The 131,208-nt window shown below is 34.0% G+C and overlaps 8 protein-coding genes and 1 non-coding gene across 11 annotated transcripts; 5 read left to right on the top strand and 4 right to left on the bottom strand.

Annotated features, from left to right (window-relative positions):
- Nucleotides 1-10,713: 10,713 nt before the first annotated feature.
- Nucleotides 10,714-12,847, top strand: LOC126696987 (uncharacterized). The gene is made up of 3 exons (XM_050393775.1): nt 10,714-11,032; nt 11,147-11,293; nt 12,332-12,847. The coding sequence occupies exons 1-3, from the start codon at nt 10,766-10,768 to the stop codon at nt 12,473-12,475; spliced, it is 558 nt and encodes a 185-aa protein (XP_050249732.1). The 5' UTR covers nt 10,714-10,765; the 3' UTR covers nt 12,476-12,847.
- A 2,218-nt stretch (nt 12,848-15,065) lies between these two features.
- LOC126696986 (uncharacterized) lies at nt 15,066-17,471 on the top strand. The gene is made up of 3 exons (XM_050393774.1): nt 15,066-15,374; nt 15,472-15,618; nt 16,983-17,471. The coding sequence occupies exons 1-3, from the start codon at nt 15,108-15,110 to the stop codon at nt 17,124-17,126; spliced, it is 558 nt and encodes a 185-aa protein (XP_050249731.1). The 5' UTR covers nt 15,066-15,107; the 3' UTR covers nt 17,127-17,471.
- A 2,571-nt stretch (nt 17,472-20,042) lies between these two features.
- Nucleotides 20,043-25,400, bottom strand: LOC126696988 (cell division protein FtsY homolog, chloroplastic). The gene is made up of 12 exons (XM_050393776.1): nt 25,016-25,400; nt 24,807-24,911; nt 24,495-24,568; nt 24,326-24,384; nt 23,823-23,860; nt 22,406-22,526; nt 22,209-22,277; nt 22,031-22,113; nt 21,361-21,429; nt 21,104-21,166; nt 20,825-20,966; nt 20,043-20,416 (listed from the first exon to the last, which is right to left on the bottom strand). Exons 1-11 carry the CDS (start codon nt 25,328-25,330, stop codon nt 20,853-20,855), a joined length of 1,110 nt encoding a protein of 369 aa, XP_050249733.1. The 5' UTR covers nt 25,331-25,400; the 3' UTR covers nt 20,043-20,416; nt 20,825-20,852.
- A 12,796-nt stretch (nt 25,401-38,196) lies between these two features.
- On the top strand, nt 38,197-38,991 carry LOC126696989 (BON1-associated protein 2). Its single transcript, XM_050393777.1, has one exon. It carries the CDS (start codon nt 38,353-38,355, stop codon nt 38,869-38,871), a length of 519 nt encoding a protein of 172 aa, XP_050249734.1. The 5' UTR covers nt 38,197-38,352; the 3' UTR covers nt 38,872-38,991.
- A 1,968-nt stretch (nt 38,992-40,959) lies between these two features.
- Nucleotides 40,960-41,030, top strand: TRNAG-GCC (transfer RNA glycine (anticodon GCC)). The gene has a single exon. It is a non-coding gene; the product is annotated as a tRNA-Gly (tRNA).
- Nucleotides 41,031-46,011: 4,981 nt separating this feature from the next.
- Nucleotides 46,012-49,872, bottom strand: LOC126696992 (E3 ubiquitin-protein ligase At1g63170). Its single transcript, XM_050393781.1, has 5 exons — nt 48,896-49,872; nt 47,960-48,079; nt 47,716-47,848; nt 46,780-46,944; nt 46,012-46,458 (listed from the first exon to the last, which is right to left on the bottom strand). Exons 1-5 carry the CDS (start codon nt 49,480-49,482, stop codon nt 46,282-46,284), a joined length of 1,182 nt encoding a protein of 393 aa, XP_050249738.1. The 5' UTR covers nt 49,483-49,872; the 3' UTR covers nt 46,012-46,281.
- A 12,054-nt stretch (nt 49,873-61,926) lies between these two features.
- LOC126696990 (pentatricopeptide repeat-containing protein At2g03880, mitochondrial) lies at nt 61,927-68,422 on the top strand. Of its 2 annotated transcripts, none has more exons than XM_050393779.1 (5): nt 61,927-64,894; nt 64,991-65,050; nt 65,644-65,770; nt 65,859-65,955; nt 66,989-68,422. In XM_050393779.1, the coding sequence occupies exon 1, from the start codon at nt 62,078-62,080 to the stop codon at nt 64,781-64,783; it is 2,706 nt and encodes a 901-aa protein (XP_050249736.1). In that variant the 5' UTR covers nt 61,927-62,077; the 3' UTR covers nt 64,784-64,894; nt 64,991-65,050; nt 65,644-65,770; nt 65,859-65,955; nt 66,989-68,422. The 2 variants fall into 2 exon arrangements, with proteins under 2 accessions (XP_050249736.1, XP_050249735.1); XM_050393778.1 differs by having other exon boundaries at nt 64,987-65,050; nt 66,989-68,421.
- A 1,372-nt stretch (nt 68,423-69,794) lies between these two features.
- On the bottom strand, nt 69,795-76,262 carry LOC126696991 (shaggy-related protein kinase theta). Its single transcript, XM_050393780.1, has 13 exons — nt 75,973-76,262; nt 74,386-74,640; nt 74,046-74,138; nt 73,472-73,531; nt 73,064-73,336; nt 72,873-72,947; nt 72,273-72,329; nt 72,036-72,176; nt 71,412-71,462; nt 71,214-71,309; nt 71,045-71,128; nt 70,518-70,620; nt 69,795-70,441 (listed from the first exon to the last, which is right to left on the bottom strand). Exons 1-13 carry the CDS (start codon nt 76,033-76,035, stop codon nt 70,380-70,382), a joined length of 1,413 nt encoding a protein of 470 aa, XP_050249737.1. The 5' UTR covers nt 76,036-76,262; the 3' UTR covers nt 69,795-70,379.
- A 22,676-nt stretch (nt 76,263-98,938) lies between these two features.
- On the bottom strand, nt 98,939-105,563 carry LOC126696993 (homeobox-leucine zipper protein ANTHOCYANINLESS 2-like). 2 transcript variants are annotated; one of them, XM_050393782.1, is made up of 9 exons: nt 104,709-105,563; nt 104,397-104,614; nt 104,179-104,296; nt 103,377-104,066; nt 103,059-103,160; nt 102,736-102,948; nt 101,077-101,251; nt 100,611-100,981; nt 98,939-99,916 (listed from the first exon to the last, which is right to left on the bottom strand). In XM_050393782.1, the coding sequence occupies exons 1-9, from the start codon at nt 104,901-104,903 to the stop codon at nt 99,509-99,511; spliced, it is 2,490 nt and encodes an 829-aa protein (XP_050249739.1). In that variant the 5' UTR covers nt 104,904-105,563; the 3' UTR covers nt 98,939-99,508. The 2 variants fall into 2 exon arrangements, with proteins under 2 accessions (XP_050249739.1, XP_050249740.1); XM_050393783.1 differs by having other exon boundaries at nt 100,611-100,978; nt 104,709-105,562.
- Between the last annotated feature and the right edge of the window lie 25,645 nt (nt 105,564-131,208).

Here is a 131,208-nt window from a genome sequence, read left to right on the forward strand (position 1 = left end):
GCCGTGAGAGATAATTCCTAATAACCTAGCAGCCATATAAGAAGAAAGAATAGTGTTTTCTTGTCTTGTGGGTGAGAGAGAAATATTATAGCCGCAAGTTGTACTCTGTATTTTTCCCTGATAATAGTGAAATCCCTGCAACTCCGTGGATGTAGGCAAATTGCTGAACCACATAAATATTGACTTGTGCGTGTGATTGTTTTCTTTGGTGTGTGTTTTCTCTATTTGTTTTATTTCTCACATGTTGAAATTTTGGTTAAATTCCCTACAACTAGTATCAGAGCCTAGGGTTAGGTTTGAGTGGGAGTAATGGCAGAGGAAGCGGGAAAGACGTCTAGAATAGAAAAGTTCGACGGCACAGACTTTGGATTTTGGAGGATGCAAATCGAGGATTACCTTTATGGGAGGAAGTTGCATCTGCCGCTTCTAGGGGAAAAACCTGAGGCTATGAAGGCTGAGGAATGGGCTCTTCTTGACAGACAGGTATTGGGAGTTATTAGGTTAACTCTGTCTAGGTCTGTTGCACACAATGTTGTAAAGGAGAAGACCACAGTAGATCTGATGAAGGCTTTGTCCAAAATGTATGAAAAGCCGTCTGCAAACAACAAGGTGCATCTGATGAAGAAATTGTTCAATTTGAAGATGGCAGAGAATGCATCAGTAACACAACATCTGAACGAATTTAACACTATCACAAATCAATTGTCATCTGTAAAAATTGATTTTGATGATGAGATTTGTGCTCTAATCGTTTTGGCTTCTTTGTCAAATAGTTGGGAGGCAATGAGGATGGTAGTAAGCAATTCTACAGGAAAGGAAAAGTTCAAGTACAATGATATACGAGATTTAATTCTGGATGAGTAGATTCGCAGAAGAGATGCAGGTGAAACCTCAAGATCTGGTTCTGCCCTAAACCTTGAGACAAGAGGCAGAGGTAATGATAGAAATTCAAACCAAGGCAGATAAAAATCCAGAAATTCTAATCGAAACAGAAGCAAATCTAGATTAGGCCGACAAGTACAATGCTGGAACTGTGGGAAAACAGGTCACTTTAGGAATCAATGCAAAAGTCCTAAGAAGAATAATGGAGATGATTCTGCTAATGTTGTAACAGAAGAGGTACAGGATGCATTACTTCTTGCAGTAGATAGTCCACTTGATGATTAGGTTTTGGATTCAGGAGCTTCTTTTCATACCACTCCACACCAAGAAATCATACAGAATTATGTTACAGGTGATTTTGATAAGGTGTATTTGACTGATGGTTCAGCCTTGGATGTTGTGGGTATGGGAGATGTTCGGATATTGTTGCCCAATGGGTCTGTTTGGTTACTGGAGAAGGCTCAACATATTCCTGACTTGAGGAGAAATCTGATTTCTGTTGGACAACTTAATGATGAAGAACATGCAATACTATTTGTTGGTGGTACTTGGAAGGTTACAAAGGGAGCTAGGGTGTTGGCTCGTGGAAAGAAGATCGGTACTCTGTATATGACCTCATGTCCAAGAGACACAATTGCAGTTGCTGATGCAAGTACTGATACAAGCTTATGGCACTGCAAACTTGGTCACATGAGTGAGAAAGGGATGAAGATGCTGCTGTCAAAAGGAAAACTACCAGAATTAAAGTCCATTGATTTTGACATGTGTGAAAGCTGCATTTTAGGAAAGCAGAAAAAGGTGAGCTTCTTGAAAACTAGCAGGATACCGAAGGCTAAAAAATTGGAGTTAGTACACACTGATTTGTGGGGGCCTTCTCCGATTGCCTCCCTTGGAGGTTCAAGGTACTACATTACTTTCATTGATGACTCAAGCAGAAAGGAATGAGTTTATTTTCTGAAAAATAAATCTGATATATTTGAAACTTTTAAGAAGTGGAAGGCCATGGTTGAGACAGAAACAGATTTGAAAATAAAATGTTTGAGGTCAGATAATGGACGAGAGTACATAGATGGAGGGTTCAGTGAGTATTGTGCTGCACAGGGAATTAGGATGGAGAAGACCATTCCTCGGACACCACAGCAGAATGGTGTGGCTGAGGGCATAAACAAAACTCTCAATGAGCGTGCTAGGAGTATGAGGTTGCATGCTGGACTACCAAAAACTTTTTGGACTGACGCTGTTAGCACTACAACTTACCTGATAAACCGAGGACCATCAGTTCCCATGGAGTTCAGACTTCCTGAGGAGATTTGGAGTGGTAAAGAGGTAAAGTTTTCACATTTAAAAGTTTTTGGTTGTGTTTCTTATTTTCATATTGATTATGATGCTCATAGTAAACTTGATGTAAAGTATAAAATATGTTTTTTCATTGGCTATGGTGATGAAAAATTTGGCTATAGGTTTTGGGATGAACAAAACAGGAAAATCATCAGAAGTAGAAATGTGATATTTAATGAACATGTTATGTACAAGGACAGGTCAACTGTAGTGTCAAATATTACAGAGATAGATTAAAAGAAATCTGAGTTTATCAACTTAGATAAATTGACTGAAGGTACTATCCAGAAAGGGGGTGAAGAAGATAAGGAGAATGTAAATTCACAGGTAGATCTGAGTACACCTATAACTGAAGTTCGCAGACCTTCCAGGAACATTAGACCTCCACAGCGTTATTCACCCACTTTAAATTATCTCCTGTTGATTGATGGTGGTGAGCCAGAGTGTTATGGTAAAGCCTTGCAAGATGAGAACTCAATCAAGTGGGAGTTAGCCATGAAGGATGAGATGGATTCCTTGTTGGGGAATTAGACATGGGAACTGACTGAATTGCCAGTAGGAAAGAAGGCTTTGCACAACAAGTGGGTATACAAAATAAAGAATAAGCATGATGGTAGCAAACGTTACAAGGCCAGATTAGTTGTTAAAGGGTTCTAGCAGAAGGAGGGCATTAACTACACATAGATATTTTCTCCAGTTGTGAAGATGTCAACAATTAGACTGGTACTGGGAATGGTGGCTATAGAAAACTTACATCTTAAGCAGTTAGATGTGAAGACAGCATTCCTTCATGGTGACTTGGAGGAAGACCTTTACATGATTCAACCAGAAGGATTCATTGTTCAGGGACAAGAGAATTTAGTCTGCAAACTGAGAAAGAGCTTGTATGGCCTAAAACAAGCTCCTAAACAGTGATACAAGAAATTTGACAGTTTTATGCATAAAATTGGGTTCAAGAGATGTGAAGCTGATCACTGTTGCTATGTTAAGTTTTCTGACAATTCTTACATCATATTATTGTTGTATGTGAATGATATACTTATTGCAGGGTTTAGCATTGAGAAGATTAATAATCTAAAGAAGCAATTGTTCAAACAGTTTGCAATAAAGGATTTGGGAGCTGCAAAGCAAATCCTTGGTATGAGAATCATTAGAGCCAAGGCTAATGGTATATTGAAGCTTTCACAGTCAGAGTATGTGAAGAAAGTTCTCAGCAGGTTCAACATGAATGAAACTAAACCAGTGAGCACACCCTTGGGTAGTCATTTCAAACTAAGCAAAGAACAGTCACCGAAGACAGAGGAAGAAAGGGACCATATGAGCAAGGTGCCCTATGCCTCAACTATTGGCAGCTTGATGTATGCTATGGTGTGTACAAGACCAGACATTGCACATGCAATGGGAGTTGTGAGCAGATTCATGAGTAGGCCTGGAAAGCAGCATCGGGAGGCAGTCAAGTGGATTCTAAGATATCTGAAGGGTTCATCAGATACATGTCTTTGCTTCACAGGTGCAAGTTTGAAACTGCAGGGTTATGTAGATGCTGATTTTGCTGGTGATATTGATAGTAGAAAGAGTACTACTGGGTTTGTTTTTACTCTGGGTGGTATAGCTATATTATGGGCTTCAAATCTGCAAAAAATTGTCACTTTGTCTACTACAGAAGCTAAGTATGTTGCAGCAACTGAAACTGGAAAGGAGATGATTTGGCTACATGGTTTCTTAGATGAATTAGGTAAGAAGCAGGAGATGGGCATTCTACACAGTGACAGTCAGAGTGCAATCTTTCTTGCCAAAAATTCGGCTTTTCATTCAAAGTCGAAGTACATACAGACAAAATACCACTTTATCCGTTATCTTGTTGAAGATAAGCTGATAATACTTGAGAAGATTTGTGGATCTAAGAACCTGACAAACATGTTGACTAAGGGTGTCACTATTGAGAAGTTGAAGTTGTGCGCAGCTTCAATTGGTCTTCTAACTTAAGGACAAGAGGATGAGTTGTAGGGACGAGGGATTGTGTTATGGAGGATTGTGGTTGATGTTTGCAGCTTGTGAGCCCTTAAGGGCTAAGGTAGAGGCGATGGAGGAGTTTGCTAGTGTAGCTTGATCAATTCAAGCCAAGGTGGAGATTTGTTGAAGTGGGCTCGTGTGGCTTGAATTGATACAAGCCCAAGTTGACCGAATTCAACTAGGAATATAATTCCTAGTACAGCCGACTTTGACATATATATATATATATATATGTGTGTATAAATATATATATTAGGTTTGAGATCAAGGGTAGCCGTGAGAGATAATTCCTAATAACCTAGCAGCCGCATAAGAAGAAAGAATAGTGTTTTCTTGTCTTGTGGGTGAGAGAGAAATATTATAGCCGCAAGTTGTACTCTGTATTTTTCCCTAATAATAGTGAAATCCCTACAACTCCGTGGACGTAGGCAAATTGCTGAACCACGTAAATATTGTCTTGTGTATGTGATTGTTTTCTTTGGCGTGTGTTTTCTCTATTTGTTTTGTTTCTCATAAGCTGGAATTTTGGTTAAATTCCCTACACTTCTATCTTCTTTTGCTGTCTTTTTGAGCCCACCGTCTGTGGTGGGTAGTATATTAGCCTATGATAAAGCGAATATGTTTTGTAACAGACTGGTTAATTCCAAAGTCTAATGCATTTTCTATGGTTTACCCAAAAAAAAAAACCTCTATCCAAGCCCAATATTTTGTTTGACTACCCAATAAAATTTTGAGAGCACAAGCCTGCAATATTGATATTGAATGATAAACAATTTCCCATGAAACAAGAGTGGCAGACAGTTATTGGAGTAATAATTGACTATTTGTACAATTTCTTATAGTTCCAAGAAAGCTTTTTAACCATTCACTTCAATTCAAAAAAAATTACCCATCACATGAGGGGTCAGTAGAATCAAACTCACGCTAGTCACACACTCACACGGCAAGCAACACATAAATTAAAACCCATTTAAAACAAAAATAAAGAAGAAAATAAACTAGAGGAGCAGACCAAATAAATAAGAAAAAGATAACGACGAAGAAGGGAGATAGATCAACAAGGTAAGGGTGACAAAGAAGCATGTTTACTACGTAGGTGACGTGCTTGACGCTAATCCAGTAAGTTATTGAGAGAAGGGAGAGCGACTTTAGATTTGATAGTTAACTCTTTTTTATTTTGGTCCGGTATGCATTTATCAGCCGGAATCCGATATTTGCTCCGGTATGACCGGATCAACCTGGTTAGACTGGTATTTAATCTGGCGAAAACACAGACATTTCTATATCGAAGTAGGTGCTGGTATGGAAATTACCAGTCATACCGTACGGTACGAGATTCACTACCTTGATTCTGTATGAGGAAAATAAAATTAAAAAATAAAAGCTGAAGGGAAAAATATCAAGAGAATATAATTTGACTGAAGAGTGAGAGAAGTGACTCGTACTAAATATTGATTATCAAACATCTCTTGTATGTAAATATCTTACATATTATAACAATGACAACAGTTTAAATCAACCACATATAAGTGGAAAGTCTTGTGCCACTAAATTTGAAGCTCATAAATATGAACAACCTCCATATCATCAGGTTTTATATGGATTGGGGCATTCAAGGCTTCGGCAATATCAATGCAACATTGTGAAGAACTCCCGACACTTGAATTGTGCTCCATATAAGCCTATAAAAAATTACCTCTCGACTCTATTGGTTGTATTGCAACAGTTTGGGGATTTCAAGTTTCAACCTTGAGCAAAATAAGAAAGAATAACATCTATCTGAATATAAAATTGAGTTAAACAAATATAAAATAAGCCATAAAGTCAGGAAAAATAAAATTTTAGAACAATTTTTTCAAGCTCAAAACTAAATGTGATTGTCCCTTTTGTCTAACTTAATTTTGTCATAAAATATCTCTCTTCAAGACAATATTTAATGTTGTCCATTATTCAAATTTGTGTAGTTTGACTAATTTAAATATCCTAGTACTATATCCAACCAAGAACCATAAAGAAACCAAGAACTATAAAGAAAGGTAGAGGGAGGAAGGCTGATTTAAACGAAGAAAAATGAAGGCTTTTAGAAGAATTCAAACTCGTATCAATAGCAAGCATCACCTTCAACTTAAACAGTAGAGCCCTTATGTTTGGAATTTGGGCAATTTATAGGATTGAAACAATCAAATATTAATAAGTGTCGTACTCTCAATTACAATGATTAAATTATCATGCATGAATGTGCTTATGGAATGGCCTCACACCCTTGGCCCAAATGATATGCATTTGGCTGTAGTTTTTATTGAGATCTTTGGGGTTTACTTTGAGTACACAGTCATGAGGCCTCTCCTAAATTTTCAATAAAACCCAAAAACCAATGCACTTTCGTGGGCTTTCAAGTGTGAAATCATAAATTCAACTATAATACTTAAGCTTGTAACTTATATATTCATGCAGAATCATTACTTTTTTTTTTTTTTTTTGGTAGTTGCAGAATCATTACTTATCTTTTGCATAATTGGGTGCCAAAATTCAAGCATCACAATTTGATTTGATTTGATTTAGGTCTTTTATTTATTATGTTTGATAAAACATGTATTTTAGTGCTCAATGTTTGTTTCATAATTAGAAACTTTTCTCAAAATAGTTTGTGAATTCAATTATATCTTATGTTTCCTAGAATGTAAATGGAACACATAAATAACATTAAATCTCATGCTCAAACATTATGTCCCTCTTAATCATAGTTACCTGCAAAAGTATTGAATCTTTGACTTGTATGATGGCCAATTTTGGGTATCACATCTTCTATCTAAAAAACAACAAACCCCAAATAAGAAATTTGGGCAATAGCAAACCAATGTCTCCAAGACATTTATTCAAGAAAAGATTGATGTAAACATTGTAATGGAAGGGGGAAATAGAATAATGTAAAATAAATAAAAAATAAAAAATAATTAACACACACACACACACACACACACACACACACACACATCTGAGCAACCCAGATTTAAGATTTTAGCATTTGGTTCATTTTCAAATATTCTAAAAAGATTAAACATACTAAAAAAAATACTGACCAAATAGGATCGTACTCTTAACTCTTTCAATTAGCAAGTAACAGTTTGTCAATACCACCCTCCTCTTGAAATCAACATAGGGAAATAAGCATATCCATAAATAGAAGAATTTGTGCAAAAAGTATGGAAGGCTAATATGAAAACAATTGTTACTAATCAAAGAATTCACCAAATTTAGACCCTAAGCCTCACATTTGGTAACATAAAAAATCATGAGAGCAATAAAATGTAGGTCCATAGCAGAATTTTGTGTTGTGTTGTGAAAGCTCACTTAGTGTGTAAAACACTAGTGAATGTTCAAACTCCCAATTATAAAATAACCAACACAAGCTTATACTCATACAATATATGTGTGGAATGATAAATATAAGCTATACCCAAACATGCAAACTACTCTAAGCCATAATTTAATCACAACACAGCAGTAGTTAAAAGCAAAGAGTAAGGGATAGAAAGAAGCAAACGCAAGATAACACTGGCACGTGTTATCGAGAGGAAACCAAAGAACTCAGCGAAAAACCTCTCCGTCGCCCTCCAAGTAGTAAAATGATCCACTAAAAAATTAGTTGGGATACATGAATAGCAATAAACCCTCCAAGCCTAATCTACCCGATGCACCTAAGCCCTCCAAACTTTTTGCTCCAATAGGGTTACACCTAATCTTGTCTTCTCTAACTTACTAGGTCTCGCAATTAGCCCATTGCATCAACCAAAATGAATTGGTTCTCTCTTGAACTGCTTCCCAAACACCAATAACCTTCTCACTGCTCTGAATATGGTGAGGTAAGGATTTGGCTTAAGATCCTCTCAAGGGTATGACAATGGAGAGGGTGAAAGTAAAAGAATTTGGAAATCAAATGTATAAGATTGTGAATGAATCAATCTTGTTATTCTTTAGGGTTTATCTTTCAAAATTCTCTCTGGAAGCTCTCTACATTTCATGGGTATAAGTATATGGTATGAGAAGGAATGTGAAAAGTCATTTTTCTGCAAAATAGGGTGCACTGGCGAGTCACTCGCGACTGGGACAAGTCGCGAGTTCTAGTCGCCAGTTAACAATATGGCCATATTGTACTTTTTGTCATGTAGTGATCTAGTTGTCCTAACCCTTCAACTTCCTACTGGCTTCACACATGTGTTGGATTCTAATGAGTCACCACTCGCGAGTTAGTCGCAAGAAGCCTTTTTGATGCACACACTTGATCCGTACTTCACACTCTCTCACACACAACTCTTACATTATTCCCACCTAAATACATGGTTTCTAAATGTTGAATTATAAGCAAATTTGGCACAGAATAAAGCCAACACATAGTTAAATAAATTCAACCTTACATACTGTCTTGAAACGGTTGTTTGTGGAATCTTTTGAAATTCATATAAAAGCTAATTTTAGTGTGTTATAGAGTTGATCATGTGTGGTTTCCTTGTTGCTATGTTGTTGCACTATTCATAGGTTGCTACTCTACACCTAGTCTAGTGGTAGTGTATTAGTGATTTGGCCATTTGGTCAACTACCTGGCTGATATACTTATTGTGGGTCCAAATGCTAACACCCAAAAAAAAAAAAAAAACACAAAAAACAAAAGCATCAAAAATACCAAATTGTAATCAGCCCATCAACATTTTTTTTCTTAACAAAGAATAGTAACCAAATAACACCACTCAAGCAAGCAACAGAAACCACACAACCTAGCAAAATAAAAATTGTATGAAACAATTCTGAAGTTTAAACACTATATTCTAATTTTGTATAGCTTATACACACCTTCAGGTGCTTTAATCAGTCCAAAATTCTTTCATAAAGCTCTTTGGTCCTTTCGAACTCATCTTCTAATATTTCAAAATCAACGTATACCTATTATTAAACAAATAAGGAAAAAAAAAATTAAGGGTAACATAATTCTTTTACAATTCAACAGAACCAAGGGCAAGCATATAAAACAATACTAAAGAGAATTGTTTTTTGAATTAATAGCTTTCTCTTTTTGTTTTCCTAAACTCTGTGTTTTTACAAATTGAATAAACTCAATTGCTTATATAAATAAATAAAAAAATAAAAAAACTTCACACATACCCTTATTTTGCACTATACGTATGGTACAAAAAGGGGAAAACAACATCAAACAAAAGGAAAACAAAAATGTGAATTGAACCATAAAAAAAAAAGGGGTAGTAACAAAATGTAAAAAGGGGAAAAAAAACATCAAACAAAAGAATAGAACACAAAATAAACTAGATTTAAAGATACCTGAATTGAATCATCAAGTTGCTGTCAATATTTATATACTGTGAGGTGAGGAAGTTAGGAAGGAAGGAAGACTGAGAGGCTGTAGTTAGAAGGGGTGAAACCGTAAAATAAAAAATGTGGGGAAGAGAAAGGAATCTGAAACCATGCAATAAAAGGAAAACGTAGAGTTTGAAACTGTGAACATTGGGGAAGGGGAAGGATGCTGAAACATGCAACAAAAGGAAAACTGAAATTTTGAGTAAACTGTGTTTCTCAAAAGGTCTAAGTTGAAAAGGCCTTGCACTTGGGCTTTATGGTGGAATTAAATTTATAAGAAGTGAGATTTATGTTGGAGATAGGATTAGGAAATATTTTATATATGTGAGTAATTTAAAATTGATAAAAACTATTTTCAAATTGTAAAAAAAAAAAAAAAAAAAATACAAAAAAGAAGATGAAAATGATATGACTGTTGATGTAGCTTAACGTGAGCATATCATTAAGGGCACGTTTGGTAGACTGTAATAGACACTGTAATGTAATAGATTTTCTTATGGCATAACTATTCGGTTTTTTGGTTATATTTTTATTATAATAAATAGTTATTCCTTATGAATAGTTATTTTTCAAAATGACAAATAATTATTCATTATCAAAAATACTGAATATTTATTCATTTACCTTATGTAATAATTTCCTAAAAAGTCGTTAGTTGCTACATGTTCAAAAGGAAAGAAAATAAATTTTCTTTATTGTTAATTATTAGCTCTATTTTGAACACCCTAAAATAAGTGTATTTTAAGAAATTTGACTTAAAAATGATTTAATTACACCTTTTTTTATACTCTATTAAATTGTGGATGCAAATTCAGAATTCTATTCCTAAATGGTCATCCAACTAATGAATAATAATATTTATTACATTCCAACTTAAAGTATTTTTTATAATACTTATTATTATTCTTATATAATAATAATTACAGTGTACCAAACGTACCCTAATTGTTAAGCTTAATACTGTATTGATTATAATTTTCACTAATTAAATTAGTTGAATATATCAATTATTTAAAAAGATTTTTTTTTTTTTTTTTTTTAAGGGGAAATTTAAAAAGAGGTTGTGTCATGATTCATGTCTCTATAGCTGATAGACCGACAAGGAAAAAGCAACTTTAGCAGAAAGAAGAAGGAAGAGAGAGAGAGAGAGAAGGAAGAAAAAAAAATGGAACAACCCACAGCGACTCCTCGGCCAAAGACAGAAGCAACGTCGTCGAATTCTTCAAAAACAATAGTCAACGACGTTTCTGCTGAATATGTTTCTGCCATCTCTGCTTTCTTTCAAAGAGTGGGAGTTTCACACTCCAATTCTATCCCAGATTTTTGCAATACCAAGTACTTCTACTCCCATCTCATTCGCGACGCAATCAAGCCCGACCAAGTCCTACGTGGCCGAATCACCTGTCACCTAACTGTCACACCCATTCTCGCTGTGACTAACTCTCTTCTGTTTTTCTCTAATTCTAGTTTTTTTTTTTCTTTTTTTTTTCTTTTTTCTTCCATTAAAAGTCGAATTTTTCTTTTTGTTTTTTCATGGGATTTGCAGAATTTCTATGCTTCGTTACATGGAGGGGCTCTTGCCGCAATTGCTGAGATGGTGTCAATCGCTTGTGCTAGAACCGTGGTGGCTGAGGATAAGGATATTTTTCTTGGAGATATGAGCATTTCATATCTCTCCGGTGCTCCAATTCATGTGAGTTTTTTGGGTTCACTTTTTGGTTACTCAGTTTGTGCTTCTTTCAATTCACTTCTCGTGTTATCTACTTCTACAAATTAAGTTTTTTTTTTTTTGGATTTTTTGTTTTTTTGGTGGGACTAAAATTGCATTTTACCTGGCATTTGAAGTCTCAAAAGGGTTTTTAGATATTTAAGAATTACAAATTTATATTGTGAATTGGGATGTGCCTGTCATTTGATTCTGGCTTCATACATCTGTGTGCCATAATTATTGAGTTAGAGAGGCACTGTGAGGATTTTTAGCTTTTCTTAGAATGCCGGAATGTTTCCTTGAGATGCCAAATTCAGGTTTCCTTGGAACAGAATGTGATGATCTTAATGGCAAATGTAGTATTATAGTGCAAAGCTAGGAGGTACAGACCAAAGGCTGGAGTTATTCGAAAGATATATGTGCAACCTCATTCTTCTTGGGTGAATCAGACTAATATATAATTGATACTCCAATCTCTTGTTTAATATATAATTTCTATCAATTAAATTTGCTTGAAGACATTGCCACCCAAACATGGGCCCAAAAGGATGATAACAGTGTACAAACTAAGTCATTAGTTGTGCCAATGAGCTCTAGCACATGTAGCACCTCCTCTCCTTATAAGTTGAGGGTGAGGTTGTGGGTTCAAGACCCACTGGGTGTGTGTCCAACTTACCAATAATAATAATAATAATAATAAACAAATAAGCCTTTGGTTTTACTTTTCATCAACTATTGGTTGGGCTTTTAACATGCATTTTCATGTTTCAAGTATATAATAATGTGATCTTATCTCACTGGCATTAAGCCATTGACTGGGCACAGTCTCCCAAATAAAGACAATTCTAAGCTGAACTCAAGTTATGCTAACTTGTTACCAATGATATCTTGCTTTTGAATGGCTTGTATTAGCATATGCATACACATGATTAGTGTGCTTTATTTTACTACTTTAACATTACTATGATTTATTTTTTTCCTTTAACAAATCTCCTGTGAGATGGAACTGTTTTTTACATACAGGCAGAGGTGATGGTTGACTGCTCTGTAGTGAGGAGTGGAAGAAATTTGACTGTAGTTGCAATGGAGTTCAAGGTCAAGAAAACTGGGCAGTTAGCCTACACTGCTCACGCTACATTCTATAACAAGCCCATTGCCAAGTTATGAAGTTATGGTTCAACAAATTTGAATTTGGGTATCTCAGTTTGAATCTCTACCATCTGATGAGTTTCTTAAAAAACCCAATAAAATTTTACATTGGTTCAGCATATTGAAAATTAGGTACTTATTCTATATCCTTAAATATGCTCATTGCTGAAATACAGTTGACAGATGCATGGGTGAAGTGTTACCGTTGGTTCCAATGCAAGTGGTGGCTAGTGAAACTCTTTGAAACCCAATTCTTGCAGGTTGAGCTTTGAGTTTCCCACACTCGTGGAGTTGGATTATTATTATTTAATAACTAATTTACTTTATGTACAGATTTTTAACTAAGCACCTCAACAATTTTATTTATTTATTTTAAAAATCTAACTATAATCTTGCCAACTTTTAGCAGAAAAGTTCATTTAAAGACAAATTAAGTTCATAGGTAATTTAACTTTATTTCATATTTTATATATAACATGTATGTATTTTATTTTCTTCTTTTGTGGAATGATTAAACTAATAGACTATTAGAATTAATTATAGGACAATAAACTTAAAGATTTATGTATTATTCAAATTTATCTTGAATTTTTTTTTTTTGTTCTTTTATTTGTATTGAAAGAAATTCAAAAATTAAGAGCCTTATAACTTAATTAGTATATTTTAGTGTTTTCTAATGAAAATGTCTAGAGTCGAAATCTCTCCTCATCCATTATAAGTATTGAATTTAAAAAAATGATAATAAATAAAGAAATATGAAGAAAGAAAAAAAAAAAAAAAAAAAAAAAGATGTTTGAAAGTATGATTTTTTTTTTTTTTTTGTGTGTGAACAAATAAAATACAGGTCATTATGACTTTTGTAATAAGTTTATATACAAAACAAATTTTACAATTTTATGAAATGTGTCCAATTATGATTGGTTTATAATAAAAGTGAAGTCAATGATAGTGCCATGTGAAAATAGTGTTGCATTAATCGTAAACTACCATTTTAGATATCGTGGGAAAAAAAAAAGAATAAATTTATTTTTTTAACAAAGGATAAAATTTGTCATCTATTCAAAGTTGTTTGAAAAGTATTGTGCACTTTATTTCAAAGAAAAGGAAATATTTTGTCCAAATTAGGGATTTTGTTGTCTCAAACTTAAGTAATTATTATCTTCTCTTATATGAATTATAGTTTTCAATAATTAAATTTACACTTGAATATATCATTTATTATATGAAAAGAAGCTTTTTTTTTTTTTTTTGTGAATATGAACTAAAATTTCATTTGGTTCATATTCATTTATAAATATGAACTAAATCAAAGTACAAATATTCCAAAGCTCGAGGAGGGAGTCCTCATTTAGTATAACATCATTTGAGAATTCAGAATAAAAAGAGGTTGTATCATGTCTATGTATTTTTTTTTTTTATATTATAATTATAATTATCTGGTAAGATCACGTTTCTGTGTTATTTTAAGGATTGTAGTAAGTATTTTAGGATTAAGATCCAGTGCAAGTGTTATGCAATTCACCCCAATCCTCTCACAACATTTTTTTACTTTTATTCATTTTTTATATTTAATGGTTGAGATTTAAAATTGCTTTTTGCAACTTTAAATCCCAACCATTCATACAAATTGCATAAGATGCAATACCTGTTACTTATCTGAGTATTTGACCAAGGTTTTGAAGTTTGGGCCGGACCATACGGTCCGACCGGAAAATTGCAAATCTCTCAGTTTTGCGGTTTTTTTAACTTCAAGAAACGCTCTATGTGAAAAAAGCAGAAATCTGTGCGAACTGTGATTGGACCGTACAGTTCTGAGAACCGTGGTCTGATCGATTTTTGAGGTTCGGATGATTTTTTTTTTTTCAGCTTTTCCGGTAAATTTGGGCCAACACAGTTACTGATGGAAGAGAGCTAGATAATACTGAGGGGAAGGGAGCTGAAATTTTAAAAAGTTTTGAAGTGAGAAGTTAACTCAGGTTACCGTGTGTAGTGCAAAAAAACCGACAAAAACGACTTGGAACATGTGAAAATTTTAGAAAGACAAACTACTATTTAATTTTGACCCCTTTGGTTTTATCAACAATTACTTTTTCAACTTTTTAAATATTTTTCTACCAAACACTGAACAGTAAACACATTTACTTTTTCAACTTTTTAAATATTTTTCTACCAAACACTGAACAGTAAACACATACCCCAATGTATTATCATTTAAGACTTCTATGTATTATATATATATATATATATTTTTTTTTTTTCCTCTGTAATTTATGAGCTTAACAATTAAATTAGTTTTAAGTTTTTTTACCAAATATAATTATTTATATTTTAAATAATTATTAAATTAATTATAATGTCATCGTGATTCAACTCTGATTCAATCTCAATTTAACCTTAAAAATCTTAAATCTTTCTTTTTTATGATTCGATGCACTGTCCGAATTTTAAAACCTTGTATTTGACCTCATACGTTTAGACGAAAATTGTGGGAATTAAATTAAAAAAAAAAAAAAAAAAAAAAAAAAAAAGCAAAAAAACAAAACAAAAACAAAAACAACAACAGAGGAAATATGGTCCTCTCGTACGTAGACGACAGACCACAAATTAAAAAAAAAATACGACCTTTTTTAGGAAAAGAAAGAGAGAAAAAATGGAAAAACCCACAGCGACTCCTCGGCCAAAGGCCGAAGCAACGTCGTCGGATTCGTCAAAAACAGTAGCCAACAACGTTTCTGCTGAAGATGTTTCTACGATCACTGGTTTCTTTCAAAACGTGGGAGTCTCAGACACCAATTCTCTCCCAGATTATTGCAATAACAAGTACTTCTATTCCAATATCATTCGCCACGCACTCAAGCCCGACCAAGTCTTACGTGGCCGACTCACCTGTATCCTAACCGTCACACCCGCTCTCGGTGTAACTAACTCTCCTCTCTTTTTCTCTAATTCTAGCTTCTTCTTTTTTTTTTTTTTTTAAGAAATGAATGGTAATTGTATTTTCATGGGGTTTGCAGAATTTCTATGGTTCGTTACATGGAGGGTCTCTTGCAGCTATTTGTGAGGTGGTGTCAATTGCTTGTGCTAGAACTGTGGTTGCTGAGGATAAGGATATTTTTCTTGGAGATATGAGCATTTCATATCTCTCTGCTGCTCCAATTAATGTGAGTTTTTTTTTTTTTTTTTTTTTGGGGGGGTTGACTCGTGGTTACTCACTTTGTTCTTCTTTCAATTCATTTCTTGTGTTATCTACTTCTTCAAATTAGAGATGTTTTTTCTTCTATTCTGAACCTAATTATATGTGGGAAATGTAGGATTTTTTTAGTTTTTAGCTTCTTCTTTTTGGTGGGACTCAAATTGCATTCTACCTAGTATTTGAAGTGTCAAAAGGGTTTTTTGGATTGGGATGTGCCTGTGATTTGATGTTGGCTTCATACTTCTGTGTGCCATAATTATTGACTTAGAGGGGCTCTGTGAGGATTTTTAGCTTTTCTCAGAATGCCTGAATGTTTCCTTCAGATGCCAAATTCAGGTTGCCTTGGAACAGAATGTGATAATCTTAATCTTAATGGCAAATGTAGTACTGTAGTGCAAAACTGGGAGGTACAGACCAGAGGCTGGAGTTATTCAAAAAGATACATCTACAACCTCATTCTTCTTGGGTGAATCAGACTAATATATGATTGATACTCAAATCTCTTGTTTAATATATAATTTCTATCAATTAAATTTTCCTGGAGACCTTGCCACCCAAACATGAGTCCAAAAGGATGATAATAGTGTACAAACTAAGTCATTAGTTGTGCCAAAGAGCTCTAGCACATCTAGCACCTCCTCCCCCTTTTAGGTTGAGGGTGAGGGTGAGGTTGGGATTCAAGACCCATTAGATTGTGCCTAACTTACCAATAATAGTAATAATGATAGTAAACAAATACTCCCTCCGTCCCACTTTGTTTGTCCTCTATTCCATTTTGGGATGTCCCAAAATATTGTCCTATTTCTAAAAATAAAAGTTATTAGTTTACTAATGTTCCTTTATACCCCTAAGCCTCATTAAGAATAACTCCTTTTAAAAAAAGCTAATAAATTTATTTAAGGGTAGTTTTGTAAACTTATACATTTTTATAAGGCAGACAAGACAATAAATGATGTTCCCTTAAAATGTTTGACTTTTCAAACAGGATAAACAAAGTGGGACGGAGGGAGTAAGTCTTTGCTTTTTACTTGTCATGAACTATTGGTTGGGCTTTTAACATGCCTTTTCATGTTTCAAGTATATAATAATGTGATCTTATCCCACTGGCATTAAGCCATTGACTGGGTCAGTCTCACAAAAAAAGACAATTCTAAGCTAAAACCAAGTTATGCTAACTTGTTACCAATGATATCTTGCTTTTGAATGGTTTGCATTAGCATATGCATACACATGCTTGATTAGTGTGGTTTATTTTACTGCTTTCACATTACTATGATTTTTTTTTTCTCTATAACAAATCTCATGTGCAATGGAACTGTTTTCTTCATGCAGGCAGATGTGATAATTGATTGCTCTGTAGTGAGGGGTGGAAGAAATTTGACTGTAGTTGCAACGGAGTTCAAGGTCAAGAAAACTGGGCAGTTAGCCTATACTGCTCGCGCTATATTCTACAACATGCCCATTGCCAAGATATGAAGTTGTGGTTCAACAAATTTGAATTTGGGTATCTCATTTTGAATCTCTACCTTCTGATGAGTTTCGTAAAAAACCCAATAAAATTTTACATTAGTTCAGAATATTGAAAATTTGGTACTTATGCAATGTGGTTAAATACGCTCATTGATGAAATAGCATTGACAGCTTCATAGGGGATATTGGTAGTTAACCAATCTGCTGAGATATGGAGGAAATGACTGTGTGGCTACTTTAATTCATATTTAAGGAGACTAAGAAATTGCTGTACTCTACCAAATCTTGGGGGGAATTTATGAGTTTTTATTAGAAGAGGAGGAATAAAGAGATTATGAAGTTATCTTGATACTTGATATTAGAGTTTGTATTTATATATTGTCTTTCTTTAAGGTGATGATACTGAATCAGTGATCACTCTCTGGATTCATATTCTTAATTAGTAAAGATTTTACATAGTCAATATAAAACCCACATCCCTCTTGTGAGAAACACAAAAAAACTAACTAAAGCATTTTGCACTCTTAAATGATCATGTTTAATTTTAAAAAACACACAGATGCATCATACTGAATCAGTGATCATGCTTAATTTCACACATTATAGGTTTGCTTGCCTCAAACCCAATGGATTTTTAAATGGTCAAATCTAACTATTGCACCATTAACACTTTTATTTATTTATTTTTGGGCTCAAATGCACCATAACACTAAGAACAGGAAATCATGGGTCGTTCAACACCACATTAAAAGCCACAATCTAATAAAGAGAATGCTGGATCCATCATTTATCTTAAGCTTCATTCCAAGATAATCAACTACAAGATCATTATGATAGATTTATCATTATTTTATTGAATAAATCCTAATTTCGTTATGAGAAGAAAAATTCACTAACAATTTATGGAAGATACAAAATTAGTAATAGAGGCATTCTCACAAAACCCAGACTCCAATACACCAAAGAGCTCTCTCTCACAAATAACAAAGAATACATAAATTCCTATTCTTTATTCAAGCTTGTGGCACCTTCTTAGAAAACAAATAACACATCAAATATATATAATTGAAAGTCGGTCAAGTGGTTTTCTACTACCACCTACATGGCAAATATAATTTCGCCATGCACAAAAAGAAATCAAGTCTTTAATAGGCATTCAAGCTACAGGCTAACAAGAAGCACTGTTAGGATTTTTAGCTTCTCTTAGAATGCTGGAATGTTTCCTTGAGAAGCCAAATTCAGGTTGCCTTGGAACAGTATTTGATAACCATAATAGCAAATGGAGTGCAAAGCTAAGCATATAGACCGAAGGTTGGAGTTATTGGAAAGATGTAACTGCAACCTCATTCTTCTTGGGTGAATAAGAGTAAGAGTGATGTTGATACTCAAATCTCTTGTTTAATATATAATTTATTCTAATTAGGTTTGCTTGAAGGCCCTGCATCTCAAACATGAGGCCAAGAGGATGATAATTACACATTGAGTCTTGAGTTGTACTTTTCATCAACTATTTGTTGGGCTTTCAACATACATTTTAATGTTTTAAATATATAACAATGTGATCTCATCTTACTGGCATTAAGCCATTAACCAGGTCACAGTTTCACAGAAGACAATTCTAGGCTAAAGTCAAGTTATGCTAACTTGTTACCAATGATATATATTGCTTTTGAATGGTTTGTAGCATATGCATACACATGCCTTATGATGGTGATCTATCTTTTTACTGCTTTCAAATTGCTACAATTTTTCTCTTTTTCCTTTTACTAATCTCCTGTGAGATGGAACTGTTTTCTACATGCAGACAGAGGTGATAGTTGATTGCTCTGTAGTGAGGACTGGAAGAAATTTGACTGTAGTAGCAATGGAGTTCAAGATCAAGAAAACTGGGAAGTTAGCCTATATTGCTCGCTCTACATTCTTTAACATGCCTGTTGCCAAGTTATGAAGTTGTGGTTCAACAAATTTGAATTTGGGTATCTCAGTTTGAATCTTTACCCTCTGATGAGTTTGTAAAAACCCAATAAAATTTTACATTGGTTCAACATATTGAAAAATAGATACTTTTACTATCTAATTAAATGTGCTCATTGCTGAAATAGCGTTGACAGATGCATAGGTGATATTGGAAGTTATGCAATGTGTGCTGAGTGAGACATGGTGGAAATAACTGTATAGCTGTATTAATTTCATATTTTAAGGAGACTAAGAAATCATTGTACTCTACCAAAGCTTAGGGTGAATTTATAAGGTTTGGTAAAAGAGGAGGAATAAAGTGATCATGATGTTATCTTGATATATACCGATTGTATTTACGTCTTGTTGGAACTTAGAATTAGAGAAGAAAAAAGAAAAAGAAAGCGGGAATGTGGGGTTTGTTAAGTATGTGGTCAAATGGGCAATACATTTACGAGTGTCATTCGTTGAATTGTATGTATGCTTTTTAAACACAGCTCTTATACACGTCTGTATTGCTTTTGTGGTTTGTTTTTTCTTTGGTCTTTGGGTTGTTTGTTGTGAAAACCTGCTATGAGTTCTTTCTCATTCATTGGCACTAGTTTTAACTTAAAAGCTTGGACACCTGTACAAGTTGTGTGTGAGGACTACCTAGGGGAAACATGATTTTCTTTGGGGTGGAGTAAAGGTAATGATACTTGGTGTCATAGCTCTAACTTTTTGTCTCGACTTTTACCAAATAAGCAACAAAAAATTAACCTTTTTGAAGATAAGCTTTCAGCTTTAGTAAAAAGCCATAACCCTTTTGTGAAAGGCCGAGTTCTATGGGCATGGTTTGCTTGCTTCAAACCTAATGGATTCCCAATTGGTCAAAGCTAACTAATAATGCACCAAAAAATACCTAAGAACATAAAAACATGGGTCGTTTAACACCATAATAATGCTGGATCCGTCATGGGCTAGAAATTGGAAACAATGATGCATGAATTTCACATTATCAGTAGTACTATTTTTACTCTTTTTTTTACATGGGAAAAAATAAGTTAAACTAGTGATCAACTAGAGATTCTCTGTTCTCTCACACAGACCAAATTGTCACCACTGTCAGCCACAAAAAGCAGAAAAGAATTGTGTGCAGAGTCTCAACAACAGCTATTTTACTCCGCAGCCCCAGGTCACTTCTTCACACTCTAGTATAATAATGCATCTTTAAAAGAGTGGCCTCAAGGTTAACCTCTTTACTTCGGGCTCTCTTTTATCTTTTATTGCTTTGCTTGCTTTCATTATAGTGTCTTTGCTATTATGCTGAGCGCTGCTGCTGAATTGTAAAGAGAAAAACCCTACAAAAGAGGAGGCAGACAACACAAAGACACCAATTTAGCGTGTCATGAAATAGATTTGTAATTGGTCTTAGGAGAGATTTGCAGTATACTATTTATTAGGTTTCACCATTTCTAAACCATTACACTGGCATCAGATAGGCACTAGTGATTCAAGATAAAATTCCAACGGGTGAATCATGACACCAGTCAGGGTGGCATCCTGTGTGTGGGATGGTGGTGGCGTCTAATTCAGAGCTGAGTTAGGTTCTACCATAACATATGATATGAAAAAGATATATATATATATATATATATTAAGTGGAAGCTAGTTCCATGGCCGCCTACTTTTCATCTCAACAAATACGAGTCAAACAAAAGAATTAAAGGATCTAAAATGTCACTATCATCTGAAATCAGAAAACTAACGGTTAATTTGCTGGCCACTTTTTACGCTTTATGAAAATATGGCATTAACAAAGGCCTCCGCATCAAAGGGTTGAAGGTCTTCAACACCTTCTCCAACACCCACAAACTTTACAGGGATGCCAAGCTCATCAACCACACTGACCTGCGAAAAGAGATTACAGTTACGTGACCACCTTGGATATTAATATATAAAAGAAATAGGGACAAAAATGGGGAAGCCAGAAAGTACAAGGTATGAGACCATACAAAATTATGGTTCAGATGAACATTAAAACATACCACACAGCCACCTCTGGCAGAACCATCAAGTTTTGTCAAAATCAATCCCGTAATTCCAACCACCTGTATCAAAAGTTCCAAGTCAAAAATTTCCAGGGAAACTTGAAGGGAGCCTTTTTTTTTTCTCAGCTTTAGTTGTATTGGATAATAAAAACCAGTCCAGCAACAATTATATCAAAATCTTTTTGTTTGATTGACAATAATAATAATTAGTACCCAAATATGTTTAATGCGGAAGGCAAAGAAGGAAATATTACTTCATTGAACTCCCTTGCTTGTGGTAGCATGTTCAAACCAGTTGTCCCATCCAAAACTAGCAGGATCTCCTGCACATATAATGGGATAATCTTAGACAAGTCTTAAAGACCAACAACTATTGTTTAATGAGTCTCCAGTCATATGATCCAGTATGAAGGCTAAAATTTATGTAAGCCATTCTCCATAACACCAAGAGCCATCAGAGAGACCAGGAGAGATGGCTATTGGAGATGGAATAACTGCAGTCATAATATTATTAGGCATCCACCTTACATGTTATATTTTTCACTTAAGAAATCTTTACATACATGACCACAAAAGCTGGATGGAACCAGCATACAGGAGCACATAAGAAATAACTTTTTCTTTCTTTTTTTGGATAAGTAACAAATTTGTTTTCAAAAAGAGGATACCAAAACGGTACACAACCGCAGCAAATAATATTAGCTTTCACAGAAAGAAAGGAAGGAAAATCATTTTTAATTTATGTTACCACTTGTTTATTAGCAACGAGGGACAAAGCAACAGACAGACATGAAGTCATACTTTAGCATCACATCATAGATCCCCACCCCCAATTTCTCAGGCATGCTACAAGGTTCTTACACAATTAAACATATAATGCTTCAATTGTAAAAATAAGGATAAGGTGCCGCACTTTCAGCTTACATTTGGTGCACCTGGAACAATTTTCCCCACAGCTTTTTTACAGGCAATCAACTCTTCCATCAGACTGAAATTAGTGTGGAGACCTGACAACATAAAATTACAATGTACGGAAATTTAATCCACAAAGAGGCACATTAAAGTATACTAAAAGCTAAGCATGAAAGTCCAGGGTACTCACGTCCAGATGTGTCACATAAAACTACATCAAAACCTTGTTCTTTCCCTTTTTTCACAGCTTGTGAAAGAACTATTAAGAAAGCACTTTAATATCATGAATTAGTAAATATAATATAACAAATAAAACTTTTACAAACAAAAACAATGGAAACAATATGCAAAATGAATTCATTGTACTATTATAATTTAGTTGTCTACCTGATGATGCTTTAGCCTTATCTTTTTCAGCCACAACAATCTCACACCCAGTCCTCTCAGCCCATATCTCCAGCTGATCACTAGCGGCTGCTCTAAAAGTATCACCTGCTGCCATCAGTATCTGAAATATTTTTAAAATGGAATGAAGACCAACTTGTGAATAAGGCATGCCCCACTCAGCAAAATATTAGAAATGCAAAGGAGAATAAGCAAAATAAGTAAAATTATTTAAATATTGAGAACATTAGCTTCATCTAGAATAAGATCAATAATATTGGCGTATAATTTTGTATTTGTACAGAAAATTGTCCGTCCCAAATGAGATTGCTCAAGTATCAGGCATTTATAGTATTTCTGAAAGATCCTGACCCCTACACGGGTGCAGCAGTTGTAAGTGGGTTTAGGTGTGGGTCTGGCCATTGCTGCTAGTTAGGTGATCGGAGAATCATCATGGTGTGTAATGGAGCTGGGTATTTTTGGGTTATAGGGATGGTTTGCCTTGATTGGGTATTTTGGGGATTTTTTGGTGAAGAAGCATAACAGTTGGTAGTGGAAGGTGTTGTGGCTTGAGGGTATATTGCTGCCGAAGCATGGTAGAGACAATTTTTTTTATTTTTTGGTTTGGGGGGAGTTCTAGCCTTCTAGGTGGTAATGGCAGTCATGGTGGGATTTTTAAAAAAATAAATTTTGATTAATTTAGAATTTTTATATTTATTTTACTTTTAACCTTTGCTTTTCTATTTATGTCAAAAACAAAATTGTTTGATACATTCAAGTTTAACGGCTCAAATTTAGTGATTCTTGACAGAAGGGTCACATCGGCATCAATGTAAATTGCAGGTTTTGAAAGTCGAGGGAGCAAAATGATAGCAACCTCAATACCTCATAGTAATGGAGGTAATTTGTATTTTTACCTATTTGTTAGAGAAACATAAATCACCTACCAATAAAAGGTTATTTAAACCAAGATTGAACTTGTGGACACCAGTGAAAGCAACCTGAGGAATGACACCCTTTATTTTGAACATACACCATATACTTTGTATTCAATTTTCAATATCTTAACATGAACAACTCTAGGTATTAAGTTGATTGACAAGAACCCAAACCCCAAAATAGCCTATGACCAGAAAACATTAAAATTAACAAACAACAATATTATTATGTGACGTAATATGCTCTAAAGGATTAACAACATAAAATTAAAACACAAAATGTTATTCATATTTTTTCCTTTTACAATCAACTACTTGTCTTCGTAATCATATCACATGCCAAAACAACTAAGGTATCTTACTAAGTCCAGTTCAGATTCTCAAATGAACACAGAAATCCAGGCGTCTCTTCTATTCTTTGTAATGCACTCAACTCATTATATTTCATTGCAGGAAAAGCATTGCTCAAGTAATAATCTTACCTTGGCCCCTTCGTTTTTCAGTCTATAGGCCAGTTTTCCTGCAAAAGCAGTTTATCAGAATATCATTTTATTGCTTGCTATACTCTGGAATTTCATTTAAAATTTGAAGAATTCCTTTTAATAATAAAATGATCTATATGTCAACTTTACTCTAGTCTATTAACTTGATGAAATTTTTCTGAGCTGTAATTGATAAAAGATCAATCAACTATAATAGACCCCCACAAACGTAGTTCAGCAGAAAAATAATTTGGAATCTTTTCAAGGAAACAAAAAACCTATTAAGTAGCATAGATTTTTACTAAATATATATTAGTGATGCCTCAGCCGAATTTATATAAACTACGAAAATAATATAAAAAATTATATAAACCGATTCTCTCTTCCACCTTCAATGAGCTGATCTATTTTATTAAAACCTTCTTGAGATTTCATCAAAACAAATCGGGTTTAATCTTGAAGCTCAGCAAAGAACTTGTAACCGCTATAATTTCATGTCTTACCAAGTGATGTTGTCTTGCCACCTCCATTGACACCAACAATTATAACCACGGCTGGTTTCCTGATGCCATTACAAAAGTTAAACCAACATAAAAACTCCAACTTGATGACAATACCAAATCCAGTAAAACATAACAATTGGCAAAAACCAATGCTTCAAAACACACAAACCTGAATCCGAGTTGAAGCTCGGTTTTACTACCCCTCGTAGTTATCAATTCCAACACACTCTTCTTCAATGCATCCTAGAAACATCACAATTTACATATCAATGATCCACAAAGTCCAAAGTACAGAAAAAATAAACTGAACCCAGCTCAATTTAATACTATAGTCTATAGCTAGTTAGCTTATTTATAAAATTAAGCTACAATTCAGCCCAAGTAAACAAAACCAAACCACCCAACATTAAAACATAAAAATCCAAACAGAGAACACTGAATGTCATACTAAATATACAAAACAAGACCTCAGTATCAACACCTTAATCTCACTCCCTGACTTAAGCTTTCCCGACAATATATCTTCCCGCAAGCTCTCCACAATCTTAATGGTGATCCTTGGCCCAAAATCAGACACTAGTAAAGCCTGAATTCAATGCATAGTTTAGTACCCAATTCATCAAATAAAGGAAAAATGACAAAATAAACTTAAAAGTATAAGGAGCATTCTACTACTAAACTAAACAAAACCTCTTCGAGTTCGTCGAGGACTTTGTCTGTATCAGCGAGGTTCCAGTAGAGTAGGAGCTCGTCGATGACGGCGAGATTCTCGCGGGTTTTTGAGAAGCCCGAGAATACCTTCTCCACGTCACTCTTGGCCTTCTCTTTAATCAAACGCCCCAGCCGGGTGAAGAACCCGGTCTGCCCGGCCGAGCATTTGAACCGGGAAGTTCCGGGTCGGGGATTGGCGGAGAGGGTCTTAGGGAGGTTAAAGAGAAGGTGTGGTGGTGACGAAGCTGTTGAAGGTTTGGAGAGGAGCGAGAGGTTAGCAGAGGAAGCTGCCATTTTTGCCTTCTCTCTCAAACCTGTGAGAGTGTGAGATAGCCTTTTTCATTGGGCACTGCCATTTCAGATAAAACTATCTAAGACGACGCCGTTTCGTACTTTTATATTCAATGGACCATCTCATTTAAATTAAATGTGACTATAGTAGCACCTACGAAGCATGGACATAGATATAGATGCGGGTGCAAACACTAGCATAACACAGCGACATAAGCAATTTTTAAAAAATTATAATAAAAAACGGTTAGTACGATATCGGTATGACGCAGATACGATATGGATGCAACATGGGTACAGCACCCTAAATGAAGTGTCTATGCTTCCTAGAGTAGCATTCTAATTGCTCTTAAACTAAAATCCCATATCATAGTCATTAATGAGCTAGGTGAACATCTTATAAGTATGGTATAAAGAGTCACACATACATTGATATGGATATAGATGTGAGTGCAAACACTAGCATAACACGGCGACACAAGTAATTTTTGAAAAATTATAATAAATAATGGCTAGTACGATATCGGTATGATGCAGAAACGATACTGATACAACACGGATACAACACCCTAAATGAAGTGTCTGTGCTTCCTAGAGTAGCACTCTAATTGCTCTTAAGCTAAAATCCCATATCACAGTCATTAATAAGCTAGGTGAACAGCTTATAAGGATAGTATAAAGAGCCACACGGCTATTGGGAGAACTCAAACCCATGTTTTGAGACATGTAGGCCCAAGCCATTACCACCAGGCCACCAACATGTTGGCTATTCTCGTTTTAAGCCTAGTTTTGAAGATTGTTTTATAAAGAAGTTGAGTTTAAGCAAATTATGTTATTTGTGAAGAAGTTCATAAGTAGAGTTAAAGTCTTACAGCCTTAGAGGATAAACAAGTCACACATTAACTTGACTTAACTTTGTTTTTTTTTTTTTTTGATACCGAAAAAGGGAGATTACAAAAGAGCTGGGTTCAACCAGCAGTGTTTAATAGGCACCTGTACTGCCTTTATAGCTACATTACATAAAGATTTAAGCAGCAAATGAGGAACTAGGATCATGTGGCAGAGGAGACCATTTTGTACAAGAAAATTTAAATCAGCAAGCCTATAGTGAGTTTGCCAATCAGAAGCCTTCCTGGTATTGAAGAGCTTGACCAAATCCTCTGCTATCACTTAGGAACAAAATACTATGAAACCCATGATATTTTGCTGTAAGGCAGGCATCCACCACAGCTTCAAGCAAAAAACCCTCTGCTGCTCCAACTAGGCTACTATTCACAGCAAGGAACACACTATCTCCCTGTATGTTGACAGCTTCAAAACCAAAAGCACTTCTATTCCTGTTCTTGTATCTGAACCCAGTGACTTTGATAATTAATTGCCAGGATCCAGCTGCGGATTGGACTGGAGTCGTTGATTTTCTTGGGGACAGGTTTGAGGTGAGCTGTTCTGAGAATGTGATATTATGAACTTAATATGGGCTCACAAGTAGAGTTATTATTTGTAAATTGTATGCTCTTTATATGCAAATTATTATGATTTTTTTTTTTTTTTACATGAACAAAGTTTGTTGCGGAACTGAGTGGTCTTGATTCGAGTTTTTGTTTAGCTTTGATACCTTAACTCATGAAGCAAGCCAAGTCAAATTGAGCTTAGACTACTTGAATTTTTAATAAGCTCAAGCTCCAACCTTACAATTAGTGTACTCAACATAAGCCCAAGCCGAATACAATCTAGATATTTTGTAAACATTCACCAATTTTTTTTTTTTTTTTTTTTTTTATAACTATACCAAGAACCTCGTTGAGCTCTAATTTGTTGTAACAATGGCACCTCCTATATCAACTTCTTGTAATTTGGGGGTTAGAAAAGGTATTAACTTAAATAAGAAACCAAAACATCCAAGCAAGATACAAAATTTAAATTATAGGCAATATATACTAACCAAAATCCATTGTTGTATACTAAAAAGCTCTCACAAAAATACTCTCAAACGTCATAAACACAACTAACTTTAATCTTACTACACACACAAAAAAATAATAATAATCTACAAACTCAAAATTTTGACGCTTTCACAATCTCAAAATCCCTATACACTACTCTCAAATTAACAGAGTACACAAACTCTCAACTTAGATATGTAGCAATTTTCCATTAATCTTTCAGCGCTAAAAGAACTATTACACTATCCTTTACAATAGGAGATTACCTTGGGTCAAGACTAACAAATTTTTAATAGTAATTTTCCATCTCCAACCCTTAAATCTTAATGGACGAATAATATAAAATTATTCTTAATAAAAAAATTTTCCAAACCCAAACCATGTAAATATTTTACATATCAAATCCTTACCAGAACATATTAAATTCTAGGAATTTCCAATTTTCCTTACCAAATTCATCTCATGAATATATTTTAAAAACTCAAAACACATATGTTCACCATGAGGATTGGATCAAGATTAGCCTAAAATTGAAAATCTAAAATACTATTTAATAATATTTAAAAATTACTAAACTCATTTGCACTAAATTAAATTGTATTTAAAATTTTTTTTTTTAAAGGAGAGACACAATTACTTTTATTATGGAAATTAAACCTAGTGTTTGCGTCAAGATAATTTTAGTAATTTAAATACACAATCGGGTAGGATCTAGGTAGGGGTGTCAATTCGGGTTAGCGTGTCGGGTTCGTGTCGTGTCGAGGTAGGGGTATTCGACTAAATGGCTCGACCCTAACCCGACCTATTTAATAATCGTGTCATGATCCTTCAACCTAACCCGACCTGTTAATAAGGCAGGTTGACCTGACCCAACCCATTTGACACGCTTAATAAACGAGTCGTGTTGGGTTAAACGAATGTAACACAACCTATTTCAACCTACATAATATTAAATATAACATCCATCTAAAAATAATTTTTTTTACATCCCAAAAAGCAGTGTATACACTTGAAGTTTTTCAACCCATATTCAAAATAATATAGTTCAACAAAAATATAACATTCATCTAGAATATAAGTTCTTTACACTCCAAAATAAGTGCATACACTTCAACCCAAATTCAAAATAACAAAGTTTAACAAAAAAAAAATAATATAGTTCAACAAAAATATAATATTCTTGAAACTCGTCAAATGCTAAGAATCAATATTGAAAGAATTTGAGCAAACAGTAGACTAATCCTGACTATGACCATGATTATCATCCATAGATTCCTTGTTGATGTCCAAATTCATAACATCTTCCACAAGCTCATCCATTTTCATTTGTGCAAGTTTTATGCCCAAAAAAAAAAAAAAAGTATTAGTAGCTCTAGGGTCTATAAAGTTTCAAATTCAAATTATATCCCTTGTAAATTTTTGTAATTACTCACTTTTCTTTTAAATTTAAAATATATGTTGGATATAAAAGGTACTTGACAAATCTAAAATAAAATAAATATTATTTGTTATACGAGTTAAACGGGTTGTGTTAAGTGGGTCATTTCGGGTTGACACAAATAAATTGACGAGTCAAACGTGTCTATTGTGGGTTATGTGGGTTGACCTGCTTATGGCACATTTCTTATCGTGTCGCTTTCGGGTCGACCTGTTTATGACCCAAACCCATTAAGGTCCAACCCTAACCCGAAAAAACCCGTGTCGGGTTCGTGTTGTGTTCGCGGGTTGGGTCGAACATTGACACCCCTAGATCTAGGTACTTAAGATATAAAAATCAAACACTAGTAAAATTTAAAATGTGAACTCAAACCCACTCCAAATCCATTTAAAAACTTACAAACCTTATGGTCGAGCTAAGCATGTGTCTCACCTCATATGAGAAGGAACTTACAAAATATCTAAGCATGTGTCTCACCTCATCTTATTTACAATCTTGTATTAATGTGGAAGCAATATTGCTTTTACATTTTACACTCTTTATATACAATTTGTTATAAAACTTGATTGCTTTTGCATGAGCAAAAAATTGTTTATATAATTGAATTCTCTTTATTTAAGCTTGTGTTGGCTTAATGGCTTAAATCATGAAACAAGTTAAGCTAAGCCAAGCTCAGGTCAATTAGTTTTTTTACAAACTTGATGTCTAATATTATAATTAGTGAGCTCGAGATAAAATTGAAATGTGGTATATATTTTTTTAATGTATTTGGGAGTTTATAAAACAAGAAAATGAAATTTTATATATATTATGTTACTAATATAACCTTCACATTAAAAAAAAAAAAACAGGGGTAAACGCAATATATCACCTACATTTTTTTTTTTTTTAATATAAAAAACATTAATGTTCAAGATTGATCATTCCATTTATTAAATTCCCAAATATGAAAATTAAAAATAAAAAAAAAGGACAAAATTTTGCTATAAAATTGGTTATAGCCTAAGGCTACAACCTTACTTAATATCTTTTAAATATTAATAACTATGTCATTAATAAATTGTTTAAATTGCAAGATTTTGTAGTTTTTTTTTTTTTTAGAAAATTTTTTTGTAATTTAAAATTATGCATAAAATATAAACTTATATATAGATCATATAGTAAATAATATCCAATTGACACAAAATTTAACATGTGTATTAATAGTATAAAAAACATACAATTTAACAATTAGATTTTTAAAATATGTAGTAATATTTATTTTATTGAGTAAGGTTATAACTTAAATTTACAGCCAATTTTATAACTAAATTTTGTCCCAAAAAAAAATTACACCTTTAAACATTATTTTTATTTCATTCCCTTCGCACTTTCCAAAATATTAATGTGGGGGTAAAATCTGTCAGCTGACGTTGGGCCATAGTATGTGTACCAAGCCCATCCACGACAAGAAGAAAGGGCATGGGCATAGGATATCCCATACCCACCATGTTGGGCCGGGCCTGCTTAGGGGCGTCCGAGGAGGAGTGCCTCCTCGGACTCGCCAAGTAGGTGTCCGATTTACGCTCCATACACGGCTAAAGGTTACCCAATACGAAGGAATAGTGCGTAACGTTCAGGAAGGGGGGCAACCACAACTGCCGCATTAAATGCCAAGGAACTACTTTTCCAGCCGCATTAATGTGGAAAGGACAGGAACGCAGAATTATCTTGGCCAGTGCAACTCACAGAACAGAGGGAAGGTGACCTATGGGACAGGCACTCAAGTAGAAGACCAGATGATTGACAAGTGTAGGGTCGTGATCTTAGGAAGGACGCTATATAAGAAAGGGAAATCCCCATGAAAAGGGGATCGGGAACGAAAGGAAGGAAGGGATAGAAAAAGAGAAAGGAGTTAGAGACAAAAAGCAGCAGATTCAGCCCTAGGGACTGTTATTCCAAAAGTTTGGAAGAATATCCTCACGTCCAACTGGATGCATGGCTTGTTCATAACTACGTTTCCTCTGTTAAAGACCTAGTTCTTTAACCTACTCTCTACAAATTCATTGTTGAGGGACTTTTGGGCCAGAACCACCCGCCTGTTGGGCCTGAGCCCCAAAACCGCCCCCTACAATTAACATTGCCAATTATTTGGCAGCTGACCCCGTTTCAATTTGATGGACAAATATTCATTTCTTGGAAAAGAAAAGATTACCACAGACAAAAATTCATGGAAAAATGTTTCACATGCAAGGAGCTAACGTAACTACGATGACGACAATAAGATGATGAAACCAACCAAAACCAATAAAATTTTCTTTTAAAGTCTGGCTGTCGTTGTTTTATTGTAAGTACATCGCTGCTGTCACTTGCCTTAGCTTTAACATTGCCAATTATTTGGCAGCTGACCCCGTTTCAATTTGATGGACAAATATTCATTTCTTGGAAAAGAAAAGATTACCACAGACAAAAATTCATGGAAAAATGTTTCACATGCAAGGAGCTAACGTAACTACGATGACGACCATAAGATGATGCAACCAACCAAAACCAATAAAATTTTCTTTTAAAGTCTGGCTGTCGTTGTTTTATTGTAAGTACATCGCTGCTGTCACTTGCCTTAGCTTTAAGGCCTAGTAAGTGGTTTTAGAAAGAGTCTCTAATCTTAGAGATCGACAGAAAATTTTAATTTATATATATATATAAAGAGAGAGATGTGGTTCGAATTACATACATGTAGTACCACACAAGAAGGGAGTTAGGACTTCGAGTTAAGGGAGGTGACTCTGACCTCTAGCTTGGCAGCTTCTTAGCCGCTGAATTTTTTTTATTTGAGTTTTTGATATGTGTATTTACTGGGTAGAGACAAAATTATTCTATTTAAAACTTTATAAAAGGCCTGTTGTTTGTTTTAGTAAAATCGGTTAATTGGACTTAATTTTTTTTAGCTTTACTATGTTGCATAAATGTTTTTGGGCTAGTATATGTTGTTTTAGAATTTAGATCTATAAATTTTTTAATGACCTTTAAAATGAGAAAAATGATATAGGTATGATATAGTGAGTGATTATTGGTAAGTAAAAAAGTGTTGTAAGTGATAAGCCCAAATGCGAACCAATAAAAATTTGAACCTCAACAATTTGTAAAAATGTTGTAGATAAATTTGTAACTATAACATTACTCTAAAAATAATCAATGATATTGTTAAATGGGGCAAAATGTAATTTTATAGAACAAAATTGCTAAAATTAATGCATATATATATATACTAATATATTTTTTTTTTTTTAAATTAGGGGGTACCCCTCCCCCCCCCCCCCCCCAATGGTCAATGCATGCCTCTGTCCTTGGTACCACAAATAATGCTATTACTACTATGCTATTATCACGTGAACATAGTCCTCTCTTTCATTAAATCACCTTAAAATGTTCTTTCTCTCACTATTATATTCATTACTTCTCTAAGGGTACGTTTGGTTGAAGGGGTAGAAAAGTGGGAGGATGAAAAAGTTAGAGGATAGAAAAAAATTTAATTTCTTTAATTTTTGTTTGGTTAGGAGTGGAAAAGTGGTAGGATGGAAAGAGTGAGTTCGTATAAATTTACTCATATACCATTATTAAAAAATAACGGCCAATTAAAACAAAAAAGTGACAAACAACCAAAAAAAAAAAAAAAGCAATCACCCAATTTATTAAAAAAAAAAAAATCATGTCCCAAAAAAAAATCATGTCTAGTTAAACAAAAAAAAAAAAAAAAAAACAACAACAACAACAACAACTATCACACCCCTAGCCCAGGAAATTAACAAAAATAAAAATAAAAGACAATGTCTAGGAAAAAAAAAAAAAAAAAAAAAGAGGCAACATGCATAGGAAAGCACCCAAAAAGAAAAGGGGAGGACGAATTGACCATATGCAAGTGCACATGGGCATTTTCATCTATTAAACAGATCATTTTATCCCTTTAGTTTTCCCCCAATTTTTAGGAGAAAACTTTTTTATGGACAGAAAATACCCAGGTCCTGCAATTTATTTTCCTTTCTCCCTACCCATCTAAACACATTCTAAAAAAGTTTTACTTCCCATTTTCTCTCCAAAATTTTCCACCCACCCTACTTCACCTCCAAACAAACATACCCTAACTTTCCTAACTTTCCCATTCTTGCATTAGGTTCAATGACAATCAAATGAATCGGAACTTATAGTTGAGAGCCAAGCGCATATATTTGAAAGATACTATCTCCATACTTAACTATCTTCGCTATACTCTCTCTCTCTCTCTTGCGGGTTATTATGTTTATGCGTTGAAAGTTGAAACTTTATAGTTTTTGTTGAAAAAATGGTTTTTACAAGTGTTTAAATAGCCAACATTAAAGTAGGATTCACATGTTATTTGAAGCAGGTCTATGTTGGTGTGCGTTCTCATCTGTGAGGTAATTAACGTCATGTGGTTATTTGTCAAAAATTATTAAACATGAATGAGAAATTGAATTCTAATGTGATATTCCAAATTATGCGTTTATTAAATAAATCTTGAGTATATAAATGGTAATTTAGTATAACGCTATGGCAAAGCCAAAGTATTCTAGATAACCAGAATTAGAAAGATTGACCGAGAGATAAGACTGGGATAACAAAAAACCTCTCCCGCTAAGAGATAAACCACACCACTCAAATATAGAGCATTTGAAGATGGAAGAATTTTTCTTGGTTTTACCTGGTATAGTATTCTTTTTTTCTTTTTTCTTTTTTTAAATTCCTCCTGTTGAAAGAGATATTTATTAACAGGAAAAAAAAGAGAGGATAGAGTAGAGCCTTATAATTAACATAACACGCTATGCTTATAGTTTTCTAATTAAGTAATCAGTCCATGCTCTTTCTCAAAAACAAAACCAAAAAAAAAGTAATAAGTCCATGCACGTAACTTATCAAATGGAAGAATTAAACTCTAAAGGGATTTTTTTTTTTTTTTGGTAAATAAATGATACTTTTTTTTTAATGGAAAACGATAACAATTAGCAAATAAATGTTACTGATATAGCGAATTATGTTATACCATTGCACTTGTTACAAAGATTAGTCAACCGAGAGTTTAAATCTCCGCGCGTCCAAATAGTATTATGTAATTTTTCTTCAAAGAAATAATATTTAAAAATATTATTTAATTTTTTTTTATATTATTTTTATTATTATTGTATTTGCACTAATAATATATGTTAGTATTTTTTCATAAATAAAAAAATTATACATTCTCAAAATATATATATGGACTTCATATTTAAAAAGGAGAGGAAGTTGCATAATTAGTGAGGCCGATGATAACTCGCAACTTCGCAAGCATGAGCAGGGAAATTGTCCAATTGGACCGCTGACCTTGTCAAATTTGTCCACCAACGAAACGTATACTCCACGTCGGCCGAGCTCACGTCACGTGAATTGTAATTCGTATCATTGTATCAATGTAATGGTCAGGGTCACTAATAAAAAGTAAAACTGTTGCGTGGATAAAGTCGACAAGATCGTGTCTCACATAAATTGCAACTTTCCAAGTGGAATGTGGAATTTTTTCCCCAATACATCATGCATATAATGTTTATTTTAAGTTTTGACTTGTATGAAAGAATTGGATCGTACCACATTTCTTTATATACACACCGATGGACATTCTTTGTTTTGTCAACATCACTATGCAAAACATGATAACATAGGTAAGATTCTCTCCTCTTATTTTTAGTCGGATGTGACACTTGAAATTTATTTGATTTTTAAATGTCAAATATCTTACATGTGAATAAAATTAAAGAAATTAGAGGATTTAAATAGAAGTGAATTTTAACCTTGAAGATAGAATATATGTACACGATTTTTTTAATAGATTTGATTAGGATTGTCCAACCCACACTTGGACTTAGACTCGACGAAATTGCCTAATCAAATGACACTCAAGCGGAAGGCAATCCAATTCGAGCAATGGGCTGGTCAACAATATGTTTTTGCCTTCGAAACTCAATATGGAACCAAGTGTCGGTTTCCCATTTAGAATATCAAGTTCAATCGACATGTTTGATAGCTTAAAGGGTCACTCCACCCCTTAGCTGCCCTTCACTATTCAAGCCTACAAGGTTTGTCAAATCACGCAAAGATCTCATTAGATTCATTGATTAACAACTGACCACTTCTCTAATATTTTTTTTATTAAAAAAAATCATGGATAAAGTTGTATACTAGACTTGTAATTTAGCTTCTTTATGTTAATAATGGATTAGTAGTTGATACTAAAAAAATCTAGTGACACACCCAAATTTATAATATTTGTGATTGGTGTACATAACTACCTAATCAAATGACACTCAAGCAGAAGGCAATCCAATCCGAGCAATGGATAGGTCAACAATGTGTTTCTGCCTTTGAAACTAAATATGGAACCAAGTGTCAGTTTCCCATTTAGAATATCAAGTTCAATCGACATGTTTGAAAGCTTAAAGGGTCACTCCACCCCTTAGCAACCCTTCACTATTCAAGCCTACAAGGTTTGTCAAATCACGCAAAGATCTCATTAGATTCATTGACTAACAACTCACTACTTCTCTAATTTTTTTTAATTAAAAAAAAAATCATGGATAAAGTTGTATACTAGACTCGTTATTTAGCTTATTTATGTTGATAATGGATTAATAGGTGATACTGAAAAAATCTAGAGACACACCCAAATTTATAATTGGTGTACATAAATTTATTTTTTCAACAAGTACTCTTGGTAATTCTATAAAATATTATTTTAAGGCGAAGAAAAGAGAGAGAAATAAAATAAAATATTTACCATCAATATTGCATGTTTTCTAGTATTTTAGGTGCTAAAATAGATTTAGCACCACCAATATAAATACTCTAATACACTCAAATTTGTTGTGAAATTGGATATATCCGTAGATTGACTAGTTGATACTTGGTGGTGATAGTCTATTAGAGGTGGGACTGTGGGAGACTTAAAATTTGCATGCGGGCCCTCTATTCCAAGAAGGGGCTAAAAGCCTAAAACCATTCGGACCAAATCAAGATACCCTCGTACCCCCACCAAGTGGCGCCGCCAAATAATGAAAAATAACAATACACTTTATACATTGAATATAAGAAGCGAGGGATGAATTCCCAATCTGCAAAAAGCCAAAAACTATAGACTAGTTACAGATGATATCCTGCTATTTTGTAAATTCTCACGTTTGCATTGACTAGCCGCATAGTTATTTTCATATAAGAAATGTCATAAATAATTAAATTGTTTAATTATATAAGACTATTTATAAATAAACTAATGAGATATTATCATAGTCCTTAAAATGGATTGTATGTGATTTATGTGATTTAGTCACAGAAAATATAAATCACAAATTCTTTGTAAACTCAAAACGTAGTTCATAATCGGTGATAAAATTAGGCATTTCATCTGCAAAGACTATAACACACCAACTAAGATGGTTTGTCTTGATCATAGAAGTGGAGACTTCTAGTTGATGTGTTGATGTGTTTTAAGTGTTAAGACATATTGAACTGGACCGCTGTGAGATTAATTATTTAATTAACAACTGTCACCTGAATAATTAATTTCACGACTTCTAATTTTATAGACTCTCAATCCTGAGAGGATAATGAACCCGATCATAAAATGTAGGTTACTTTGATATATCAGGAGTAGGATCTAATATTCACAGTCAAAACCTCAGTATGTTAGATAACTACAAGTAATGTTGAGGGAACACATATTCTCAAGATGGAATCCATAATCTCTTTTTATAGAGACACGAAATATCTCATTGAGATAAGTTTAACAGGATCTGGTTATTCAGGGCGCCCACTTTAGTAAGGAATTATTAAAGTTTATATTTATTAAAATCGGATTTCAATAAATATGAATAACTAAAAGATTAAATCGGGTACTCAAGAATAAAATAGTAGTTTACAAAGTCACAGTTCATTATGACTTTGTTCACTATGAATATTCCTTAAAGGGGTCAAATGATATCATTAGAGTTTTTGGAAATAATTTATTAATAAAATCTAGAGTGCAATTAAATTTATATAGTGGTATTAAATATAATTAATGGTAACTTTGGACTTGTCAAGAGTTGACAGATAAGCCCAAAACTCATTGGAACTAGAGTCTTATTTGTTCCCTTTGGTCTCATCTAAAGCCACAATATGTCTTCTATATTAATGTATGTTTATTTAGCAATTCTTCAAAAACATACAATTATATAATGATAGGATCATTTTATGGACAAGGATATCATTATTTCATTAAGGAATGTTGAAAACGTGACGAAGAGTGGATCAAATCCAAATTGAAATTTTCCTACATAATAATATAGATGTTAAGATATGTTTTACGACCAAGTTTAGTTTTCCTTCAAATTAAATTGGGGGAGGTCGGGAGCCTGTTATGCAAACGGTTTAAATGACTAGACTATTTGTTCAGATAACTCTTAAATTATTGTTGGTTATTAAATACATTGTTGGTCTTTAATATTTAGTTCATGAACAATTTTAGTCCCTAAAGTTTTAATGAAAGTGATCATTATAGTCACTAATTATACTAAAGAGTATAGACCTAATAAAATTTTGTAATAGTTTTCAAAAAAAAAATTTTGAGTAAAATTCATATATGAGAGTATCACTAACATTATTTTAGCATACACCAATCACAAACTACTCTCACCTTAGCAGTTTTGAAAAATATTGTAAAACTTCTTGTGTTTTTAGACTTACTATTAAGTTTTGTGTGATCTAAGATCAAGCTTTTAGTCTATATATGTAATGATGGCTTGTCAATTTTTAGTTTGGCCACATTATTTAAGGAACTAAAAGCGGCCACTTTAAAAGCTAAAATTCCTCACACCAAAAATATATTTAAATCCTTTAATATGTTGACTATGCCTATATATATATATATATATATATATGTAATTACTTAAATCTTTTAACATGTTGACTATAAGCAAATTCTGAATTAAGCCGCCACTTAATAAATTGAAGAAAAAATTCCTCTAAAGTGGTTGGAAGGAAAATTATAGTATCATTTATTGAAAATTCAAGTTTGGTTCTTTGAATTTGGATATTAAAGAGCGAAGAAAAATATCTGTTTCACACATCTTCTTGCATACATCTTTTTACACACGCAAAAAATTATACTAAAATTTTAGTGCAAATTTCGTTTATGTATAAAGTTGTATGCAATAAAACATGTGTAACAAACAAAACTCGAGAGTAAATAATGGTAACAACTAACAACTTACAAGGAAAAAGGAAGTAATTTACTAATTTATACCAATATTTGGAATTGTCTTAACACACGAAAACATGAGTCAAAAGGGATTGGAATTCTTCTCCCCACAGGACTAGAAAATTCCACATCTCACACGCCAAAATTGACTTTCGATGCAGCTTCCACGCGCGCACCTACGATCATTCCGAAAAGTATTAGTAAAAGATTCTAGTAACCACAACTGAAACCACCTCTACTTTTCTGTCTTCTTTCTCTCAACCTTCCCTTCTTTCCTCTATAAATAACACACCTTTCGCACCTTATCAATTTCATCAAAACCTTTCAATTCCCAAAACTCACGAATATTACACCCCTCAGGTGCATTATTATTCATTCACGCTTAATTATGGCAAGCCCGTTATTACGTACCCTTGAAATCACAGTGATATCTGGGGAAGACCTACGAAACGATCGAAGACCCATCAAGAAGAATGCTTTCGTTGTTGTACGAACCGATTCTTACAACTCTCGTAGGACAGATATGGATACTGACGGCGGGAGCTGTCCAAAGTGGAACCAAAAACTCGTGGTGGACATGTCAATGCATGCGCAGTTTATAACGTTGCAGGTTCAATGCAAGACTTCGTTGGGCGATAAAACTGTGGGGACGGCAAGAATTCCGGTCTCAGATTTTGTTGGGGGGTACGTGCCCGAGAGTTATTTGCATTTTTTGAGTTACAGGTTGAGAGATCATAATGGCGAGAGGAATGGGATTGTGAATATCTCTGTGAGAGTTAAGGTCCCAGAATACGCATCGTGTTCGAGGACAGAGTTGGGAATTCCTTTGGGGATTTTGGGGCAGAGGAATTTTGGTGGTGGGATTGTGACTGGGGTTCCAGTTTCGTGTAACTATCCTGTAAAATAAGGATTTGGTTCCAAAAACAAGGAAAAACACCTACAGTCCCATGTGTGATGTGTCTTCTATTGTTTGTCAAAATATTAATTGAATATATATACAATTTGTTAAAGAAAAATTTGTTTAGAAGTTACAACTTTAAGTTGAGTTATATCTTAATTAAAGGTTTTTTATTTTTATTTTTTTAATGGACGAATAAGACATATTCAACAAAAAGAGTACTAAAAAAACTTAAAATCATTCAAAAACAAGCGGCTAAAGCTAAGCTAAGGAAGAAAGTAGAACTATTGTAGACCTACCTACAATTCTATAAACAAAAGTTCAATATCACATACACTTAAATCTTGTAACAAGTGATAATAAAAAGGTATATTATGTTTCGGATATAAGTATTTTATCTCTCACATTAGGTGAGTTTTCACTATGGAACCCACCTACAGTGAGAGAGAACTGTGAGACTCACCTGCTGTGAGAAAGAAGATACATATACCAGAAACATGATATAATTTTCTCGTGACAATAGTTGCAATAACAAGTACAATTAAGTTTCCAAAATGGAATCAGCTGTGATTCTCCCAAAGTTGCAAAACTCTATTTTGAATCCAATTAACAACTCTTCTACTTGTAGCCAATCAACTCCTTATATCAAACATCACTTCCTTGGGGAGAGTCCAATTGAGAGCTTAACTCTATGTCCATGGGAACCTCACGGTCCTCACGCTGCGTCATTCCTTCTTTTATATGGCTAGCTATGGACTTGCTTTCTAAACCCCCTCTGCAACTAAGTTTGCTCACTGGCCAATTTGATTCATCAGCTACCAATTTCTCTTCCATAATGGCACTTTTGCAGCACTTCCTTCAAAGAGTCTTCTAGTGTAGGGACATTCAAAGAGTAAATGGTCTCTGGTTTTTTTTTTTCTTTTTTTCTTTTTTTCTTTTCTTTCTATAACTTACATATACACAAGACCTGTCCATTGCAGCCCCTATTTTACAAGCCTCTCCCAATTGTTGTAAGTCTGCCTTTAACAGTCAACTAAGTACTAACATATGAAAGCACACGTTTAGGAATATGTTTCTTATACCAATCAGCTTCCATTAGCTGATAACTGGAAATTTTATCTTATTCCTTTCCATGTATCAGTACAATTATACTTTCCATTAGCTGCAAGCAACCAAAACAGCTTCATCATTTCCCCCCTAATTGAACTTAATCTGCGCTAAATTTATATATCAGTTGTTCAGATCATGCAGGAGCTCATCTAGCTGACATAGTACCATCAAAATTTATGCCCAAATGTTTGGTACAAAGGCTCTTTTGAATGCTACGTACCAATCATGACACATATGGATTAGCTCTCTTTTCCCAGCCCTATATGTGCTAAGAGTAGCTTTAAACTATAGGATTATCTTACAAACCCAAAACTCCTTCCTCTAAATAGATACTACTAGATACACATTGATCAGCCAAGCAACTTAAATTAACCTACACTAATGCGCGTCTCTGCAGCTGGCATGTTCCAATATCCATGTGGTTTTCAAATCCCAAACCACCTTCGACATAAATTGGTAAGTAACTATAAGTACATAAAACAAAATGTAAAAATGTCAAATTTAAAATTAATCTTTAACTAAAGACTTTAGACCCAAGATGACTGCCAATACTGAAAGCAAGGATGTGGACTCCATCCCTGTTGATGAACTTGTAGGCATAAATTCAAGAAACTTACATGATTGCAAGCTTATGATCTAGAAGATGTGGGAGTTATATGATGTAACTCTTTAAGTAATAGTCTCTTACGAGAACTAAGAACATATATAACGAAAAAAAAATAATTTAAAACTTTTTTTTAATGGAAAAATTCTCCAATAACCAAATTTAAATTTGGTTTTTTGTTTAGGGGTCTGAATGATAGTTTTAAATTTAGAATCAATTCTCTAAATTAAAATTTTCACCAGATTAAAGATAATCAAAACTGATTGTATTGTTTCTAAACTACTTGATTCTATGACATGCCGAATATACCTTCTCATTTAAAATTCATATCCGGCATAGAATTAGAGAACTAGTATGAAAAAAAGCTAACAAAGATCAAGCACGCACCAGTGGTCTAGTGGTAGAATAGTACCCTGCCACGGTACAGACCCGGGTTCGATTCCCGGCTGGTGCATTGATTTTTGCGATGACAAAACCGGCGCCCATGTGATGTGTTAGGGTCACACAGTGTTTTTCTTTATAATTTTATTTTTACTCTGTTTTTCATTGTAATTTTAAGGTATAAATAATCATATATAACTATATTTTAATCATCTTTCAGCAAATAAACTTTAGCAAAGGGACACAAAGCGTTGAAAATTTTACAACAAAACTGCCAATCATAATCATGTAGTTGTATAAATAATGTAATTCAAAATGGTACTGCATTTTAGGTGCTTCAACTAAAACAAGTTGTTGTTACACTCATTTGATGCGATTGATGTAAACATCAAAATCAAATCAGTTGGCAATAACCCGTCTTTACAATTGAGCTGCCTCGTTTGATCGAATTCATTGCACAAAGGATATAAATTTCGAAAAATAGTACTAGTTTAGGTGCCAATTCAATGAGCCACCAATCCAACCATCCAAGCCAGTCCCAATTTAATAATATCGGTCTAATGTAAAGTCTAGACTCTTTTTTGATAAAAATTGCCGAGTTTGATGACATGATAAACTCCCCAACAATGAGATAGTTTGGTTCCTTAATTACTACACTATTAGATACTAGTTTTATCAATTTGGTCATAACAACAGTATGAGATACTTTATATATATATATATATATATATATGGCAGCCTAGTGTGCACGCAGTTTAGGTCATAGCAACCCATGTTGACAGGCAGCTAAGGCTATGGCATGCACGCTGCCCAGGCCTTGGCAACTCCACGTGGGCAGGCGGCCAAGGTCATGGCGTGCACGCTGCCTAGGCCATGGCATGCCATGAGGGCATGGCATGCCTTAGGGACCCCTCGAAAGCCATGGCAGCACCTGAGGGCACACTGAAAGAGAGAATAATGCTATTATACTAGTAACATAATATTTTTTACAATTTATTTCACTATTGTTGACATGATCTATTCTTATTAGTCTACATCATTTTTAACCCATATATGTGTGTACACGCATGCACTAAAAGAGAATAATACTATTATACTAGTAACATAATATATATATATATATATATATATTTACAATTTATTTCACTACCATTGACACGATCTATTCTAATTGTTCTACATCATTTTTACTCATGTTCGTTTATATTACAATATTACTACTAAGTTCATTACTATTACAACATTATTAGCCAACTTTTATTATGTATTCCATCACAAAAAGTCATATCAATTAAAAAACACTAAGCCCTATACTTAATTTATAAAAGTTTTTTTTAGAGATAATTACAGTATGCTGCTAACCCTACTACTTGAACATTTTCACCCCTAGACCCCCAAGTACTTTGTACTTGAGAATATGCCAATTCAGCTATAAGCCCTTACCTTATTAAAAAAAATTAAAAGCATGTCCACGTACATAATTTCCTAATACGCAGCAAACCTTATCATATATTTACTGGTTTATCTCTATATATTAAGAGAATTCAAAAAATTAGTTGACTTCAAAAAATGTCAAAAATACCTCTAATCTAATTAGATAATCCTTATTCTTAAAAATTAAAAAATAAAAATAAAAACTAGAGAAACTTTTTTCCTAAAAATTAGCACTCTCTATTTATAGAAAAATGCTATGCCCACAACTTTTTCACAACAAATCTTATGTGGCAGGTTCTTACGAATTGTTATTAATTGGGTAGAAAAGTAATTTTAGTGGTAGATTCAAATTAAAACTAATAGCAACTAACTACCTATAATTTGTTGTAAAAAAGATGCAAAAATATTTTGGACGTAGCTTCTCTCATTTAAATATATCTCACAAACATTTCATACATTTTTACCTAAAAACAACACACACTAAACCCAATAGTTACTCTATTTCAAATCTTAAATTTTAGTTTCTTAAAAATTTCTTCCTTCAAATTGAAAAATTACATTAAACTCAAAATAATAATAAAAAGAACCTCATCGTAGGGGTGTCAATTCGGGTTAGCGTGTCGGGTTCGTGTTGTGTCGAGGTAGGGGTATTCGACTAAATGGCTCAACCCTAACCCGACCCATTTAATAATCGTGTCATGATCCTTCAACTCTAACCCGACCTGCTAATAAGACAGATTGACCTGACCCAACCCATTTGACACGCTTAATAAACGAGTCGTGTTGGGTTGACATGAATGTAACACAACTCATTTCAACCTGCATAATATTAAATATAACATCTATCTAGAAATAATTTTTTTTACATCTCAAAAAGTAGTGCATACACTTCAAGTTTTCAACCTACATTCAAAATAATATAGTTCAACAAAAATATAACATTCATTTAGAAACAAGTTCTTTACACTCCAAAAGAAGTGCATACACTTCAACCCAAATTCAAAATAACAAATTTTAACAAAAATAAAATAACATAGTTCAACAAAAATATAATATGCTTGGAACTCGCCAAATGCTAAGTATCAATATTCAAAAAAAAATTAAGCAAACAATAAACTAATCCTGCCTATGGCCACGATTATCATTCATAGATTCTTTGTTGATGCCCAAATTCATAACATTTTCCACAAGTTCATCCAATTTCATTTGTGCAAGTTCTATGCCCAAAAAAACAAAAAAGTATTAGTAGTTCTAGGGTTTGCAAAGTTTCAATTTCCAATTATATCCCTTGTAAATTTTTATAATTACTCACTTTTCTTTTTGAATTTAAAATATATGTTGGATATAAAAAGTATTTGACAAATCTAAAATAAATAAATATTTATTTGTTATACGAGTTAAATGGGTTGTGTTAAATGGGTCATTTCGGGTTGACATATATAAATTAGCGTGTCAAACGTGTCTATTGCGGATTACGCGAGTTGACTCGCTTATGACACGTTTCTTATCTTGTCACTTTCGGGTCAACCCGTTTATGGCCCAAACCCATTAAGACCCAACCCTAACCCGAAAAAACCCGTGTCGGATTCGTGTCGTGTTTGCGGGTTGGGTCGAACATTGACAACCCTACCTCATCGTACATGCGCGTGTGTGATGAGGCTAGAATTTCTTATTCCTTTCAACAAAAATTCCATTTAAATGCCTCGTTTTCCTTTTATGAAATGTCCCAAAATACTTGTCATCTTCTTTAAAAATTTGGATAATTATAGAAAACTCCTAAAATACCATAAATATATACTCTTCCCTCTCACATAATTATGAGTTCCACTAATTAAATTCATGGCAGGACCTACAATTCATATGAAAGGAAGAAGTAGGCATTTATGTACTCCCAGCGTATTCAATTATTTTCCTAAAAAATGTGAGTTTTTAAGTTTTCCATATATGCAAAACTCAAACACATTACCTTATCCTTGTGTACTATTCTTTAGATTCCTTTGTTAAAATCCAACCACGCGTCTACTTAGCAAAAAGAACTACACTGTGTTATAACTTAAAACACACGCTTTCTCTCTTAAAATTTAAAACACACGCTCATCAGAAAACTCATTAAAAATTAGAATTTGCAATGCGTTGAACTCCCACAATTCATCAGCCCCCCTTTTATCTCTTTGCTGATTTTGATCTTTCGATTCTTAAATTGCAATAAGTTAAGATCTCTTCATCCAGAAAATATCCAAAAGAGTGACAGCTTATTTATTTATTAAATTTTTTTCCTGATGTCCCAGTAGATAAAATCATAACTTTTCAAGCCTTATATGTTGCAGAGACCTATTAGGGGGTAACGATAGTGAACAGAGAAGGAAAGTGAAAGATCTGGTTTTGGTTTTGGTTTTGGCTGATCTCAACATTTTTTATACTTAGTTTTGTTTCATTTAACCTCGTGCTCTTCTCGTAAAATGAGATCATGCCTTTTTTTTGTCTTCCATGGTAGCCTCAAATCAATCAAAACAAAATTGATTTCTCTTAGATCTTAACACTTTTTATACTTAGTTTTGTTTCATTTAACCTCGTGCTCTTCTCGTAAAATGAGATCATGCCTTTTTTTTTGTCTTCCATGGTAGCCTCAAATCAATCAAAACAAAATTGATTTTTCACTACCACTTCCGTCTTTGGAGAAGATAAACAAAGGTGTGGATGGTTAAAGATAGTGTAAGAGTAAAAGAAACACTACAAACATCTATTACATTTCTAATCTCTGAGAAATGGGTATTAGTTGGAGTGGAGAAGAGCTTTTTGCACAAAAATACCTCGAGTCCCATATTCTTCTTCAATCTCTGACAATCAACAGAAAAGCCCAACTTGATTTCTATTCAAAGAGGGCATTGGTGTGTGATTACTAACAAAGAAAGAAGGGGCACACTACTCTTGAGAGAGAGAGAAAGAGACAGAGAGAGTTCAACTAAAGTCTTTGGGTTTTCATGGGAAAGTGAGTATTTTAACGCGTTTACTCATTTAGTTAAATAGACCCATGGCTCAATATTAAAAAAGGAACCTAAATAACAATACACAAGGTATTGTGCCTACCGCTGCACACCCTTGGTGCGATGATCACTTCACAATAATAAATGCTTATAAGGTGTTGTGGGGGGTGGGGGAGGAGGATGGGTCTGGGTTCAAGTCTCCAAGAGAGAACTTCATATATATATACACTTAGATTAGGCTAGAGTAGAAATTTTATCTTGTATAAAAAAAAAAAAGTATTGTGCCTAAGTTTTCACACACACCTATCTATCTATCTATCTATCTATCCATCTGTGTGTGTGTTTGTGTGCATTTTTTAAAATAATTATATCAAGACATAGATTGAGATGATGAAAGTTTCTTATTGGTCAATCTTAATTCCTTTTGACAAACAACTTTGATAAATGCCAACATATCCACGAACATAATTTCCTGACACGCAGCAAACCTCGATTCTCACCTGGTCCAAGTTCCTACTGGATGAAGCTCTAATGCTCAATCAGCAGCAGTATAGGAATTGAAACACATGCTACTGCAGGAAAGGTTCTGTAATAGTAAAAGGTTTTTCCTTTTCTTTTTCCTTTTTTCCCCCAGCATTTATAAGAAGTTCCAAAATATTTAGCATTACAACTCAAAAGAACTGTCATCTTTACAATTATCGTGGAAACATACTAGACTGTTTATACATAACATATATATAAAAACTCATATACACCAATACATAGAAGATACATTAGCAAGTAAGGTCACTTACAGCAAGTAAGGTCAAGGATGCGTAACAGCACGCCAAGTGTGCACGAGATACACGCACATGCTCATGCTATAAATGATGGATCTGATCAGCACTTGATTGAGAAGCTTGTTTTCTATACATCCTCACTACCACTTTGGTTGACAGGCTTCAAAATGTTGAATTTGCAAAGAGGGCAGGTGGCATTGATGCGTAACCATTTGTCAATGCAAATGCAGTGGAAATGGTGATTGCAAGGGAGTTCACGCAGTTCAGTTCCATCGTCATAGGAAGAAAGGCAAATGCAACATTCCTAAGATGAACGAAAAGCAAAAAAAAAGAGTCAAAAGTGAGATTTCAAGATCGAATTCTCCTATTCACCAAGTCACTTTAGGTTCCATCAAGAGATGAGTTCCAGACCCTTTCAGAGATGAGATTTAAAAAAGATCATATCTCCAAATACTTTCAAAACAGTCCTAACTCCTAATTAACAAAATGATTTTTAAAATAGTATTATTCAGAAAAAATGGCCATAAGTCCAACCCTTTTTGACAGTTGTGAAGCTATTTTCAAGGATGTCATACAAGACATATTCAAAATATTAGACATATATAAACCACAAATTGTAACTTACAGCATCCTCTTGGGACAAAACACGTTCAATGGGAGTATCTGTGTCGCACTCAATCATCATTCCTCCAAAAGATTCTTGAATCTCACCATTAACTTTCTCAAAATCACTTATGCTTCGGAATTTGTACTTTGGGAATTGATCAATTTCCTCCTCTGTTGCTCCCTCCTGTTCACATATAAAAGATGAAATGAAGTCACATGTGAAATACCCAATGCCTGGTGTGGATGGAAGAATACATATTCATGCATAAATTTGTGAGTGCCCAAGCAAAATTAAAACATAGATCCCTTACGGTCAAACTTTGTAATTAGAACCTCATCACAATGAACCACAAGGAATGATATCCCCTACTTCAAACAACAATGTTCACTAACTATGTCCCATCCATCATGCCTTTCCAAGGCACCCTTCAAACTTTAATTCAGAATAATCCTTTCAATTTGACATAATTCTTTGTTTAAAGATCCCAATGCATTGGATTGCAGCTAGTAGAGTGAATCTTGCAATTTCAGTTTGCAACTTATGAAACAAACACACATAACCACTAGGATTTTGAATTAGTTGAAATGCTTTCTTCAGAATGATCAGACACAAACACACACACCCAAAAAAGAAACCCACCTAATACATAGTACACTTTCTACTGTGAATATTCCTCATACTCATAAAGGAAGTTAGGAAAAGCTCCACCTATATGAAACTTCTATCATGAAACAAGAACATGAGGAAAATTTTCTAACAATCATCAAATCATACAAGTATCTTAACAAGGGTTTGTGAACATGTGGATTCGCCATTCAATTCTATTAAAAGTTCTACCATTTCACAACCAGAATAGCAATTATAATTTTACAAACACCAACTGAAGGTTACAAGTACGATTGAAAAATTAGACTAAATTGTGTGAATATAACAGAAGCATTCATCATTTTCTACCTGATCCGTCACAACATACAAGATTGTGATTATGCATGGTAGACAGCAGCAAACAGCAATTCCAACGAGACATGCAACGGCGACACATATCAAAACAAAGACAACATCGAATGCAAGAAATGTAATACAAAGCCTGCAAAATAGACCCATCCATAAGAAATGAAAAAAAAAAATAGAAAAGGAAATCTAAGCAGATAAATGCTCAAAGAAGCTGCTGAATCCAAGAAAATTTATTTAAACACACCAGTAAAGCTGAGGCGAATCATGTGTCAAAGTTTGACCTCCAGCGGTTACCCAGTAGAATCCAACGATCCACCAGATAAATGAAAACATCGTATTTGCTGACTCGAGATGCTTAACAACACTGCCAGAGCATTCAATTTTATCCACATACATTTCTATTAGATATAAGCAAACAATGTTTATTTCTATAGCTTAATAATGTGAAGCATAATGACATTTTCAACAATATGCTCAGAGAATGTATTCCAATTCAACTTTGCATTTGGGATGGCGGGGGAGGGGGGAAGATGTTTCAAAATTTAGAAATGGATAGTGCAGAAACCAAATCCTGATTACTGAAAGTCTAAATTAATTACTCAAAAGTGTCACACAAAATTAAACGAGCAGACTGCACAGCTATAAAAGAAGCTTATAGAAAAAGTGAACTGTACACTCTCATCCAGGTCTCACTTTTCTTATAGGCTTATAGCCCTTGAAACTACCAAGTAGATAAGATACAGCATTCAATTTTTCATACAACGTTTAATAACTGTGCTCTGCTCTGCTCTGCTCAAACCTTTTATACTTAACTGCCATCCTGTAAATAAGATCACCAAATCGGCCCAAATACCATTCCTTTATATATTATTATTTAATATAGTAAAACTCACAATTCAATTCATTCCTGTGCATAGTAGCAACCATGAGTAACAGAAAATTGCAAAGAAATGGCATATCTACCCACTTCATATAACACAGCACCCAAATCCCATAAACCATTTCCATCAACTACTTCCCCAAACAACATCAAAGGTTGAAAACAAATTTTCTCAATGCAAAATGAATTTTTCACCAAGCCCCACGTTAAACAAAAGATACATCGAAGCAAATAACAACAAAACAAAAAACAAAAAACAAAAACAAAAACAACAAGGACAACGCTGTCAAAAAGTCTAACCTGGTTTCTTCCTCAGCCTGTCGATTCTCAATCCCATAATCTTCACCATCACTACCAGACCCAGAAGTGGAACTCGAATTCAAATTCAAATCCGCACCACTTTCCCAAACCCCACTTCCTTCCAATCCCATCAAACGCGCCTCGCATCGTTTCTTATACTCAACGATCACACACCCCATATGAAACAAACATTGCACCACGTATCCAACAACCCACACCCTCAACGGCACAGTCGGCCTCTCCTCCACGCTCAGCCCCAACAACACCAACCCGACCCCAATAAACGCAAAGTTCCAAAGCATATCCAAAACCAAAACCGGCTTCGAGTACGCCCAGTCGCTCTGCCTCTCCTCCAACTGCTCCGCCGCGTTCTCCCTCACCCGAACCGACGGCTCCCGGAGCATCATTCGCCGCCCGCTCGCCCGGCGGAGGAGCCGAGCGGCGCCTCTCAGAGGCGGCGGTGTGCGGCGGATGAACCGGCGGCTACGGATTAGGCTGTCGGTTATGGAGTGGCCGAGGAGAGGCGACGAGTCCAGGGCAGCCTCGGACAAAGAAGAACGAGGCGGTTGTGTGTTCGAGTCTTGCATTTTGACGAGGTTTTGATTCTTTGTTTCGGACAAATTGAGGTTTGAAATTTGTCGGAATTTTGTTTTGGTTGGTTGGGGTTGAGATTTTGATGAGAGTGGAATTTGAAACGATGGGATTGGTGGGTTTTTTTTTTTTGGTTCTTTCTGTACTGAGAATTCTGTGTTGCTTTTGGAAGGGTTTGAAATGAAATTTTTTTGAAATTGAACGCAAGTAATAAACTCGATAGTAACAAGAAAACAAGGTTTATAAGAAAAAACAAAAAAAAACAAAAAAAATTTGATAATTTAAGCTCTAATTAACGTTCACGGTGGATTGGACAGAGTAGCTACTCTGATCCGTGAGTGTAGGGAGAGATTGGTGCACAATACTGTGTGTTATTAACCAGTGACCATTTGCTATTGGCCACAGTTTTGTCATAATTAATTTGTCCAATGACTTTTGCATTTATAACCTTTCCATTTTGTTTTTTTTTTCTTGTCCGTTTGGTTGGGTGAAATTCCACTTGTGTTCATCCCAAAAGAGAAATACCACTTTTTTAAACCAAATATATATATATATATATATATATATATATTAAACTTTTTTGAAGTAAAATAAACTAATGAAAATAACTTATAACATATAAACACATGTTCTTATCAAAAAATATATATATAAAAACACAAGTTCGTCCCAATGAATTTATCTTATTTACAAAGTAAATACATAATTAATACTTGTGCAACAAATATATATATATGTGTGTGTGATTTTTAGTTTACTAAAAAAATATATGGAAATAAATGTATTAATTATTTTATATAAATGATCGTGTATTTATATGGAATTATTTATTTTATCATTTAAAAAATAAATATAACATTGCAATATTTTAATGGAGTGTTTAAAATATAATAGAATTAGACAAGATTCTAATAGAGTCACATCAAAAAAAAAAATATATATATATATATATATATATCTAATGGAGGGTTTAATATAAAATATAAATTTAAATATTATATTTTATAATAATGACATGTAAAATTTTGAAACCTCAAAAGCTTGTGAAGCAAAATATTAGAAGTTAATAAGAAGTTAAAACATCTTCAATTTTATATATTATAGATTATAGAGGTAAATAAATTCATCCAAACGGTCAGGATACTGAACATATCTAAAAAGTAAATAAAAAATAAAAAATTTTAGAAACATCTAAAAGTAATTGTGTCATATTATAGTGCTAATTGTTAGGTTCTAAAAATTTAGAATAATTGGCAAATCGTGAGCACAAACTTATCTAGGTATAGATCATAAAGTCTAAAGAGCATATTAGATAATGCTCAAGGTGCTGCAAGTTAGAATATAAGAACAAGGAAGCTGTAGGTTCAAGAATTCGAAATATGTCAGTCTCGATCAATCGAGAAAACAATTCGATTGGTCGAACTGCATTTCTGCAGAATTTTAAAGCATCGTGATTCACATTGTTTATATATCTTTATTTCCACACATGCGTTGATGTGCTTTTTTGAGTATTTCAGGAAAGACAGGTACATTTCAATCAAGATCTTCTGCCTTTCCTTGCAACTTTTGAGTTAGAGGTTTTAGATTGAGATTTGTAATGTATTTTGGCATTTTATTGTAATAGAGTTGTTCTTGTATTTAAGCATTTAATTTTGTATGTAAGTTTTGTCACAGATTGCCAAAGGGGAAGATTGTTAGGGCTCGTTTGGTACATGTATTTAAACAACAGTTTTTAGTTTTTTTTGGAAATACGTGTGAGTGAAAAAGTGTGTGAAAATACGTATAATGTTGTTTAAAAATTGAAAACATGTGTTTAAACATATGTACCAAACGGGCCCTAAAGGTTCTAAAAGTTTAGAACAATTGGCAAACCATGAGCACAAACTTGTCTAGGTATAGATCATAGAGTCTATAGAGTATATTAAACAATGCTCAAGATGTTGCAAGTTATAATACAAGAACAAGGAAGCTACAAGTTCAGGAATTCGAAACATGCCAGTCTTGACCGATTGAACTATGTTTCTACAAAATTTTAATTTTGGCCTAATAGCCCATTAAGCCCATTAAATGATTAGGATTTCAAACCTAATTCACATAGTATTTAAAAGAAATCCTAAAGCACGTTTTAAAAAGAGAGAGTAGAGTGTTTCTTGTGCCTCCTATTATAGATCTAGGGTTTTTATACCCAAAGCTCTCTAAAATCTTCTACTGGTGTTATTCTTTGAAGAAACTCAAGATTCAATATCGTAAAAATTGTTGTCATCACTAGTCATCATAGGTGCTAGAAATCTAAACTTTCAAGGGTGATTTTGGAGTCATAGACTATAGGTCTATATTGGAGATCTAAAGCGTGAACTGGAGGTTCATGTGAAAGCAGATCCACATCAAAAAAGTCTGAGGAGTTCAAAGCTCAATTTGGTAATTGTAGTTAGATTTACTATGAATTGGTATTCTTGACTGTAAATCTCAATTTGATATAATGGATTGTTCTCTTGGAATCATTTCTCATAGGTTTTTTTACCTTGAAACGAGTTGTTTCATTGGTTTTTTTGGGTCATCACATCTTGTGTTATTTACTTTTCCCCTGTGTTTGATACATGTGATGAATGTTTAACCTAGATCTGAACAATTAACCTAAGTAACTATTTGACTAATAAATTAGGTTAAACATATTGTGTTTTCTAGGGGTCTAAATCCTTACACTAATCATATGTAAGGCAATACAAAAAAATTGTATCTTGTATGGTGTATTTATGCCATATGGCTCAATCTGAATCATCCCAAACCCTTGTCCAAATCTAGAATCGATGACTGACATTGTCATGACGAGAAACACCCTAATGATGGATGACCTCCCTATTAGGGAAGGCACGTATCTTGGAACATGTGGGTTAACACACTATGTAGGAAATAAGCCATGCTCAAACTAATGGAACGAAAGGGATGATGTACCTAGAAACACTTGTGATTATTACATAACATATGTGAGTGTTTTTTTTTTTTTTTTTTTTTGAGAGAGAAAGAGTTTCAACTTATGGTGTCCGTTCTTGATGATAGTTTTTTATTATCAGACCAATACACTAATCGGTTTTTGGTGTAGGTAAGAATTAAACCTCAAATCTCTTATTCAACCATTATAGACTTTACTAATTGAGCTAACTGGAACTCACAACATACGTGAGTGTTGATTTAGGCATTGAAGAAGTTTTAACGAGTACCACACCAATATTAACCACAAGCTTTCCCTTTTTTGGGTCTTGCAGATCTTCCAAAGTTCCACTTAAGACATATGGCTAGTCTATTCGAGTTTCATCTAGGGGTGTCAATGTTCGACCTAACCCGCGAACACGACACAGGTTTTTGGGGGTTAAGATTGGGCCTTAACGAGTTTGGGTCATAAACGGGTTGACTTGAAAGCAATATGATAAGAAATAGGTCATAAGAGGGTTAACTCGCATGACCCGTAATAAACACATTTGACACGCCAATTTATTTGTGTCAACCTAAAATGACCCATTTAACACAACCCGTTTAACTTATATAATAAACAAATATTCATTTTATTTTAGATTTGTCAAATACCTTATATATCCAACTTATATTTTAAATTTAAATTGAAAAGTGAGTAATTATAAAAAAACTTACAAGTATAATTGGAAATTGCAACTTTACAAATTTTACGTACCCTAATATAATTGGAAATTGAACTATATTATTTTGAATGTGGGTTGAAGACCTGAAGTGTATGCACTAGTTTTAGGATGTAAAAAATATTTATTTTAGATGAATGCTATATTTAATATTAAGTAGGTTGAAATTTTTCATGTCACATTCTTGTTAACAACCTGTTTCCCCCTTTAAAAAAAAAAAAAAAAAAAAACGACCTATTTATTAAGCGTGTCAAGTGGATTGGGTCAGGTCAACTCACCTCATTAATAGGTTGGGTTAAAATTGAAGGATTATAACACGATTATTAAATGAGTTGGGATAGAGTTGAGCTATTTAGTTGAATACCCTTACCTCGACACGACAGGAACCCGACATACTAATCCGAATTGACATCCTAGCTTCATCACAAACCATTTTCCTTTTTTTATCAATTGCGTTATTTTTATTTCATTCCTTTTCTAGATTATTAAAATAAATAATTAAGCTTTAGATCTCAAGTTGAAGACAAAGTGCATTTCACGTTTCATTAATTATATGTGCCTTGCATAATAGTCAAAGTCATATTCTGCTTGAATTCGAGGAAAATTCTATTGGAATAAAGGCCTATCTTTACGCATCAATGTGTTGGTACTTGCCTACTTGGTACAACGGAACTATATGACACACGGCTTACCTCCATGATTTTTCAATGACAAAATCTATCAACAATGCCTCGTTATTATCTAGTGATTAAAAAACATTATCTTAGTAAAGTTGATTAATATCGTGTGGAACAATAATTGGATCAAAAGCGAGTGTATCGTCACTTTCCTTGAACTGTCGAATACTTTACAGTAAACACGAAGAAAGTCTTAGGAAGTTGAAGACAAAAACGCGCAATGAGTGTGATTTGTGAAAAGGATAAAAAAAATGCTGAGGCACAACAATTTACACAATTTTTGTTATAATATGTTAAACTTAACAAGTGACGAGTTGTGAATGATAAAAATAAAAATAGTGACTTTAGTAAGGTCTACATCGCCATAATTTATGTTGAGTTGCGGCAAAAATTGTTGTGTTGTTAATATTGCTGATGAGATAATGAATCTATGAACTGTCAAAGTGTGAATTATGTGACATAAATTAAGAGGGAAAAGATGCCAAAACGCTCTCGTTCTTGGAAGCAATAGCAAGAGGATAAAACGTACGAGTACGACAACAGAGAACCATAAAGAACTATACTGCTGGAACTTGTGTTTTATTATTGACATTGTACCTCGCCATCTTTCTCATCTCATAATGTCTTTGCCGCCAACTTTGACACGAAAAAAAGGGTTCCCGCTAAAGTTGATTGAAAAATTATAATAACCGGTCCTCTCTCAGACAGTAAATTGTGAAAAGGACCAGACTGGAATTCTGGATAAAGGGACCTACATGTTTTTGGCTCTTCGTCGTCTCTATCTGTTTCTTGGATGTGGGATGCATTTGTTGGAACTTGAAGTTGAAGAAGAAGTGACCTCATGGCTCTTATTATAATATTTGTGACCATTCCTGTTATTTTGGTATAGTTTTTTTCTGACTTGAGAACAAAAATGTATGAATTGTCATTGTAATTATATGTCCCTTTTTCTTTTCCATCTTTTTTGGCCATCCATCATGTCATTGTCTAATTATCACATAAATTGTATTTTAGTTATGAATATTGAGGGACCAGAAACCACTAGTTTTTTTTTTTTTTTTTTTGAGAATAGTATTTTTCTCCCCCACTAAACTAGTCAAATTATTTGTGAACAATCTAATCTCAATAAATAAACTTAATTATTGGCTTATCTAATATATAAATCAAACTCAAACATTATAGTGTATTTGTGAATGATGATACAGTTGGTTCTGCAATCGCCTTGGAAATGGATTCTTGCAATATGAGACAAGTTATATGATAAAGTTTAATAAAATATAATTTATTTTATTTTTATGTCTTAGGGTATGTTTGGATACCGCTTATTTTGCTGAAACTGAAAAATTATTGCTGAAAATACTTTATGGTAAAAGTTAGTTGAAATAGTACAGTGGGACTATGAATAGTGCCACAAAATGCAGTAGGGCACATGAATAGTAGCAAAAATAAGCTAAATAGTGAAATAATTTTAATTTTTCATCTCTATCCAAACGCACACTTAGATGGCGTTTGGATTGCGTTTTTTTTCCTGCATTTGCTTCTTTTTTTTTTCTTTTTTTTTAATCCAACGCCTTTTGCGTTGTCCATGAACAGTGCAATTAGGCAAAAACACAGTGATTTCATTAATGAACAATAATCGGAAAATATTTTTTTATTGTTTTCAGTTTTCAGCAAAATAAGTGATATCCAAACACACATTTAATATAAAGTTTAATAATTACAGTAGTTATTAGTAAGTATTTATTATGATTGTACTTGTATAAGAAGTTATTCATTATACTATTTTAAAAAATTATAATATAGCTAAATTATCATAGATGGTTTAAATGTAAAAAAAAAAAATATATATATATATATATAGAGAGAGAGAGAGAGAGAGAGAGCTTATATTCTTAAAATAGGTTGAAATGGATTGCATCAGTGTCAGCTCAATATAACATGTCTATTAAATGGGTTGAAATGGATCATACCACTCAATCCAAATTGTATACAAATAAATACCAATGTAGGTTGTAAAATGTGTAAATAATTGGGACGGGCTCCTCTCCCGTTTGTCATTCTCCAGTTCTCTCCCGTTTTAATATGGATGAATGCCACGTGGAAAAAAAACAATCCAAAGGTCAAAAAATAAGCCACGTAATTCTCTCTTGTTTCGCCTCTCTCTCAATCACTTCACCTCTTTTCTCTCTTTTATCTCTCTTTTCAAACGGACCAAACCTAAGCATCAGACTATCAGAGGCATCAAAACAAAAAGAATAGAGGATGTGAGTGCTGTGCTTGGGATTTTATCATTCTTGGCAAGAGTGGTCAGATTGGGTTCCTCCCAATAGAAGGTTGGGTATAAGGGTAAGGATGGTAATCTCACACCACCTTACACAACAGTATTTTCTTGGCTTCCCCTGAGAGAATAGAGATCTTTAACTCCTTTTTGGTCTCCTCAAGCACCGATTTTCTCCAACCAGCAAGCTCTGATCTTGGTGCCGACTCAACTCAACTTTATATGAAAAATTATCAAATAAAAAATTGGATTTGTTTCGTGGCTTTTTTTTTTTTTTTTTTTCCTTTGGGTTGCACAGAACTCACATCCTCTGTCCCTTTTGTTTTGATGCTTAAGATGCCCAGGTTTGGTCCGTTAGAGAAAGAGGAAAAAGAGGAGAAAGAGAGATAGAGAGAACAGGTGAAAGTAACTGAAGAATGGAGAAAGAAGAGAAAGAATTTCATGGTTTATTTTTTGGCCTTTGGATTGTTTTGTTTCCACGTGGCATTCATCCATATTAAAACGGGAGAGAACTGGAGAATGACAAACGGGAGAGGAGCCCGTCCCTAAATAATTTTGTTAAGAAAATCAAAATAACGGAGAGAATTTTAAGAAATAAATTTTTTTTTTTTTTTTTTTGTTTATGTGGGTTTAGTTTTGACGACACTATTTAAATACTGATAAGCAAACAAAAAGTGCAATTCAACTAAATTTCAAGAGGACACAAACCTGCTTGGGTGATTTGAGCAGAGACTAGTCTTTTTCTTTTTTTTTGAGAATAGCAAAGACAAGTTTAAATCTTTTGTTCCATTTTGCCTGCTCCACTATATACTCCAATAAAAGTTTGCCACATGTCTCACCTAATAAATTAAATTATAATTTTATACATTTATTATTTGTTACCTAAAATAAATAATAATAAATAAATTAAAATAAAATAAACAAACCACCAACACCTCCCCACAATTGATCCTCCACCACCACCTTCACCAGCAGTAGGAGCAACAGATCGTCGATGTCGTTAGGAATTGCTGGCGACATCAACCAAACCAGTCATGGCCATCCACCTCCGCTGGGTCTAGGGATGGCAATTTTGTCCTGCCCCACTTAACCCGCCCTTCCCCGCTTTGCCCCGTGTGGGTTTTCCTCGCCCCACAAAGGTGGTAGGGCAGAAATGGGGCAAGATTTTAGCCTCGCACCATGGGGTGGGAATGGGTTTAGACTTTTTAGACCCATGTTGCTAAGAGTTTATAATTGAAAATTTTTTGTACCCTAAAACTCTACTATTTAAACAAATATATCAATATTAACTTATTTTATTCTACCTAATGTGGTTCTTGCCTTTATTTTGTTGTGTTATACTATGAGTTTTTTTTTTTGTTAAACACTTGGATATATTATTCAATTTTTTTCTAAAAATTGATTTGATTTGATGGGATAAATTTAGTTGTAATTTCAAGTATATTTTTATTAATGAAATAGATTTTGATTATGATTAAAAAAAAATTGTACTGGTTGTAAGAAAAATTAACAAAAATAGGGTTTTACGGGGTGGGGCAGGGCTTCACGGGGCCCCAAGAAATGGGGATGGGGTGAGAAAGTTTTCCCCATCATGCGGGGATGCGGTAAGATAAAACCATGTAGGGCAGGAACGAAAACCCTATCCTTCAACCCCGCCCTGCCCAATTGCCATCCCTAGCTGGGTCCCACCAACACCTCCTTGTTTTCAAATCCAAAATGATTACCCTTAAAAATCAAAGCAATCTAGAAAGAACACTCTCCCATGTTGCTTTCTTTCTCGCCAATCTGGTCTCAAACAAACAAAACAATGGCCTAAAAATTTTGTTCCAAGTTCAACTTTCATTGTTTGCGAGTGGAATGTCCACTATCCCATATGAACAATTTATGGACAATGGGTATAGGCCATGATTTTTTTTATGGAGTTCTGGCAAGCGATTTCATGGATCACAAATAATAAAACTCATTCATGGATTTGAAAACAAGGAGGACGTGATATGGACCTGGTGGAGGTGGATGGGCGTAATTGGTGGGGTTGATGTCACTGGAGATCTCTTGTAGTGGCACTGGAAAAAGTTGAGGTGGTGGACCGATGGTGGTGGGAATGTGTTGGGTTTCTTTTTGTTTTATTTATTTATTTTATTTAGATAACTGAAATAAGTTGAAGGCATGAAATTAGGCTTTACTTAAATAATTAGACACTTGTCACATTTTTATTTGTGGAACATAGAGTGGAACAGAAAAAGTGAGATAGAAGATTTGGATTCAGCAAAGACTAGTCTCCTCAAACAAACTTGATAGGCACAATCAAGTGGAGGCAAATGGACATTTGCTTGAAGCACACCTAACAGGTCACCCAAGTAATTGTCAACTAATCAAAGCTCACACAAGTAGAGTGAAAGACTCGCTCACAAAAACTGCTTGCAATATTTTGAGAAATTCTTTTCTCAGTGTGAGAGACCGCATCCCCGGCCCACTTTTTATAGGATGTTGAGACAAACCCACGAGAATGGGTAGAGTCATGTTATTGTCTCTCAAAATGGAAGTTCGACCAATTATATTTTTCCCTTTAGATTAAGGGTTTAACAATGGAATCGTCACTTATTTAATTATTGGAATAAATAAGAAAACCAAAATTGAAAAATTCCTCATTTTATTAATTTGAAATTGAATTTACATTGATTATAAGAAAATTACATGGTTTTGGTCCTAGATACAATCTAAGATAAAGTATATGGTTTTATTTCTTAGTTACAATCTAAAAATCGAAAATTACATGGATAAACATTTGATTTACTAACCCTTGATCTAAGCTCGGAGGCTATGTTACAAGGTGGGAAGGTGTTAGGCACCCACCTTACCCAGTGAAACCGGTCTTCTAGACTATGGTGGCAAATATTTATATCACATCATTCAATATGTCAATCAATTTACATGTTAAATTTAATGTATGTGCATGTGATAAACCCTAATTTAATTTATTAAGCATTACATTTGGATTGAAAAATAAATTCTAGTGAATGTGTGTGGATGGTGATAACCTAGATTCAAGAATTTGAAAGAATTATTAAACAAACATGTTTTTCATATTTTTGATATGGATTTAAGATTAAATCTAGTGATATGCATGAACATGTGATGAACAACTAAGAACATGTGAAGAACACATAAGAACAATTAAGAACATTTAAACATATTCTAGGGAATTATCATGCTTTAATCTTAAATTCTCATCATGACAACATAAACAAACAGTTAGGGAAGATGATTATACCTTCATGCAAGATTCATATGGTGGAGGAGGGGACTCTTGATGAAGGTCATAACGGTGGAGGAAAAGAAGAGTTAGGAGAGGAAGAGTGAGTCTCACTCAATATCTTGAGTCTCAGGAAGATCAAGATATGACAAGCCTACTCAACTTCACTAGAACTCAAGAGAAGAGAAGAGAGGGGGTTTTTTACGTACTTTGAAATGAAAGAGAGGAGGGGTTTATATAGTAGTGGTGGAGGAAATATGAATGGAAGACCATTTAATAAGAGTTGACAAAGAATCATGAACCTAGACCTCATTTTAGCATTTGGGAAAATTTTGTGCATTAAATGTGGAGATTAATGAGAGTGAGGAGCAAGCAAAGTTCGGTTTTCCCGTAACTGCTGTAATAGTCTATAGAGCCAATTTCGAAAAAATCATATTTGACTCAATTTTAATCGGAATTGTCTCATTCTTGTACTCAAATTGAAGCCCCGGATGTCTAGTTTCTGGAAAAATTAACCTCATTCACAAATTCAAAATATTCTAAAAAATATTGATGAAATAATGAGCAGAGGTCATTTGTTAGAAAATGGTTTCAGCACAATTAACATTAATAGGTCCCAAATTAGCTCCCAATTAATATTAAATGGCTCTAATCACTCCTATTTCAGACTTAATTGGATCAAATTTATCCTAATTAAAAGATAATTATACAAATTACTCATTGAATAATTAATATTTAAATATCTAGTTAATTAGGTGTATGCAACTCTACCATAAAATGTAATCCTAACCAATCAAATTATGACACATCATTGTTCTCAAATTGATTATACTTATAACCAATTGAAATCGATTGTTCATAATTACATATAGTCGGACCCAATTTGTGATAATGCATTTCGGCCATTAAAAATTGATTTAATGATAACTTTCAATCTGATAGTCTGATTAGAGCTTATGACTAGTCGATTTGATCGTTACAATATCAAGATCATTTTGGTGAAATGAGATTAAGGATCTAATGACCAAAATCAAGATACATATGCCCAAGGTGAAATTACCCTTTTACCCTCCATGTAAAGTTAAATACGGGTTGCAAAATGGGGTGTTAACACTCAGATGGCTAGTAAGGGCCATGAAACAAATTTTAATACTTGAACCAATTGAGGTGTCTCTCCAAATATACCTATTGAAAGGCCATACGACACATACTCCATTGTGTATAAATAATATTTCTATATAAAGTGTTTTTTTAGGACATAATTTTTCCGTTATTATAGAAATTTACAAGAATTCTCAAAGCTATCACTCATAATTTTTTATTATTATTGTATTGTGGGGGCTATGGCCCAAAGTAACGAGTTGGGCCTTGGGCCCGTCAGAGGACGCAGCTTGTCCGAGGAGACAACGTGGTTTAGGTAATCCACGTTAAGCCTTATCATGGGAAACAAAGAAAAAAGGTCCGAGGAGGAATTCCCCCCCGGACACTGAGAATCTGGAGCAAATGCATGTTCAAATTGCTGAAGCACACCCCCCAAACACGTGACAAAGCAGGAAACCCAAAATATTTAAGCAAAAACTACCCCCACCACATTAAATAAACTACAGCTACTTTTCTGGCCGCATTAATGTGGAGAAGACCCCTAAATAGTGTTATCTTGGCTACCGTAGCCCACAAAGGCTGAAAGGGATGTCTGATGGGATGGATGCTCAAGTTGGGGCTCAGATGATCAACAAGTGTAAAACCTAGATGATGAGGAAGGGTCTATATAATGTAAAGAAGCCCCCCATGAGGGGGGACGGAAAAAAGATGGTAGAATATTGTAGCATGCAAAGGAACCCTAATGTACTGATCTGTATTCATAAATTAAATTTTTAGTCTCCTCAGAACGGAAGATATTTCAACATAATGGCTTTTGTTCTTGTCTGTGTGTTCCTTAATCCCATGCAAGCCTCTGCTTAACTTATCTAAACCTAGTTCTTTGACCCATACTTTACAAAATTCATTGTGTTGGGCTTTTTTGGACCAATACTTCACGAGGCAAGGGTTTGGGCTCTAAATTGTGTCCCCACATGTATAATTGGGACAAATTTGCAGGAACCCTTTTTGCAACACTTATGTATAGACAAATATTGTCTAAAGACAACATTCATTCATGGCTTTATGTCATTGCTCTTTGTTCATTTAATTGTTTATTAAATCTGTTACGTCATACGTGCATGGGTCTTGTCATGTTAATTTGCTTAATAAACGAGTCATATTAAATTGAGGTATTTTAACATAATTACCAAATAGATCAAATTAGGTGTACATCTATACTTCAATACAACATGAATACGATGCACCAATGGAAAATGCAACCCCCCATCAGAAATGATTTTATTTCCATGAAGTAGAGACCTCGTCCAAAAACAAGTTTTGTTACTAGTTATCCTATTGAGAAGCAACCTTGGAAATAAGAACTTGTAGCGAAACTTGATCCACTTCCCTAACATTTTTGGACATAGTCTCTAGTTTAGAGAAATTTTGACTATGGGGGAGTGGATTAAAAATTTTGAAAATTTAACGGGTCTCAACTAGATAACTAGAACGACGACGTCAACTAGATCAAAACGTAACGTTAGGGAAGCGAATCAAAAATTTGAAACTTTATGGGAAAAAATCAACTTCCCTAGGATCACGATCAAACGGTCATGGATAAACTAGTTTTGACTTTTGAGAATTCAAATTACAATGACTTGGTTTTTGAGTCTTGGGCCTAGGCATTCTTTTCTTACCGATTGCTATTCAGCTTTGAGCTTCTACAGTGAGGACATTTCAACTTTGAATACAAAAGTTTCCCGCCACCTCATCCATCCTCACCTTTTCTCCTTCTTTGCACTAATCCTAATTGGTCATTGCTATATAATAGTATCCTATTACTTTGCTCTTCAGGTATCAGATACAAATTACGATACGATCATTTCAATAAAGAACATAGCGATAACAAGCTGGGTTATGTTTAAATTACAATTACGGCTTTTGGGTCCCTCGTGTAAAGCTTTACATCAATTCAATCACACAGGATTAGCTCATTTTATTTATAATTATAGCGTTGTGAATTCTTCTAATTCTAATACGTTTGATTTGAACCGGCTAATAAATGAGTTTTCTAAATCGGGCCGAATTGATGAAGCCCGTAAGATGTTCGATAAAATGTCTGAAAGGGATGAATTTAGTTGGAGCACAATTATAGCTGCTTATGCTAATTTAGGGAGACTAGATGAGGCTAGAGAACTCTTTGATGAGGCTCCGAAAAAAAGTTCTATCACCTGGTCTCCTCTTATATCTGGGTATTGTCAGCATGGTTGTGAAATTGAAGCTTTTGAATTGTTCTGTCAAATGCGGCTTGAGGGACAAAATCCCAGCCAGTATACATTAGGAAGTGTTCTTAGGGGGTGTTCAATATTGGGTTTGCGCCAGAGAGGTGAAAACCTTCATGGTTATGCCATAAAGGCTGGATTTGACTCTAATGTTTTTGTTGCCACTGGTCTTGTTGACATGTATGCAAAGTGCAAGTGCATTTTGGAAGCCGAATGTCTCTTTGAAACATTGACTGATAGGAAAAATAATGTGTCGTGGACTGCTATGATTACGGGGTATTCTCAGAATGGTGATGGCTATAAGGCAATTGAGTGTTTCCAAGACATGAGGGCCGAAGGAGTTGAGTCCAATCAGTTCACATTTCCTAGCATATTGACAGCTTGTGCAACAGTTTCGGCAAGTGATTTTGGGGCTCAGGTGCATGGGTGCATAGTTAGGAGTGGTTTTGGTGCTAACGTGTTTGTTCAGAGTGCATTGGTTTGTATGTATGCAAAATGTGGAGACTTGAGAAGTGCAAGGAAGGGACTAGAGACAATGGAAACTGATGATGTAATCTCTTATAACTCCATGATAGTTGGGTGTGTAAGGCATGGGTTTGAAGAGGAAGTTCTGTCCTTATTTAAGAAAATGCATTCAAGAGATATGAAGATCGATGCCTTTACATTTCCATCAGTACTAAACTCTTTTGCTTCCATGATGGATACGAAAAATTCAAAATCCGTTCATTGTTTGATTATCAAGACTGGATTTGAGGCTTACAATCTAGTGAGCAATGCTCTTGTTGACATGTATGCTAAACAGGGAAGCTTAGCTTGCGCTTGTGAGGTTTTCAATCAGACGGTGGACAAGGATGTGATCTCATGGACCTCCCTGGTCACAGGATATGCTCACAATGGCTCCCATGAAGAAGCTATTAAGTTGTTTCATGATATGATAACTACAGGAACCTGTCCAGATGAATACGTGATTGCCAGCATTCTGAGTGCCTGTGCAGGATTGACAGTCTTAGAATTTGGGAAACAAGTTCATGCAAACTTTATTAAATCTGGACTTGAATCTTTGTCGATAGATAATTCCCTAGTCACAATGTATGCAAAATGTGGGTGTATAGAAGATGCCAGTAGAGTCTTCAACTCAATGCGAGTAAGGAATGTGATTACTTGGACAGCTTTGATAGTTGGTTATGCACAGAATGGCAAAGGAAAGGACTCCCTACAATTTTATGATCAGATGATAGCAACTGGCACAAAGCCGGACTTCATTACTTTTATTGGCTTGCTATTTGCTTGCAGCCATGCTGGTCTTGTGGAAAATGGTCTCCAGTACTTTGAATCTATGGATAAGGTCTATGGAATAAAACCAGGTCCTGAACACTATGCCTGCATGATTGACCTCTGGGGGCGCTCAGGACACCTTAATGAGGCGAAGGAATTACTGAATAGAATGGATGTTAAACCAGATGCAACAGTATGGAAGGCACTACTTGGAGCATGTAGAGTACATGGGGATTTAGAGCTGGGAGAGAGTGCAGCAAACAAACTTTTTGAATTGGAGCCCTCAAATGCTGTGCCTTACATTCTGTTAGCTAACATGTATTCTGCAGCTGGTAGATCGGAAGATTTTGCAAGAATTCGACAAATGATGAAATCAATGGGAATCAGAAAGGAGCCTGGTTGCAGTTGGATTGAGATGAACAGTCATGTGCATGAATTTATGTCTGAAGATAGAGGCCATCCAAGGACATCTGAGATTTATTCTAAGCTTGATGAGATTATGATATTGATCAAGGAAGCGGGGTATGTGCCAGATAAGAAGTTTGCACTTCATGACATGGATGAGGAGAGTAAGGAGCTTGGTCTAGCTTATCACAGTGAGAAGTTGGCCATAGCTTTTGGGCTTCTCACTCTGCCACCAGTAGTACCAATTCGAATCTTCAAGAATCTTCGGGTTTGTGGGGATTGCCATACCGCTATGAAATATATATCAAGAGTTTTTCTTCGGCATATTATTTTGAGGGATTCAAACTGTTTTCATCATTTTAGAGAAGGAAAGTGTTCTTGTGGGGATTACTGGTAGAATATTCACCTCAAACCTTGGCTCCTATTCTAGTGTCCTTTGAGAAGCATGCTATGAAATGACTAGTTGCTTTTGTCATCACACAATTTGTCCTTCAACTTCATTTTCAAGGTTGAAATAATAAACCTCATTCTTCTTTTGCTCTAATGCTAATAATTTATAATAGAGTTTTTTTTAATGCCTAAGATGGATATTTTTGACAGACAGAAATCTGAAAGTGCTCGAACCCAGAAAAGCATGTACCTGCCCTATACACTGATTTAGCAGGTAATATGAACCTCCTATCCTTAATACTCTTATGACATGAATTATGTTGAATCGTGTGATTTTATCCCCATGATGTTTTTTCCATTACATTTTTTTCTAAAGTTAAATGGAATATGCAGTTTGACATCCCGTATTTCATCAGCAAAAACACAATGGAAGAAACCTCAGGAGACTAAACTAAGACTTTCCATACCATAGAGTGGCAAAATGAAAACAGGCCATACATTAGGGGATGAACTATTATTTTCCCCTAAGAAATTTACCACATTGGATCTTCTAAAACATTTTATCAAAAAATAATGAGGATTGAAGGCATTAACTTTATTTCAACTTGACCTCATAATGCAATCAGAATCCTACATCACCAAACTTTTGGTGGAAAAAAGATTCTGTGAATGAAGAATATATCATCAAAAGCTTAAGTAGAATGCTTTATTATTATTGTGGAAAAAATATATGAACCAGTTATTGTCAAGCAGAAGGCCAAGGCCCAACGCTCTCAGTTCAAGTTGAGAAGCTTTCCTTCCATGATGTCAAAGCATGTTTCAGTTTCTGCAAATACAATATGCCTTTGAAATATGATATCCTCTCAGGTGGAGCATCTTAGGCCCAGTGGGTTCATATTTAGTTGATGCCAACAAGCTTCTTGCTACTACCCGTGGAATGCTATCTAAATATAATGAGGCAGAGAATCTTCTATAAGCAGCTGCATTTTATGAGGTTTATTTGGAAGTTCTCATCCATTGCCTTCCAGGTTACATCTCATTGCTTGAATTAATTAATTCTATATCAAATCATTGGCTTGCAGAATTGGAGTAATATCAAAATTCTTGTGAGTATGAAGACAGCATGCTATTCTCAGACCACATCTCTGGCAGGTTTAGCAATAATCACCATACAATAAGGTAGGCTTCAAATTGGCTCTTTCTCTTTTGTATTCTCTTTTCCTTTCAAATTTTATAATTCTTCTCTAATGCTGGTTGTTGCTGATTACAATGTCAATAAAAAAACACTCAAGTACAAACCCTAAAGTAAGGTAGTGCAGACAAAATGAGCTTTTATAATAGTGATAATCTTTAAGAGATGATTGCAGTAGGTGTTAATACAACTCAATGAAAAGTGACATCTAATTATTACTAGAATGGTTATTTTGGTTCCTGGTCCAACTTCAAGGATGAAATAATCTAATTGTAGTTAGAATATTTTGCATGTTTTGGTTTACATGCTCCATGGTGACCCCTGGCCAGGATCTGCATCCTTAAGAACTTAGTATCCATAAAAACCAATCATATTTTCATCTTAAACCTTTGATTGATCATAATTCTGTCCATACCCAAGTTGATGCAGAATGAGCTTGCAAAAAAAAAAGAAAAAAAAACTAGGCTTTCACCACCAAGCTAAAGAGAAACATCTCTCATCAGAAATTGTGTCAAAATGCACTCCTTCAAACTATTGTTGGAATCTCATTTTAATAGGCTTCAAGGATGACATCAATAAGGAGAGCTCTAACCAAGCCACAATTACATTTCATAAAATCCCCAATCACAATAAAGCCTAAATTCAAAATTCAAAAATGAAATCTGGTATCTCAAACCAGTTAAAATCTTTCAACATTAATTCTGGTTGCACTCCCTGCATCAATTGGGATTTAACTTTGCAGTTTTTAAATTGGTTGCTATTTGTGATTTTGCATCCATCAACACTAAATGTTAAATTACTCCAATTGAAATACAAATTTACTTTTGCCCATACACTATATTGCTTTGCATTATGGTTGTTGCATCTTGAGATACTTGTACAGAGCCCCAATTTCGTGGTCTTTTAATGAATTATTTTTGCAGTAAATAATATAGTCCTTTGTGCTATGAAAATTAAGAATTTACTCATCTCCAAAAGAAATTATTTTAAACAAATTTTTAATTGGTGTCATGATCGCAGAATGAGATGAGTTTGGTTACAGCGAGCCTAGTGTATCTGATCTGTCAGGCTGTGACTATGGAGTACACACCTGAGTTCAAATGCTTGGGTATATAACCTCTAGGGGTCTAGAAATTCATCAGGTATCTATTCAACACAATAACACAGAAGACAACTTTGATAAGATGAGTTTGGATGACCAAGAAAGTGAGACCACTGATGATTAAATATAAGGCTGGTAAGAGATTGTTCGTGCATGATAAGCAAGCTGACTGAGTCTGGATTGGATCTTCTGTATAAAGTTTCTGTAAAATAATTGTCCATCCCCACCTCCCCCCAAACTATGAGAAATTGATCTTGATGAAAACTGATTTCATTAGTTGATTCAGTAACTATACAACTGTATATATATACACTAACTTAACTGCTATATGCACGTGTGAACACAGCGTAACAAACATAATAGACTCACACACGTGACTGACTAAAACTAACTAAACTGACTAACAAAAGCTACATGTCGTTTCTGTACACACATCAAGTAAAACTACACTAAACTACATTGTCGTTTAGATGAGTAATTACATCTCTTCAATTTCTTCAACTCTGAAACACAATCTGGACTTCTACTTGAATCTTTAATCTGAGTTTCATTTGTTCTTGAACTTCTTGTCTGACTTGGTCCGGTGCTTGTCTGGGCATACGAGCTGCACTGGGTGGCATGCTGTGCTGCACTTATTGTGGCAGCTGATACTGCATCACCTGATGCACAAGCTGCTGCACTGGGTAGCATGCTGTGCTGCACTAGTGTGGCAGCTGAGTCTGCATCACCTGGTGCACTAGCTGCTGCACTGAGTGGCATGTTGTGCTGCACTAGTGTGGTAGCTGGTGATGCATCCTCTGGCTTTTCATACAAACTGTCTGGAAATATTGGTTTATTATATGTTTTATACTGCTACTATCTTGTATAAATTTTGATCACATTACAGTTAGATACCTAATCTTCATCAATGTCATTCATGTTTTTGGGTTTGAATACCTTTCATGGATATTCCTAGATTAACGAACTGTCCTGGAAACTTTCAATGGTCTAAGATTAGAAGTGTAATTGCCACCCACTCTTATGTTGGACCTAGTTAATCACACAAGTCTTGTAAAAATTATCTCTAAATTCAGCCATCCGTAATCATCTCTCTCTCTCTCTCTCTCTCTCTCTCTCTCTCTCTCTCTCTCTCTCTCTCTCTCTCTCTCTCCACACAAGTAGTCATTTTTTTATCACTTCAAACGGTACGGACTATGTTTCGAGATTAAAATAGTTTTCAACTAAAAGTCTAAGTAATGAGAAGGCACAAACTTAAAACGAACATTACTTCTTATCAACTAAACAAGAAAAATTTGTGGGTTCTAGTTAGCTTAATTAGTAAAGTCTCTAATGGTTGAATAAAAGATTTGGGGTTCAATCCCTACCTACACCAAAAACTGACTATTGTCTTGGTCTAATAATAAAAGATATTATTAGGTGTGGACGTTATAAGTTGAAACTCTCAAAAAAAAAAAAAAAAAATTCAATCCACACGCATTTATATTTCAGTTTGTTTTCTAAACACGTTCACGATGAAAGACAGAAATTAACTTAGGTGTCATGGATCAGTACATTAGATGTTTGTAGAACCAAAAATAGTTTTGGCATATAGTTAAATGGAATTTGTCAATTTTTTATTTTTATTTTTTCAATTTGCTGTGGTTTAAATCTTTAGAATTTAGTGTGGAGTTGAAATATTAGAATCATTAAGAAAATTCTTCGGCCTTATGAAGGGAAAGGCCACCCGATTTTGAGGGGGTGTTGTCCTTGTCCAAACTAATTTAGATTACTTTGGGATTGAAATCTGGTATAATTAGTTAGTTTTAAGGATTGAGATTAAAAAGGTTAACAGTTAACAGCTTAACTTTTATCCTTATCAGAAAAAGTAAAAGATTAAAAAATTTAAAAACAAAAAACAAAAAGTTTTTTATCCAGGTGAGGATTGAGTGCCTAGACTACGTACATCCCAATTAGTTTGAGACTTTGAATAATAAGAACGACTGATTCATGTAGCTGAGCTTTATTTTTGCATTCTTTAATAGCTGCAGGCTATTACTTGGACTTTCTCACAAGCTTGTACTATACTCACTTCTTGACATATAGCATCCTATGGTTTGAAGGGAAGTGCCACAGACCATAAAAATGGTGTACCTTTGCCTACTTATCATACCACTTGCTTAAAATTTCCGGCCTTTTTTTTGGTTGTCTTTATTGGTACATTTTGAGATTGGTGTCGTTTAATTTTATACGAATCAAAAGAGCAAACAATCAAGTTTTTGCTAGAGGTATTCTACCAAGTCCCAAAGTTTTATAGATCATCTTGGATGTATTAAGCACCAAAAGAGTTCCAGGATATCAGACAACATAACCCTTTTTTTCCCCTGGTACTGAGAAAGTGCAGCAAGACCGGTCAATGAGTTGAATTTCCGTCCTAAGTTTTGAAATTTGAACAAAACGCAAGTACAATTTTTTAGGTGCCATAGATCAAGTTCCCCAATTAAATTATAAAACATGATTACATTGACTAATGAAATACAAGCAATATTTTTATCTTTTTCAAGCTGAGCCATGGAGGGTTCACTTCTTTTCTCCTGCATTTTCTTCACGTTCAGGAAAGAAGCAAGCAGATGAGTAGGGTATTTGCAATATGGCTGATGGCAGCAAGCTCATCCACATTTAGATGGCAATTTTTTCCAACGTTGCTTGAAAAGGTTTGACGACATGATAAGATTAAACAGCTTATAATTAAAAAAGCACGCAAATAGCTTTATTATGATTTGAGTTTGTGCTGTTCTGGTGTTCCACAGTTCAACTTTCAGCAACTCTTCCAATAAGCAACAATATATAACACAGGTTATTTCTCAAAGGGTGGTGAAAATAGAGACCTTGACACGAATTTCTTGGATATCTGAATTTCTTTTTGTAACACCAAAAATGAGTAAGAATGGTATACACTAAAAAAAATCCTAATTCATCTAACAGATCCCATTCAGTTAGTCTCCAATCAAATGCCCATTAACTATATATGACAACACAATAACATTTGTAACAACTCATTCACCATCAACGCATTCGTCACATCCTAAAACTTGGAAAATTTCAACCTCATTCAAGCACTCCCACTTCCACCTGCACATCCACCACACCATTATGAACAGCCTGCCAGCCCCATGACACTCCTACCCCTTGTTTCTATCATGATAATTTGTGAAGACCAAAGGGCGGCTTCTGGGCTATTGGGGCAGGGCAAGCACAGCTAATCGGACAACTAAGCACCCTAAAACCCATTTATATTTGCTACTGACGTGACCACCATGTCTGATAAAAAATTCAATTCCTTGCGTGCTCAGGAATGAGTCGATGACGCAGTTCAATAGATGCACCAGCCAGTTCTGCAGGGAGTTTTGGCATCAGCAATATGGATCCTCAATCAAATATATAAAGGGAAAGTACTCAACATCAACTTACCTTGAGCTGTGAAATTAAACAAAGCTGGAAGTGCTCGCTCATTAGGCAAGCATGCATTTGGGTTTCTCAGGTCATCAAAGAAGGGGTGCGCACATGCCTCCAACTGAAAGCCAGGATTAAATTACATCATCATCTAACAACAATCCATATTTCTCAAGAATTAATAATCTCGGACAATGACTAGACTTAGAAGGCTATATTTTGACAAATTAAATAATATAAATAAAACAAGCCAAAATACAGATTAAATGAAATCATGTTTTACTATAAAGGCATTTTAATAATAGCAATTGGCTACCAAAGCAGCTTCTTGACCCTAGAATTGGATGGCAAATTCATCCTAAAAATGTACCTATCAAAGCTGTAGCCACATCAAGATTCAAGATTCACCCAAAAAAATAAAGCAGATCTTCCACATTATTATTGGAAGACAAAACTTCAACCATCCAGTATCTACTGAACCATCATTAAGTAAGAGTAGAAACATTTGACAACATTCATAGAAAACAAAATTTAAACTGTCTTACAGCAGTGCAACGTAGATTTGGTGAATATTGCAGCAGCCTTGAGACAAGATCCACTGCTTCAGGGGGCATTCGCTTGTGAAATATCTAGAAATCGTAACGTCATAAGATTCACCATCACAAAAAGTACATGTACAATGAGGAAAATATAGTGATAAAATTTCCAGCAAACCTTGTGCCATGGGTGAGCTTTGATCTGAGGGAACTTAAACTCATTGTAATTTGGATTCATGCACTTGATTTCTTCTCTGGTTGGTGTCCCCAGAATCTAATATAATACAGCCAAAAATGAGGAAGAAAATCACTAAGAAGATGCAAAACAGAAAAAGCAATAATAATCAAAGGAAACAAAAAGTTATTGATAGTACACCTTAATGATCTCAACCAGCTGATCAACACCACTTTCACCAGGAAACAGTGGCTGCATATGATGTGAAACCCAGTAAACATCAGAACCAGACAAGTGTCTTATTTGAAAAGAAACTAAATCTCCAAAAACTTCATAACAAAAGAATATGTGCATAATTCATATAAGGATTGTTAAAAAAGGGAAGCCAAAAGCAGGAAGATAATAAACAAACAGAATTACACTTATATAGGAGATGCTTTTAAATAGGTCCTAGTGCTGTAAACCTCTAAGATTAAAAACTTCCTATCTCCAAAGAACGAAGGCATGTCCAAAAAGGAACACAACCAAATAGAGAGGTAAAACACACTGAACAACTGTACCAGGAAACTTTTGCTAGAGAACATGATAGGGGTAACTCTATCCACACTTCATTCACTAAAAGATTTGAAATTATACAACTGGAAACCACTTCTAGAAGTTAAAAAGAAAGATAAAAATTCTATTGTAAGTGCTGCAAAAAACATGCTCCATCTCTGATGAAATAAAGTAGAAATTTACATTAACTAATATCTCAAAGATATATTGACTATTAAACTTTGACATCAAAATTCAGAAAATAAAAGTGCCGGATATATATACACCCACCTGTCCTAGAAGCAGCTCAGCAAGGACACAACCAACTGACCACATATCAATAGCAGTTGTGTATTCTGTGGCCCCAAATATAAGTTCTGGAGCCCTGTAATATCGTGAGCAAATATACGATATGTTGGGTTCACCTGGCACCTAAAATTGTCAAAAAAAAAATTTAAGTTGCTTAACATGTTCAGAGTATTTCTGAAATCCTTTTGGATAAGGAAGAAAATAGAAGGAAAAGCATACCAGCATCTTTGCGCTGCCAAAATCACATATCTTTAACTGATGAGTATGGGGATTGACCTGCAGTAAGCATCATACACCTCAGTCCTAGGAAGCCTTGTCATTATGTAGTAACAAACATGAATTCAAACAAAATGACATCTTAATGCTGAACAGAGAACAACATAACTGCTGATTTTACCAATGTGCACTATATAGCATTATAATTGTATTTTCTGTAATCCTAGATTATGCATTATAACAACTATTATCATCTTCATACAAAGCGGATGATAAAATCATAAAAATTTGTCAAGGTGAAGCGCTAACAAGTAATTTCAACTACCTTTCTTATTGCATAAAAAAAATTCTCAGAGCTAGTCACTTATCTTTACTATAAAAAACTTAGCATTTTTAGTTTCTGACAGAATCAATCTTCTTAGATCAATTGAATCAGAGTCAAAAGCCACAACAGCAACTTGCTAAAATTTCATGACTCATTTAGAGGGGTGGTAGGCTATTAAATGTATGGTTCAAATTGACACACAAATATGTACAAAAGCGAAGACTGATAAATTCTTTCATGCTGATGTTGAACCAATGAAACAAGAGAGAAAATCTTACCAGTAGATTCTGTGGTTTAATGTCCCGATGACACACTCCAACAACGTGATGCATGTAATTTAACGCACGACAAATCTACAAAGATAACATAACACAATTTAACGAGTAAAAAGACCCAAAGCAACCATGTAATTATGTGGTATATGCCTCGAATCTTACAGCACAGATAAATGCAAAGTTTCATCATTCACCTGGTATGTATAAAGTTGTACAAAGATGGTGGGCACATGTTGGTTCATCCTGATATAGTGCTTTGAAACTTTGTAGACAGTCTCAGATATATACTCCAGGACAAGGTTAAGATATAACTCATCTTTCTCAGTGGTTGAAAAAAAACAGTGCTTCAGTGGAACAACATTAGGATGGTCAAGTAAGCGCATAATCTGAAGTTCTCTATTCTTGTATCTCTTATCCTGCAGCACCTTCTTTATTGCTACTGCTTCACCTGTTTCCAGGCACTTTGCCTACAACATATACATATCATGTGGAAATGGAAGAGACATCAAAATCTTTATTAACAAAAATATCAACACAGAGACACACAATAAACCAAAACATCAATATGGACATATGCACACAGGCAGATGAAGTCCAAGTACCTGAAAGACAACACCAAATGAACCTGTGCCAACCACACGCTCTGCCATGTATGAGATTGTCTGAAACCAGGTAAGAAATAATTATTAACAGCTTTGTACATTGCTGATTCTAATAAAATTTATGTTCGAAATACAGAACAATGCAGAGCAGAGGTTCTAAAGCCAAATATCATGCAGAGAAACTTCAATCACTAGATGTCAAGTTTTCAGAGTTATGTATCAACTAAAATTTTACTTGCATGGAAAGTTAGTACACCCAAGTATGCATATTTTCATATACACATGAGCGTGCTATTGTTGTAAATTATATTCAACAACCAAGCCATGAAAGGCATCCAAAAAAAACCATAAAAAATAAATAATAAAAACCTCCCCGACAGGCAACTGCATGAGGGGGGAAGGGGAGCCAGAAGAAAGAAAAACCATAAAAGCAGACTCCTCAGATCAATCACAAGACCCAGAAGAAGGTGAGAATATACATTTTTTTTTAAAAGACTCCTACTTCAATCTCAATAGACAAGCATGAAAACAGCACAGCAGACAAAAAATGCAATGACAAAAGAAATCAAGTCACCTGTTTTGGTTGTCCATTTCGACCAGCTATTGTAGTTGCAATTATTTGACCTGCTTCTGTACCACTACCATTTACAAAAGTCGCTTCCATATCCTGCAAAATGCAAAATTTTAGACCAGCGATTTAACTGTTTCAGGTTTTGTGGTTTCAAAGATTTTGCAAGATCTGTGTGATTTAATAGAATTAAATCCTGTACAAGGACATTTCAAAAGATTGAATAGGTATAAAAAAAAAAATTTAATATTGCTCATAAACGTATATAGTAGGTATGATATAGACTTAAGAAATTAGAAAATTATTCATGGAGGAGGAAACAGACTAATTCAAACAAAAAATTAACCTTTTCATCGTGGTGGTTTACTTTCTCATCTCTAATTTTCATTTCATGCATTTCTTTAGGAAGCTGATCATAACCAGACTTCTCTTTTCTAGGCATTGTAGATGCATCAGATGTGCTTGCAGCAGTTTCCAGTGATGTAGAGGCCATATGCTGCTCCAGACCCGTGGCAGACCTCTCTAGTCTATTTAGTTTCTCATTGTCCTTGTGTTCAGTCTCTTGATCAACCTTTGCTCTCTTTGTGCTAGAATCCCCACCCTAAAGAAAATCAATTAATTGGCCATAAAAATGAATTAGAAAGTTGTAGCAATGTGATGCACCCAAATATCTTAAATTATTAAAAATAAATCTGACATAGCATCTGCACTCTGTCTGAATTAACTAACCTCACTGCAAATGAATTGTTTCTTTCACCATAACAACATTCCCAGGGAGGGGGTAAGAATAAAAGTAGCAAAATGAACTAAAAGGAGCCAGAAACACGAAATATACAGACTGACCAACTAGCCAATTGGGAAGTTATACAAGTTTCAAGAAAAGTGAAATTTAGCTGCCCTTTTGAGCTATACTTGTCACTTTACCAAAGCCATATGCCTCATAGAAAACACCTTGAGGCATGACTAAAACAAGTTTTAAGATTCTAAATTTCTAATAATTCAAAAGGCATCAGAGGCCAAAAGTCAGAAAAATCTCCTTGAGGCAGACTGATTACTGTGAGCAGCAGAAACTGTCATGTCATACAATTCAAACCACAGCCCAAATGCTTCAAACATTAGGTTTTACTTTATTGTTTTGATAGGGACTTTCTTCTGAATTCCTTGCTCAAATTTCCACAATTTTTCCCCCAAAATGCAAGTAATGGTGATTTAGATTTAGATTTTAAACGTCCGTGCTTCCTAGCTATTAACTACCACCCTATAAACTAATTGCTTTATTAGCTGCATTTCATAAAACTAAATCCCATCCTCACGCAACAGCAGCACTACACTCCACGATCCATCATCAAAATCTCATGCGAAAGCCCATTATTCGCAAAGTTATAGGGTCGTACCCAATACACAATGCTCACCCCAAATTTGTGGAGAGGCTGATTTTCGTACTCAAACTTGTAACACATATTTTGGGTGGAGGGCACTTTCCCCATCACACCTTGTATATATACAGACATTAAACAACAATGACCAGCTAAATTAAACTTATATTGCATAACAATGAAACCCCACATTAACTTCAACAGCATTTTTAGAAGGAAAAAAAAAAATGGAAAACTACAACACCACAAACAATCCCACGATTTGTAATGCAATAAAAATAAACAATTTATATAGCATCAAAATTTTATTATCTCTCTTTTTTTCCTTTTTAACAAATGCATTTAAGAATCTGATCATTCCCACAAGGAAACAGAATCAAAGAAACCATTTTTATTACAAACAAAAACAAAACCAATCAAATTAATTATTATATAAAAAAAAAAAAACAAAAACAAAATAGCTTCAAAGCTTCAACATTGTATTTCCTTCTTTTTGAAAATTTTCTGAGCAACCAAACAAAGACTAGGCCAAGAAAAAAAAAAAAAAAAAAACTTACAGGATCGGATGAAATGGAAGTGCGACCAGATGCAATGCTCTTTAGCCTACGCATCACATTCATGATTGGAATTTGGAAACCCTAATTCCCCAAACAATTTTCACAATCTAAAATATTAAAAAAAAAACAACAACAACAACATCATCAAGAAGAGAGAGAATTTCAAATCCCTCTCCTTCTCTCTCCTCCCACAAACAAAAGAAGTTAAGATAGGAAAAAAAATATTCCAAAACAAAAAAATCTCAACCTCTCTTTCTCTCTCTCTCTCTAGAATCCAGGTGGCCTTAATGTTTTTCGAAATTTGTTGGTTTGTCTTTGCGGTCAAACTTGGATCAAACCCAATCATTCCGCCCTTCTTTCTTTTTTGTACTTTGGTCAAACTCCCATTTCTGACCCTTCATCTCTCATTATTGGTGGAATCCAACGGTGGGTATTTTGTGAGGATTTTTTTAATTTAAAAAAAAAATGGAGGAGAATAGTGATTTGGCGTTACGTAAATGACCTTCTACTTGTTGCGTTTTTGCGGAGAAAAAGATTTTAGGATAGAGAGACCGAATATTCTGGGAGGTTTGTCAGCTTGACTGGTCTTTGACAATTTTTTTTTTAAAAGATTTTTAGATAGATTAGGTTTTCTTTCTTTGATCGAGGGAGCGTATGAATCAGTCTTTTTTAAGACAACAAATTATTATTTGTGATTGTGCTTATCACGATAATCCCTTCAAGATTTAAGGAGAACACATAGGATTAGTGCATCTCCAATAGTGTAGTTAAATGCATAAAAATTTCTATAATAAAGAATAACACCATAACAATAGTGTTCAATGAACTCTCTATATCGAGAATTTTTTTTGACTCATGAACAGTAGTTCATTAAGTCTGATGGACTACTATTCATTCTTCAAATTTTTTTTTTCTATTATAATAATTAGGTATTGAATAAAAAAATGTTGGAAGATGTGTAGTTAAAAAATGAATAAATAATGAATGAATAAATAATATTAAAATGAGATAGAGAATTTGTTAGAAAGTGTATTTGAAAAAGTGGGTAGTTAAAAGGTAAAAGTCACTGTTTATTCTCCAAAAGTACAAAAATTTACCTAATCTACTTGAGATGCTCTTATATTTGCCGTCATATGACATGGAGTTAGCCAGTACACACTAAAGATTTTCTTTTTTTATTTAGTAAAATAAAAAATAGAATCTTATATATATAGCTAATTAGTTATTACAATACTATGATTTTTTTTTTTTTTACAATATAGAAATTCTACTTTAAAAGCATTTATACTTATAGAATGACCACCGCATTAAGGATGGTGACGGTAATAATATGGAGGATTATGTTGTGTTGAAACTTGAAACCATAAGGTTTATGAATTTTTTGAAACTATGAATTTTTTTTTTTTTTTTTTTTTTTGGGAGAACCTTGAAACTATGAATTTTGTTGTGTTTTTTTTTTTATGAGTTTTATATGTAGCATTATAAATAGAACAATATTCCCATGCCAAAACTATAATGTTGACATTCTTTGATGTGAAATGAGATGACAGCATTTGGATTACTAATTACGGGAAGAGAAAAATAGAAATAAAAGGATAGATTTTTAGCTATTAACACTTAAATCTCAATAGATACAATAAACGCTAGTGTCTTGTTCAAAAAAAAATAATAATAAACGCTAGTGTCTGTTATCTAATAAATTATTTATCAAAATAAAAATCTGATAAATTAATTGATACTTTTCATTTTTCATGTGAATATTTCATATTTGATTAATGGATTAAGTTGTTTCTAAAAAAAAAAAAGTTTAATGGATTAAGTTTGCTCGTATTGTTAAGGAGTGAGTAAGAATGTATGGATTTAAGTGCCTACGTTATCTTATAGGTAATGGTGCTCCTTTTAAGTTGGCATAAATTAATGCTTATAAAATCTCATTCACTCGTCCTCCTTCTGCCCACTCAAAGGGTGGCTTGAATTAATATCTAGGTTAAAATTCAAAATTAACCCTTTAAGTTTCAATTTTTGTCATTTCAGTTATTTAAGTTTTAGTTTTGTCATTTCGGTCTTCTAAGTTTCAAATTTTGTCAATTAAGTATTCCGTTAGGCTTTTGTTAACTCTTTTCATTTACTCACCAAAACGACACTATTTTGGGTTTTTTTTTTTTTTTCATAATTAAGAAAAATGAAAAACTGTTATTGAAACAAAAAAGAAAAAAAAAAGAGAACCAAGAAAAAAAAAGGCAGCTAAGAGAAACAACCTACCCCTAAAAATAGAACAAAAAATCACAATATGGATCGCTGTGTAAAATCCAAAGTTCAAAGTAGCACAGCACAAATTCAAATAATAACATAAATCTACAACTACAAGCAACTAATATAGTTCACAAAAAATAAAAATAGAAAAGCTTTTTAAATTTTAAAATAGCAAAAACAATTTACAACTAAAAAAAAAAGACTAGTAGATCAGAGAGGAAACATGCTCAGTACAATAGATCAGTATGAGAACAAGTATTAGCACTCTGTTTGGTAATTGAGAAATTGCAATCCTTCTCCTCTCTTGGTGTCGATATCTCTCTCTATCTCAGCCTCAATCTCACGATCCCTCGCCAACTCGCAATCTCTCTCTCTCTCCCCCTGTCGATTCGGCGATCCCTAACTCTTTCTCCTTCCTCCTCTTTCTTTCTCCCTCAATCTCCTTAGGTAAGGCTCAATCATATTGTGATTTTTTGTTTCGTTTTCAGGGGCAGGGAACGACGTCGTTCCCCCTTTTTGTCCTTTTTTCAAAATTTATTTGAAATAACAGTTTTTCTTTTTTCTTAATTACAAAAAAAAAAAAAAAAAAAAAAAAAAAAAAAAAACCAAAACAACATTGTTTTGGTTAGTAAACGGAAAGAGTTAACAAAAGTCTAATGGAATACTTAATTAACAAAATTTGAAACTTAAACGACTGAAATGACAACATTGAAACTTAGAGAACTGAAATGACAAAAGTTGAAGCTTGAGAGTTAGTTTTGGATTTTAGTCTAATATCTATAAGTATAAGAGATTAAACTCTATAAAGATATGGTGTAAAACCTAAGTTTTACACCCCCAATCCTAACATACCACATCATCATATTACATATTAAAGAATAAGTACAACCACACTCAATTAATTTTAATACCTATTTTAAAAATCAACTTAACTGTAACTATGATATATTGAATTTTAAGTAAAAAACTGATGTGTCAATCTTTACACCATGAATTTTACACCTTATCCTTATCGAATTCTGACTCTATTTATAAACCTCATTCACTCATCATAAAAGAAACGAAGCAATTAGTTAACACAATTCAATGAGCTTTAGACATGTAAGATTTTTTTTTGAGAAGATCCTTTGTTGAATTAGATAAGTGGTTATAACTTAGAAGGCCTACCACCAAGCTCAGTATGCCAAAATTTTAGTCTAAAACAAAATTTCGTTTGCCTTCTTCTAAAAAAAAATTACTTAATAAAAGAAAAAAAAAAGTGATAATACATATATATTTTAAAAATAATAAATAAATAAACCCACATTTTATTTTAAATTTGAATGTAATTATTTTTTTCCGGTTTCTTAAGAGAAAAAACTCATTGAATTTAATATAAGATTTTATCATTGATGGAAATAATAACCACTGTGGGGACGCAGGCCCAAATATATATTGGGCCTTGGGCCTTGTCCAAGAAGGTACAGTGGTCCGAGAATAAATCAATAGGGAGGAAGAAGTAAGACTTTGAACTTCACGAGTAAGCTATGACTGTAAAGACTGGTAGAGATAGGCCGAGGAGGAGTATCTCCTCAACTAAACGAAGAAGGGGTCAGAAAGTGTGTCATGTTGTCTAGAATGATGTTCCAAGAAGTTCTATTGACAAGGATATGCACTGCGAATGTACAGGACCAATGAGAGCCAAGAAATATTTAAGAAAAAGCTGATATCACCGCATTGAATGCTCTGTAGCTAACTCTCTGGTCGCATTTATGTGGAGAAGACCCTTACTCCCACCCACACGAATTGCTCAATCCCACATTAGGAAGAGACGCCTTCCACTCTTGCCTTATAAGCACTTGGGTTAAGGAAGGATGTACCATAGTGTGTATGATCACACACACTATGGTACACCCTTCCTTAGCCTAAGTGCTTATAAGGCAAGGGTGGGAGGCGTCTCTCCCTGATGTGGGATTAAGTAAATTCGTGCGGATGGGAGCAAGGGTTGACCCTGCTCATCCCAAAGCGAACGATACCTGATTGGGAAAAGATTTGTTCTTCCCACAACTACTTTCATAAATATGGTAGTTAAAACAAAATGTAATTTATATATGAATTTTAAACAATATTCATTGTTAAGGTTTTTTTTTTTTTTTTTTTTTTTTGAGAAGAAATGACAGGTTGATTTATAACATTATAATGAAAACAAAGTTTTTAATTTGAGATGCGTTGAGTTTTGTGGTGATGAAAAATCGGACCTCGCATAAAGTGGTTTCTCTTCTTTTCTCATTGAAGCAAATGAATTTGGGTGCCATTACTAAGGCCCACTTGCTAATCCATGCTAAACTGGGCTGAAACCTATAAGGTTATCACTGCGAGACCACTTGTCTACATCAAACTTCAAGAGCAAGGTCCAATTCAAAGCCCGCCTCTTACATTAATGTCAAGCACACTTTTTACCAAACGATAAAGTGGACCTTAAGGCTAGGGGTTATCTGTCCAACCCCAAACCAAATTACATTAATGTAAGTGGTATGGTTTTTTGGGAAATTTATTACAACTTCCCAGCGGTAATAGAGTGCGGTATTTTAACTAGTAGAATAATACCGACATTACTTTTATTTTAATCAATTACAACCTATCACTTCAACAGTTGTAAAATTTATTACGGCATTAAATAATATTTGATATGTTGTAATAAATCTTGTAATGGAATGCTAATTTATGTGGTATAACTATTCAATTGTTTGGTTTGATTTTTATCACATGGAAAAGTCATCCACTAGAAATAGCTATTCCTTGAACTGAGAAATAGTTATTCATTTCTAAAACAGATGTTATAGTTATTCCTTAATACATGCAATAACTTTAGAAGTTATTATATTTCCAAAAATACAAACCATCTCTATGTGCATAATAATTATAAGATTAGCATGTTTTCAAAAATACATATTTTATGGTTTTATTCCTATTTTAGAACCCAACATATTAATAGGAATAATTATTTTATCCTATAAAAAGGGAATAGTCATTTAATTACTTCACATTTGATTCCCATTAGTGATGAGCCCATATTAGAACTAGTAAAAATTTGCCACATCAACAGTTTGTAAAAATACTGTAAAATAGTTTGTATTTATAGCATTACTCTTCCCATTAATACAGATTACTATTCTTGATGTAATTATCATTCATTGAACCAAACATAGCTTTATTGCCAGTTATTAAGGAACTCATCTAAATATTGTATGTGTAGGGGATTGTTAGTTATTAAGGAGTAATTCTTAGGTACTTTCGGAGTATAATGAATGATACTTCACACTATAAATGTGAGAAAAAGAAACACCATTTCAGTATACTCCAAAAGTACCTAAGAATTTTCTGTCAGGAACATATCTAAATCTTAAATGTGTAGAGGATATAAAACCTACATTTATTGTTAGTTATTAATATTATTTGAATTATGATGTCCTTTCAATAATGATTGCTTTTTTTTAGGCATCACATGGTTTTCTACAAGTTAAATAAATGAAAACTTAAAAGAAAATAACAAACTATGATGGCCCTCTCAATAATCATATTACACATATTACTAACCCCCCCAAAAAAAAAAAAAAAATCGTGTTCCACATATGGCTGCATTTGGTATTGCTCCACACATCAAATAAAAAATAAAAATAAAAAACTTTTTTTTTTTTGTTTTGTTGATCTAACAAAAGGTAATACATTTTCCAAAGATAAAGATCTCTCTGAAGCAATAGCAAATGACTTGTGATAATGGCTTATTCTCACTAGTATCTAAGGCAGATGTCAATTTATCTTTGTCTAGGATAACACTTAAACTAGGACCTGTCCCTATCTGAAGTCTGAACCTATAATTTTTTCTCCCTCTTAAACCGAGATCCAGACGTCGACGAAATGTATTACAGTATTTAGTTTGGTAGGACTAGGAGACCCAAAGATGGTCACGAAATAGTGTTGTTACTTGTTACCATACCTAAACATCAATTCAATGGTAGACTTTAGCATAGTGTGTTCTCTCTTCCTTGATCTCTAACCATGGGATTGGCCGTATTGAGATTTTGACACAATTGAAAACGTGTTCTTTGTACCCAACAAAAGCTCTTGAACCATTGACTTAGAGTTGGCTTTTTACAGTTTTTACTGTCATTAACTTAGCAAACAAGTGATCAAAGAGAGCCATAAACAACTTCTTTTTCCTCTTGTTATATAATCTGCCAGCCTCCAATGTCTCGTACTGAGTTTTTGGGCAAATGTCTGTGTCAAAATCCTGTGTATATATTGGATATATATAGGGTGAGAGTTGAAATATAATAAATCAATCAGTCTCCGTGGACAGCATGCACGTGAATTCTAGTACATTTATCAAAGAAAAAGGTACCACACTTTCTGCACCCATCCAATGGATTTATGAAGAAATTTGAGCCCACAGTCACATGCTGTCTCGTATTACTTTTCAATGCAGGTTTTAAAGGAGATTGAACGGTCACGGTCCTCAAATTCGGCAGAGTAGTTGCACCAAGTCGGTGGATTAAGATTTGGTGACGGTGATTGAAAGTTGAAACCAATTGGGATTCCTGAATGAATAAAAAAAGAGTTTGTTTTTTCATGGGAACTTTTGCACACAGGAAGAAACAAAACATTTAGCCAAAATTTGCAATAATCTTGCCTTATTTGCTCAATAATTGAACCTGATACTGACAAGCTTAGATCAATTAAAAGAGCAGGACCAAAAATGAGTTTGAATAAACTTATATTTGGCATTATTTTTTGGACAAAGGATATTTCTATGTCCTCCAGGCTGTGAAATTATGATTATAATATCAATGTAGGGACATATTGGTTCTTGCCAAAACCTCACACAATATATATATATATATATATATATATATATATAGGTTGCTTTCATCAGAGGAAAATTGAAAAAAAGGTTAAAGTGAGACCTTATCTCTCCCAATTTAGATGTTTCCAGTCCTCTTTCAGTGAAAGGAGTATGAAAAGTTGAGAACTATGGGACATTCAAGCTGTTACATCAAAAGCAGCTATTACAGGCTTACAGCCAAAAATTAATGAAAGACAGCAATTTAGATTTTTCTTCTAGCAATTTAGGTTTTTTTTTTTTTTTTTTTTTTTTTTGGAACATTTTTTCTAGCAAGTATAATGTTTCCTTGGGTCAGATCTTTTGTACGAATAACAAATAATTTTACTATACTAGTTAAATTAAATAATACCCTCGGTTTCTTTGATAATTTGAGACTCAAAACACTTTTTTTTTTCTTTTTTCATTTAAAGACTTGCCAGATATTGACATTGGGCCTTCTTGTATTACAGAGTAGAACTTAGATGTAATGGGTCTGGCCTATAAAAATAACAGTACTAACACAAAATGATATTAACAAACAATAATTGTTGGGCTGGGCAAAAAGGCCAGTCCACACCACTAAAGTGAAAAGACCCAGAAAGTCATATCAGAACCCACTGACAAAGACTCGGCAAAGCCTGCGGGTGAGTGATCAGTGTCATACATATTGTGGTACTCACAATACAATTAAAACTGATTTGAGTTTATCAGTGAGAAATACATCCAAAAATTCATTATACTTTAACAACTGAAGCTTATAATGGAGTGAAAGGATTTATTGAATTGAATTGGGTCATTGCATTCAACTTTTAGGATGATCAATGACTAAATGCCAAATTGAGAGCTAAAAAACTCAATTTATTGATCAACACATATAAGCCTTGCCCTCTGTAACAAGCAATTTCGAAAGTGTAGCTCCCTTTTTTTTGAGTGAAACCGACAGTCTTGCTGGTTAAAGATTACTAGATTAGACCTCTTGGCTCATGAACCCAAATAGGAATGGAATCTAATTCATCAACCAAAAAAAAAAAAAAAAAAAAAGAAAGGAAAAGAAAAGAAAAAAGAAAAACCTAAAATGTCACTTCGACTTGCTCCCCCATGCAATTTGATGGATTCATGGTTCTTTTCAGGATTGTTCTGGGGACAATTGGACTCTTCAAAACAAGAAAATTCATTGTACCATGTATTACTATCAAGGGCCACCAGGTACTTATTAAAACATTGTATAAGAAAAGGGTAGCCTTGTGTTACCAAAATGCTTTGCTTGCTTGGCATTGTTGCTGGCAAAGGTCCTACTCATTTATTGTACAGCAAAGTGTTGTAATCTTTGAATCTTTTTGCCTTGTATAATATTAATGTCACTCACCCACCGACGTGCTGGGTCAGTCTCGCTTTCTCATTGAAAGCTCCAAAGGTTTATTATTATAATTAAATACTTCAACAAGAATCTCTTTCTCTATCTAAATTATTATTCTTATTATCTGTATCTTGATGCTAATGTGACAATGTTGATTTGTCTCTAATGACCCTTGTGTTTGTCATGAACTTATGTAGTCTCATCACCTTGCAAGTTGCAGACACATCTGTGGGGATTTCAAGGCATGGTGGTTAAACATCCTTATCACTTGATTGGAAGCCAAGCCCCCAAGTAGTGCCAAATTTGGGATGCGTTTTACAGAGCTGGGAAAGCATACTAGGCCTTTATATTTTCTAATTAAGGGCGCTACTGACCATGGAGGTTTGCACAATGAACGTAACAGAAGTTTTTTATGCCATCTTTTTATCCAAGAAACGAATAAAATTAAATGAGAACGAAGCGAATGTAATGTCATGGTATGATGTAGCTTTGAACTTGCAGTTGGAAAACAAAAGTGATGCAGAAGAGGGGATGCCTATTTTGTCAATTTGACATTGAGAAATGAGAAAAGCCTGCGCGGGTTACTTAAATTCAGTTTGTATAGGGATGGTAATTTACTGGTCTCGCAAATATGGTGATGTGGAGATGGGATGAGATTTTTGCCTTGCACCCTAGGGCAAGGTGGAAATGGGTTTAGGCTTTTTAGCTTCGGGTCCTGCACTGCGGCAGAAGAATGTGAAAATTATTTTTGAAGAATTAGGCCGTATGTATTTTGTTATGCATTAGGAGTTTGTATTATAATGTTATGTATATTAGTTTGTAACCCTGTGCAAATGGATGAATATACTTAAAAGATATACATTAAGATGCATAGTATAATTTTTACGTATAAAATTTAAATATTATTGAAAATCATACTTTTTTTTTTTATTTTACTTTTTAAAAAGTCTTGTAAGAATATTATTAGGTAGAAAATGAAAATTGTAAATTTTTTATTTTTTATTTAAAATTTTTCTATTCATTAATTCTAAACTCTTTGGTTTTTATACACAATAACTCACTTAGATGAATATTTATGATGTGGTCCCACATTTGACTCCAAAATTAAGAAATAAAACTCTCTAAAAATAAATAATTTAAGACACATAGCACAAAATTGGACTTCAATTATAGAATCTAATTGAATTTTCTCTAAAATTTACCTATTAATATCTATATATATATATAGATTAGTGTTAAAAACTTGGTTTGTATTACTAAGTATTTAAATATATGGATATTAAGACTTTTTGTTTTTGTTGTAATATTGTCTTGTTAAACACTTTTGATAATATTATTCAATCATTGCTAAAAATTAGTTTTATTTGATGTGATAAATTTATTTATAATTTCAAAAATATTTCTATTAATGAAATGAGTTTTATTAATATAAAATAACTAGTCGCTAACCCGTGCGATGCACGGGAAAACTATTAGAAAATAATAAAGCATGCATATATTAAAAGACAATTTAAGTTCACGTGTGCTTGCAAGGGATACATACCTAAATAGTTCTTGCGGTAGAAATAAAAGTCTTATCTTTGAGATAAAGAACTGATGTAAACAAACTAACCTTACATAAAACAAATTAAAATATATATATATATATATATAAAACTGATGTCACAGGAAATTTAGCCACATAGTAGTAGTATATAAATCTCTTAAAACCTAAACCTAAACGTAAGGACTAAATATTTATGCGCCTTCTCTTGCTTTCCTGACCGTGAGTATTCAATGGTGAACAAAGTACTATGTATTAATTAATATATAAACAAAACTAACCTTACAAAAACTGAACTTTATAAGCTAAAATCTATACCGTGCATTGTAAATCTTGAATGCTTTAGGGCTTCCTACGTCTGGAGAGAGAGAGTTTGCAGAAACCGTGACTTTATATTTCTTAACTTGAGAGAGGGGTAAAGTTGCTAGGGTTTTGTAGATCTTGAATGCTTTAGGGTTTCCTACGTCTGGAGAGAGAGAGAGTTTGCAGAAACCGTGGTTTTATATTTCTTAACTTGAGAGAGGGGTAAGGTTGCTAGGGTTTTGAGAAGTTATAATTTTTATTTATTTATTTATTTATTAAATATTGTGCTGACGTGGAAAATTGTGGTGCCAGCAAATGTTTCGGTTTTATATATATATATATATATATATATAGATGAAACAAGTGTGGGGCGGAGCAAATTGACATGAATTTGAATTTTGTGAAGCAAGGCCTCACGGTGCCCTAAGGGTGAGGACGGAAGTAAGGAGGTTTGTCTTGTCATGTGGATCAGGATAAAAAAACTCATCCTTCAAACTTGCCCCTCCTCATTGTGATTCCTATTTTTGTGTACCTAATACAATGATTAAAAACAAAAGAAAAAAAAAAGCTATAAAATAAAATTGCCATTCGGTTGTAAAAGTTTCAAGTCGGGTTGATTCTCAATAAGAGCCCCGCACCAACGATTATATTATTAAATGAAGTTATAATAATATCTTTAATAAATAAAATTTTATTATTTCTATTTTTAAATTGCTTTTATTATAATAATTTTTAATAATAAATGTCTAGTATGAATATCAATCTAGATTCTGGATATTAAAACAGAGAGAGAGAGAGAGAGAGAGAGAGAGAGAGAGAGAGAGAGAGAGAGAGAGAGAGAGAGAGAGAGAGAGAGAGAGATCTTGATAAATGTGTTGCTACCAAAATAAAATATATTACGGAAAATTTAGATGAAATCACACACAATTGAATAAGAAATTCATAAAAAATAGTTAAAAGATAATGAAACAATACAACAAAAATATAGCAAAAACAATATCATAATAATTTCAAACTTGTAAAATAGTAATTCTTGATCATATAAAGAGACATATTTATTTTCCCCAAGCACATTCATTATAAAAAGTAAAAAGAATGGTTTATATATATATATATATATATATAATAAAGAAAGTTAAAAATTAGTATTGTTTAATTTATATTTAGGTATTAAAAAATATCTAACTTAGTTGGTTCCATTTAACTCAACTGATAAAATTTTTTATGGTTGTATAAGAGATCTGGGGTTCAATCCCCACCTATAAAAAAAACTGATTGATTTCTTAATTTGATAATAAAGAATTATCATCAAGAACAAATATCATAGATTGAAACTCTCTTAACAAAAATATCTAACTTATATTTATTATTTTATGGTTAAAACTTGAAACCACGTCAAGTTGACCCCCAAAATATCTAAATGTGTGATTTCTCAATAAATTAATAAGGTATATATTTATGATATTATACCTCGAACACATCAAATCTAGAGTCAAAGTCTATCTTAATCGGCCACTTGCTATAATATTAGTACCCTTTAATTTTCATTGCAAGAATTGGCATTGCCTATAAGCCACAGACTAAATGAACTCCAAAATAAATAAATAAATAAATATAAAAAACAAAAAACAAAAAACAAAAAGGAAACAATACAAAACAACACCATAAATGAAACACCCCTTTTTTTTTTTTTTTAATTTCTTTTTCTGAGAACCTTAAAAGGAACACTTGGTACTGAAAGTCCGTCCCTTCTCAAAAATTCAATAATGGAGTGCCGGAAAAAGTTATAATTAATGAGAAAAGTCTTCTATTTGTAATTGTGTTTAAACACAATCACATCAAATATCAAATCACCAGCTTCTATAGGTTGCTTTAACAATTTCAATGAAACTAACAAGATAAGAAAGTACACCAGTACCTTTTACAAAAACCAGAACTATGACACATAATTAATGAACTAAAGACTTTTAGTAATTTACTGATTCAGTGTTTTCTGTGATAACACGACGCAGTAATGGTCTCCAAAAAAAAAAAAAAAAAAAACACGACGCAGTAATTTCCTGATTCAGTGTTTTCTGTGATAACACGACGCATCCGTAGCAAATGTTACCCCAAAAAAAAGAAAAAAAAAGAAAAAAAAGAGGAGGTCATTTTGACATAATAAAAACTTACTTTATTATTTTACAATATCTCATTTATCTAGAGGTGTCAATTTGGGTTAGCGTGTCGGGTTCATGTCGTGTCGAGGTAGAGGTATTCGACTAAATGGCTCAACCCTAACCCGACCCATTTAATAATCGTGTTATGATCCTTCAACCCTAACCCGACCTGTTAATAAAGCGAGTTGACCTGACAACCCATTTGACACACTTAATAAACAAGTTGTGTTGGGTTGACACGAATGTAACACAACTTATTTCAACCTGCATAATATTAAATATAACATCCATCTAGAAATAATTTTTTTTACATCCCAAAAAGCAGTGCATACACTTCAAGTCTTTAACCCACATTCAAAATAATATAGTTTAACAAAAATATAACATTCATCTAGAAATAAGTTTTTTTCACTCCAAAAGAAGTGCATACACTTCAACCCAAATTCAAAATAACAAAGTTTAACAAAAATAAAATAATATAGCTCAACAAAAATATAATATCCTTGGAACTCGCCAAATGCTAAGTATCAATATTGAAAGAATTTGAACAAACAGTAGAATAATCCTAACTATGACCACAATTACCGTCCATAGATTCTTTGTTAATGTCCAAATTCATTACATTTTCCACAAGCTCATCCAATTTCATTTGTGCAAGTTCTATGCCCAAAAAAAAAAAAGTATTAGTAGTTCTAGAGTTTGTAAAGTTTCAATTTTCAATTATATCCCTTGTAAATTTTTATAATTACTCACTTTTCTTTTTTAATTTAAAATATATGTTGGATATAAAAGGTATTTGACAAATCTAAAATAAAATAAATATTTATTTGTTATACGAGTTAAACGGGTTGTGTTAAATGGGTCATTTTGGGTTGACACAAATAAATTGGCGTGTCAAACGTGTCTATTGCGGGTTACACGGGTTGACCCGCTTATGACATTTTTCTTATCGTGTCGCTTTCGGGTCAACCCGTTTATGACCCAAACCCATTAAAACCCAACCCTAACCCGAAAAAACCCGTGTTGGGTTCGTGTTGTGTTTGCGGGTTGGGTCGAACATTGACACCCCTACATTTATCAGATGTTCTATCATTCAATTCTATACATTAAAATAATATTTACTATACATTAAAATAATATATTATCTCCTTCCTTTCATCACCGTCAACAACAACAATGGCACATTCACCATTGCCGCAACAATAACCACCAACAACCACTGCCGCAACAACACCGACCAGCCATCACCGGCATAAACCCACTTTCACCAACGCCACCTTAAAAAAAAAAAAAAAAACACAACTAGAGAGATTGGCATGGAAAATCAAACAAACCCAAAAACAAAACCTACATCAAACACAACAATAGAGATCATAGAGAGAAAAAAAAAAAAAAAAAAAAACCACCCTAAACCCCATCTGAACCCACCCATCAAAACCCACTCACCTCTGCCGTGAGTCCGTGACCCACCTCGCCACGACCCAGCTCGTCGCGACCCACCACGACCCAGCTCGTCGCGACCCACCACACCGCCATACCCACGACCCACACCATTACCTGACCCATGCCGGAGCCCGTGGTAGAATATACCCACATCGGAACCCATCCTTCACTAAAGAGAGGGCGATTAGATAGAGAGGGAGGAGAGAGAGCAAGATCCGGAGAAGTGGAGATGGAGTGGCTGAGCGGGATGAGAGAGAAAGATGAATAATAAAAAATTAATAAAGTACAAATGCATTTGAGTTTGTACCATGTCAAAATGCAACGATACTGTAGCATGTTGCAAAAATTTGACACATTTAACACACCTGATAAAACTCCGTTTTTATGTTTGGTGTGCCAAATGTGCCAAATATTTGGCATTTGGCACATTTGACACATCTGCTGTGGATGCTCTTATTATTATTATTATTATTTTTTTTCATATAATGAATTGTTAATAATTGTATAAATGTAATTGATTGAAGATTGAATGTAGTAAATTTTCACGTAGATGTAATTGAATGTAGATCGAACAATGAATAGCAGAATATATACTTGAAGAGTGTCTGGCTCACAAACTAAAGATGGAAAAAATAGAAAAGGATTTTTTTTTAATTCTCTTTCAAAGAGCTCGGATTTGTGTTAAAAATATACAAGCTTGTTTAGACTCCAAATTTTATATTACGGCTAGATTGCTTTTATTCTTACTTAATCAAAGTGCGGAATAAGAGTAAATGTGCGCAATGAACTGATATTACTCTAGTGCATAAACATGAATAACAAATAATAAATGTAAAGTACAAGAGTAAGGGAAGAGAGATGCAAACACAAGATAACACCAAGACGTGTTATCAAAGAGGAAACCGAAGTACTTGGCAAAAAACCTTTCTGCGACCCTCCAAGTCGAAATCGATTCACTAGAGAATAAAGTTAGAGTACACAAATAACAAAAGACCCACATAACCTAGTCTATCCAATGTACTTAAACCCTCCAAACTCCTACTACTAACGGACTTCTTTGAGTCATATCTTCTCTAACTTTTCGGTTCTCACAATACGCCAGATTGCATTCACCAAGCCTCACCGGTTTTTTTTTGGCAAATCCCCAAACCTTTCCAATCTTCAAAACACTCACTACACTCTGAATAGGTGTGAGTTGTATTTGAGTACAAATCTCCCCTCAAGTTATGACTATGAGAGAGGGAATGAGAAGATGCTATAATGATTTTCTCTAAGGATGAGTAGCTCTCTCTTTAAAAGATGGGTGTGTTGTATTGTAGAAAACCTATCTGAGGTTTTTATCTCTAAATAACCTCTCATACTTTTGTGGGTAAAGAGGGTATATATAGTATGGGTGAAGGGCAAAGAAGTCACACTTAAAATCCTCCAAGCATAGAGTTTTGTGGATACCTCGAGGGTTGGCCTTACCCACGAGACACTCGCAAAACTAACAACTTGGCATGACTCTTCAGCTTCCATTATGTGCTTCTCATGTGCCATTTTTGCGGGAACCTTTACTTGCGAACTTTTTGCGAGCTAGTCACGAAACTGCACTGATTTTCATTTCATGTTCGATTATTCACCAATTTAGTGCTAAACCCAATACAATAAAATCTCATAAAATATAAGAAAATAATTTAATGCACTAACAACATTTTTTGTCATGGAATAAAGCCAACATAAAATATAGTTGTAAATCACAACTTTACACTCTTCTTTCTACTTTGGATGGATTTAGAGTAATTTTAGGACTACAATCTTTACCACATTTTTTCACAACTATTTTATATGATATATTGTGATTGATTGTCTGTCATTTTTATACGAACTCACAATTTTTTATTTACAACTCACAGTTTGTCAAATCTGAATTGCCACAAAATTGCGGCACAAAAAATTATGTAATTAAATTTTTTTAGAACTAAAAATATATGTAATTTTATAATAAGAAAAGAAAACTTTCGGTGTGAAGTCATCAACCACATATTACATAAAGATAAAAATAATACTACCGACTGTCCTAAGTCAACACATTTACTAAAATATCATTGCTTAAATCATTCAACTTCTATAACTAAAAGGAAATATGTACATTGAAAATTTGATGAAGCAGCCTCGCCAATAATGGTAGAAAAGAATATATGGCCCACAAATAAATGAATAATACACTTGGGAAGATTTACACAGGCTTCATAGTATCAATCAAGCTGATATGGGTTGGGATCGTGGGACAGTGCTGGAACCCACATGCATGTGATGGATGGGAGTGAAGTACTGTAGAGAAGGTAGTGATAGGCGAACTTTGGAGTTTGGAGTAAATGACCTAATCTTAAAGCCAATTGGGGTCTCCCTAGGATCCCTAGAGAAGAAGCATATATAGCTAAGCTAAAGCTAAGCTTTTTGAAGCTAAAAAGATATCGAAGAAGGTCCAGGAAAACAATGCCCTAAATCTTAGCTGAAAGGCCAACTGCCATTCTCTTGTATATTCAGATAGCCTTTCGTTATCTTGACTTTTATTGCCTTCGGCCAGACCTACCAGTTTGGACAATACTACACAGACCCTGCGACACTCACGTGTACGGTCTTTTTTTGTGTATGCAGATCAAATTGTAAGCTACAGCTACTCCTGCGTGAAAGGGGAACCCTTTGATGTGTGAGTGTGTGACATCCAATTCTTAAACTTTAACAAATATATTCGATGATGAACCAAAAATAGTCATTATTTTTGTAGAACGTGCAATATATATATCATAGCAACTGTCAAATCAGTAAGTACCAGTATTTTTCTAAACTGAATGGAATTCATAAAATATTAATATATGTGAATTCTGCCGAAGAATTTTTTAATGTTTATGTTATTTAAATCTAATACATTAGGTTGATGCACTTAACTTAATATTTGAGCCCATAAAATATATAGATTTTAAATAATATTTTTATAAAAATATTATTTAATTACATATATTAGTCAAATCGAAAGGACCTCCAATAAAACATGGACTACTTTTTTATTTATCTCAATACAATATAAAAAACTTACTAAAAAAGTCATTATTGTCAAGAGAGACTCTATGTTCATAACATTTTTACAATATTTTCATAACAAATCATAAGTGGTTAGTTTTTATTGATTTAAATTTGAATCTAATACTAAGATTATTTTTTTATCCCAACAATAACAAGTAATAATCTACCACTTAGAATTTATTGTAAAAATATTTTAAAAATGTTATGGACGTATCATTTCTCTATCATTAAATCAATCAATTGAAATGTTGATTTTATATGGACAAATTTGTTATTAAAAAAATTATTTTGAAATTATCATCTTGTTCCAATACAAAAAGAGACTGCATTGGTGCACTAACTAGACCAAACACCATTTATTGTCACCTACATTAGGAACCAACAAATTAATTGTCATCTCATATTTGTTTTCGACTAATAATATCTAGCATACTGAGCTTCACCTATAAACAGGGGCGGCGCCATCGGGTTGTCCTAAGATTAACTTGACTTGAAATTTTCTTTTTTATATATAATAATTTAAAATCTTTTTATTTGTTTACCCTTAAAAAAAGTTTTTGGGAACACCCTCAAATTTTTTTTAGGTTAATAAAATTAAATTTTGCTCCATAATTTGTTTTACATTCAGTGGATAAATGATTGCTTGGTTATGTATATTAAAAGAGATATAATTTATAACATTGATAATGAGACTATCATGCACTGATTTCAAAATATGAAAACTCGTAGAAGGCAATTGTAAACTTTATGTATTTGCATGTTTTTTTTTTTTTGGTCAATATATGAATTTCTCTTTTTATTATATTGTATAATTTATGCTTTTTAAGGAATACTTTGAGAAAAATTCCAAAAACCGCCATTGCCTATAAATTTCTTTCGAGTATTACGAGTTTACGACTTTCAAAGACTAATGCTTCATATATAAAAAAATTTCACAATTTATTGAAGTTACAACTCATACGAGCGAAACATGAATTGTACATGCGGCCATTACTAATACCCAGGGCCGGCTCAACACTAGATGCAAGAGATGCAACCGCCTAAGGCCCCCAAATAAAAGAAGGCCCCACTTGTAAAAAAAAATTTATATATATAATATATTTATTTATATATTTTAGTTAAAAAAATTTTAAGTATTTTTATTGGTCAATAAAATGCATTAAAAAGGCCCATTGTATCCTAAAATGCAAAAGATTAAACTGAAAAAAAAAAAAAAAAAAAAAAAAAAAAAAGTCAAAGTTCAGCTAACACAATTAAATTTTAGGAGACAAATGTATTAACCCATTCTTGAAATATGCTAAAATTAAAATTAATAGCAGACAAATTCATTAATAATATAACGTAATTGTCTTGAAATATGCTAAAATAGAGATTATAAATGTCAAAAACAAAAGAAAAACCTCTCATCTCTCTATCTCTCTGCCTCTCCATCTATATTCTTACGGTCTTACCTTTCTTTTCTTCATCTTCATCTTGATTTTTGATCTTTTTCCATCAACTCAGTTAGCCCCTCTAGCTTGAAATTTTTCTTTGTTGATTCCAGCATACCAGCCGACATTCACAGAAGGTGTTCTTCTGCTTCAGTTCTTCCCCTCTTTCTCTTTGTCTTTCTGAAAATAAATACTCAAGAGTCTTCTATTTCTTTAACTTAAATTATATATATTTTTAGTCTGTTTCATACTTTCACTGCACTGCCTCTTTGATGGGATGGGACACGTTTTTTTTGCTATGATGCTTTTCTAATTCTGCCCCTCTCCCTCTGTGGACCTTTTTCTGCTTTAAAACTTAGCCATAGAAATATAAGATCTAGGGTGTGTTTGGATAGAACTTATTTTGCTGAAACTGAAAACTGAAAACTGAAAACACTGTAGCAAAATAATTTTTAAATGTGTGAATAGTACCGTGGGACCCATTTTTAATGAAAAAGTTGATAAAAAATGAAATTTGTGGGTCCGTGAACAGTGCACAAATGCACTGTTCACATAAAACCGGTCAAAAGTTGCGGCTACTGTTGCATGAACAGTAGCCGCTTGTGGGAAAATCTCGTGAAAAAAAAAAAAAAAAAAGGGAAAACGCAGAAACGCACAGCAGCAAAAACGCAAACGCGTATCCAAACCAAGCCCTAGTGGAGAAAAGGCTGGATGGTTCTCACTTTTTTTTTTTTTTTAATAGGAGTACAAGTTTGTCACGTCTGTGGGCTGTACAGTACAGCCCACAGTCCACAGACGTGACAAACCACTGACCAGAGTTTTTTTTTTTTTTTGGTTAAAGACCACTGACCACAGTTATTTGGTCCGACGGTTTCTCACCCCTTTTTTTTTTTTTTTTTTTTTTTTTGACTCTTTATCTATCATTATAAATTATAATGCCAATTAATGATTTGATGTGTATCATATTAACTCATTTGTATTATAGTGACACTAATTTATTAAACCACGTATTAAATTAATTTTTATTTGTGCAGGTTTAAACTTTCAAGTGATCATGGCTTTAGAAAAATTGCAATAACCAGATTCTATTGTTCTATACTTTAAATTTTTATTTTTAGTTAAATTATCATTTTTAATTATAAATTGTGTTTTATTTATCTATAAATATTTTCTCATTATAAATGTTTACTAGGAAATATTTATCCAGATATGAAAAACTTATTAAAATTAATAAAATCTTATTTAAGGTCTATTATGTCACAAGAAAGATTAAGTGGATTAGCTATATTATCAATTGAAAAAGAAATGTTAGAAGAACTTAAATACAAAAACTTAATTAGTAATTTTGCATCTCAAAAAGCAAGAAAAATAGATTTTAAATAAAAAAATTTAATATATAAATATATTTTATTTTATTAATATTTAATTATAAAAAGGCCCCATTTAAAATTTACGCCTAAGGCCCCAAAATTTGTTGAGCCGGCCCTGCTAATACCATTGTCATAAATACCAATTATAATAAAAAAGTAATGTTATAATAAAAAAGTAAATTATTTTTGTGTACTTCGTATTTTTTTTTTTTATTGACATGACGAATAAATTCTCATATTTTACAAGCATGATGGAATAAATTCTCATACGCCAATAAGCAATTATTTTTTAAGAAGAAATTAAGATAGCAGGATTTTTATTAAGGATTCAAATATGCTCTTCCAAGAGCTACAAAAGAATCAGGTGGATCTTCAAAACCAGACCCGTGCATCATCTAGATTTTTAGAGAATTGAACTTAAACAAAAGCATGTGCAAATGAATAAAGTAATTAACCATGCCTATTAATGTGGTTTAGGTTCCACCACGACACCACCCCAGTTGGGAACATGCATATATTTTGAGTATTGAAGCAATCACTATTTATTTATTTATTTTTTTTGTTTGGCGATCATGTGATAATCACTTCCCATCAGTGGAGCACATTTAACGAAATTGATAATGTTCGAAAAAAAGAAGCATGCCAGTAAGTCTACTTTAAATAACAATGGAATAAAATGCTCTACAGGAATGGAAAGCCCACATAATGTATACTGATCAAATCTCAACGAATGCCAAAATCGGATACAGATTGAAACATCCACATAATTTTTATAAAATTATTAATAAATAAAAATCTTATATATATATATATATATATTTTTTTTTTTTTAAAATTTTCTCTATACTCCTTAAAACTTAACTTTGAAGCTAACCTTACTCTATTTTATCTTTGTCATCAGCATCGTGTTATGATAATTTGGAGACATCTTTGATAGAGGTGTGAATGTAATCTACCAATCTGGTTAGGACATCTTTGAGTCGAATTTGTGTTGATAGTTTTAAATCAATTTGACCCAACTCAATCTGATATGTTTATAAGTTTATCCTATTTCTTTTATTTATTTATTTATAGTTTGATTTACTTTGGTATTAGGAAAATTAGTTTTAATGAATTTGAACATTTAAAATATAATTTAGGTTGTATGGTAACATAAAGGCCTAACAACTCTTTGTCAACTAGGTGAGCTGATTTTTTTTCTTCTTTATTATGTAAATTGTAATAATTTATTTAAAAAATGCTTTAAACAGTCAAGGAAAATCAATTTTTTCATAAAACATGAAACATTTAAGCAAAATTCATTGACGCAACTAGACCATTCCAACCCATTGGGTTGGGTTGGCTTATATTTCATTAATTATTTGTATTGTAGTTGTAAGTAAAAAATGTTGATGATAAACTAGTTTTAAAATATTACTAATAAAAGTTTATTAATATTGTAAAATTATGGAATGAGACCCTTTGGCTTGGAGTAATAGTTCAGGAATTTTAAGAATTTTTAAAGATTGATCTCATCTATTCTCATATTTTGGTTGTAAATAGTTTAAAAGATCTGAATACTATTAAAGTTCACTTATGTCAAAATGTGGTTTAAAGGATCTGGATACTGTTAAAGTCTACTCATGTCAAAATGTGGATTACATTTCAAAAAGTGGTTAAACATAAGGCAATATATTAAATTTCTCAGTGTTGAAAAAACCATCCAACCTAACTCATACACACCCCTAATCTTTGATAATAAATGACTCGTGTGTGTGTATATATATATATTAATAGTGATGGATTATTAATATAAAGAAGAACCCATTTCTTAAATAGTATTTTAGAGTAGGTCTTAGGATTTTAACTCTGTCAATTAAAGTCCCAAAATTAGAAACAATTTCAATTTGAATGAGGGTCCATATCCTTAATTAATTTGCATTATTCTAGCTATAAATGAATTAGAGAACATGGGAAAACCATTGATAAAACTTTATCTTTCACATAGGAAGCCAACTTTAGCTTTCGAACAATAATTGTCTCACTTTAAGCAAAGTTTTCTCCCTATGAAAGTAGCTTTCAATCTTTATCCGTTCTGTTCAACAGTTCTCAAATTTGATTTGTGAACAATTTATAAATGAAACGCAAAGTTTAATCAATGATTTATTTTTGTTTTGTTTTCTTTGCTTTGCAATTGTCCAATAACAAAGATGAACAAAGACATTTTAAATTGAACTGTACTTGTCGTAATAAAAATAAAAAAAGAAGAAAAGGAGAGAATTAGGTTTCTTTCTGGTTTCCCTTTACAGCATAATAATCCTGGGTTCGATAAAAGCCTCTCAAGGGCTTAGTGCCGCTCATATATTAGTCGTACGGACTGATGGAGACTCTCATTAAATACAAAGTTGAAACTTGAAAACAATGTTTAGGCGTAAGAATAAATCTTTACTTATCACATTCCAATATTCCATTGAAGGATATGACTGACGTACCAAACACAACTAAGTCTTTGTTTCTTGCTTACATGGTTAACCTTGATCTATCAACATTAGAAAACCAAAAGTGACAATAAAATAAGAAATATTCTTCCGTAGACAAAAGAATTAAACGAATGCAACTGACTGGAAATAACACTGTTTCTTCTCTCTTGCAAATTGCAATTAAAGCTCGGCTCAAGCTCATTTTAAACTCTCATACATAGACTTGATGCATGCTCGTTGAGCTCACAAATGGCCCATGCAGGGTCGGTATCTGATAGGTTTGACAATTACCCACTGGCTACTACCGATCAAGAGCAATGTACATATATACCCCAAAAAGTCCAAAACTGAAACCATCATCATCATCATCATCTCTCTCGTGTATATATAAAAGAAAACGCCATTACTTTCAGTTTCACACACCCAAGGTGTCAGAATCCGATTCGTAGCCATACGCAACAGGAGACAAAAGCACAAACGCTCACCCATTAATGATAACAACGTTTTCTTCCAACAGCTTTGCTCTCACATTTAATGCACACAACACACCACACCCACTCAACCACCACCACCACCACAACCTCTCAGAACTTGTTTTATTTGTTCACATTACTCCCACAATTTCCACACTTGCACCAGTGTACGCGTGAATTGCACAAATATATATACTCAGATTTTTTTTTTCTTCTTTCTTTTGAAAGATATATACTCAGAAAATTAAATGGGTATTAACAAAACAACATAATTTGATTTCCAAACCAAGTTTGATCCCAACTATAGCAAATACAAGTAGTCTGGATAGTCAAAATACCATAATTTAAATAAAAGAAAAACAACAATTAACTCAAAATAAAAATCAAATTAGAATGCCAAAGCATGCACCCATTATAATTTTTTTTTTTCTTTTGAAGAATTTTTTTTTTTAGCTAGCAACTTAATTAAATTGAGCCAACTCATGAAGGGGTTAACCTGAGTCAATACCCGAACCACCACCCTTGCCTTGTGTTAAGAACACTAACTCAGTGTCTCTCTAACTTGGTCGTTACCCTTATCACCATGCAAGGTGTTTTCCACTCGCGCGGTTCGTTCTTGACTCAATACCCCTTACAACTCACTCATCACCACTGATTCTCTCTCTCTCTCTCTCACAAACTCACAAAGCTCCCCCACTTCACAGTTCACACACACCACCTATAATTAATAGCTACAACCATGCACATGACGTCAATGTTAACCCCAAAAAAGTAAAAAAGGAAAAAAAAACTAAGTCCCACGTGATGTTCACGTGACAATCAGCTTTCACAGTGAAGAGCAGCCTTGATTTTCTGGACAGTGCACGAGATTAAATTGTTGACCGTCTCCACCGACTCCACCGTGAGCTTGGCCGTAGGGAGACTATTCACCAGGATTTGAAATGCAACTGTTAAGAGGGACCCACTCACTCTATGTGGGCCAGGACCACCGCCGTTGTTGGCGTTGTTATTACTGTTATTGCCGTTGCCTGTGGGCCCACGTGAGCCCGGCCCATCTGGCACAATGGCAAATCCCGAGGGCAAGAGAGCCACGTAAGCCGAATCACCACCGTTCATCACCACGTGCATGGCGGGAATGTCAACGGGCGCGTACACCACAAGCGACCCCGCCGCGTCTATGCACGTCTCCTGTAGAATCAACATGCTGCTCTGATTCGGATTCATAGCCTGCACGCCAAACAACCCTTGACTTTACTCAAAATTTACAAACCAATGCCACTCTCTATATCGTCAGTGAGTGAAAAGTGAGTGAGCGAGTCAAACCCTGATGGCAGCTTTTAATTTTAAATTTTATTTTATTTTATTTTTTCGAGATTTTATTTTAATTTTAATTTTTTTTCTCAATTTCAATCGAAAGGTAAAGGTCAGAAACAGAACTCTCCGAAATATGGACAACTGTCCTATATTTTGACTTTTTGAAAAAGGTTAACGAAACAAATACTGACCCTTATCTGCACCAAACTGTCCTTATAGATACTTCCGAATTCCAAACCTGTTGTTTTGAAATCACCTTTACGCCAATACGACAATTTGATTGACCTTTCTACCATGGATCCATGCGTTTATTAGATTATCTTTTCAACACAAAAAAAAATAAAAAATAAAAGTATCCTGCTAGCTATAGCCTACTCTCTTCTCTTTACAGTCCGTCCCCACTCTACATTTTCAGTCAAAATGGCCCTCCGATATATTATTTCTCTGCCAATTCCAATTCTATCCTAATCTATTTTTTCTAGCCAAAAACGTGGCACAAATAAAAATAAAAAACCAATAATGGCACAGGAAAATATCATTCATTTTTCACTTTCATGGTGCATTAATAGTGATAAAAAATAATGGAGGGCAGGTGGGGGAGACTTACACTAGCACGTAGAAGAGAGACGCAGTTGCCGTGATCTTGGCCTTTGGCGATGTGGGCCATCTCTTGCATGGGACCGCCGTTGGATAATATGTCCCACTCACTTCTGAGCCGCTCATCGCGCAGGAAATCGAATAGTCTTTGCGGTGAAACAGGTAGCCACACTGACGTGGCAGCGCTCAATACAATGCCCGGTGGCTCGCCTGGATCGTCCACGCTCTTCCGGGTCATCACCCTCACGTCCTCATCAACGTTGCCAGCGTTCAGCTTGTTCCATTTGTGGACCGTTGACGCGCACACCCCTGCGCAAAAGTTGTCCGTCATTCGTTGCGCTAGCTTCAGCATGCTTCTTCTCCCACCCGCAGTTATTGCTGCTAGAGTCATAGAAAAATAAAACGTAAGTATTAATTGAGTTACAAGACTCCTGATATAAACACGACACGAGTAAAAGTGTTTGCTTAATTTTTACCAGTGTGGTCTCGACTAGGAACAGCGGAGGACATGAGAATAGCAAGGCACTCGCATTGGCGTTGAAGGGTGGCGATCCATCGTTGAGCACCAAACCCCATCCCGGAGCTTAACAGTGGCCTGTATAGCTGGTGCACTTGGCTCTCATCGTATTCTGCATGCTCAACCCACGTGACCTGCATATATATCATATTTTTTTTAAAGTCTCCACAAGATGTATATATTTGAATTTATATTTATGCCATATTGCTTATTGCTAGGTGTTGCGCACATGTATATTCTGTAATAGTTGCTACTCCATTGGCTAAGAATAAAATCAGCAGCCAAAAGTGGAGGGATGGGTTCCGATGTGATTAAATTAAAAACTTGGTTTCTCTTTAGTCATTTATTTAATAGTTAGATTAAGCCGTCAAATCTATAATGTCAATGAAGGAAGATTTTTGGAATGGAAATATATTACTAGGCAAGTCTCGAAGATAGTTCAAGATTCGGCTCAATGAGAGACATCAGACATGGTATCGCTATCACATAGACCTCGAGCAAATTAAAGGGTCATAGAATAATGTTTAGAGGAACAACGTGTACTGTGAAGGGTGTATCGAGATGTGCAATCGAGGTCTAACTCGCCCTAGATACTCATATAAATACAAAATAGCCAGTCTTGAGGTTTGACTCTAAGGTCTAATATTGATCGAAAACTAAACTCATTTTTTTTATATAATATTAGACAAATCAAAGGCTGGAACCAGGTCACAGACAATCACATAAATCGCATAAATTAAATATGGCTAAGGGGGGAATAACCAAGATAGCATCAAAGATTGGAATAGAAACATCAAATATATTGTTTATTCATCCATTATTGAAGATTGTGATACTTTTTACTTAGAAAGGATATGAAATTAATGTGTCCAAAAGGTACAGAAATTTGAGTAATAGAGGTTTCTATTAATAAAATAACATGGTACCCTCGATTCTGAGGCGTACGAAACCCCAGTTGTTGAAACTATAAGTTTAGAATATAATTTTAGTCTAGAAGAACCATACAAGTGAATATAATAAGAATAGTTTAGGAAGGTTCATATTCTTTGAGACAACAAAAATATTACTTTGGAACCAGACTAAGCGCTGACAGGGTGGTGATATGGTGAGTAATCGCTAGACAAACAAAGTCCTATGACGCATGAAGCTCTAAATGGACTTGGGAATGCAAATGCTTATGATTTTTGACCTGGTGTATACCTCACTCACTTAAATGTTTTCAACTAAAGCTCCAAAGTTGCAGTTGCTTCAACAAACTCATTAAAGTCCCCAAAGGATAAACACCCACTTAGGAAAACACAATAAATGTGAAGAAGGAAACATGGTAAATTGTGTACCTTATTGTTTGGTTAGTGTTAAATTGTGTAAAGTGTAAACCCCACCCATTTAAGGGAGTCTTTGGTTACAAACACAAGGAACAGTCCCTAGAAAACCATTTTCAAAAAACAAGAATTCTAGGAACATGTAAATTGTAGCGGGGTAGCCTGCTACTTAATTATCACAGAAAACATATCATTTTGATATAATATAAAAGGCTTTGCTTGAAGAAATACTTGCAGAAAACAGTTATTAAAATTAAGCACAGTTCCAAAATCCAAAAAGGTGGGTTGGTAAGTACCTTAGAGTACCCATTAGGCATATCTTGTACAACACACCCAGAAGGAAGCCTCCTACAGTTCACAAATGTCGGTGCACCCGAAGTTTCTCGAATGCTGTCAACAGATACATCAACCACAGCCCACACACCCTCCGCGTGCTGCTTACAGAAACGGAGGAAATTGACTTCACGGACCGGAACCAAAGGCGAGAGAACTTGCAGCTCAGCATGCATCTGACATCAAATTTTGGCTCAAGATCAGCATGTAATTCATGAGTAACAACAATACAAGGAGTAGCAACCACAAAGTGTTACTGAGGAAAACAAATAAAGATCCAACTTACCAGTTGAAGTGCACCGTTTCTGGTCCCCCCCATGCCACTAGATATCACATCAGTGGTAGAGCATATGGCAATCATACAAGGAAACATCTCTGCCCATCGATTCTATAAAATTGAAAAACCAAGATAAATATTAATTCTAATTCCTACATAAAATGAGCAAAGAACACAACCTCAACAAAGAAACGAAGCACAGAAAGTGTACATAGCTAGATTCAAAGTAATCATGCACTTCAAGTACTTTTATGGTGACTTAGAATTCACTAATTATCAAAAAGATAGAGGAATCAGAGAAAGAGTCCATTTTGATGTATGGCTTACCGAGTCCATTAGCGTCTCAACAAGGGCCAAGCTGTTGATAATGACCATACCAGTCTCCCTAGAAGCCTCTGTGACAAAACCATTTGGTTTCAAACCAATGCAAGGAGTGAAGCTTCTCATGTATTCCTCATGGTTCAAAATTTCTCTTCCACCTTCCAAGCTCCTAACCCAGAGGGGCTCATCAGTCTGCGCCAGCTTAACCAATTCATCCATGGCAGTTAAGGCAAGCTCTAGAAACATAGACCTCTCGATCGATCTATCGAGGCCCGTCATGCCTGCGCTGGATCTAGCCGGTGGCACCAGTGGCAAACCGCTCGAAATCGCAACACCAAAATCAGGCCCCAAAGGCAATGTTGTAGCCACAGTGCTTAAACCACCGAAACCATTGCTTCCCACTCCAAGCTCCAAACTTGAGTTCGGCAGTGGAGGACCAATTGAGTTAGCCAACGATGAAATGGGACGACCCAAAAATTTGCCTGCAAGCGCACAAACACGGTCTAACTCGTCCTTTAACCTGGCATTCTCAATCCTGAGATGTTGCTCTTCAAGTGAAATTTCACCAATAATTGCTGGACCACCACAGTTTGAGCAAATTGGATTCCTCATTGCATCCCTGATGGACATGTTCTCAGCCCTAAGCTTATCGTTTTCTTGCCTAAGCAAAGAGTTCTCGTGACGTTCCAATTGGGTCTGGTGCAAACAAACAACAAGGACAAAATCAAACTTTCATTAATCTAAAGCAAAAGCATCTTGCTAAACCTGACTACTGACTGCCAAGGTTTCTCTGTTCCAAGCTGGTTACCTTCATTTGGGTACGGCGATTTTGGAACCAGAATTTGACCTGTCTAGTTTCCAAGCAAAGCCTCCTACTAAGCTCCAGTCTTTGTTTCTCATCAGGATGAGGGCACTCCTTGAACAAACTGATACAAGCATAAAAATAAAATAAAAAATTAATTCAATAATTTTACTTCTTACAAAAACCAACTCAATTTTTTAGAAAGGAAAGTGAGAAAATCTTACGCTTCAAGCTCTTGGATTTGCTGTGGAGTGTGTCGGTGGTAGCGCTTCTTTCTGGGAGGTTTGTCGGTTGCGTCTTGATCATCCCCAGAAGCACCATCCATGTTATCACTACCAGATCTGCTGTCATGGTCTTCCTCTCTGCTCCTTCTTCCAACATTTGCCTCAAAATTCTCAGCCATTCTAGCCATATCCGCTTGCCCGTCTATATTGGGTTGATGCTAAATATAAACAAACACACACATAAAGATCAGTACTTTAACACAAAAAAGAAGTGGATGGTAATCACAGCAAGAAGATCTGAGTGAGCCGTACAAGGCCAAGAGAGAGTCCAGGGCTTGAGTTGAACATGGATTTGGTGAGTGGCGGAGTGACAAGGCGAGGCTGAGCAAGTGCACCAGAGGGCATGTTGTGGTGGTTGTTGATGTTAGAGTTGCGGAAAGGAATATCGGCAACGATTCTCGCACCGCCACCACCGGTACTATTCTCAAGGAAACCCCCAAAACTCATCAAAGAAGGGACTTTTCTTTCTTTTCTCTACTATATAACCCCTCCTCTCTCTACAAAATTTACAAGCACTGCTACAAATCTTACTGACTGATTTTACTTCATTCTCAATAATGCTTCTTTTTTTGGGTTTTGGTTAAAAATAATGAACTGGGTCTTTCTCAAAGCAGTCCTTTTAAGCAGAACAGGCACAGAAAATATAGTATTAAGAAAACAAGGAAAAGAAAAATAGGAGAGGATAGAGGAGACAAAAGGTTAAAGCCCCAAATGTCTCCAACTCCCTCTCTCTAAAACTGGTTTTTAGATTGGAGAGAAAGAAAGAGAAAGAAGGCAAGCAAACAGTTCTTCTTCTTTTTTTCTTGCTTAGCTCTTCGTTCTCTATCCCTCTCTCTTTCCCTTCAAAAGTTTGCTCTTTTGGTGTCTATGTCTGCCAAACAGTGCATAGAAGGGCTCGAATCAACTGGGTGCTGTTTAGGTACAAATGGGGGAACCCTAGTTTTGAAGTGAGAGTGTGTTATCTCATTCTCTGCATGCTTGACTATACTGAAAAATGCTTCAAGGGCTTGGAGGAAAAAAAAATGAAAATAAAGTAAGAGAGAGAGGATGAAAGGTTTGCACAGAGAAGAGAGAGACTAAAAAGGGAGTGAAGATAAAACGCATTATGTGGACTCTTCGAAGCCTTACAAATAGATACCTCCAAAAAGGGGTCGGTTGACTCTCTCTCTCACACTTTCTCTCTCATTGTGCCTCAGAAAGTCTGTGAAGGACTGTGTAATTTTACACTGTTGCAGGCCCTTCTAACCCTCACTTTAGAGAGATGGCTGTAACAAAAAAAATATATATATGAAAGGAAGTTATAATGACAGAGATTCAAATCCAATCCATGCCTCTTTCTTCATCACAGCCTCAGAGCCAGGGTTTTCAGAATTGGGATCTGTGGTAATTAGACTATTATTAATTTATTATTATTGCTCCATATAAATTATAAAGAAATTTGCTTTAAAAGAATATTACACGTTTAGAAACAAATGATATACAAAATCAACTAATCACGAGTCTTAGGCCAATTGAGTGAGAGCCTTTTTTTGATACACAATCGATGGTTTTTGGGTAAGAGAAATGATTTGGTGTTTCTATAGCATGATGGTTATCTTTTTGCTCACATTCATGTAAGTAAGATCAATTATCAACGTAAAAAGAAAGAGCATCACGTAATCCTGTTCGGGAATATTCAATATTTTTTTGTTGGGTAAATGAGTAAGGGACACACAGACAAGGGATTTAAATGTGGCTGTGTGAATGGGCTTTTTTTATTTTTTACTTTAATTAACAATATTTAAAATTTTAGACATAATTGTACTTTTAATTTCTGAACAGAATTAATTAATAAAAGTAAATTGATCCATATACAGCCCTTTGGGGGGAAAAATAAATCTTTTTGATGAAATAAAAATATCTTGACTCATTAGTGTACTATATTCCAAATAAAGTGTATCTTGGTTTTGCAAAAAAAAAAAAAATTAATGTTAAAATGTGAAACAATAATTAAGAAATTTTATTGAAAGATCGGGAATAGAGAGAAAGAAATTATGATTGGGAATTAACTGGGAAATATTACTTTCCTGTTATTATTATTATTATAAATTATAATTTCGCGTCTGTACTTACCATTTGCTGTTTGTTAAAGGGACTGAAATTTGAATCATTGATACACAAAAAAGCTTCGAAATAGTATAAATAACTTGCTTGTGAAATTGGACTTTGTACTTTTTAATCCTGGGTAATTAAAATTGAAACTAAAGGTGGAGAATAAACTTTGTTGTCAGTCTCCTAAATATAAACAAAGAACAAAATCAAAAACAAATGTAGAATAGTTTCAATAGAACCAAACAAAACAAAGCTCAACGGTTACACTTTACCGGAGGAAAGGCGAGAATTGGGTGACCCCTCGTAACTCAGTAGCATAATATAATGCAATAATACAGTTCGTCCAATCTGAATTGTTGGGCGTTTCAGTTTCCAACAACGTTTTACTATTTTTCTTTGGGAGTTGTTGTAGATTTGATTTTTATTTACAATCTTTTTTTTGTTTGTTTGTTTTTTCTACGGTTTCAAGAACTAGAAATAAATTAGTCATCGGTGCGAATCTGAATAGTAAAAGTCAAACCGTGCGACTTATACTTGTGTAACTTTCATCTCCCAATTTCAGCTATCGGCTACGGAAATTTTTTTAAGAAGTTTCTTGACAAGTATTCATTCCATCCCAATTTATTTGTCCGGTTTGAAAAGTCAAATTTTTTAAAAGAACATCATTTATATAAAAATGTATAAATTTACAAAACTACTCTTAAATAAATTTATTTAATTTTGTTTTAAGAAGAGTTATTCTTATTAAGACAACTAAAAAGGTGGTCCAATTAGATTGATTTTTTTAAATATTTGTTAGTTTTCTTTTCAAATAATTTTGAAAATAAAATAAGGGTATAATAGGAACTGTGGGGCCCAACAATTTTTGGGCCAGCTCCATTTATTCGTTGGGGCCCAAAGGCCCAAGCCGAGGAAGGTTATGGCCCAGACACTGCAATGCAAGTACAAAATAAGCATTGGGATACAGCCGAGGACGGTTCAGTCCTCGGCCGGTCCAAAGTCTCCTCGGAAGAAAAGGCAAAAGTGGTATAGAAACAACTTGGGAAAAAATCTAAAATATCTGTGCCAATAGAAAAGGGTATGCTGGAAAGTGTAAACGACCGAGGAAAGCTGCCCTTACTGCCATTCAATACTCTGTATCTGACAGAGCCATACTCTCCAGCTTTTTCAACCACCCCCAACCACTCCGGGTATGGGCTGATGGGACAAGTATCAGTCTTGGAATGTCGATCCTACACGTGGATGAAGGATTAAAAATACAAGCTAGTATAAAAGGAAAAGTAAGCAGTTCATAGAAGGGGCTGGGAAAAATGGCGAAAAACCAGAGCCTCCCAGCCCGCCTCCTGGAGAAAGACTTCTAGGGCGAAAATGACTTAACCATGTATGAACACCGCGAAAGACTCATCGCCTGGTGACCAAGGCCTAGCCTTTCAAACCCACGCTCTACAAATGATATTGTTTGGGCCTTTTTACGTGCGAACCCAACACTGTTATGGTTCGTTACGAATCGTGTCCTTACAATTGGCGCCGTCTGTGGGAAAGGCTTGTGTGTTGGCATAGGCGGTAGGTCGAGAGAGTTCATTTGTCATTTCTAACAACTGGTTATAGAGTTTTAGAGTAAAGTCCCACAAGGGGCTGCGCTTTGTAGCGTCAATAGCACAGATGGTTCTAGGGGCTTGGCCGAGGAGCTGGTCCCTTTAAACCAAGGTCCCACGCCATAGCCGAGGGGATAGTTCCCCCAACTACTTATCAAAACTGAGTTTTGGACAGAACTAAGGTATTGTATGGTCCTCGGACTCAAACCTATGGGGAAACCAACTACTTAGATGAGAAAACTGAGTTTTGGACAGAACCAAGGTATTGTATGGTCCTCGGACTCAAACCTATGGGGAAACCAACTACTTAGATGAGAAAACTGAGTTTTGGACAGAACCAAGGTATTGTATGGTCCTCGGACTCAAACCTATGGGGAAACCAACTACTTAGATGAGAAAACTGAGTTTTGGACAGAATCAAGGTATTGTATGGTCCTCCGACTCAAACCTATGGGGAAACCAACTACTTAGATGAGAAAACTGAGTTTTGGACAGAACCAAGGTATTGTATGGTCCTCGGACTCAAACCTATGGGGAAACCAACTACTTAGATGAGAAAACTGAGTTTTGGACAGAATCAAGGTATTGTATGGTCCTCGGACTCAAACCTATGGGGAAACCAACTACTTAGATGAGAAAACTGAGTTTTGGACAGAACCAAGGTATTGTATGGTCCTCGGATTCAAACCTATGGGGAAACCAACTACTTAGATGAGAAAACTGAGTTTTGGACAAAACCAAGGTATGGTATGGTCCTCGGACTCAAATCTATGGGGAAACCAACTACTTAGATGAGAAAATTGAGTTTTGGACAGAACTAAGGTATTGTATGGTCCTCGGACTCAAACCTATGGGGAAACCAACTACTTAGATGAGAAAACTGAGTTTTGGACAGAATCAAGATATGGTATGGTCCTTGGACTCAAACCTATTGGGAAAACCGAGTTTCAGAAGAAAAATTGAGTTTCATAAGGTCGGCTACTTGATAAAAGCTCTAAGTTACTCAGTCCTCGGCTCAAATACCATAAAAATTTAAAGCTATTAAAAGTGTTAAGAAGATGGTGAAACGCCCTACTATTCAGCAACCTAAAGGGCTGTTCATTTTTCGAGATGTATGTCTTCAGATGGTTACTTAGTACACCGTACCGAGCATTCAGTTGCCATTTTGGCTATTTCGGGGTAAGTGTTGTTTTCGCAGGTCGGCATTGTTGTGCCAAACAACTTTATTAAAGTTATGATAATATCTTTTCCTCAGCAAATATTTTGACTCTAGGTGTCATTAATTCAATGCTATATTATTGTGCCGAATAGCACTCGTAAGTTCATAATAGCGCATTTTTCTTTGATAAGGGACTACGACCCCAAGTACTGTGCTCTAAAGGTCGGCGGTATTGTGCCAAGCCGACTCAGTAAGCTCATCATAATGTCCTTTCTTTTTCTGCCTAATAGGGGTTTCAGCCCTAAGTATTACTTGTTCGATTCAGTATTATTAAGTCGGATAGTTTCTATAAACACAGAGCAAGATTTTTTTTATTAACTAGGATTTTGGTCCTGGATGTCGGTCAAAGTTTGAAAATAAAAAGAATTTACAAGATTGTACGTCTATTCATCGCATTATCATTTCGGAAATATAGAGATAGAAAATGTGAAGTAAAGTAATAACAATTTTTATTAATATAAAGATGTATTACAACGTACAAAAAGGGGCTTAAACAAGCCTATACAAAAGGTGGATTGCCAAAACAATAATAATAAAAAAAAAACAACAATGCAGACAAGTAAACAGTCAGATTCCTTTTTAAACTCGTCTCCGAAGTCCTTCCAAACTTTGCCCTAGTAGCGCCCATATTGAGAAAAGGACCTTCTTCAGAAGAAGATAGAGGAGATAAATAGAAAGAAGGAGGAGAAGAAGAGGGAGGAGATGAAAAGAAAGAAAGAGGAGCAAAAGAGGGAGAAGGAAAAGCACCAGGATGGATCTGGTGGTGGAAAGAAGAAGAAAGAGAGGCAAAAGGAGACACCAGTAAACGAAGAGAGGAAGAAGTAAGGGCACTTAGTCCCTGCCTCAGTCCTGACTTCTAACACGCTGGTGCCATGTTAGCTATGCTCATCAGAGAGCGATTGGTACTGATAATGGGTGTCCTCGGCTCAGTCACGTCGAAAGTTTGACGTGACGAGCCCCTGCTTCGGATTTTGGCTGAAAGGAAGGTGAGACAGATCTTGAGTCTTCACCATCCCTGCCCTGACCGAGCCATTTCGAGCTTTATTAGAACATGGTGTTTTCTGGAGGGGTATGGTTCCTTCATTACTTATTATTATGGTGAACGTATCACGATTTAATATATAACTAGCGGCTAAAGTAAACTCTAGGAGAGGCTAAGGATTTCAGATCTCAGAAGGATAAAAAGGGTCTATGTACAAGAGCAATAGCCTCCTACTTTTTTTCTTATATGAAGGGCAAAACGGAAGGTATTTAATTTATCCAGATTTCCAAGAGAATCTGTAAACGAGGATGTACCCGTTCCACTTCCCCACGTCATCAAACAAACCATCGAATTTAAGTAGTCTCGTAAATAGAAGTCATTAAAAGCGCGTTTCAGATAACCAAACGGCGAGAACGCGTCAGGAGTAAATTCAAAAGAATGTATTGTAGATCGGTACATTTCCTGGGCAGATGGAGGACCGCTAGCATTAATGAAAGGCTGAATTAAACGAGCCATAATAAAGGCTCGGTATTACCAAAACCCTCCTCTCCAACCAAGAGGTCGGATAGCAGGGTTTTGAGGGGCTATTGTGGGGCCCAACAATTTTTGGGCCAGCTCCATTTATTTGTTGGGGCCCAAAGGCCCAAGCCGAGGAAGGTTATGGCCCAGACACTGCAATGCAAGTACAAAATAAGCATTGGGATACAGCTGAGGACGGTTCAGTCCTCGGCCGGTCCAAAGTCTCCTCGGAAGAAAGGGCAAAAGTGGTATAAAAACAACTTGGGAAAAAATCTAAAATATCTGTGCCAATAGAAAAGGGTATACTGGAAAGTGTAAACGACCGGGGAAAGCTGCCCTTACTGCCATTCAATACTTTGCACCTGACAGAGCCATACTCTCCAGCTTTTTCAACCACCCCCAACCACTCCGGGTATGGGCTGATGGGACAAGTATCAGTCTTGAAATGTCGATCCTACACGTGGACGAAGGATAAAAAATACAGGCTAGTATAAAAGGAAAAGTAAGCAGTTCATAGAAGGGGCTGGGAAAAATGGCGAAAAACCAGAGCCTCCCAGCCCGCCTCTTGGAGAAAGACTCCTAGGGCGAAAATGACTTAACCATGTATGAACACCGCGAAAGACTCATCGCCTGGTGACCAAGGCCTAGCCTTTCAAACCCACGCTCTACAAATGATATTGTTTGGACCTTTTTACGTGCGAACCCAACACTGTTGTGGTTCGTTACGAATCGTGTCCTTACAAGAACATTAATAAATAAATTAATTTTATTTTTAGAAACATGACAATATTTTGGGACATCTCAAAATGGAATAGAGGACAAACAAACTGGGACGAGTATAAATTATACAATCTAATAAAAAGAAAAATTTATATATTGACAAAAAAAAAATGTGGGGCCAAAGAATTTGTGACTTCGGTCCACTTTACATTAGGGCCCAAGGTCCGTGTCGAGGAGAGAAGTTGTCGAGAACATGCAGCGAAAGTCCAAATGGCCTAGAAATGTAGCCGAGGACGATTCTATCCTCGGCATCCCAAAACTTAGAAGGGAAGAATGGCACGGCATCAAAAACAACCCCTAGAGTGCTCCTAGAAGAAAGGGTGAGTACAGTATAACGTGCACGGGGGTATAGTGTAGGAGTGGTTCAAGGAAAAACTATCACTTCCTCATTGGATGCGGCAACAAACGTCCTAGCCGCATTAATGGGAAAAGGACCTCTGAACAGTGTGGCGACAAAGAACAAGGTAAAGGCTGCCATTACTACAATTAAGTACTCTGCGCCTAACAGAGCCATGCTCTTCCGCTTTTACAACCACCCCCAACCACTTTGGGTATAGGCTGATAAGACAAGTATCAGCCCTATAAAGCTGAACCTACACGTGGACGTCCGGGAGAGGAGAAATGCTAGTATAAAAGGAGAGAAGATGAGGGCATTATGGATGGTCTTCAGGACCATTGTAACCTAGCGTAAAAAGAATAATAAGAACATTAAACTCCTCGAACTAGGTCCAAGAATCGGAGCCACCCAGGCCATGCCGAGGAGAAAGTCCTCTGGGATAAGCTCAGTTCATCTCTGTACGATCGTTATGAACATCATGACTAACGACTGTCCGTTCATCAAGGCCTAGCCTTTTAGCCCACTCTTTACAAATTTATTATTTGGGCTTTTAACGTTCGAACCCAATATCGATTTGGGATCCTTACAAATTGAGTTCTTAAAAAAAAACACGCAAATACATAAAGTTATACAACATAAAGCTTGTGGAGTTCGATTGTGGTCGTTGTTAGTGTTGCTGAATAGAGATTGACGACGATGGCTGAAGAGAGTAAATGAGTTTCTTATTTCCTTTTAGCCTTTATGTTTGATTTAGTTTTAGTTTAAATTGTTTAATGACTTGTGAATCCGCGAGGCACTAAGGCAATGAAGATTTTTTTTTTTAATATTTGTTGAATTAAAAACGTAATCGTGTTAGTGTTGCAGTAGTGATAGTCTTAGTCTAAGATAAGATTGATCTTGTACTGGGCTTTTCTATTGGCATTTGGTTTGCACCTTATTAGTGGTTTTATTATAATTTTTTTTTTCCAGCTTTTCATTCAAGTTTTTTTTTTTGGGGGGGGGGGGGGGGGTTTCCATGGTTTTATAAACTAGTGCGGTGAAAAAACCGAAAAAGGGACTAGCTACTGGTTTTTTGGTCGAATCGAGATCAAACTGATGGTCGAACCGATAACGTCATAAATAATATAATTAATAAAATTTTAAATTATATAAATAAAAATATAATAATTTTATTACTAATAATATGATACCAAAATGTAAAAACACAATATTTAGTGACACTTTTTGTCTAAATTTAATCAAATTTCCTTAGAATGGACAATCACATGTTTAATTATAATCATAAAAATAAAAAAGTTTTTTTTTTTTTTATATATATAATGAATTAATTGATGTTATATAAAAATTAAGTAACTTTTTAAGTTTATTCACTTAATTAACTAAAACTACTATTTTTTTTTTCTAATCAAAATTATTAGAAAAAGAAAAGAGAAAAGTAGTTGTACAATGAAAAAAACTAAATTTATGTTACTTTGACCAATTAGTTGTATAATATATATTATAATGTTTTTGAGAAAAAGTAGTCGTACAATGACAGTGTTTCAGGTAAAGCAAAAACTAAAAGTAAGCCATAGTATAGGCTTAAAAGAATATAAAAGCATTTTTTTTTCTTTAAAAAACCCTATTATATTGTTAAATTGCTCAAATTATGGACCAAAAATTAATTTTATTGGCATAAAAAAAAATTCAGGGTGTTTCCAATTTTTTTTTAAGGTAGATAAATATAAAATTTTAAATTATTATGTATAAATTTTTTTTATTTTTTTCAGGTTAGGGTGGTCCTGGGACAACCTTGCTCATAAGGTGGTGCCGCCCCTGCCCAATTTTCTTCTCCTAGTTGCACTTAAGAGAAGAGAAAAGTATACTATGATGACTTCATGAGATTCATGTATGAGTGTTCCCTCCCAAGTCACAACATGTGAGATTTATACACTTGTTTTATAGGTGGATCTTAGAAGATTTTTTTTTCTTGATTAAGAATATTCAAAATGAATTTTTTGTCATCCAATAGGACCACCCTAGCCATAAGGTGGCATTGCCCCTGCCCAATTTTCTTCTCCTAGTTGCACTTAGGAGAAAAGAAAAGTATACTATGATGTCTTTGTGAGATTCATGTATGAGTATTTCCTCACAAGTCACAACATGTGAGATTTATACAATTGTTTTATAAGTGGATCTTATAAGAATTTTTTTTTCCTAATTAAGAATATTAAAAATGAATTTTTTGTCATCCAATAAAAACACTTGATAAAATTGGACAAGATGGTATGGGTCATAATAATAACAATCAATTCTATTCTAATAAAAAAATATTTTTTCAAACCCATACCCAATCCAATTTGCTTATTAAACCTTTATTAAAAATTTGTAAACTTAATTTTTATTAACTCAATTACAAAGTATGTTTGTATACTAACACTTAAAGGTTTAAGAGGTGAAGGTCTTAGGTTCAAATTCCACAATGAGAAGCGTCTGGGATATAACTTCATACTTTTAGCTCATGCTTACTAGCGTTCTCGATGGGGCTAAGTGTACAAGTATGGCTCATCTGGGTCCCTTGCTCCTACAGGCTCGGGCCTAGTGGGTAGAGTGTCACTATGGTCATGCCCAGGTGAAAGACACCAACTCAGGTCACCCCCATCTACCGATTTTCCATTCATCAAAAATACTAAAGTTATATTAATTTTTATATGCAGAAGATGAAAATACTAGTGATATTACTCGACAAGCACTTCTTAAATATAAATGTTTTCAATGTCAGACTTCCTATTGTTATTGAGTTTTTTCATAAGTTCATTATAGATTTTTTTTTTTTCTCATAACTGTTTACTTATATATATATATATATATATATATAAAGTTGTGTTTATTGTATGCGTTTTAATTAGTTTTTAATTTTTTAGCTTATTTGTTTATTTATAGTTTATTAAAAACCTCATTTTTTAAATATAATCATACTTTTGCCAACTTTCAACAAATGAACAAATAAGCTTTCAACAAAAATCTAATCCAAAAGCACACTTATTTTATACGTGATTTTACCTTATTTCATGTATAATATTAATATGTATATAGGTATTATTTTCTTCTTTTGCGGAATTAATTATTAAACTAGAAAACTATTAGAATTAATTATTGCATTATAAACTTAAGGATTTATTTGTTATTCAGCTTTTAATCTTTCATGTTTTGATCATTTATTTGCATGGAAAGAAGTATAAAAAAAGATGCTATAAGTATGTCTGTAGGGAATTAACCCGAAATTCCCAGCCTGTGAGAAACGAAAATAGAGAAAACACACGCCAAAGAAAAAACAATCACACACACAAGATAATATTTACGTGGTTTGACAATTTTCCTACGTTCGGAGTTGCAGAGGTTTCACTATTATCAGGAAAAAATACAAAGTGTGGCAGTATAGTTTTTATTTCTCTCAAAAACTATAACAACGAAACCCTAATCACCAAAACACGTTTTCTACATCTTGCACACAGGATTCACAATGGGCTACAAACCGGCCAAAAATTTTCCCTGGGGGGTTGCCCCTAGACCCCTAGAAGACTTGTCCATGAGCACTATGATTTAGGTTTGTTGGGCCAAGCCTCCACTCCATAGACTAAGTCTCAAAAAATCTTCCATTAAAAACCACGCAACATTATTCGAGTTAAGTCAAGTCGTCAACTGGATTAAACATAACTAAACTCCACAAACCCCAACATATGTCAATGTCTTTTTTTTTTAGTATGTGAAAGAACTACGGCTCATTCCAAGTTAACATAACTCATCAAAGTTCGAGTAAAGGTCATAATAATAATCCGTTTTAGCCTATAAGTTTTTGACTTGAACTCAGTCGAGTCAATCCCAAATCTGATTGACCCAGCTCATTAATCATGTCTACCAATAACCTTTGAGCTTAATTAATTATACATTTTTAGCAAGAGGAAATTAAGTAATTAATTAACTTACTAAAACTTAAAAAAAGGAGCAATATATCAGTGTTTACTATCTGTCCCTCAAGAACAAATATATAAAAATAGGCACAAATATTTCATTAACCTTTTGGTTTAAGGATTGCAACGAAGCACGATAAAGTCAAATTATGGGTGCTATAAGGTAAAACATTCACAAATATTTCATTAATCATTTTAGGAAGAAAAATATTTTGTATAAGATTGCTATGAATAAACCAAAAATGGTATCTCATATATATATAAATATATATATATATATATATAATCTTAGTAGATTACCAAATAAATAAATAAATGAGTATAATTACTTTCCCAAACACTCAAATTTCCAAGCATCATATTTTCAAAAATCTGGCTCTGCAAGGACTTATTAGATTCTCCAAACCAAAATGCTATTGTGTCTTTAGAATAACTTATTTTGTTTAAGAAAATAAGTTAACTAAAAGTTCAATTTTACAGTGAAATTGTACATTGACATAAACTATCCAAACAATTTTAATTTTTTGGATAATCAAATAATTGGAGTGGTGGTATTTGAACTTAAAATGTCTCATTTGAAAACACTATGAGGTATTTGTTGAACTACCAAACTCTTGGCAAACAAACTATTATTATTTTGAACTGCCATTCGAAAACATTCATATTTATAATAATGTGACATAATCAATAGTCGACGACTTCCGGTGTTTAACTTACATTCCTTGCAAGGTATCTTAAATGGGACAGTATTGGAATTTTTTTTTTTTTGGAAGATAATTGGAGTAAAATAGAAAAAAGAAAAAGAAATTTGAGATAAACCGTGTATTAAAATTATAATCTTATTACTTCCTCCGTCTCACTTTATTTGTCCTCTATTCCATTTTGAGATGTCCCAAAATATTGTCATATTTCTAAAAATAAAAGTTATTAATTTACTAATATTCCTATTAATTTACTAATTCAATTTTTTGATAAATTTATTTAAGGATAGTTGTGGAAACTTATACATTTTTAAAAGGTAGACAAAATAATAAATGATGTTCCCTTAAAAAATTTGACTTTTCAAACAGGACAAACAAAGTGGGACGGAGGGAGTAGATCTATATCAGTATAATCTCCAGCCCATTTGAGTTGAGAATAGTTTAAATAGATCATAATTAAGTGAGCACTTTTGTTTACTTCCTCAGTCTAAATTTTCTTCCCAACAGGTTAATTAGCTTGGTCTGTCATCGTATCACAGACACCTTAAATAGCAGAATTAAGGGAAATACTGTTACCAACTTACCAATGATATATTTAACGTATTAATGGGTGAGTAATTACATTCAAATAATTGAAAAGTAGTATATTACATTCGAGTGAATTAAAGAATGTCACCTACTGAGTTTATAAACTTTCCCTTTGCGGTAAGACTATCCAAAAAGTCAAAAAAAAAAAAAAAACTAGTCTACTAAATACAAACATGCTTCATTTATAATTGAGGTATATTAATAACCCATAATAAACTTAGTGGTGTAAATTACATATTGTTTTCTTTCCCAACAGATTAGGTGATTAATGGCCATAGTGGTAGAGTATCATTATTGTGTTCCATAATAATTAATTAGAGCGTAAAGTCAAGTCCTGCTACGTACTGCAACTCTTTACTCTTGTAATAGGTTGCAAGTAAAGAAATGATAAAGTTCATCAGTATTTCTAACTTACTATTAGTCATGTAAATGCTCGTCTGATAATGTTGATCCTTTGGCTTTTATTCTGAAGTTGAAGATATATTTATGATAAAAACAAAGCTTTTCAAGATTTAAAAAAAAAATTATTTATTAGTTGGATAGTTGGGACGGAAGGATTTGAATCCTAAATGTCTTTATCGGAAACATTAAAAAGTTTCAATTAGATAAGTTATATGGCTCTTGACAAGCTTTTCAAGGTTATTTAAATACTTCATCATAATTTGAATATAATTTGAGATCTATAATGCAAGCTTGTGCATATATAGAGATTACCCAAACTACTATGATGATGAGAGATAAGATTATATACTATATGATAAAATTATTGGGATAGTATAAAATATCTATAAAATGCAATCTCTCTCTCTCTCATAGTGTTAAATTCTGACATCCAAAATGCAACATAAGAAATTTTCATGCTGTTGTATGGGTTGTTTTCTTTTCTTTTGACAAACTATTCACAAGTAAGTATTCAATATTTTCTTCTCAAAGAAGAAAAAATAATATTCAGTATTCATTTACTAAATCTCTATTTTGCCATATGCCCATATCTTAATATTTATAAAGAATATTTCATGGAACACCTCATTACCATAATTATTTTGCCATATCTTAATATTTATAAAGATGATTTGATGGAAAACATCATTACCATCATTGCCATCAAAACATGTTTAAGTTATCTACTTAAAAAGGATAAATATAAAACCCTGTTAAGTGATTAGTAATTAGTTACTATTAATGCCATTATACTAAATTTGTAACAATCCACCAGTGCCTAGTGGCAGTATATTTTTAAAGATTAGATTAGGGGCAAATTAAAAATTGTTTTAACTGTTAAAATTTATTCCTTTTTTCAATTTTGATCCTTAATAGTTCATAACTTCATATATTTAAATCCTGGAAGTCTATAAAATGATCCAATTCAATCTACACGGAATCTCCAGTCTCCATACTCAAGTCTCTTCAAATTGGTGCATATTTATTATTAAAAAAAAGGGATTCTATATATGGCTTAAAAATTTCATGACAGTGACATAGACGTGGGTTAAAAATAGCATATAAGTATGGTCCATGAGTTCCAATTAGCTTAATTGATAATGTTTTTTGGTAGTAAAAAAGAGATTTGAGGTTCAAACTCTACGCTGAAAATTAATTGGTGTCTTACCCTAATGATAAGAGTAATTATCATAGAGTGGATTGAAGGCAATATACATGAAATTCCCAGATTTGTGAGATGCAAAAATAGAGAAAAAAATATATACAAAAAAAAAAATCACACAAGACAATATTTACATAGTTTAAAAATATACTTATGTTCATAAAGTTGTAGTAATTTTTCTATTCATATGAAAAAATACAAGATGCGGCAATACAATTTTTTTTTCTCTCTCAAAACAACCTACTAAATTCCCTAATATGAAACAGCGGTATTTCTATCATGCATAGAGGATTCACAATGCCTATCGACTCAAGCCTCCACTTTTTTTTTCCTTTAAAAAAAAAAAAAAAAGGACTTGGATTATTTCCTAATAATTAACTATCTTATCTTTACTTCTACTTCATTCTTGTTCCAGCATTTAGCGATTGGTTAACAAAAGAAAGGTTCTGCAATTCTCAACTCTTATGGGATTAGCATTTATTTTAAAATAACATCCTGTCCCTTTCAATTGTGTTATACCCATGTCGTTACATTATATGAACAATAAAATATATATAACATTGGGGAAAAATTAATGATTATTTAAATTAAGCTTCTACAATCACTGTTAGTATATTTATTTATGGTGAAGGCGGCTTTATTTTTTAATACGTTTAGTTTTTTAGTATTTTTTTTAAAGAGATATATATATATTTATATACTCCGTCCGTCTCACTTTGTTTGTCCTCTATTCCATTTTAGGACGTCCCAAAATATTGTCCTGTTTCTAAAAATAAAAGCTATTAGTTTACTAATATTCCTATTATACCCCTAAGTCTCATTAAGAATAACTCTTTTTAAAAAAAGCTAATAAATTTATTTAAGGATAGTTTTGTAAACTTATATATTTTTATAAGGCAGACAAGATAATAAATGATGTTCCTTTAAAATGTTTGACTTTTCAAACAGGACAAACAAAGTGGGACGGAGGGAGTATATGATAATTCAATAGTTATCATGGATGAGGAGGTATTTGATTAAGCCATGAATATTTTTATTAAAAAAATCAAAAATTACAAATCAATTGAATTATAATACTCTTGATAAAATAATAATATTTTAAACTCATACCGGTCGTAATTGTTTGCTCCAAAAGTTTTGGAGATAAGACTAGAGAGTCTAAGAAATTTATTTTGAAGGGAAATTTTCATGATTGCAACTTTTTGTGTTCCAATGTCAAGTTATGGATGTAGTTGTCACTTGGTCATAAAAAATTTATTAGATGACACGTTGGGATGTGGTTGTCATTAAACAAAAAAAAAAAGAAAAAGAAAAAAGAAAACTATTAATTATTATGGTTTTTTTTTCGTTAGCAGATGAAGGGAAATTGAATTTAAACATCTCTATTAAAAACACTAAAAAATATTGATTAAGTTATAAGATTGTTGACATTAATTATTATGCTAAGAAATCAACAATGAGATGTGAGACACAATAATTCATAAGCAGAAAATAATCCTCAAGATAATGAGAAATAATCAATACTGATAAGAGAAAAACTTTGAGAAAATAATTGAGTTTAGACCATTCTTCTTTTGGAAAAAAAACTTTGAGCTGACTTAACTTTCAGAATGGTATTGATCCACCCATTAATTATGGGTAGGCCATTCATGAGATGGTTTGTTTTTCCTTGCATGGTAGCTAAAATGATTCGAGCAGGAGTTATTATCATCCCTACTTTGTTTCACCTATAATCGTAAACCATCTCACCACACACACACACACACACACACACACACACACACACACATATATATATATATATATAGAAAATTAGAGCCTTGGTAGTGTCTATCACACATAATCCTAGATCTTGTTTGCAGGTCGGATCAAGGCCTAAGTTTAAGGCCCCTATTACCAAAAAGTCACAAAATTATCTAAAACTAATTTCTTTCAAATATATATATATATATATATATATATAAAGTCGATAGTGCAAAACTGAATAAGTATTTTTACATCTCAAAAAAGTAAGGAAAATGATTTTAAAACAAAAATTTATAGTGAAAAATACACAAAACTCCACTGTGATTTCTTCGTGAAATACAGAACATTTAGAGTATAACACTTGACTCTCTTGTGGTATTATTTTATGTGTAAAACGTTGATTGTATTACACTAACTCCCATGAGGTTTTTGAGTGAAACATAAATCTTTTTGTAATATTGTTTTATGTGAAAAATGCAGTTCTAAATATAGATGTGTTATCATATGAACAACACATTGTTTATTTTCATAGATGTTTAATATTTTACATGTAGATTAATATCACAAGTGATTTAAGTGTTATACGAAAAATTTTAGTGTTCTATGTGTTATAGACATAGTTCTCAGTATCGTACGATATGCGATATCGGCATATCGTAGCTGTTCATGAATTGTACAATACAGTATGCGTATCGTATCGTAAAATCGTATGATACATAGACAAATGATTTAATTTGAGATTTTTTGTTAAGATTTGTATTTTTATTTGAATCTAACAAGTTGTTAGATTTGTTTTTAGCAAAACATTATTAGTTTACTTAATTTCGCCTACTAAAATAACAAATTCATAAGTATTTGTCTCTTCTTTCCTACAATTGGACTACACAGTACATACTTACCTTTCACTTTAATATTTAAGAATTTATTTTATTTTTATCGTTATTGTTATAAGTCCAAGAAACTATAATGTCAAAAAAAATTTATAAAAAACTTATTAAAATAAAAAGAACAAGAAGAGATAGTAAATGTTAATAACGAATAACGATATAGAAAATTTTAATGAAGAAATAAATTTGCAAAATTATAATTATGATAATAGCGTTGACTTAGATGGGGTTGATTAGGCAATTTGATGAATATGATGAAAATAAATTATTATTTTTGGGTCATTTGTAATATATTATCACTTTTGAATTTAAGTAATTTGAATTTGTAAATTATAAACACATGCTAGTTTGATTTATTTAGTTAGCTTGTTAAATATTATTACATAAGTAATAAATAAATTAGTCAGTAGTTGAATATATTCAAAATTTATAATGAATACACCCTTTATATATGTATATTTATAATTTTTTATAAATTTTATTAAGTGTTTGTGTATCTTACAATATATGATACAATTTACGTTTTGACAACTATGGTTACAGAGAAATCATAACGAGTTTGTGTATCTCCTCCAAAATTATAATATAGAAAAAAAATATTATTTAATTGATATTCAAATATAAAATTAGTGACTCTTAAATTTGTGGTTTTAAACCTCAAATTATATCAGATCAACCTGCTAGTTTGCCTTCCCGTACCCTTGCTACGTTCACTTCGCAAATACAATTGAATTGAACACTTGCCTGTTTCCAAGATTTTTTTTTTTTTTTTTGGGGGTGGTTTTTCTAATCGTTTTGATGGCCACAGTTAGCTACACAAACATAAAAGAGTGCAATGAAGGCAAGTATGGAGGAAAGGAATTCAAGGAAGAGAGAGAAAGGAGAACAGTACGTACTACTGCTCTTGCAAATCACTCAAAATTGAGACAATGTTTCTCTTGCAGTTGTTCTACCTATAGACTACTTTTTATTTAAGAGGCCACATGCCTTGTCTACTTGACTGACAAATAGATGATAATTAAAGCATAGCTAGTTAACATATAATGTTTTCCTTGTTCTACTTGTTTCAACTTTCAACTTGCTACTATTCCTTATGGTCTTTGATCTATATATGCATTAAGCATTCCTAGCTACTAATTTTATGGTGGTCTTTCATCTATCAATTCATTCTTTTTATTTGTTTCTACCTCTCTCTCTCTGAGTTTCAAAAATAAAAATAGGCCTTAAAGCAAATAAGTTATCAAAAATTTAAGCCTATCCAAACAAACACATGTGATGGAGGCTTTAGAGTTTAGATATATACCTCCAATAGATAAGACAGTTTGATTATGTATATATCAAGATTTGAGGAACTTTTTGTTTGTGATGTAATCTTATTTATGCAAACTGCCAACACCAGACCAAACTTTCACCCCTCAATGTAACATGAAAAAAATTGTCCAATATGCATTAGGTGTCAAACGACTCAAACTATATTATATATACGGAACCCAATAACCATTATAACCACATGGCAAAGACTCAAACATAGAACATTAATTACACATTAGATTAGACGACAACTATCATCGACGTCGTTGTGACATAGAAATCTACTGAAAAATCATCGCATTATAGGCGCTTTATAAGACCAACTAATCAAGTACTCAAATACCCATGACAAGTGACAACACCTAGTAGTTAAAAGATCATCAGGAAACTTTTATCGCAAATAATTAAGTTGAAAGGAACCTGACAATCACCCAAAAAGAAAGTGTCCATTATATTCATTTCAATAAGTTTTTTAGGGGTTTCTAAACAGTTGCAATCAGAAACAAAGTTAATTATCCAGTAATTTAACTAAATCCATTGTGATACATCTATGGGTTTGGACACTCTGATAGCATGAATAAGATAAATTAAGAAGACATAGTTACATTGAACTTAATTATCTTTAGAAAAAATAACATTATTTTTTTCTTTATTAGTCAATGCAAAACTGGGAATCTAATACATTGCATAAGAAATTGTACTTAGGTTTTGCCCTAAAAATAATACTACTAAGCATATGCATGACCAACTCTAGGCCTAGACCTAAATCTCCCTTGCTTCAAAATTTTGAAAAGGGTCCTAAGGCCCTCAATTACATTAACAAATGGTCCCGTCCTCGAAACCATGGTTATGCCCCTTTTGCACTTTTTACTGAAGTAATTTACTTAATATAAAAAAATTTCTCATTATAGGCATGAGGCCAGTTTCCCCCTCATCATTATAGAGGACACTCTTTATTTTTTGGTGAATTTGGGGTGTTTCTCTAATCAATTAATCTCTTATTATTATTATAATTTCTACCACTCTTGGTGCTACTGATTATGGTTTTACCTTTTCACTGCATTCTTCTACTTAAAAATTGATCATCATAAATTTAGTGATATGGTCAGGTATGGACGTCATTTCATTTTGATGCATCTGGCACATGAATATGGTTTATTCTGATTGATAATAAATGGACAATTTTTTTTTTATTGGTAACTATAAGGCACGTTTGAGTTTTAAATCTATGACGTCACTCTTACCTTGCTCTTATAAGGGAAGAAGGTGTCATTTGTGCTTGAGGCTAAAATATATGGACAGTTGCAAGTGAGTGCAATTCTTAGTAAATGTGAAAGCCAGATTCTATGGAGCAAATTTCTCATGTTTTCATTTGATTGTTAAGCCAAAAACAAATGGTCCCAAAAATTGTAGAATGATAAATGATATTTTTCCAAAGGAGAAATATAAATAAGTTTTACCTTTTCTCCCTCGTCGCCTTCAAAAAGGTCCCCAAAAGATCGAGTCAATAGTCCATTTGAAACCTCAAACTTTTCTTATTCTTTTTAAATTATGAGTGTGCCAAGTAAGAATAGGATCGATATGTCACTCACTAGCAAATTAAATCTTTATCAATTGAAAATGATATATTAAAAAAACCTAAATACGATGTTATTGTATTTCCGAAATATCTAATAATTTTTCTTGTGGAATGGGCTTGGCCTTTCACAGTGCCCCCTGTGCAAACGACACCATTCGAATGGGATGAGTTTAAACTCTAAAAACTGAGTCAGACAAATCTGGTTTGGGGTTTGAAAAATCGTATGGAGAACGAGTCCCACTAACATCAAGAGCATGGACGTGGTTGGACTTATTAGAAATTGTAAAGCCAAAGAAGGTGGGTAAAGGGTTATGTTACCATCCACAGACCCACACCCCACATGACAGTATTTCTCAAACACTCATCAATTAGCGAAATGGGACCCCAACCCCCGTTCACTTCTTCAATTTTCCTGTCCATTTTCATGACTCTCAATAGTCAAGCCTCCAGGTTATTTAGACTTTTAGAGAGAGAGAGCAATTGGACCACCACGTACACACTTGCTTTTGCTGTTGCATTAATGTCAATCCCATTTTTTCAGACCCGCCCACCACCTTCGTTTACATTAAACGCACCGTGTTGCAAGCCGACTCTCTTTTTGCCACTGTCTCCTTTTTTTTCTTGTGCCCATGAAAAGGTCATCAAGAATTAATTAGTAAACACCTTTTTCATGGGTCGTTTTAAGTTGAACTTTGGAGTCACTTTGGTTGAAGGGCTCTCTGTTCTCACAGTCAGTTTTCATTAAAGAAATAGCTTCCAAGACCATGCTCATTCTTTCTGAGTTGAACAGATGGAAGACCAGGCTCACTTTGAGTTCAACACATGGGGCTATAGCTCCTTTCAATCTCAACTTATGAATCTCTCTTTCTCTCTTTCACATAACACACGCAACACACACGCACGCACGCAGAAGCTTACATAAGGGAACTATAAATGACACATTTTGGTGACTAGTGGGTTCTACGATAAGTAATGTTTGGGGCATAATTTTTTATTTATTTTTTGGTTCACTACTGCTGGCATGACTTCTTGTTATTAATACAACGCTTTTTTGCTAAACAAAAAAAAGGGTAGGATAGAGGGACGACTTGAGTTGGCGCCTTCTACTTAAGTATGACTATAGTGACACTATATACATTACTTTCATTTTAGTTTATCACTAACACTACTTTTATTATATACTAATCAAGATAAATTATGTCAACTTTCGTGAAAATAGTTATATCCCCCACAATACTTATTGTTCTTGATTTAATAACGCTTATTTTCCAATAAGTTTTTGTCAATTGCTTGTAGGTGTTACTGGCAAGAAGTGAATCCAAAAAAATCTTCTTTATAAAGATCCACATCGTTATAAAAAAAAAAATTATGTATCCTTTAAAAGTTTATTGTGGGCACAAAAACTATCAAACATGTGTTGTAAATTGAGATATATATATATATATATATATATATATATTTGGTTAGTTTACAAAAACTATCAATCCAGATTGTGTTTTATGACTTGTCTCACGAAGAAAGTTTACAAAACTTGGTGGGTATATAAATTAATACAAACATTAACAAATAAAATAATTAAGAGAATCTATAGATATGTAACTCTAGAAATAAATTTAGGTAAAATCGCATTAATGAACAACTAAAGTCTTATATTAAAAAAAAATATATATAGTAAACTAAAAAATGAGGAAGATTGCAGCTAGCGTTTAAATTTTTATTTATTTATTTTTTTGGCTAGCTATAATTCATAATTAAATTTGATTGTGTGCTCGAACCCACAATATGTTATTTTGGATAAAATACATTTGTCATTGCACCACAACGAGAGAAGTAATAAAGAGAAATTATAATTAAGAATATTTATTTAAAAATAAAGAAAAACAATTAAAAAGTAGAAAGTTTGAACGGATCTATATGAAAATATTTACTAGCTAAAATAAGAAAATAATAATAATTATATGGATTAAATTCAACTAAAATTTTGTCCCATTCAATGTGAATGCTCTTAATAGATATAACTCTTGGTTGTGGTCATGCCCCATTGCAGCATCCTCAAGAAAACAAACCCAACTGCAAAGGAGAGTTTTCTCTCTCTCAAGCATCAAGTTCAACCTCTAGTCTCAGTATCAGGTCCCCTCTCTATTCTATCTTCATCAATGAATTGAATTCATTGAATTGCTGGTTTGCCACCCCACCATAAAATGGGAAGAATAGGTGGGGGCCCTTGAGAGCCTTGCTTGCATGGGCGACGCGTACATGGGATAACTATGCTCTATGCTCAAAACCAGTTTTTCTATGGTCACATGCTTGCATACACGTTTTGACGCAATTTGCATACACACTTTGACACAACTTGCATATTTATTAATGTGTGTTTGTATTGCATTATTTACACACCGGTTTACTTCCGAAACTTAGTAAAATGTAATTCAATCACTGTTTGTTACGCGTTTAAGTTGTATCCAAGTTTCAGCAAGTAAATGGTCTTTAGACCTTTTGTTGTCCCCACCCTATTTCAAGGATAACCTTTCCTATGTAGAGCGCTTCAAACACGCAACAGTTCCTTCCTATAAACTTTCTTAGGTACTCCAATTGACCTTGTTGTAAGGCCTATTAAACTTTCTAGAGGAGAGAAATTTTAAATGAAGCCGGTGAGTGTGATTTGAATTTGTAGTACATTGAAAATTGACGAGTTTGGTAAAGGATGAGCTAGTGATACCAACCAGAAGTAAATATAAAAAGCAGTACCCTACATTTTGGATGTAGAGATTGTCAAGAAACCTTAATCAAATGAAAATTCAGACAATTATGCAAGTTCTACGAGTAAACTATACAATCAAAGGACACTCGTCCCAATCTACTCTTAAATTCCAAATGATTTGATCTCGTATGCCTTATAACTTGCTAAAATACTAGACTATAAATTAAGCTTAACTACATGATAGGTGTGCTCCGTTATTTACACAAAGAAGCCAAGAGTCTTATGATGCATTACCCACTTATCTTCTATTTGAATCTCTTAGACTCTTACACTTGTTGGAGAGGGGGGGTGGGGACACCCAATCAAAATATAGGGCTTTTTGAAAGAGACAAAAGAAATGGAGGTGTAACAACTAACAACCCACTAAAAAGGATTTTTAAGGGGCTCTAAAGTTGAAAACAACTTTAAGGTGAAGTGTCAGTTTAGCATTACGGTGAGAACTAAGAAGAAGAGTTTTTGCAACAAGAGCTTTAACTGAAAAAAAATTCAGTGTTTTAAGTGTTTGACAAACTAAAGTTCTAGATTTTTCAAGCATCAATAGTGAATTATAGATCATTTTTCCTAAAATCTTGAAATTTCAATTTCAAAGATTCCTTAAAAGCACTTTTTTAGTGGGTTGCCAAACACCCCAATTTTTGGCCTAAAGTGCATTTCAGCACAAAAAGCACTTTATGGCTCTACTAAATGCAAAAAGGCAAATGGGCCCTAAACTTGATATTTGGAATTTTTAGGATAAAATCTCCAATCTCCAATTTACTATTCATGTTTTATGAATCCAGTCTGTTAAATAACTATTCAAACTAATTTTCCTATTACTCCAAACACTAAAGAGCTTTTCAATTATAGTTTTACAGCTAAAGCTCTACTGCCTCTATTTCCTATAACAATGCCAAATGGACATATATCCACCCCACGTAGACAAACTCTCGAGAAAATAAAATGGGCCAAAAGAGAAAAGGAAAAAAAAAGAAAAAAAGAAGAAGCCCCACACTTTTTTTCTTCTTCTTATTTCTAGACAATGGAACTAAACTTTTTAGTTTCACATATGGTTAATGGGGCTGTTGATCCAAGTCTTACTACTGTATCAGATTAATTTATGTAGCTCTTAATTGATTTCATGAAATCGACCCACATAGAGAAGTGAGACAAATCTCTGCCATCCAGTGAACCAAATTGATTTTGGGACACTAGTCCAAGTCTCAAGTCCAATCATCTAATGCGTCTATTTGGTAGAAGAGTGATATTATAGATCCTACAAATTTATTATATAAACATTACAAACTTATCTATCAACTTTTAAACACAAAACAAAAACATAATTAAGAAATTTTATTTAATTATATTGTTGATATGACACAAATAACATTCGTTACTATGTGAGTTTACGAACTTTTTTTTATACTAAAATGTATAGTAAATTTGACATTCTTCTTGATATAAATAGCATACCAAAACCTTTTATTATTGTCTATATAACCGACCAAATATACCAATAGAACTTTTTTTAAAAATTTTTTATAACAATGATGATTCTTGGTACACCAAAAACCTAAAAACACCTCATCCACACTGATCCACTAGATAGGGAGAAGTAGGGTTGCATTTCTTACATGATGGGTAAAGATGGCAAAAACATCTCTATCGCCTTGACCCGATCAGCCTTGTTCCGTCTCATGTGGGCTTAACCCATCCTACAAATAGTGACAAGGACATATTTTCCCTACCCCACCCTGTCATACCACAAATGTTTTTATTTATTATTATTTTATTTTTTGAGAAACACAAATATGGTTACACTAATTGTCTCATCTTCTTATGCAACGAGTGGTTACACTCTACCATCACCAAATTACTACCGTTATTAAAGACTTGAATAAATTCCATAATTCTCTTATATTTTAGGATTGTTTCAAATTAAACCCAAATTTTTAAAATCGTTTCATTTCACACCTTCAACAAGTCTCTATTAACTAAAAATAACATAAATTCATATAAGTTGTGACAAAAACCTCGCTAAATAGGGGAAAAAATGTTAAACTATATAATGATTAATTATTTAGTTATTGTCACCAAAACATTCACCACCTCAAACCCGGAGCTTTTGACCACCTCAAACCCGACCCTACATGAAGATGTTCTAGGCCAAATTCCACAAGTAATTTCAGAAGATAAAAGCAAGGATTTGATGTGCAAGTTTGAGGAATGGGAAGTAGTACAAGCTTTGAAACAGATGGCACCTATGAAGGCTCCTGGTCCTGATGGGATGCCCCCTTTGTTCTTCCAACACTTCTGGCCTATGATTGAAGGGGATGTCACACACTCAGTGTTATCTTGGTTGAATTCAGGTACACTTCCATACCCAATAAATCATACCCTTATCACCCTTATTCCAAAAAAGAAAAACCCATGTTTTGTGTCAGAATATCGTCTCATAAGTTTATTCAATGTTCTTTACAAGATTTTCTCTAAAGTCCTTGCAAATAGGCTAAAAAAACTTCTCAATTCTGTTATTATTGAGCACCAATCAACTTTCGCCAAAGGGCACCTCATTACTGATAATATCCTTATTGCCTTTGAAACTTTGCACTGCATGAAAAATTATAATTCTAGCTCAAATGGATGTATGGCTTTGAAACTTAACTGGGTAAAGCATATGATAGGGTTGAATGGGTGTATTTGGAAAATTTGATGAGAAAAATGGGGTTTTGTGAACAATGGATTGGCCTAATCATGGTGTGTGTGAATACAGTCACTTACTCTATATTAGTGAATGGAGGATCGAAGGGCTTGATACATCCCTCAAGGGGTCTTAGACAAGGAGATCCCCTATCACCTTTCCTTTTCCTCTTGTGTACTGAGGGCCTACATGGCCTTATAAATTAGGCAGCTAGCAATGGCGACATCAATGGGTTCAGTTTGTGTAGACAAGGACCTAAACTAACCCATTTGTTTTTTTTTGTAGATGATAGCCTTCTGTTTGTAGGGTCAACTCCATAGGACAGCAAGGTGATGGACTTGCTATCCTTGTACGAAGATGTTTCAGGCCAAAAAATGAATAGAGACAAAACAAATCTATTTTTCAGCAAATTAGTAACTGAAGCTAATAGACAGATCATTAAAGGGATTTTTGGGGTTCGTGAAATTCAACATTATGAAAAATATTTGGGGTTGCCATCTTTGACAGGAAAAGGAAAAAAAAGCAAGTTTTAATTATATCAAAGAGAGAGTATGGAGGAAATTGCAAGGTTGGGAAGGAAAACTCCTTTCCTAAGTTGGTAGAAAGGTTCTCATCAAGGCGGTTATCCAAGCCATTCCAACTTATGCAATGGGTTGCTTCAAATTATTCATAGGGCTGTGTAATGAAATTGAGGTGATGACAAGGAAGTTTTGGTGGGGACAAAGGAGAGAAAAAAGAAAAATTCACTAGTTAAAAGGGAGTGAGATGACCAAATGCAAAAGTGAGGGTGGCATGGGCTTTCGTGACTTAGCCTTACACAATAACTCTCTCTTGGCCAAGCAAGTGTGGCGCTTATTGCAAGATCAAAGCTCATTATTTTATAAGGTCTTCAAACCCCGCTTTTTTCCAAATTGCACAATCATGGAGGCAGTGGAATCTAGTCGTGGTTCATATGCTTGGAAAAGTATATTACATGGCCGTGATGTTATCAAACGTGGAGCTTGTTGGAGAATAGGTATTGGGCAGAAAGTTCAGATTTAGCAACACACTTGGCTACCATTTAAACCTCCTACTCGTGTCCTATCACCTGTCGTAGAGGGTTGGGAGGAGACTATAGTAGATGTCCTTATAAATGAAGACAACCGGACCTGGAATGAACAAGTTATTGCTAGTTTATTTGTTCCTAAGGAAGCCGAGCTCATCAAGAAAATTCCTTTGTCAAAACACCCAACAGAGTATAAGTTGTATTGGTCGTGGACCTAAAGTGGCCAATACTCTTGCTGTACGGCACCGAGATCCTAGGCCCATACAGGCCCTGGGCCCAGTACCATACAAGCCCTGGGCCCAATCCCACACAGGTCCTGGGCCGAGTCCCATACCAGCCTTGGGCAAAGGTCCAGCCGTCCTACGCCCTTCTTGGAGCTTC

Source organism: Quercus robur, chromosome 8 (genome assembly GCF_932294415.1).
Source record: "Quercus robur chromosome 8, dhQueRobu3.1, whole genome shotgun sequence".
NCBI lineage: Eukaryota > Viridiplantae > Streptophyta > Magnoliopsida > Fagales > Fagaceae > Quercus > Quercus robur.

Excerpts from the sequence above, each read along its gene's own strand:
- LOC126696986 (XM_050393774.1), top strand. The coding sequence starts at position 15,108 with ATGGAAAAACCCACAGCGACTCCTCGGCCAAAGGCCGAAGCAACGTCG. Across the intron at positions 15,375-15,471 it reads CCGTCACACCCGCTCTCGGT|AATTTCTATGGTTCGTTACA; the intron begins GTAACTAACTCT and ends TGGGGTTTGCAG. Across the intron at positions 15,619-16,982 it reads TCTCTGCTGCTCCAATTAAT|GCAGATGTGATAATTGATTG; the intron begins GTGAGTTTTTTT and ends TTCTTCATGCAG.
- LOC126696991 (XM_050393780.1), bottom strand. The coding sequence starts at position 76,035 with ATGAATGTGATGCGTAGGCTAAAGAGCATTGCATCTGGTCGCACTTCC. Across the intron at positions 71,463-72,035 it reads CTGAGCTGCTTCTAGGACAG|CCACTGTTTCCTGGTGAAAG; the intron begins GTGGGTGTATAT and ends CATCATATGCAG. Across the intron at positions 70,442-70,517 it reads GTTTAATTTCACAGCTCAAG|AACTGGCTGGTGCATCTATT; the intron begins GTAAGTTGATGT and ends AACTCCCTGCAG.
- LOC126696992 (XM_050393781.1), bottom strand. The coding sequence starts at position 49,482 with ATGCAAGACTCGAACACACAACCGCCTCGTTCTTCTTTGTCCGAGGCT. Across the intron at positions 47,849-47,959 it reads GATTCGCCTCAGCTTTACTG|GCTTTGTATTACATTTCTTG; the intron begins GTGTGTTTAAAT and ends TCTATTTTGCAG. Across the intron at positions 46,459-46,779 it reads TTTTGTCCCAAGAGGATGCT|GAATGTTGCATTTGCCTTTC; the intron begins GTAAGTTACAAT and ends CGTTCATCTTAG.
- LOC126696993 (XM_050393782.1), bottom strand. The coding sequence starts at position 104,903 with ATGAGTTTTGGGGGTTTCCTTGAGAATAGTACCGGTGGTGGCGGTGCG. Across the intron at positions 104,067-104,178 it reads ATCGCCGTACCCAAATGAAG|ACCCAATTGGAACGTCACGA; the intron begins GTAACCAGCTTG and ends TGTTTGCACCAG. Across the intron at positions 99,917-100,610 it reads TCTCTCTTCTACGTGCTAGT|GCTATGAATCCGAATCAGAG; the intron begins GTAAGTCTCCCC and ends TTTGGCGTGCAG.
- LOC126696989 (XM_050393777.1), top strand. The coding sequence starts at position 38,353 with ATGGCAAGCCCGTTATTACGTACCCTTGAAATCACAGTGATATCTGGG.
- LOC126696990 (XM_050393779.1), top strand. The coding sequence starts at position 62,078 with ATGACTTGGTTTTTGAGTCTTGGGCCTAGGCATTCTTTTCTTACCGAT.
- LOC126696987 (XM_050393775.1), top strand. The coding sequence starts at position 10,766 with ATGGAACAACCCACAGCGACTCCTCGGCCAAAGACAGAAGCAACGTCG. Across the intron at positions 11,033-11,146 it reads CTGTCACACCCATTCTCGCT|AATTTCTATGCTTCGTTACA; the intron begins GTGACTAACTCT and ends TGGGATTTGCAG. Across the intron at positions 11,294-12,331 it reads TCTCCGGTGCTCCAATTCAT|GCAGAGGTGATGGTTGACTG; the intron begins GTGAGTTTTTTG and ends TTTTACATACAG.
- LOC126696988 (XM_050393776.1), bottom strand. The coding sequence starts at position 25,330 with ATGGCAGCTTCCTCTGCTAACCTCTCGCTCCTCTCCAAACCTTCAACA. Across the intron at positions 22,278-22,405 it reads TAAGGCTAAAGCATCATCAG|TTCTTTCACAAGCTGTGAAA; the intron begins GTAGACAACTAA and ends CTTTCTTAATAG. Across the intron at positions 20,967-21,103 it reads CTGCCAGAGGTGGCTGTGTG|GTCAGTGTGGTTGATGAGCT; the intron begins GTATGTTTTAAT and ends CTCTTTTCGCAG.